Source organism: Lontra canadensis, unplaced genomic scaffold (genome assembly GCF_010015895.1).
Source record: "Lontra canadensis isolate GAN:19392208 unplaced genomic scaffold, GSC_riverotter_1.0 scaffold29, whole genome shotgun sequence".
Classification (NCBI taxonomy): Eukaryota; Metazoa; Chordata; class Mammalia; order Carnivora; family Mustelidae; genus Lontra; species Lontra canadensis.
Genome location: NW_022631023.1, coordinates 8,639,964 through 8,782,165, shown reverse-complemented (window position 1 = coordinate 8,782,165; position 142,202 = coordinate 8,639,964). Strand labels below are relative to the sequence as shown.

Genomic DNA, 142,202 nt, shown 5'->3' with positions numbered 1-142,202 from the left:
CTCTCATGGCTCACCTCCCCTTCCAATTTCCCCCAACTCCCTTCTCCTCTCTAACTCCCCTTGTCCTCCATGCTATTTGTTATGCTCCACAAATAAGTGAAACCATATGATAATTGACTCTCTCTGCTTGACTTATTTCACTCAGCATAATCTCTTCCAGTCCCGTCCATGTTGCTACAAAAGTTGGGTATTCATCCTTTCTGATGGAGGCATAACACTCCATAGTGTATATGGACCACATCTTCCTTATCCATTCATCCGTTGAAGGGCATCTTGGTTCCTTCCACAGTTTGGCGACCGTGGCCATTGCTACTATGAACATTGGGGTACAGATAGCCCTTCTTTTCACTACACCTGTATCTTTGGGGTAAATACCCAGTAGTGCAATTGCAGGGTCATAGGGAAGCTCTATTTTTAATTTCTTAAGGAATCTCCACAGTGTTCTCCAAAGTGGCTGCACCAACTTGCATTCCCACCAACAGTGTAAGAGGGTTTCCCTTTCTCCACAGCCTCTCCAACACATGTTGTTTCCTGTCTTGCTAATTTTGGCCATTCTAACTGGTCTAAGGTGGTATCTCAATGTGGTTTTAATTTGAATCTCCCTGATGGCTAGTGATGATGAACATTTTTTCATGTGTCTGATAGCCATTTGTATGTCTTCATTGGAGAAGTGTCTGTTCATATCTTCTGCCCATTTTTTGATATGATTATCTGTTTTGTGTAACACCTTAATTTTAACCCAGTCAAGACCTGTGTCACACTTCCCACCTATGAAAATGTAAGATAACAAATTTGTGTTGTATTAACCCACTGAGTTTGTGATAATCTGCTGCAGCAACAAAAAACTAATGTACACACTATATTGTACTATGCTTTTCTCATCTAGTCTATTTTTTTTTAATATTTTTATTTATTTATTTAACAGACAGAGATCACAGATAGGCAGAGAGGCAGGCAGAGAGAGAGGAGGAAGCAGGCTCCCCGCTGAGCAGAGAGCCCGATGCGGGGCTCGATCCCAGGATCCCGGGATCACGACCCGAGCCGAAGGCAGAGGCTCCAACCCACTGAGACACCCAGGCGCCCCTCTCATCTAGTCTATTTTAAAGCTATTTCCATTTTGCTACATTTAGAGCTGTCTTACTCTTTTTTTTTTTAAGATTTTTTTTTTTTTTTTTTGACAGAGAGAGAGACAGCAAAAGGGGAACACAAGCAGGACGAGTGGGAGAAGGAGAAGCAAGTTTCCCATGGAGCTGGGAGCCTGGGATTATGACCTGAGCCTAAGGCAGATGCTTAACAGCTGAACCACCCAGGTGCCCCAATGCCTTATTCTTTTTAATGGGTATTTATCAGTTCTGTTAAAGAGGGTTATGAGGCTGTTTGAGTCACATATAAGTGAGTTCTAAATAAGTTTGTGATGTCGTAATTCCTAATTTTTCTCATATAGCACACGAATATGCTGCTGTATATATAACACAGAGAAGTGAATTAGAGGCAAGGAGGCCATTTACACTGAGCCTTGATAGAAAAGATTACAGTATTTTCTTTCTTTTTTCTTTTTAAAGATTTTATTTATTTATTTATTTATTTGTCAGGGAGAGAGAGAGAGCACAAGCAGGCAGAGTGGCAGGCAGAGGCAGAGAGAGAAGCAGGCTCCCCATGAGCAAGGAGCCCAAGGCGGAACTCGATCCCAGGATCCTGGGATCACGACCTGAGCCGAAGGCAGATGTTAATGACTGAGACACCCAGGCACCCCGGACGGCTGTTTCTTAGGGTCAGATGGCTGCAAGCCTCTGGTCAGAACATTTTCAACCAAAAGGCCATTTGTGTTATATGGATTCATTTGCCAACCTTGCAAAATGAGCCAGTTTCATTAACACTGAAAACCTGCTCTTCCACACACACAACCCTTTTCTCTGGAGACACGTGAGCCAGCCAAGAAGGGGCATAACCATGCTCCTGACACCGGGTAACATGACTGTAAATTTCTTTGGTTTTCAGCCTCCCAACAATGCTCTCCACTGCAACTTTTCATTGCTTTTTAAAGAAGAGTCATCTCATAAGTCCACACATTCAGCCCCGCTTCTGTCTTCTTCGCGCATCTACAGGTGTTAGTACTTTTCCGTTTAGCCCTTTTCAGAGCAGCCTCCCGTGCAGGTCTGCACGTTTCTGATTCCTTTCTCTGCACGGACGGTACTGTTCGTTCATGAACATTAAACTCACAGCCGACAGCACCAAAACTTGAAGGGCCACAGAATATGCCACCCAACACCAATTACTTTGGGCCGAAGGTGCTGGAAAACAGCAGGTACAGGGGCGACACGGATCTCCCTCCTCTGCCTGAAGACAGCTCCTCCAAAGGACCTCGGGGTCATCATCAATCCCCTCCTGGAAGTGTCTTCAGAAGGGAAGATGGACTCTCATCACAGGAGACGAGAGATTAGAAGTCGGCACCGCACCCAGACACACTCTGTCTCCAGCTGTCGAACTCCCATCTAGTCTTCTGAGGGCCCTTTTAGCTTTCCTAAAAACTGTTTACTATCGCCCACGAGACCTACATCCCCGCCCCTTCCCCTCTGAAGCTGGCATTTAATCCTGAGCTCTGAGCCACGAGGGAATTACTTGTAGTTCCCTGGACATCTCCCACCTATACATAAGGTGGTGTGTTAATGAGCTTCTGTTTGACTCAGCTGTAAAAAAGGAGCAATCTTGCCATTTGCAGCAATGTGATGGACCTACAGGGTATTGTGTTAAGTGAAATAAGTCTGACAGAGAAAGACATTACCATGCGATTTCACTTACATGTAGAATCTAAAAAACAAAACAAAGGAAGAAACAAACACGGACCCATCAGTGGAGAGAACACGTTGCCGGTTGCCAGAGGGGAAGGGGTGGAGGGCGAGCAAAATGGGCGAATGGGAATGGGAGGTTCAGGTTTCCAGTTTCAGAGTGAGTAAGTCATGGGGATAAAAGGCACAGCGCAGGGAATATAGTCAGCGGCACTGTAATAGCGTCCTATGGTGACAGACGGCAGTGACACTAGCGGTGAGCACAACTCTAGACTTGTTGTACCTGAAACTCATGGAACATTATGTGTCAACCAGTCTTCAGTAGAAACAAAGCAAAGCAAATGACACAGCAATAAACAAACAAACAAAACAATTTGCTCCTCTCTTGTTTATTACAGGGGTCTCACCTAAGAACCCAGAAGAGTAGAGGGACAATTGTTTCCTTTCCCACAAACTCTTGCCTGAAGGAAGCTTATCTAACATGTGGATTTTCTCCATAAGGCACATCACAGCCTTCCCAGGCTTAGGACACTAGACAGCACTACGGCTCTACCGCGGGGCCATTTCCAACAGCAGAATCACCGATGAAAAGCACAGACATGTGAGAAAAAAAAGTCAATAAATAAACCACAAAAAGGACACCTGTATACAGTACGAGAGAAGAAACAAGAAGGCGGAGTCATTTTTTTTTTTTAACCTCAGCTGGAAACCTGCACTTTGGACGACTCAAATACTTTGCCACTCTGTTCATATCTGCAATGACTGTGAGAGCCCTGGGAGCAACCATTGGGGGGTTACAAATGAATCCTAGAGAGGGGGCAAATTGACAAACAGGGGTTCATGAATAACGAGGACCAAGCATGTATGCACTCCCTGACCAAGACGACTTTCTAAAGTTGATCTCTTCCCATTTTTTTAGACTTACCACTGAGGGTCAGCTTCATTTGCCCAAGTAGGCAGTAACAGGGGTGTCTGAACGGCTCAGTCCATTGAGCAACTGCCTTCTGCTCAGGTCCTGCTCAGGTCATGATCCCGGGGTCCTTGGATGGAGCCCCACTCTGGGCTCCCGACTCAGCAAGGCGTCTGCTTCTCCCTCAGCCCCTAAAACACCCCTGCCTGCTTGCTTTCTCTCTCTCTCTCAAATAAATAAAATCTTAAAAAAAAAAGTAGGCAGTAACAAAAAGGAGACTGTTTCCCCATTTTCCAAAAATTCTCTGTTCTTGACACTAACCAGGTTTCAAATAATTCAATCACTTTAATGCAGAATTCAGGGAAATGATCCATTCTCTAAATCTAGCAGCTTATTTTTTATCCACAGATTAATGTTTGCTTGTGATCCTGCCAAAGGATTTTAAGTTCAGCCAAACGTTTCCATTTCAAATCAGCACTCCCCAGAAGAAACAGAACGTGAGCCACGTACACATAACTTTAAATTTTGTAGTAGCTTCCTTAGAGTAAAAAGAAGCCGGTAAAATTAGTTTGAATGTATTTAACCCAACACCACAAAAATACCATCACTATAGCATGTAATGAGTATGAACAATATTAGTGAGGTCATTTACAATTTCTTAACTCAGTCTTTAATTTCAATATTATGGCACAGCTGCACGTGGACGAGTTACATTTCAAGTTTTTGGTAATCACTTGTCGTTGGCGGCTACCATGTTGGACTCAGCACAGCTTTATTCTAAAGTAACAGGAAGCCTCTCCCAAAACAGGTACAGATGTTACTCTACCGTCTAATTCTTTTTCAGGATTCGATTTCATTAGACTAGTGATTGCTAGTACACAGTATCGATACCTTTTCAAAAGTTGCAGTTTTGCTTTAAAAATGCAAACTTTTCCAATATACATTCATATATATGTGCACATATAAAATATATTTCCACGTGGTCTGTGCAATATTCTTTAAGGTCAAGTGTTCAGAGGCTAGCTAAAACCCACCCAGAGCTGGGCACCTGGGTGGCTTAGATGGTTAAGTGTCTGCCTTTGGCTGAGGTCATGATCCCAGAGTCCCGGGATCAAGTCCCACATCTGGTTTCCTGCTCAGCGAGGACCCTACTTCTCCCTCTCCCTCTGCCTCCTCCACTTGTCCTCTTTCTCTCTCTTTCTGTCAAATACATAAATAAAATCTTTAAAAAAAATTTTTTTTTAAAAACCACATCCAGAGTTGACCTAATATTTACTGCCTAATGAGCAACTTCAATTCATTTTTGGACCGTGTCAATCTGGGGAATCAGGTGACTTTTCCAGCACAACCAGCCAAGACTGTCACATGATCCCTGCCTATTATTAATATCCTCATGTAGCTTCTTCTCACACTGGATCAGAGTGGATCTGTGTACCCAGACAACATGTCAAAGTAATGACCTGCAACTTGTGAACCTAGACCATAAAAGACATTTTGGCTTCTTTCTCTTCCTGGATCACTCACTGTGGAGGAAGCCAGCCGCCAGTGTCGGAGATACTCAAGCTGCCTATGAAGAGTCCGCTTGGCTAAGTACCGAGGCCTCCAAACAAAGTCCCAATGAGTCAGTCATCTTGGAAGGGATCCTCCAGCCCCAGTAAGGCCTTTGCATGACTGCAGCCCCCCTGATGTCTAACCGAAACCTCATGAGAGACCTTGGACAAGAACCACCCAGTGAGCACATCCAAATTCCTTATTTCCATGGGAGTGGCTGGGAGGGGGCGGGGGTCAGTGGGCGGAGCATCCGGGTCATGATCTCAGCTCTTGGCCTCAGGGTTGTGAATTCAAACCCTGTGTTGAGCCTGTAGCCTGCTTAAAAAAAAATAAAACTTCCTTATCTCCAGAAACTGTGAGAAAATACATGTTTCTTATTTGAAACCATTGGGTTTTGGAGTAATAGTTTATGCAGCAATCACTTATGTAGTAATAACTTATGCAGCAATAAGTTGCTAAACCATAGCTTTAATTTTTTTTATTTAATAGATATTTATTAAGTCTAACCACGTTCACATTTCTAGAAAAGGGGAGAGAAGAGAACTGCAATGGATGAACACCAATTGTAAGTAATTGTACTGGAAACAAACCACATCTGAAAATCCACCTGATAGGTCTTGGTTTCAACTTATGTCCCTTTCCATGCCTTTTGGTGAAGTCAGTTCAGCAACTCTTCTCTATTTTCAAACAAGCTAAATTTTCCTATTATCCTCCTCATTTCCAGATCCAAATTCCTTTCTGGGATACTTTCCCATTTGTCTTTTGAACAAATATCTAATTCCTTAAAGACTTTATATGGCATTTAAATTACTTTCAATTGTTTTACAATACTCAGTGGCAAAGATATGAGGACAAATGTGCCCTTCTTGACTGATAGGTACTAGCGATAAAACCAAAGACAGCCACTCTACAACTCTGGTGTTATTCTGTGGTATGCAAATTTAGAGTAGTAAAGACTTTCTTCATTAAGTGCAGGAAGTTATTCAGAGGTGTTACATTCCAAGTTGTTAAATAGGCTTAGAAGTACTTCTACAAGCAGATGATTGATTAATTACATTGCAAATGTTCCGTGGAATTCCTTATCAGTCTTTTGTATTACAGCTACTCATCCTTCCTACATATGTGACCTCATTTTTTAATAATTTTTTTATTTTTAATTAACATATAATGTATTATTAGCCCCAGGGGTACAGGTCTGTGAATCGCCAGGTTTACACACTTCACAGCACTCACCATAGCACATACCCTCCCCAACGTCCATAACCCCACCACCTTCTCCCTACCCCCTGCCCTCCAGCCACCCTCAGTTTGTTTTGTGACAGTTAAGTTTGTCTCCCTCCTAATCCCATCTTGTTTCATTTATTCTTTTCCTACCCCCCAGACCCCCCACGTTGCATCTCCACTTCCTCATATCAGGGAGACTATATGATAGTTGTCTTTCTCTGATTGACTTTTTTCGCTAAGCATGATACCCTCTGGTTCCATCCAAGTCTTCGCAAATGGCAAGATTTCATTTCTTTTGATGAAATATTACATAGTATTATACATAGTATAGAAATACATAGTATAGAGGGGTGCCTGGGTGGCTCAGTGGGTTAAAGCCTCTGCCTTCGGCTCAGGTCATGATCCCGGGGTCCTGGGATCGAGCCCCGCATCCGGCTCTCTGCTCAGCAGGGAGCCTGCTTCCTCCTCTCTCTCTCTCTGCCTGCCTCTCTGCCTACTTGTGATCTCTGTCTGCCAAATAAATAACATCTTTAAAAAAAAAAGAAAAGAAATACATAGTATAGAAATACATAGTATTCCATTATATATATGTACACCACATCTTCTTTATCCATTCATCTGTTGATGGACATCTAGTTTCTTTCCATAGTCTGGCTATTGTGGACATTGCTGCTGTAAACATTCAGGCGCACGTGCCCCTTCGGATCACTATGTTTGTATCTTTAGGGTAAATACCTACTAATGCAATTGCTGGGTCGTAGGGTAGCTCTATTTTCAACTTTTTGAGGAAACTCCATGCTGTTTTCCAGAGTGGCTGCACCAGCTTGCATTCCTACCAACAGTGTAGGAGGGTTCCCCTTTCTCTGCATCCTCGCCAGCATCTGTCATTTCCTGACTTGTTAATTTTCGTAGCTTTAATTTTTAAAATTAAAATTGGTAATGGGGAACTATATCTGTCAAATTCTATTTAGATACAAAGTATTTGAGAGATTGAAGACATTGACAGTTTCACAAATTTGATATTTCCAAAACAAAAAAAAATGTTTTACATCAGCTAGTTCTTCAGAACACTTTAAAACAAATCCATTTTTTAAAAAAAAACTAAGCATAGATGAGCAAATCAGATATTGAAATGTTTTATGTAAAACTCTGAAAAACTGACAAAATATTCACATGTATACTTTTGAAAAACTTATTTTGAAAGCTGTAAAGTCTATAATGTCTTTATTGTATCACTTTTATTATACCCAATTAATACTTTTAAAGATAAATATTTCTATGAACTAAAAGTTCATTACAGAATCTTATTAAGGGGCACCCAGGTGGCTCAGTCGGTTAAGCATCTGCCTTTGGCTCAGGTCACGATCCCAGGGTCCTGGGATCGAGCTCCGCTTTGGGCTCCCTGCTTGGCAAGGAGTCTGCTTCTCCCCCTCCCTCTGGCACTCCCCTTGCTTGCGCTCTCTCTCAAATAAATAAATAAAATGTTTGTTCAAAAACAGATAAAATAAAATCTTATCAAGAATCAGACTTGCTAAGTGTGAACTTCAAAAGTCAGTACAACACAAATGAACCCTGAATCTTAAGTGAAAGAAGTCGGTCATGAAAGACCACACACCTTATGGTTCCATTCAAATGAAATGTCCAGAATCAGCAAATCTATAGACAGAAATTAGGTTAGTGGTTGCCTAGGGCTGGGGGCATGGGTGGAACTACTAATGGGTATAGGGCTTCTTTCAGAGAGGTGACAAAAATGTTCTAAAATTGTGGTGATGGCTGCGCAATTCTGTGAACATACTAAAAACCATTGAACTGTGTAGGCTTTTAAACGGGTACAGCGTTCAGTATGTGAATTATGTCTCAAAGCTGCTTTTCTAAAAAGGGAGGGTTCAAAGAACAAGAGTTGCCAAAGAGCAGGAGATAAATATATCTTTTGACAGCCGCACAAAGATTCTTTTCCAAGGAATGTGAGGTCTGGAAAATGATTGCTAAAGAATCTTTTCTTCTGTAGACCATGGATAATTGAGTGTAGCCATCCCCAGTTGAAACCAAAAGGAACAGAAAGCAGAGACAGCTATGAAAGAAAATCAGTGTGACTACCTAGATGATTTAAAGTCTTTTTTTTTAATATATTTTCTTTAACTTATTTTTATTTATTTGACAGACAGAGATCACAAGTAGGCAGAGAGGCAGGCAGAGAGAGAGGAGGGGAAGCAGGCTCCCTGACAAGCAGAGAGCCCGATGCGGGGCTCAATCCCAGGACCCTGGGATCATGACCTGAGCCGAAGGCAGAGGCTTTAATCCACTGAGCCACCCAGGCGTCCCTAAAGTCTTTTTTTAAAGATGTATTTATTTATTTGCAAGAGAGAGAGAGAGAGAGCCTGTGCAAGCGGTGGGTAGGGGCACAGGGGGAAGGAGAGGGACAGACACACTGCTAAGCATGGAGCTAGAGCAGAACCAATCTCAGAACCCTGAGACCCTGACCTGAGCCAAAATCAAGAACTGGACGCCCAACTGAATGAGCCCCTCAGACTCCCCATATAGTTTATTTTCAAAAGGGCTCCCCCCAGCTTGACTCCACGATGTAGCGAGCCTTGTGTGACAACGGGATGTGTTGCGGTGTGAAGTACTAAAAGCAGCAACTGGCTCTGGGCAAGAACTCAGCTGATCAGCTGTCATTTATTTTACAAGCCAGGGAGCAAGGGGGGGGAAGAGAAAGGTAACAGCCCAATTAAGCTCCTTAGAGGTACCAGAGATACCTAATACCCCATAACAAAAACAACAGTAAAGATAGCAGCTATAACCCCCAGGGAGGTAGAAAAAAAGTGTGGGTATCAGAACAGATTAGGGCAAAAGAAAACTAGTGTTCTGTATGCAGGCAAGAATCCTTATTAGTGATAAACAGCTCAGGACTAAGCCATTCATTAGGTTAATTGGAATGAATCAACAGAACTGTTAAGGAAAGATTCGGTAGGCGGTTGAATGGTGCCCCCCACCAAGATTCAGGTCTGCCTGCAACCACCGAACATGACCTTATTTTGGAAAGAGGGTCTTTGCAGATGTAATGAGTGCAGATGAGGTCATGCTGGATCAGGAAGGGCCCTAAATCCAACAACTGGTGTCTTGATTAGAAGGGAAGAGGACACACGCAGACAACCCAGGAGAAGAGGGAGGGACTGGGACCATGTAGCCACACACCACAGAACCCCAAGGATTGTCGGCAACCACCAGAAGCTTGAGGAGACAAGAAAGGAGTCTTCGCAGAGCCTTGAGAGGAAGCATGGCCTGTCAACACCTTGATATTGCACTGCTGGCCTCCAGAACTGTAAAAGAATACATTTCTGTGGTTTTAAGCCCCCAGGTTGTGGTACCTGATGTGCCAGCCACAGGAGACAGATCCAGATGCCTGAAGTTTGGCCACTTGACCACCAGAGGGGGCTGTCTACCAGCATGTCCTGCATACACGTAAACCAGAGCCCAGGATAATTACTTAAGTTTACTGAGAATGCCGTAGTGTTCAGACAATTTAAACACTTACATTTTTTTAAACACTCACTGATTTTTTTTTTTAGATTTTATTTATTTATTTATTTGACATAGAGAGTTCACAAGTAGGCAGAGAGGCAGGCAGAGAAGCGGGGTTGGAGCAGGCTCCCTGCTGAGCAGAGAACACCCCCCCCCCACTCCCGAAGAGGGGCTCCATCCCAAGACCCTGAGATCATGACCTGAGCCGAAGGCAGAGGCTTAACCCACTGAGCCACTGGCGCCCAAACACTTACACGTTTTTAATGATGGTAAATAAGTTATAATTTATCACTTACAAAAATTACAACCATCTTGCTGGATAATCTGTAACCTTTGCAACAACTTGGCTGGGAGCTTTTAAAGAACGTCCTTGCCCTGCTTTTTGTACCCAGGAGAGGGTACCTGTAGGTTAATTCCCCCCAACAATTTCCCTTCCCGGAACAGGTGCATATTCTTTTTTTTTTTTCCCCCAGTGGTCCAAAATTGATTGTTTATGCACCACACCCAGTGCTCCACGCAATACGTGCCCTCCTTAATACCCACCACCAGGCTCACCCAACCCCCCACCCCCTACCCCTCCCAAACCCTCAATTTGTTTCTCAGAGTCCACAGTCTCTCATGGTTTGTCTCCCCCTCTGATGCATACTCTTAATTTCAAAAGCCAGGGCCTAGGGCGCCTGGGTGGTTCAGTTGTTAAGTGTCTGCCTTCAGCTCAGGTCATGATCCCGGGGTCCTGGGTTTGAGCCCCACTGGGGCTCCCTGCTCCGCAGGAATCCTGCTTCTCCCTCTCCCACCCCCCTTGCTTGTGTTCCCTCTCTCGGTGTCTCTCTGTGTCAAATAAATCAAATCTTAAAAAAAAAAAAAAAAAAAAAGACAGGAGGTAATACTCTGTTACATATGTCCCAGAAATATACAAGAATGGCGGTTTCTCCCAACCTTGGCAATTGTGCTCTAGAACAAGCAGTGAGGTAGGTCCCAAGGACAGAGCTAAGGACCTTAGACCCACACCTCCTAGTGCAGGGGACTCACCGTTGTGATGGATACTAAAGATCTCCAGTCTTCCGAAACTTCTCCAGCCAAGCATGGGCACAGTTGATTCCCTTCTCAGGCGTGGAGCCCAGCCTTTCAGACACCACACTTACGCTGGTTCATACCACACTGTGGGGAGAAGGTCTTACTCCAAGACTATGATGTTTCTAATAAGCAGCATCCCTTTTCCCTGAGTCCCTCTGAGCACCAAGCCCTGAAACCACAGGGATAGCCACCATGGTGTCCGCAACAACAGTCCTTACACCCAGGCATATACTATTTGACGAGGGAGCCAAGAATACCCAGTGGAGAAAAGACGTTTTCTGTTCAAAAAGCAGTGCTGGAGGTGGAAGTGGAGGGGATTATGCTGAGTGAAGTAAGTCGAGCAGAACAGAGAAAGACAATTATCATATGGTCTCACTTATTTGTGGAATGTAAGGAATAGCATGGAGGACATTAGGAGAAGGAAGGGGGTAGGGAATCAGAGGGGGAGACGAACCATCAGAGACTATGGACTCAGGGAAACAAACTGAGGGTTTTAGAGGGGAGGGGAGTGGGGGGATAGGTGAGCCCGGTGATGGGTATTAAGGAGGGCACGTATTGCATGGAGCACTGAGTGTTTTACACAAACAATGAATCATGGAACATTACATCAAAAACTAATGACATACTGTATGGTGACTAACATAATAAAAAATAATAAAAATAAAATTTTAAAAATGGTGCTGGGAAAATTAGATAGTCAAATGAAAAAAAAAAAAAAAGAAAGAAACTAGACTCCCATCTTATACCACTCACAAAAATTAACTTGGAAAGGATTAAAAGTGTGTAAGACTAGGAACCATAAGAAGAAAAGTAGAAAGAAAGCTCCTTGGCATGGATCTTAGCAATATTTTTTTATATGATACCCAATGCACAAACAACAAAACAAACAAAACAAAAATGAGTGGGAATACATAAAAATAAAAATCTTCTGTCCAGCAAAGGAAACCATCAACAAGATGAAAAAACAACCTACAGAATGGGGAAAATATCTGCAAACCCTATAACCAACTAGAGGTTAATAACAAAAGTGTATTAAAAAGTTGGGGTGCCTGGGTGGCTCAGTCAGTTAAGCGGCTGCCTTCAGGTCGGGTCATGATCTCAGGTCCTGCTCGGCAGGGAGCCTGCTTCTCCCTCTTCCTCTGCCTGCTGCTCTGCCCACTTGTATTATCTACCTGTCAAATAAATAAATAAAATCTTTAAAAAATTTTTTTTAAAGTATATTAAAAAGTCATACAACTTGATAGCAAAAAAAAAACCAAAACACTAAAAAACAAATAATCCATTTTTTTTTTAATGGGCAAAGGATCTGAATAGACATTTTTCAAAGAGGATATACAAATGACTAACAGGTACATAAAACAGGTACCAACAGGTGGTCAACATCGCTCATCATCAGGAAAATGTAAATCAAAACTGTGAGAGACCACCCCACAACCTCCAGTTACAAGATGAACAAGTCTTGGCAAGGCAAGGCACACCATGCTGACTACAGTCAACAATACTGTCTTATATATTTGAAGTTGCTAGGAAATAGATGGTAAAAAGATTCATCGCTGGAAGAAATCTTTCTAAGTAGGTGATGGGCATTCATTAAACTTAGCATGGTGATCATTCCACACTATATACATGCACCAAATCATTATGTTTCACACCTTAAACTTACACAGTATTATACATCAGTCTTCCTGAGTGCCTCCTGGGGCAAAATCCCCCCAGCTCTCTCAACCCGCACTGGGAATCAAGTGATCAAGGTGTCATTCTTGACTTTTCTTTGCCCCCATAGTCCACACACCATCAAGTCCTATTGTTTTATCTCCCAAAATAGATCTCAGACCTATGCATGTGCCTCCATCTGGACCAACACCCCTTAGCTACCACCAGATCCTCCCTGGACGGCTGCAAACAGTTTCCTGACTGGTCCGCTGCTTCTACTCCCACTCTATCCAACCCATTATACAAACTGGAACCCAAGGAGCCTTTTGAATTATAAGTGGATCAAAGTAATACCTCCCCTTGCTTAAGCTCTTCAGTAGCACCCACATGATTAGAGGAGAGTCCAAGTGCCTCACCATGGTCAAGAAAGTCTTGCATGATCTGTCCTGCACAGCTATGTGACCTCTGTTGCCATCATTTGCCCTTTGCATATTATGGTGCAGCCACACTCCCCATTAGGTTTTTCCCAGAAGCAGTCCTTGAGACAAGGATTTTGATTCAAGTAGATAATTTGAGAGAAGATCCCAGGCAGCATGGTGAATGACTGGGTAAGTGAATGAGTGGATTACCTCTGTGAACAACTGGGGCTCACCTCCGCTGGGGACCCTCTGTGAGGTCATACCTCCAAGTCATCCCAGTTCAGAGTGAAGAAGATGGGGAGTTCATCCACCATGTCCCATCTCTCACTGTTGAGAATCATTCTGGGGATGTAACTTCCCAGTGCTCTGTCAGGAGCCCATCCAGGGCTGGGGAACACTCTTTGGAAGACACAGGACCATGACCACCTGGATAGACTGAAGGGACCTGGTTAGAAATCCATCAGCTCCTTCAGTGTGCGGTCCCCACACCAGCTCCCTTCTACAAAATGTAACCAGTCTGGGATGAGATGAGGCGCTTGGGCCAGAATGTTGATCAGCGACATCATTAAAACACGCTACTAGATTCTACTGACATTTTCTTCACAGCAAGACTTTCTCATTGAATTAAGCACTGCATACTGTGCACTCTGGAGTAAGCTCCTTACCATGTCATAGCTTGGCACAGAGCCACAGACTGGTGCTTTCATTAGCCCTGTAGGTTAGCCTCTGTGTGTTGCTAGAACATGTCAGGTTTATGATCTCTGTCCTCACCATTCCCGCTGGCTGAAGTCACCTTCCCCTGGCTCCTGCCCAGACTTCGAATGGTCAACATGGTCCCACAACAGGAAGGCCTCCCTAACTACCCATGTAAAATACTTACCAACCTCCTATCCTTGGTCTCAGCACCCTATTTATCTCCTTCAAGGTGCTAATCACATTCTACTTAATCTAGGAGATTGTTGGCTGGCATATTGTCCATCTCCCCACTTGAATATTTATGTTCAATGGGCCAGCCAAGTGGCCTGTCTCCTTTGCCATCATATCACCAGCACCAAGCACAGGGTCAATGCTCAAGAAACATGGAATGGATGGATGGATGGATGGATGGATGGATGGAGTCTGCAACCAAATCCATTTATGGGATGTCTTCCTCCCATCAGAAGGTGCCTAGTGCTGATGTACCCTCCCCCTGGTGTCAAGCAGGAACACAGTTCCCCCACGCTCAACACTGTGCTCCCACAGAAGACCCCAAGTTGTAGCTCACCCACGGTGATAGCCACATCTTGATGACAGTGCCCCCACATCTGAATTCACAAGCCCACTCCTCTTCTCCATGCCTGAAATGTAGCATACCAACACCTTTGGAGCAGGCTACCCTTGTGGTTAAAACCACTGGCTTAGGAATTAGACACACGCAGCTTCAACCCTCAGGTCTGCCCCTGACTAGCTGGGTGCCTGGGTGGTTGAGTTCACCCCTGTGAACCTCGACTTTCTCACCAGAGTTGTTGTAGGGATTAAAGTAGATCCCTTGTACACAGCAGGGTTCTTCAGCCTGGGCATTAGTGACAGTTCCAGCTGGGTAATCCGTTGTCAGGCGCAAGACTGGGGGTGCTGTCCTGCATATAGTAGGGTGTGTAGCAGCATCCCTGGTCTCCACCCACTTGATGCCAGCTGCAATACCCCCAACATCATGGGACAACCAAAACCTGTCTCCAGACATTGTCAAATGTTCCCTGGGTGGTGGACCCCAAATCACTGGTAGCTGATAGCCACTGGCATAGTCTGTAATACAGTACTGAACAAGTTCATTGCACGTCATACCTCAGTTTCCTTACCTGTAAAGTCGACATAAGAATGGTGCCTAATTCACAGATTGGTATGAGGGGTAAATGAGACAACATAAAGGAGGTAAATGGGTAATATAACACAAAGGAGTAAATGAGATAATACAATATACAGGCCTTAGCAGAATCCCTCACACATGCTAGGGCTTTTAAAACAAAAGGCTACTGGGGCGCCTGGGTGGCTCAGTCCGTTAAGCGTCCAACTCTTGGTTTTGGCTCAGGTCATGAGCTCAGGGTTGTGAGATCGAGCTCAGCATCAGGCTCTGTGCTCAGCACGGAATCTGCGTGAGGTTCGATTCTCTCTCCCACTCTGCCCTTCTGGTTCGCTCATTCTCTCCCTCTCTCTCTCTCTAAAATAAATAAATAAATAAAACCTTTAAAAATAAGTAAATATGGGGTAACTGGGTGATGGACATTAAGGAGGCCACATGATATAATGAGCACTGGGTGTTAGAGAGGACTGATAAATCACTAACCTCCACCTCAAACTAGTAACACACTGTGTGTTAATTAATTGAATTTAAATTTTAAAAATATTGGGGGGAAAGCGATAAAAGAAAAAATAAGCAAAAATAAAACAAAGGGCTATACGTGAGGGGACAGATGTGTTAATTAACTTGATTGTGATGATCATTTCACAATGTGTATGTATATTAAATCACACTGTATACCTTTAAAAATGTGTATGTATATTAAATCACATCATATACCTTTAAAAAAATCTCACTGTACACCTAAATATGTACAATTGCTGCTTGCCCATCATACCTCCACAACGCTGGGGGGGAAAGAAACAAAAATGTGATGTTTTCTATAAAGAAAAATAAATAAAAACTATTTTTAATCATAAAAAAATATTCTATGTTGGAGCTCAGTAAAGCTGGAAAAAGGATAGGATCCCTTGAGTCTTGGGTAGTTTAATAGAAATAAGACCTGAATGGACCTGCTAGTGGCACCAGCCCTGGTTCTGGTCCAGGTAATAATGTAGTCAAGAGAAAATTCAACCGGAAGTCTGAAGACCTGCTTTTCATCCTGGAGGCCTTCAAGAAAGCGGAATGTGTACCCCCATGATCACTGCAGCGTTATTCACAAGAGCCGAGAGGTGGCAGCAACCTAAGTGTCCACTGGCAGATAAAGAAAATGTGGTGCGGAACGCCTGGGTGGCTCAGTCGGTTAAGCGTCTACCTTCAGCTCAGGTCATGATCCAGGGGTCCTGGGATTGAGCCCCATATCATGCTCCTTGCTCAGCAGGAAGCTTGCTTCTCCCTCTACTCCCTCCCTCCTACTCCTATGCACACTTTTGTGTGCATGTGCATAAAAAATAAAATCTTAAAAAAGAAAACATGATGTATACATACAACAGAGTATTATACAATCTTAAAAAAGAAGGGAACCCTGCCAGGTACCACAATGGGGATGAACCTTAAGGATATTATGCCAAGGGAAATAAGGGAAATAAGCCAATTGTAAAAAGACAAAAACTGTCTGATCCACTTACAGGAGGGCCCTAAAGTGGTCAAATGTGTACAAACAGCGGGGCGCCTGGGTGGCTCAGTGGGTTAAAGCCTCTGTCTTTGGTTCAGGTCATGATCTCAGTGTCCTGGGATTGAGCCCCACGTCGGGCTCTCACCTCAGCGGGGAGCCTGCTTCTTCCTCCTCTCTCTCTCTGCCTGCCTCTCTGCCTACTTGTGATCTCTGTCTGTCAAATAAATAAATAAAATCTTTTTAAAAAAACGTGTACAAACAGGAAGTAGAATGCGGTTACGAGGGGCCGGGGCACAGGAGGGAACAGGGAGTTCGTTGTTCAAGGGGTACAAAGTTTCAGTTACAAAAGATGAAAACCTGTTCCCCAATATGCACATGGTCAATGCTGCTACACTGCACACTTACAAATGGTTAAGGGGCGACACTTTATGTTACGTGTTCCTTACAACAGTAAATATATATACATATATATATATATATTTTTTTTTTTTTTTTTTTTTTCTAAGAAGAAGAAGAAGAAATAGAGCCATCCCACAACAGCTTAACCTGCCTCCTGCCTGCCTGGTCACACCTTGCCGGGACCTGGGATGACCCCATGGTCCGCAGGCAGGTGCACAGCACGGAGGACAGGAAGGCGGTTTGGGGGGGGCACTGCAGAGCAGGCAGCACTGCCAGGATTTGCCTCCCCACCCCCACCGCCCACCCGGCACTCAACAGCCCCACGGTTCTGCCCCTGAACCACTTCACTGTGCACTCCTGGGAAGGGCAGGGCCGAAGACCTAGGGATAAAGAGGAGGAGGAGAGCGGTTACCAAACTGCGTTGACTTCTTCATTGGTCTCAGGAATCTGACCTTAATCTTGCTTCCAGAAAGACAATGGGCCCCATTCCTGCCCAGGCTTGCCTCAGCATCCCAAGTGTTCTGAGAAGCTGAGGGAGTCAATAGGACTTCCTTGAAGCCAAGGCTGGAGGCAGGTTCTCCTCATCTCCTACCTCTGCCTACGTTGCTACCTGCCTCCAGCAAAGCAGTGTCAGCAGTTGTGACCATGCCTAGCACCACTCCTATTTCTAGCCAGACCTCAATACGGACCTGTAAGTGCCCGGATGTGTTGGTGTTAGAGGACTGTCTGCTTCCCCTTGCTGGAGGAAATAACAGCAAACAAGTCTAAAGGGTTCCCATTTGCACCTTTATAATATTAAGTCATTCAACCCATATACCCATCCTAAGAACTGAGCACTGTAATTGCTCCTATTTTACAAATGGCCAAACTGAGGCTTGCCCAAGACCACACAGCCAGGAAGCAGCAAAGCTAATAGCCGCTCCATGGGGGCAGGACACTTTCCCCCAACTGTTACATTCCTAAATATGCCTGGAACCTAACTGATACTCAAATACTCCCCAGAGGGACGCAGATGAATGAATGCCATGGACACCCAGTCCCCCAGGTGAAAACGTGCCTTTTGGAGAGGAACCATGGACACACCATGCTGCTGGGGAATACTTTGATTCTCACCCTAATGATTTAAGAAACATGAAGGGATAGTAGCCTGAGTGCAAAGGCAGCTGGAGAAAAATCACAGCTGTAAACACACACACACCCCAGAACCCCTAACTCTTCGGAATAGGTACCCACAGCTACTGAAATGATGGCCGCTTGGATCAGGCCCAGGAGTTTGCCCTTCACTTCTGCTTTTGGTTGACACAGACCACCAACTGTCTCAAGTTTTCCACGAAACAGATGATGTCAAGCGTCTTGTTCCCTTTCATTCATTCTTCCTCAATCTTCAGGAAACGTGTCAAAGGTTTTTTTTCCCCAGACCAGTCCTTTTCTTTAAGAATGTGTTCTAGATGCCAATTCTCTGTGTGATGCTGTGCTGGGTACCAGGAAAGGGTGTTTTCCTGACATTCTGGAGGTGGTGAGGCAGGAATCCTCAAAGAAAACTCTATCCATTTCCGATGGCTGCCAGCACAAATCACCACAAATGCGGTGGCTTACAACAACACAAGTTTATCATCTTACAGTCATAGAGGCAGTACGCCCAAAAGTCAAGATGTCAACAGAGCTGCATTTTTTTCAGGAGGCTGGGGGTGGGGGCGGAGTGGAGATTTGTTGGTTTTTCCAGCTTCTGGAGGCTGCCTGGCTTCTGGCCCTCTCCTTGGTCTTCAGATTCAGCAGTACAGCATCTCCCAATTTCCCTCTCTCCCCTCTGTTTTATCTTTCATCTCTTCTGGCTCTGAGCTCCCTGCTTCCCTTTAATAAGGACCCTGGCAGGACCGGTTGGCAGGGACACCTGGCTAGCTCAGTCAGTACTGCATGTAACTGGTTGTTGTTGTTTTTTCATTTTATTTTATTTTATTTCTTTTCAGTGTTTGCACGTGACTCTTGATCTCAGGGTCGTGAGTTCAAGCCCCATGTAGAGGTTACTAAATCATAAGAATAAAATAAAATGTAATTAAGGACCCTTGGGACTACACTGGGCCCACCAAGGTAATCCAAGATAATCACCCCATCACAAGGGCCTTGACTGAATCACATCTGCACGTGATGTGATTGGTCTCGGTGAAGTAAAGTAACATTCAAGGTTCTATGGATTAGGACATGAACCCCTGGGAGCATTGCTTCGTCTATCTACCACAATAACCCGTGCCAAAGCTTTTCTCAGCTTCTCTCTTTTGAAAACACCAACTTTTTCGAAGATCATGTCGCTTTTAACCAATCAACCCACCCTGCTACTCAAACCCACTGAGCAGGGAGCCTGGCCTCTGGCTCCATCCCAGGACCCTGAGATCAAGACCTGAGCTGAAGACAGATGCTTAACCCACTGAGCCACCCAAGTGCCCCAAGCATACAACTTTTGATCTCAAGGATTGTGAGTTTGAGCCCCATGTTGGGTGTGGAGATTACTTGAAAATAAAATATTTTTTTAAATGTTTTTTAAAATAACTTTTAAATATGGGGCACCTGGGTGGCTCAGTGGGTTAAAGCCTCTGCTTTCGGCTCAGGTCATGATCTCAGGGTCCTGGGATCAAGCCCCTCATCGGGCTCTCTGCTCAGCGGGGAGCCTGCTTCCTCCTCTCTCTGTGCCTGCCTCTCTGCCTATTTGTGATCTCTGTCAAATAAATAAATAAAATCTTTTAAAAAAAAATAATAAATAACTTTTAAATACAAGCCAGAGAAGATATCAATAAGCAAATTAGGAAGTATTTTAAACTGATTAAAATTGAAAAGTCAACATATGAATATTTATGTGATGCTACCAACAGCAGTACTTAAAGGGAAATTAATAGGACCCTGGGTGGTTCAGCTGGTTAAGCATCTGATTTTTTTATTTTGGCTCAGATCATGATCTCAGAATCATGAGATCGAGGGCGCCTGGGTGGCTCAGTGGGTTAAGCCGCTGCCTTCGGCTCAGGTCATGATCTCAGGGTCCTGGGATCGAGTCCCGCATCGGGCTCTCTGCTCAGCAGGAAGCCTGCTTCCCTCTCTCTCTCTCTCTCTGCCTGCCTCTCTGTCTACTTGTGATCTCTCTCTGTCAAATCAATAAATAAAATCTTTAAAAAAAAAAAGAATCATGAGATCGAGCCCCACATAGGGCTCTCCCCTCAACATGGAGTCTGCTTGAGATTCTCTCTTTCCCCCACCCTTTCAAAAAAAGATAAATAAAAATAAAGGGAAATTAATAGCCCTTAACACCTGTAGAAAAGAAGAAAGTCTCAAATTAATGACCTTAGCATCCATGGTGAAAAACTAGAAAAAGTAAACAAAATTCAAGGTGAGCAAAAGAAAGGAAATAAAGGTTAGAATGAAATTATAATTGGAAAAAAATAGAGAAAAATATCAGTAAAACCAAAAGATGTTTCCCTGAGAGGAGAAAAAAAAAAACCCATAAAATCGATAAACCTTTCCCCAGGCAGAGCAGGAGAAAAAATATGAAAGACACAAATGACCAATATGAGGAATAAGGGAGATGGCATCACTATCAATATTAAAAGGACTAGTCAGAGCACATCATGAACAACTTCATGCCAAAACAATCCACTTAAATGAAATAAACAAATTTTTTGAAAACCACGAATTAAGCTCACTCAAAAAGAAATAGAAACCCTGAATAGCCCTACATCTTTAAAATAAAGTTCTAAATAATTTTTAGAGGGGGGAAAAACTGCAGATTGAGCCACAGTAGAGGACCACACAGGAAGACCCCACCTTTTTTTTTTTTTAAGGACATGTGCTTTTTTTTTTTTTTTAAGATTTTATTTATTTATTTGACAGAAAGAGAGATCACAAGCAGGCAGAGAGGCAGGTGGAAGCAGGCTCCCCGCTGAGCAGAGAGCCCATGCGGGGCTGATTCCAAGACCCTGAGATCTGACCTGCTGAAGGCAGAGGCTTAACCCACTGAGCCGCCCAGGTACCCTGAATCCCTGAGCCCACCTTCTTAACCGCCCTTGTTGATTTGGAGAAGGTTGGAGTCAAAAGTGACAGAGGCAAGCAACTTAGCCAGCTCCGCCTGAGAAAAGCTGAGTCATAATGAGGTCCCAGCTCTCCATAAATTTAAGCGTCACTAATCAAACACCTTCAGATTACACTAAAGAAGGGGGGGGGTCCTAATTGCCTATGCAGACCTCGACACACCTGGAGATTCATTTTCATTTGAACTTTGTGAATGCACAGGTTTCACTGGGAGGAAAAAATATATCGATATCCATCCTCCTTGGACAAACTTAAAACTCATACACTTGGCACCCACAGGAGTTATGTAAGGTTTAAGTAAAAACATTCCAATAAGAGGCTTGGCACACAGCAAGAGCTTCATTAACACTCCCTCCCACTGGGGGCGCGCTGGGAATCACACCCAGAGATGAACCCTACCCCCACCTGTGAATCCACTCATAAGACCTTTTTTCTCTCATTCTTTCCTGTGTTTAAGCAAAAAGAGGGAACTATGACCACAGAAGCAGTTAGCGTGTCTAAAAAGTTTCATCGCATTTGAGGAAACGGCAAACATTTTCATTTTGCAGTGGATGGAAGGCGCACGCCCAAGAAAATTACTCAGCCCTTGTTTTTCTCCTTTAGGGGTTTTCCTAAAATAGTTTCTTCGATCCAAATGCAATGCATCTTAGCACCCAACGACTCATCACCATCCGCTTTGGCTTTGGGAAAGCTACCACCGCTCCAGCCCGCAGACCACCGCTCGACTCAGGGGCGGGATCCAGAGCTCGCAGCTCGAGGGAAAGGGCGGGCCCGGGAGCGGGCCGTTACGAAACCTTCGGGAACAGACCGCCACTCCTCGCAGGGGAGGGACCAAGGGCTGGGGCCTCGTTCTCTAGAAGTCGCAGCACTGAATCCCAGAACTCAGGGCTCTGTGGCTGCTCTGTGTCCGCGCCTCTGCAGCGCGCTCCCCGGTGGCCCACAGCCCGGTCCGCTCTCCAAGTGCCTCCCCGGGCCATGTCGTCCTGCAGCCGCGTGGCGCTGGTGACCGGGGCCAACAAGGGCATCGGCTTCGCGATCGCGCGTGACCTGTGCCGGCAGTTCTCGGGGGACGTGGTGCTCACGGCGCGGGACGAGGCGCGGGGTCGCGCGGCGGTGCAGCAGCTCCAGGCCGAGGGCCTGAGTCCCCGCTTCCACCTGCTGGACATCGACGACCTGCAGAGCATCCGCGTCCTGCGCGACTTCCTGCGCAAGGAGTACGGGGGCCTCAACGTGTTGGTCAACAACGCGGGCATTGCTTTCAAGAGTAAGTCGGGGGTGGGTCCCTGGGAGCGCCACGGGTTCGGGACAGAGAGCCGCAGGCAACCCCCACTCGCCTACTAGAGTGACCGCGGAGCGCAGCGCCGGCTCCTCAGGACGCTCTCAGCACTGGCCTCGCGCGGCTGGTTCGCTTTCCACGGAGTCGCCGGAGCCATTCGCTTTGGCGCAGGGCGGGCGGGGCGCAGCCCAGGGCCCTCCCCGAGCGGTCTGCTGTGAAGTCTGCCAGAAAACCGGCCTCCTGGGAGGGGGGCCACGCCCTGCTAAGCTCATCAGCTTTCTGTCTTTGCGAAGGGTCTCCGAGGTCACTTGGGGCTTTCGCTCTCCTTGAAAGGGCGAATTCATAGTTGCCCGGAGGCATCTGCTCGGGACAGGAAATGAATCGCGGAGACACGACGGGCGCGCACTGTGCACGTTAGTGGACTTGAGATTTTGTTTAATGGAGAGCTTTGATAGGCTCAGGCAGAAAGGAAGCGAGCCTTGTTCCCTCCCCCGGGCATTTAGGTTTGTCATCAAACATACATTTTAAGTGGGATTTTAAGTAGCATCTTTGGAGCGGGGGGAGTCAAGGAGGTTACTTTCTCTGTTGCTCCATTGAGAAAATTAGTTGAGCTGCCCTGTGTTGGGGGTAGAAATAGGCCACCCTCATTTACCAACCTAGTGGGGAAGAGACACCCAGGAGACAACAAAACTAGTGTGAGGCCTCGATTGATTCCCGCCCCGGCCTTGACCCCTCACCGAGGCTGTGCATCCGCACCTCAGCTCAGCCTGCGGGCTGTCTGGGAGCGCCGGCGGGAAGGGGCAGACCCCTGCTGCAGCGGACCTCGGCGGCCCGTGGAGGGGTTGGTGGCTGGCTGCCTCTTCCAAGAACACACGTCGGCTGGAAGCCCCCGCCCCCTCCACAGTGTGGGCCGTGCACGAGCGGCACCTGCGCTAAGGCCTCCTGCCACACCTGCTGAATCACAATTTGCGTTTGAACAGAATCCCGAGGTGCGTCCCATACCCGGTCAGGATTGAGCAGCGGCCGGGAAAGCCGGGAATTCCCAAAGTGGGGCCAGACCAGTAGCTGCCACGTCACCTGGGAACGCGTTCGAAATGCACATTCTGGAGCCCCACCCCAGACCTTCTCCTTCCCCAACTCCGGGGGGATGGAGCCCAGAACGCTGTGTTTTAACCCGCCCTGCATGTGCTTCAGAGACACGCCTGAAGTTTTGAGAACTACCGACCTAGGGGTTTAAAAATCGTTTTAAAGTTAGCTTGTTTTTCTCGTAGTTAGAGATAAGATGCGCTTGTTGTGTACATTTCAGGGGGTAAAGCGTGACTTTGTTTCCTTCTCTTTTTGGAAGCGGACGATCCAACGCCCTTCTACATCCAAGCTGAGATAACGCTGAAGACAAACTTTTTTGCCACAAGAAATGTCTGCATCGAATTACTGCCGATAATAAAACCTCATGGTAAGTCCAGCCACGTGGGTTGTCAAGTTGTATCCCTCTACAAGAAGTGGTTGGTGGGGCTGTCCTTCTGGAGTGACCTAGGGATGCCATTTCTCTGTGTGGGGGACACAGAAAACTGCACTGTTTTCTCCTAAGCGTTCACCTGCACATTACAGCTTTAAAAGGCGTATGGTAGGGGCGCCTGGGTGGCTCAGTGGGTTAAAGCCTCTGGCTTCCGCTCTGGTGGTGATCCCAGGGTCCTGGGATCGAGCCCCACGCCGGCTCTCTGCTGGTCAGGAAGCCTGCTTCCCCCTCTCTCTCTGCCTGCCTCTCTGCCCACTTGTGATCTCTGTCTGTCAAATAAATAAATATATATATATATAATCTTTTAAAAAATAAAAAGTAAACGGCATATGGTGCATGGCAAAGCTCTTCGGTGCCAAGTCACAAACTCAACCCTAGAATAATAGGGAAGTCCCCAGGGGCCTCTTGGCCTCTGAGCAGTCTCAGGGTCCTTCTCAGCTCCCCAGGGTGGTGGGGCCACCCTAGCTTCTTTGGGGGCCTGAGGGAAGGCTCTTTTTTTTTTTTCTTAGCATTTTTATGACTTTCCCCCTGTTCCTTTCTTCACTTCCTCAAGCTGATGCAGAACCTCCCAGAGAAGTTTATTACAGAGTATCTTACCCACACTCCCAAGTATTCAATCAGTAACCTTTATGACTTTTTCATTACTTTTCCCACAAATACTGGAGGGCCTACCCTAACCCAGGGTGCTGGGGACACAGTGGAAGCACCGTGGACAGGGAGAATCCTGACCACAGAGCACGGAGTCTAGTAGAGCAGACTGTAGTTGAGGAGGGGTGGCGGGAGAAGGCTTCCCTGAGGACTCTCTTCCCCCAGAAAGGCAACTGGGACTCTTAGGAAGAAGAACTCTGTGGTTCTTACTAGAAATGTGCTTTTCTCGGACAATTATCATACGATCTCACTAACAGGTGGAATTTAAGAATCAAGGCAGAGAATCCTAGGGGAAGAGAGGAAAAAACGAAACAGAACAATACCAGAGAGGGAGACAAACCAGAAGCGACCTTTAATCATAGGAAACAAACTGAGGGTTGCTGGAGGGGAGCAGGGGTAGAGGAGTGAGGTAACTGGGTGATGGACATTGGGGAGGGTATGTGTTGTAATGAGCACTGGTATTATATAAGACTGATGAATCACAGACCTGTACGCCTGAAACAATAATACATTAAAAAGCTTCCAAATCTCAGACAACCAGTCAGACGAGGAGGAGCAGTGTCTAGAATTGCTTTCCTTTTCCTGTTAGGCATGCATTTTTAATTAAAATAACTGCATAATAAAAATGTGCTTTTCTCAGTTTAACATTTTGAAGAAAGATGATCTCTCGTGCAAATATCTCAAAAATTCTAAAAAGATGCATGGTGAGAGTTGCACCCGAACTCCTGCCCCTACTTGCCCAGTTCCTATCCCCGAGCTCTACAGGCAATTCCCTTTATCCTTTCCTAGTGGGTTGAGCTCCCACTCAACAGGCAGAGTGGCAGGTACTGGCTGAAGAAAGCCTTGGGTCCGGGTGCACGGAGCTGGTGAGTGCCCAGGGCCAAGGGGATGGAGGTTTGTTTTTGTTTGTTTGTTTTTTTTAAAGTAGACTCCGTGGAGCCCAACTTGGGGCTTGAACTCATCATCCTGAGATAAAGAACTGAGCTGAGATCAAGACTTGGACACTTAACTGACTGAGCCACCCAAGCATGCCCACAGGGTGGAATTTTTTAATGCAAGTCTAAATGCATATTTTTTTGCTCTCTTTTTTACACAAAGAGAACATTAAGTATAAAGTTTGCTGCTTTGCTTTCTTAGTATATCTGGGACTCTTTCTAGATCAGGACAGAAAGCTTTATTTTTTATAGCTGCATAGTATTCCATTGCAAGGGTGCCTTTTACCAAGTGTCTGAAGTCTTCTCTCAAGGGGCTTTAGAATCCTAGAATTTGAAACCTGCACGGTATTAAAGAAACCTTACATTCCTGGGTCTTCATTTTACAGAGAAGGAAACTGAGACGCAAAGGGGCGCCTGGGTCTCTCAGTGGGTTAAGGCTCTGCCTTCAGCTCAGGGTCCTGGGATCCAGCCCCGCATCTGGCTCTCTGCACAGCGGGGAACCTGCTTCCCTTCTCTCTCTGCCTGCCTCTCTGCCTACTTGTGGTCGGTCTTTCGCTCTCTGTCAAATAAATAAATAAATCTTAAAAAAAAAAAAGGGGGGGGGGCACCTGGGTGGCTCAGTGGGTTAAGCCGCTGCCTTCGGCTCAGGTCATGATCTCGGAGTCCTGGGATCGAGCCCCGCATCGCATCGGGCTCTCTGCTCAGCAGGGAGCCTGCTTCCTCCTCTCTCTCTGCCTGCCTCTCTGCCTGCTTGTGATCTATCAAATAAATAAATAAAATCTTTAAAAAAAAAAAAAAAGATGTGAACACAGACAGGTAGTCATAGAGCTGGAAACAGTATTCAGGTTTCCTGACTTCGCCCCTCAACTAAAGCAGGATAATTAGTTCCAGGGAAGGGAAGGATCAAAATGCCAAATGATTGCAAACCAGGCCTTTTTGAAAGATAAAAGGTGGCTGTGGGGAGGGTGAGGCTCAGGCAACAACCCAGAGCAAGTGATGACTGGCTTTAACCAGTCCTCCCAAAGTAGGAATCTGGTTTACAAGACCCTAAGAATATTCGTGACTTTTCGGTAAAACTCAGTGTTCACCTGGAGGGCAAAAAGCTGAGGATTATTGCCTCCTGGTTGGTAGGGAATCACTTTCTCCCCCAAACAAAACTGACTTAAAAGCCACATTTTATTTAGTGTTACATTATCTTTAAAGAAAGTCATCCCTCTTCCTCATTTAAGTTTCTGAGGGACTAGGTTAATCAAGTGTTTTCCCACTAGGGGGAGCTACTTGCACACTCTTTCTAAGAATGGGGGTGGGGTGGTTTCTGGACCAGTGGGCCCCCTCGGCCCTCAGCAAAGGGGGGTGTGGGTGCATCCTTTCTTAGGGCTGATTGGAACCATCTGGCTGTAGAGACAGTCACCCCTTGGCCGCTCCCAGAGGTGTCCCTGAGATCAGAGAGGACATCTCTTACAAGCTTTTAATTTCCACCAAAGGCACAGAGTGGCTTCTGTAATTGGTGTTTCTTTTCTCCTTTTCCTTTTGAATTCAATTCCTTGTGGCAGCCAGGTGATTAAGAACAAAGTCGTTTAGAAAGTAATGGAGAGGGGCACCTGGGTGGCTCAGAGGGTTAAAGCCTCTGCCTTCGGCTCAGGTCAAGATCCCGGGGTCTTGGGATCGAGCCCCGCGTCGGGCTCTTCCCTTGGTGGGGAGCCTGCTTCCTCATCTCTCTGCCTGCCTCTCTGCCTACTTGTGATCTCTCTCTGTCCAATAAATAAATAAAATCTTAAAAAAAAATATAATGGAGAACACGTCATCAAAGTAGTAGTATTCCGGGCCAACCTATTGAAGTGAATCTGATTATAAGACAATCACACCTGGGATGTCTAGGTGGCTCGGTTGGTTAAGTCTCTGCCTTTGGCTCAGGTCATGATCCCAGGGTCCTGGGATCAAGCCCCACATCCAGCTCTCTGCTCAGCAGGAAGTCTGCTGCTCCCTCTGCCAGCCGCTCCTCCTCCTGCTTGTGCTGTCTCTCTGAGAAATAAATAAAATCTTTCTAAAGATTTTATTAAAATCATTCTCCATGGTGAATGAATGCCACTCAGAAAATCCAGTAAAATCCAATTAACCTGGTGCACCTGGGTAGCTCAGTCGGTTAAGTGTCCAACTCTTGATCTCAGCTCAGGTCTTGACCTCAGGGTTGTGAGTTCAGTCAAGACCCATGTTGGGCTCCTTGCTCCATAAGTAGGCATGGAGCCTACTTTTAAAAAAATCTGATTATCCTGTTGGATGCACGGGAAATGATTTCAAGATAATATGTAAGAAAAGAACTCCCTAAGTGTGGTGGTGTTTGATGTTGAATGAACTGTATAAATTAACCCATTTACTGGTTTTGGGAATTTCCACCAATACTTCAAATTATCTTACAGTTTGGGGCCTGCATATTTTTTTTTATAGACCTGACGGTGTTTTTAGTAGTTGTGAATTGTTGTTACTATGAATATTAACTCATTAATTACATTATATTTACTTTTTGGCTATGGGCTAAAAAAAAGTGATGAAAATCAAAACTGGGATGGAGAATCAACCCACTCCACGTGTGAAAGTAGCCATCGTTAAGGATAGACAAGGCATTACCTCACCCTGATTTCTGGTACTTGGAAATAAAGAGGTGGCTACCCTTGGCCCTACGAAACTGTGCAAATCAAGAAATAGATTTAGGGGCGCCTGGGTGGCTCGGTGGGTTGAGCCGCTGCCTTCGGCTCGGGTCGTGATCTCAGGGTCCTGGGATGGAGTCCCGCATCGGGCTCTCTGCTCGGCAGGGAGCCTGCTTCTCTCTCTCTCTCTCTGCCTGCCACTCTGTCTGCTTGTGATCTCTTTCTGTCAAATAAATAAATAAAATCTTTAAAAAAAAAAAAGAAAGAAATAGCTTTAATTCTCAGGGTGAGGTGCTGTCTCGAGGAAAGCAAGCTCACCGGCACCTGGGGTGTTAGTGGGTGCAGAAGGATGTCTTTATAAAAGCACCTGGTGATTTCACTACAGACTTACTCCTCCTCACCTGATGAATAATCACTGCTCTCTGTTGCTGATGGGAATGCATCCTTCCCTTTGGGGGAAGAGAGCACGAAATAAGGTCAAAACCCACTGGTGCCTTCTAGAGTCTTTTTTTTTTTTTTTTTTAATCGGCAGTTAAACCTGCCGTATGAATCAGTTACATGTTGGGTATTGTTCATGTGTGACATGCTTCCGTGTTTCTACTGCTCTGTTTCAGGCAGGGTGGTGAATGTTAGTAGTTTAGAGGGCTCAAAAGCTCTCGAAAATTGCAGCACAGATCTACAGAAGAAGTTCCGGTGTGAGACGCTCACGGAGGAGGACCTGGTGGACCTCATGAAGAAGTTTGTGGAGGACACAAACAATGAAGTGCATGAGAGGGAAGGCTGGCCCAACTCGGCTTATGGGGTGTCCAAGCTGGGGGTCACGGTCTTATCGAGAATCTTGGCCCGGCGTCTGGATGAGAAGAGAAAAGGTGACAGGATTCTGCTGAATGCATGCTGCCCGGGGTGGGTGAAGACGGACATGGGAGGGGCTCATGGCCCCAGGACGGTGGAGGAGGGAGCCGACACCCCTGTCTACTTGGCCCTGTTGCCCCCAGATGCTACCGAGCCTCATGGCCAGCTAGTCCATGACAGAGTCGTCCAAAACTGGTGAAGGTCTGCTTTGGTGCTTAATAAATGTGGAATGAATGAATGAATTCTGTTGTAGTCTGCTTCTGTTTCTGTCCTTGGGGAATGTCGATTAAAATCTCCCTGGGGGGGCGCCTGGGGGGCTCAGTGGGTTAAAGCCTCTGCCTTCGCTCCTAGGGTCATGGTCCCAGGCTTTCTGCTCAGCAGGGAGCCTGCTTCCTCCTCTCTCTCTCTGCCTGCCTCTCTGCCTACTTGCCATCTCTCTCTGTCAAATAAATATATAAAATCTTTAAAAAAAGGAAATAAATAAATAAATAAATAAATAAATAAATAAATCTCCCTGGGAGAAAGTGTCTTGTTCTAGAATCAGGCTGAGCAATTTTGCTATGTCCGAACTCTGGCCTGAAAGGGCGAAGAACCCGGTCTAGGTTCTGCAGTGGTTCTGCAGTGTCAGAGGGCATCATCGGGATTGCCCAGGGTTGGGGCCCAGCATGTGCATTTCTGACAAGCTCCCAGGTGGTGCTGGTGCTGGGACAGCAGTTTGAGAACCACTGGTCTAGCAAGAGCTCTCGAGCTGTGGAGCAGGTTACAGCCATGTTCCAGCCATCCCTCGATGATTCTGTGTTAACTCCCTAAGGATGTGATTTATCCCGTGTCCATAGTTCTGCAATCCTACTTTGTATCACATTCTGTTTCATTATATTTGGGCATATTTTCATTGGTTCTTATGCAGTGGTATGGCTTGAAAGACTCAGGGAGAATGTCCCTTTTTTCCATTGGGGTATGATTTCTCCCGGACTGGGGTTTTCACTTGAGTTTTGCATTCTGTGTTGCCAGAAGGTTTGCAAAGTTGCTCTGCACCTTCTTTCAAATTGTTCCTGCCTGGGCAACTTTGTCCAGACCATCTCTTTGCTCTGACACATACAGATACCTTCTCCCTGACCTATTCCTGCTTCTCTCTGGGCTACAGCCCAGGGTGACTCTTCAGATGCCTCCCTGAGCCCCTTTTGTAGTCTCTGACGATAAGCGACTCCACATCCACTGCTTTCAAATGGGATTGGTTTTGTAATCTGCCTCCTGGCTTCTGGTTATACACTGTAGGAAAAGGACTTGGAAATTAAAGAATCTTATGAAAGAAAAGTATAGTTGTGAAGAACGTTAGCTAGGGAGTGAAGACCTCAAAAGGAATGGCTAGCCAAACAACAGAAACACAACAGGTGCACGACGGACAAACTACAAAGGAAAGAAACCACAAATTTACCAAGTTTATGATGGAGAGTTCACTGTGAGATAAAGCAATGTTGTCACTTGATTAGAACCACAAAGATCATGTCATATCACCTGACGACAGCATTGCAGAAATAAAGGATAAGACTATCTTCCTTCTGAGAAGCTGCACAGTATGGAAATGCTCAAGGTTTATTTGGGGGAACCAGGACTTTGCAGTTAACCCTGTTATTTCTGGTCTATCACAGCATGCAAAGTGCTTCTGGACTCTCCAACCTACCAATGGCAGTAGGGCAAAGTGTCATTTAGCTCTGACAACCCACACCTCACTGCTTCATCCACTTTGGGTGGAGGGACATCTGAATCCCACCCAAAATGCATCTCACTGCCTTTAGCCTTCTCTATCTTGCCTGGTTAAATCCAGCTTGCTCTTATATTTGTCTAGGACCATAGCTCCCAAGATATTTTAATGACTTCTTGTCTGGCTCTTAAAAACATTTTAATGGTTTTTGATATGTTTCCTCGATGTCTGTCATACTCTGGTCTCCCTCTATAGGCAGCTTCCAGAACCCTGCCAATGATGAGCAGTAGCACCAGGACCACGGAGTACTTTCAGGTTCTGCCTAACGGAGTCACAGGAGAACAGGCCAGTTCCTTTTATTTCTTCTCCCTTTTTGGTCTCTAGCCAAGCATCACCTTGACATTTTTGGATCAGTGTGTACCCACTTAGAAGACCCTTAATTGTAAGCTGCTGATCAGAACAGCAGGTCTCATGTTTATGGAAAGATCGACCCTTACGGGCCGACTGCCCAGCACCCTCCTCCCACTGCTTCCTCCCATGTTTGGAGCTACAACAGCCACAAGGTGACTTTGCCCTGCTAGACTCTGTTGACGGTTCCAGCTGTAGGCCTGTCTTCTAAAGAGAAGGACCAGCTGGACTGGATCAGGGAACACTCAGAGCTGTTACTCTGAGTGGCCCTGCCCCACCCCACATTGTCTAAGGTGCAGAGGGAACCAAGTATGTGGCTGGAGAAAGAGGAAACCAATTTTCAAGAGACGCACTTACAGAGCGGCCCCAAGAGGAACTGTCCCACCTCCACGCAGTGGCACCCCTAACCTCAGACTGTTTCTGAGAGAAATGCTCCCTGAATCCTTAAAAGAAATATTCCTATTCCTTAAGCTACTTTGAATTATGTTGCTTGCAACTGAAAAGAATCTAATACACGTGCATGAAAATGGTTCATGGTGTGCTGTAGTGAGAAAAGAACTACGTTTAGAATGAAAAGGAAAAAAAAAGAAAAAGAATTAAAAGAGTTGAGAACCATGGCATACTAGGCCACATGTTATGCTTAATACTTTCTCTGTGTTGTTTTAGGTATTTCTTACAGTGTCCTTTGAGATAGGCATTCATATCATTTTTCAAATAAGGAAAAAAGGCTTGGAGAGTTGATTAACTTGTCCAAGATCACACAGTTAAGAGACTAGAGCCAGGATCATATCCAGGATTATCTAACAGCAGTTCCTTGGTTTTTCTTGGTGCCTAGTGCTTGGCATATTACTTCTAGTAATATTACTAGTGCTTCAATATTACGAGTCTAGAGATCAGGGCAACTCCCTGGGTGTAAAAATTAGGGGAGATGATACATCAAATCCAAGTTTTTTTGTTTTTTGTTTTTTTATTTGACACAGAGAGAGAGATCACAAGTAGGCAGAGAGGCAGGCAGGGGGGGGGGGGTAGCAAGCTCCCTGCTGAGCAGAGAGCCCAATTCGAGGCTCGATCCCAGGACCCTGAGATCATGACCTGAGCCGAAGGCAGAGGCTTAACCCACTGAGCCACCCAGGTGCCCCAAATCCAAGTGTTTTGTAAGCCAAATAGTTATTAGATTCCCCGCTTAGCCTCTGTGTGAACTTTTCTATAAAATAGATAAATGAAATATGGTTTTTCAATGTGGCGTATTTTTTTTCCATTTTTTTAAAAAGATTTTATTTATTTGACAGGCAGAGATCAAAAGAAAGCAGAGAGAGAGTGGCAGGCAGAGAGAGAGAGAGAGAAAAAAGGAAGCAGGCTCCCTGCTGAGCAGAGAGCCCGATGCGGGGCTAGATACCAGGATCCTGGGATCATGACCTGAGCCAAAGACAGAGGCTTTAACTCACTGAGCCACCCAGGTGCCCCTCAATGCGGCGTATTTTAAGTGGATTATCCCATTCTGTGTGTTCTTGAGACACCAAATGGAGCCAGTGATTCTGTCCAAACCAACTTCTCTGTGATACATTTTTCTAGGTTGATACAGGCGTGTTAAACCCACACATAGTATCAGCTTTAGCCCTGGCCTTTGGGCTTCTCCCTCACCTACTGAACTTCAGCAGAGTGTGACAGACCAAGATCCTGAACAGCGATGTAGTGTGGAGATGAAACCGGTGATAATGACGATCCTGACAAAGGTTTCCTTGTTACTGCAAGTCAACCACAAAGTGGGCACAGCATCAAATACAGAACCACACAGGACTCTGTCCAGATGGGGTGGTAGAGAGTCTAGTTTATAGAAAAGACAGAGTTAGAGGATCACCAGGATTTGCATATGGAAACTCAAAATGTGTTTACCCAATCTCTCTAACAGGTGGGCCAGCCTGAGCCAGAGAATGTCACGTCTGATTTATAACCCCTTCTTTATTATCAGAAGGAGTAAGGATTAAAGTTCTGGTTCAAATTAAATCTGAGATGCTCTGATTAGTGTGTTATTATGTGAGGAACAGGCTCTGTTTATATGTCTTGAACAGATAAGCACAGCCTAGGAGACTTTTAAGAGTGACAACTTGACCCACGGAAACAGATTTCATGTGGGAATGAACTTTCGAATCTTAATGCTGTACATTTACTGTCAATCCTGATTACACATGTAGTAGCTTTTTTTTTTAAGGGTTTATGATACTTGAATCTGTCAAAATTAATTTAAATGAGCTTTCCACACACCTGGAGGTCTTTAGCGATAGGTGACAAATACAAGGCATGCATTTTATTTTATTTAATGTATCAGGACAAAGTTATACATAGTGGTTTTGACATGAATAGACTGCTCCTCTCTTTCAGTGGGGAGTATAAGCAGTTCTTTCATTATTAGATGCAGTGTGGAGTGTGGCTAGGGTTTGAGGAACTTAAAACAAAAAAACCCACCTCACCTCTTTGGCAGCTGTTTTTTTTTAAATAGATTTTCTCATATCTTCATCAGGAAATCAGCTTCATGAAATTAATTTTTTCCTAGTAAATGCTCCATCCTTTAGCTTTCCTGTACTTCTACTTTAAGACCACTGCTATAATTGACCATCAGAAGATTCACATCTGGTGCACTTGGCATATGTCAAATGCAGATGGAATCAGAATCAGAATCAGAAGCCTGGGCAGGCCAGGGACTGGCCCAGCATCCCAAACCATGAAAATATTCTTGGTGATTTGTGGGCAGTGATAGATCCCCTTGGGAATCTGATACAAACTTTAAACCCTTTTCCAGAAACATATACACAAAATGTTGTGTACAGCTTCGAAGTGTCTGTGGACCTCCCATTCCCACCTCCTAAGTTTTTCACGGTGGCCTAGCTTTTAGGAGATCCAGACTAGATCTGAAAATTCCTTAAGGGGCTGTCAAGGGTTAAATGGTCAGAGGCCTGTGCAGAAATTACTACCTCCACCAACAGGTGCCGCTGCTTTGATTGGCTGGGAGCCCCAGCTGGTGCAATCAGGATGCACAGGTGAACTCTGCCTGACTCCAGTCCTTCAAGATGCCTCTGGCCCTGCAGCTGTCAGGCCAGGTTGGGTGGGTCTGAACTGGCTAGGTCCGGAGGCTCCTGACGACGGCAGGATGGGGTTAGGGTTTATCTGGAAATATCAATGCTCTTTAGAGTTGACTGAAGTCTCCTTTCTGAGCCAGAACCCACATAATGAAACTCATTCCACGAATTAATTCCCTTGCCTCTGATGCCAAGGGCCAGAAGGTGCAGCCTCTGGGGGCGGGGGCGACTTAATCAGGTCCCCGGGACCTCCTAGGGCGCCAGCGTGTATAGAAGGATTCATTTCACCTCCTCCCCGAGGGTTTGGGTGTGGTCCCAGTGAAAAGAATGGGGTAAGTCGGATGCCATCGGCCCCACTTTTCTTGGGCCCCACGGTTCTCGTCTGTAACTCCAAAGCCCCTCTTGGAACACGGTGATAAACGGACCGCTGTCCCCTTCCGTTTGGGTGTGTCGGGGGAGCCCCAGGTGAGAGACGGAGCCAGCCCGCCCACCTATGCAGGCCTTCCCGGGAGCAGCCCCGCTTCGAGGGCGGTAGTTTGCTCCAGCAGCTGAGAGCGACGCCCACCGCCCGGAAGCTGTGGGGGACTCGGGATTAGAGCCGCGAGCCCCAAAGCCGTCGTCCAGGGCCCGCCCCCCGCTCTCTGAAGTACCGCCTCCTGGTCCCTCCCCCTGGGTCCAAGGCCCGCCTCCTGGTCCTGCCCCCGCGCCGAGGGTTCTCCCTTGATCCCGCCTCCGCGCGCTGATGGACCGCCCCCTTCCCCGCCCCGCGCGCCGTGGGCCCGCCCTGACCCCGCCCCGTCCGGCCCCGCCCCGCCCCCCACGCCGAGGGCCCTCCTCACGATCCCGCCCCTCAGCCTGGGGCCGCGGCCGCTCGGGCTCCGGCGCGGCGCTTCCTACCCAGTGCGGGTTCCCGGCTGAGCCGCTGCGGCCGCTCGCTCTACCTGCCACGGCCCGGCCGGTTCCTCCGCGCCGCACGTGGGCGCGCCCGCCGACAAGGGACGCTGCTGTCGCGGGTAAGCCGGACCCGCGCCCTCGGCCGCTGGGCGAAGCCAGGGCAGCCGGGGCGTCTCCTCCCGCGGGCCCGGGAGCGACGAGGCGGCGCGGGCGTCCTCCCCAGGGTGCGCAGGGTTCGAGCGGAGCTGTGGGGGCGGTCCCGGGGCGAGGGGGGCTCCCCGACCGCGGTCCGGGCCCGCGGCGTGCACTGCTGCAGTGCGGGGACGGCCCCGGCGAGGCCGCGCGTGGGCGTGGGCTCCGGCCCGGGACCCCCGAGGAGCAGCTCGGGGGCAGGGCGGGGTCCCCTCGGACCCGAGCGGCAAAGGAAGTGCGGCCAAGTCCTCGCCAGCCCCGCGCGGCCTCCAGTCAGGCAGGTGGAGGTCAGGTGGGTCACCGCCCGCCCTCCCCTCACCTCCGCGGGCAGACGACGGCAAGCCGCGCCTTTGTTTGCTTGCGCTGTCCTGGTCCCGGCGGGGGGCTCGGGACCGAAACCTTTGTAAACCGAGGGCTTTCCTGTTAAGGGAAGACCCTAGAGTCTCCCAGCCTGTCCCCGGGAGAAGGGACAGGAGCCGCAGTGCGCGCGCTCTCCCCGCCCGGACCGGGAGTCTGCAGGATCGCCGGCTGCCGGGTGGATGGACCTTTAGCAACTCGTAGGGCGGCTGCGGATGGAGACTGTTACCCGCAGGTGTTTCCCTAACCTGGGACAGTCGCTCGGTATTTGGAGAGATCTCTGCAGGGTTTTTTGGTAAGGCGATGGAGGCCTTCCCCTCCCCCCCAGAGCCTGCTCTCGTTAGTGTCTTAAACTGTTTCCACTGCAATGTAATTACCACTCTGAAAGACCAAATTCAAAATAATGTGCCCCAGAGTTGATTAAACCAATGGCAGAAGAGTTTCCGTGCTTTTGGCTATGTCATTATCTAATGTTCTTGCTCGTGAGAGGGCGGCTGTCTGTGATTTTTCACTCTGTTTTCATCTAATTCACGTGTTCCTTCATATAAACATCTTTACAATCGACTTCCTTCTGATCTGGCAGTTGATTTTTCTCCCAAACTTGTTTTTCTAAGAAACTGAGAACGGATGAGATGGAAGATTTCTTGCTGGCATTTTCCATTTTAAGGCGGGTATATCTGCTCAAATATACTGGAGCAGATATGATTACTCCTTTGAGTATGGAATTGTTAGTAGGCAGTGGAACTCTATCGGTGCTGCTGAGCTGAGTCTCTCACAGGAAGGGTATTCAGGATAGGTTGCAAGAGCGTTTTCGGAAGAGCTGTTTAGTGGCTGAACTGTTCATTTTACCTGTAGCATAATATAGTAAATAAAGGCTTTGTGCCATTGTGCTAACCTGAGCTAGATTCCTAACTCTGCTAGTTGGTTTTGGAGGGCCCTGGGCAATTTTGGGAAGGGGGGGCTGATTCCCAATATACCCCTCTTGAGCAGCCTCAAGGTAATACCCATGTCCTAAGATTCTTGTGTGTTACATAAGATAAATGCATGCATAATGTTGGATTTACCAAGCCCACCGGGAAGACTTGCCTAGTAGTATAGTATTGAATGCCCCATATTTTGAAATAAAGGAGCTTGCTTGAGTTATGACTTATAAACTTCTCATCTGTGCTTTTAGTTAAACAAATAGTACTTTCTTCGTGTAGCCAACCATAACATTGAACTGCTCCAGTTACCTGCTCTGACCTGGCCAACTCCTTCCTTGCCATGCAGTGGTGCCTTTTTGCCACCCCAGCTCCTAATTACAAACTATCGCAGATGAAGGCTCTCTCTCTCTTGTTTTCTGTTTTTTAAGATTTATTTATTTATTTGAGAGAGAGAGAAAGAGAGCACATGCAAGCAAGAGAGCTGCAGAGGTAGAGGGAGATCCGCTGAGCTGGGAGTCCCTTATGGGGCTCAAGCCCAGACCCTGGGATCATGACCTGGGGCAAAGGCAGACGCCCCACCAGCTGAGCCACCCAGGTGCCCCAAGGCTCTCTTCCTACTAACTAGCCGCCCAGACTTTGAGTCTGAGCACTCCTCTGCTGGTAGTTGGGCTTCCTCTGTCTTTTTTCCTTTTGCCAGTGTGAACTCAGGACACTTTCTGTCAATGTGTGTGTCACCTGAAATTGAAATTATGTGTTTAGGTATTTCCTCTCGTATTATGTTATGAACAATGAAAGTGAAACCCTGTGTGTGTTTGTTTGTTTTTCCCCATGTTTCTTTGCCCAGTGCTTAGATATGACGAAGACTGTGCATGGAGTTTTGCAGTGGTTCAGAGATGTTGTAAATTATGGACTATTTGGATGTAGTAACATCTTACAGGGAAAATAAATTGACATCTTTCGTTGCCATTCTTTAATATTTTTAAAAGGTGGGAAGGCTAAGAGTGCCTGGGTGGCTCAGTTGGTTAAGCGACCATCTCTTGATTTTGGCTCAGGTCATGATCTCAGGGTCGTGGGATGGAACCCTGAGTCGGGCTCCGCGCTCAGTGCAGAGTCTGCTGGAGAATTCTCTCCTTCTCCCTCTGCCCCTCCTCCTGCTTGCACACACGCTTTCTCTGTCTCTCTCTAAAAATAAATAAAGCTTTTCTAAAAAAGTATAAAGGCTATTATTTCAGAAAAAGAGGCCTTCCCAGGAACCAGTGGGTAATCTTATTGTGTACAATCAAATACATAGTACAGTATATTTTTCCAGAGAGCCGCAGCATGTGCAGAGGCTCTGTGATAGGCTGAATCAGTTTTAGGACCAGGGGAGTGCCTCGAAGGGAAAAGTAGCTGGAGCCTTGTAGGCCATGGGGTGGGGAAGTTTGGATTATTGTAAACATAATGGGAAGAGTTCAAACATGGTGGGGATGTACTGTGATTTATGTTTTAAGAGTCTTCTTGGACTGCTCTGTGAAAATGCACTGGAGAGGGGCGAGAGTGAAGGAGAATCAACAGAAGTGTCCGCAATCTTGTAGGGGAAGCTTGCACAGTAGTGTGGCGGAGATGGAGAGCAATTGAGTCCACAGGTGTTTTAGAAGAAGAAAAGCAGGACTTGGGTTGAGTGAGGCAGGGGAAGAGAAGAAAGAGTCCGGGGTGATGTCAAATGTCCCAAGAATGGTGGGGCTACTTTCTGAGGAAAGGAAGACTGGAGAAGGAGCACTGAGCAGGTAGAATCAAGACTATAGGGTTTTTTAAAAAACAACTTTACTGAGGTGTAATTTTTTTTTTTTAAAGATTTTATTTATTTATTTGACAGAGAGAGAGATTACAAGTAGGCAGAGGAGGCAGTCAGAGAGAGAGAGAGAGGGAAGCAGGCCCCCTGCTGAGCAGGGAGCCCGACGCGGGACTCGATCCCAGGACCCTGAGATCATGACCTGAGCTGAAGGCAGCGGCTTAACCCACTGAGCCACCCAGGCTCCCTGAGGTGTAATTTTTTAAAAAGATTTTTATTCATTAGGGAGAGAGAGGGAGCATGAGTCAGAGTGGGGGAGGGGCAGAGGGAGAGGGAGAACCCGACTCTCTGCTGAGCAGGGAGTCTAACATTGGGCTCCATCCCAGGACCCTGAGATCATGACTCTAGCTGAAGGTAGACGCTTAACTGACTGAGCCCCCCAGGTGCCCCCTGAGGTGTAATTTATAGACCATAAGTCTATATATTGATTTCAATGTACAATTCAGTGATTTTTAGTATATTTACAGAGTTGTGCAACCATTGCCATAATTCAGCTTTAGCACATTTCCATTACCCCTGGAAGGTTCCTGTGCCCATTTGCAGTTCTTCCTTGTTACTCCTCCCTTCCCTAGGCGACTGCTAATCTACTTGCCGTCTCTACAGATTCACCTGTTCTGGACATGTCATGTGGATGGAATCATACAGTGTGTGGCCTCGTGTGTGGCTTCTTCCACTATGTTATGTATTACCCAGGTTCACCCTTACTGTAGCATACATCAGTACTTTGGTCTTTGTATGGCTAGACCTTATTTTGTTGACGAAAGTTTGGGATGTACTAAGTTTGAGACACCTATGCCACATCTGGGCAAATGAGTCAAGTAGGTATTTGCTTGAATCTGGACCTCAGAGGGGGAGATTTGGGCAGGCATTATAAATCCGTGGGTCATTAGCAGAAAGATGTTATCTGTGAGTTGTAGGAATGGGGAGATGACCAAGGATAGAAAGTGGACAAAACTTGGTGCCAGGTAATAGCAATATTTGGAAACAGGATAGAGGAGGATTAGCCTGCAGAGGAGAAGGAATAGAGGAGAGGTGGAAACCAGCACAGGGCTGGCAGGGGCTGGGGAGGGTATGGGCTGAAAGGAGGCAATTTTGGAAGGAGGAAATGGTCTATTACACAGTCCTAGGTAAAAGGTCCATTGACACTGGAAACTTGAAATTTGTGGTGGCCTCGGGCAGATCGGAATGGGCCCAGAATGACCAGAAAGTGAAGTAGCAGATACCATGGGATTCTTAGAAATTCACCATGGCCAATAAATGAAAGATTCAATAAATGAAAGATTCATTGTACCTACAGTTCAGTTTCTTTCATCTGTGATGTTTGCCATTTTGCCTGATGACATGCAACTTGGTTAGCCAACTACAGCATTCTCAGTGTGTTTAATGATACCATGTTGCTCTGTATTTTATTGTCTTTTCAGACTGTGTACTAGTGAAATATTAGCCTCGTATGTCAATCAGGATTGTGTTTGGTTGTGAGTAGCAGAAAACTTGATTGCACGGTGACTTAGATCAGCTCTTCTGTGCAGAAAACATCAAGTTCAGGGTTGACATGGTGCCTTCTTAAAGTCATCTGTGGCCTCAGCTGCTCTGTCTTTCCACTTATCCACAAAAGTCACACACCACGGTTGGCTGTTTCCTCTTGCTTGCCACACGTGGCTTCACCTCCAACATCAAACCTTTGTTCCAGGCAGAAAGATGGGCAGGAGTAATGGGCAAGAGGCCCAGGTCAGAGGAGTCTACCTCCTTTCAAACCGCTTTCCTGGAGGCCCCATCACCAGCTTCTACTGACCTCTTGTTGCCTAGAGCTGTGTGTCACCACCCAGCTGTAAGGGAGGTGGGGAGCTGTTAGCACTACCTTGAACAAAATTCGGGTTCCCTTAGTATGGAAAAGGGACAAGGAATTTCAGGGTAGATGCCTGCCACGCTTTGAGTAGATCTTAATCAGATGACGACTAAAGAAGGAGGGCAAGTCAGAGCCCAAGTGCGTCCCTTTTGAGAAAATGCCAAAGTATGGAACTTGGTGCCAGACCAAGGGAACCGTTGAACATTTCCATATCTTGTGGACTATTTCACAGTGGTTATTGTTTGAATAAACTAGTAGGTTGACCTGCAGATTTTTTTGTTGTTGTTAATGAAGGAATAAAAACAAAACTTGACATAAGCATGCACTCGTATTGCGTCCATTGTCACATGTAAATGACAGATATTTTCATGAAGTCAAATGAGTGCAGCATTCCTTGCTGTTCTTTGTTTCCTTTTGTCACATTGGAGATAAAAAGAGGAAATGGTTGCTGTTGGCGCCGGGATGAGACCATATCGGTCTTAGGCTTTATAATAGCTGCGGTGGTTCATACATAATGAATGCATCTAGCCAGAGGAAGAAAACAAAAGAATCCGTCAAAGAATATACAAGGGCAAGAAGAATGAAGTGGTGATTGCTTTGGCCTTGACGTCACCACCCCATGTCCAGGCTCTACACATGGAGGAGGCATGAAACTGTCAGCCCAGTGGCTGGTTGGGGGGATTTGCGGGGGATTGGAGCTTAGTTACTGAACAGGCACCTGGTGGATTTCTGGCAACACTGATGTCAGACACTGCATTCTTACATCCTTATTTTTTAAACTTCTTTCTTCCCTATCAGATTTTCTTCTAGAATATTCCCAATCCTCTAACATAGCCTAGTTGCAAAGGATTGGATCACTAAAGAGGTTGCTCTGATTACTATCACTGACCTGCTTTGCCTTAGCTTTTATAAATGCCCCACCGTAGGAAGGGCCACCTGCATTCGGGATTACCAGCAGGCAACAATATTTAGTGAGCGGCTTTGTACTTTTCACTCCTAGAATTAATTTGGTCAGTTAAGAGGAATCCTGGCATTTTTGCTGCTTTTCTGCTCTGTCCATTTGTCTCCATAAGAATCCAAGACGACCGGAACTGTTTATCTTTTATCTACCACAGTGCCGGGCCCAGGAGCCTTGCTAAATATTTGAGTTGCATCGCTGAGTGTGTTTGTGCACGGGAGTGTTTGTGGACACGTGTCCTCTGTAGCTCTGGGCTGGGAAGGCTCTGTGTCCTTGAGTAGCTCCCTCATTTCTTTCTTGATTCGCTTTTAGATACTTTCTCCGCTGTGAGAATGTAAGATGGATCCAGAAGAGCAGGAACTCCTGAATGATTACAGATACAGAAATTACGCTTCGGTGATTGAAAAGGCTTTAAGAAATTTCGAGTCCTCAAGTGAATGGGCGGATCTCATATCTTCGCTGGGCAAGCTCAACAAGGTATGTGGGATATAGAATATGTAGATCGCCTGGAGGCGGGGACACAGCTGTCTTTATCATCTCAAGGAATTCTTTTTATTATTACATGACATGCTGATTATAACAATTAGAAAATGCTGATAAGAATATCTACCTGTAATTCTGTAATTCCAGTTGCCTGCTGTTAACCTGGTCAGTATATTTACCTCTTTCCAGCTTTTTATTTTTTTCTGGGCATAGAATTATACTGTAGATGGAATAGCTGAACGGTGTTTTTTCCACTATATTTATGTCTAAATAAGATAAACTTTAAAATCGACCAATTAGTTATTCAAAGATGAATTATATTTTTATTTATTTATTTTTTTAAGATTTTATTTGAGAGAGAGAAAGTGGAGGGAGGTGCAGAGACAGAGGGAGAGAGAGAATCCCAAGCAGACTCCCCCATGGAGCTTGGAGCCCAACGCAGGGCTCGATCCCAGGACCCTGAGATCATGACCTGAGCCGAAACCAAGAGATGCTGAACCACCCAGGTGCCCCAAAGATGAATTATCTTTCATGTACTTCTTCGTACTTAGGACCTTCATGACTTTTTCTTCTTTGGTCTACTTTTTTGGCCATTTGACTGCTGATTGGTAACTCATGGAGGACCAAGGGGTGACCTAAATATTGAAATCTGTCCAGAAATTGTGAGCATGTTTGGATAAGGAGAAAAGAGTCTGGTCTAGGAAGACCAAAACTGGTCCCGTGCATGCTTGACCTGGTGTTCTGTAGATGGGACCACTGAATGTTCCCATCCTGCCCAGGAGGACGACCTAGTAATGCCCAGTGCTTCTACTGTAGGTAGAAGAGGTTTGGGCTTGAAGACACTGTTCCCAGGCTCCGTTGCTGCCTGGCCGGGGCTCCTGCCTAGAATATCTGACTTTGGAACCCCAGTGCCATGTGGAACTTGGGAGATGCACATACCTCCTCTTCAGATCTCCACTCATGAGGTCACACACACTGGGGTCTTCTAATGAAGAGAAAAAATTTCTCCATTTATTTCCTCGGGGAATGCGGGGAGGGCATGAGGAAGGCTGGCAGTTATGATGGGTAGTGGCCGGGAAGCTGCGTGGTCTCTCACAAGTGTATTTACCACATGCGAGTGTCACGGCTGGGCTGCCTGGGATAGACGGAGGTGGGGAAACAGCACCTAAGAGCTTGAGAGTCCTTTGGCTGTAGAGCTCAGGAATTTGCAAGCTGAAGAGAGCCGTCGCATCTTGCATGAAGGTGGATCTCTTTTTTAGGGGAAAGGGAGAAGTGCTGAAATGGGATTCAGGCATATTCAAGTTCTTCTGGGTGTTTCAGTATTTCATTTAGTACTTGACTCTCCTGGCATCTAAAAATAGCATGTTTACTTTGGGAGGGGGTGTGTTCGTTATTTTTATTGTTGAGGTAAAATCCCACAAAACCTAGAACTTGTCATTTAACCATTTCCGAGTGTACGGTCACGTGGCTTTTACTGCATTCACAGTGTGGTGCGACCGTCACCACCACCTAGTTCCAGAACGTTTTCACCAACCCAAAAGGAAACCCTCCCATCTCCCTCTGCCCAGGCCCTGGCAACCACGGATCGACTTTCTGTGTCTGGACATTTCATATACATGCACGTGTACAGTATCCTTCTGTGTCTGGCTTCTTTCACTTAGAGTGTTTCCTGGTTCCTCCATGTTGTAGCGTGTATCAGTGCTCCATCAGTGTTTACAGCTGAATAATACTCCATTATGTGGATATGCCACATTTTATTTATCCAGTCATCTGTTGACGGACCTCTGGGTTTCTGCCTTCTGGCTGGTTGTGACTAGTGCTGCTGTGAACATTTGTGTACAAGTTTGTGTACACCTGTCTACACTGCTTTGGGGGTATAGACCTAGAAGTGGAATTACAGAGTCACATGGTAATTCTATGTTTAGCTTCTTGAGGAACCGCCAGCCTGCTTTCTCAGAGGCTCCGCTGCTTCTCATGCCACCAGCAATGAACGAGAATTTCCATTTCTTCATAGCCTCACTAACGCTTCACAATTTTTTTTTTTTTATCTTGATGATAGCTGTCGTGATGCTGTCTCATTGTGGTTCTGATTTACATTTCCCTAGTGACTTATAATTTGGCTATCTTTTCATGGGCTTGTGGGCCTTCTGTGTATCTTCTTTGGAGAATTTCTATTCAAATACTTTGCCCATTTTTTAAACTGGGCTGTTTGTCTTTTTGTTGTTGATTTGTAAGAGTTCTCTACATATTCTGGTTACTAGGCCCTTATTGGATATATGGTTTGCAGATTTTTGTTTCCCTTTCTTAGGTTGTCTTTTTACCTTTTTGATGGCGCCCTTTATGCAAAAGTTTTAAATTTCTGTTTCTTTTTCTTTTTTTTTCTTAAAGTAGGTTCCACACCCAGCATGGAGCCCAATACGGGGCTTGAACTCATGATCCTGAGATCAAGACCTGAGCTGAGATAAAAGATGCTTAACTGGCTGAGCCACCCAGGCTCCAAAGAAGTTTTTAATTTTAATGGAGTCCCAAGCTACCTACTTTTTCTTCTGTTGCTTGTGCTTTTGGTGTCCTATCTAGGAAACCATTGCCAAATGCAAGATCATGAAGATTTGCCCCTATATTTTCTTCAGAGAGTTTTATAGTCTTAGCTCCTACATTCAGGCATTTGAACTATTCTGAGCTAATATGTATGCATGGTGTGAAGTGAGGCTCTGAGTGTAACCTTTTGCAGGAAATCCAGTTGTCCCAGCACAACCTGTTGGAGAGCCTGCTCTTCCCAACGGCCTTGGAACCCTTGTTGAAAATCAGTTGGCCATAAGCAGATGGCTTTATTTCTGGACTTCTGTTTCTTTTCCATTGACCTATCTATCTATCCTTAGGCCAGCCCCACACATTTTGATTATTGTAGCTTCGTAATAAGTTTTGAAATGGGGAAATCACTTTGTTGTTCCAACTTTATTGTGCTGGATTGTTGTGGCTCTTCTGGGTGCCTTGAAATTCCGTATGCATTTTAGGATCCGCTTGTCAGTTTCTCCCAACAAGCCAGGTGGGATTTTCATAGGGATTGCAGTGACGCTGTGGATCACTTGGGAGGGTATTGCCATGTGAACAATATTGTCTTCGAAGTCCATGAACACTGGACATCTTCGATTTATTTAGGAACATACACATTTTGAGCTAGCTAAAATAATAAACTTGGTCAGTGCAATTCTCAAGCCATGAGGTATTCTGTTAAGCCCACTTTCGATATGCCTGAAAAACTTCCTAAAATGTTTAATCATTTTAACCCACCTTTTAAAATGCAGGTTATCGGGCGCCTGGGTGGCTCAGTCATTAAGCTTCTGCCTTCAGCTCAGGTCATGATCCCAGGGTCCTGGGATCGAGCCCTGCATTGGACTCCCTGCTCAGAGGGAAGCCTGCTTCTCCCTCTCCCACTCGCCCTGCTTGTGTTCCCCCTCTCTCTCTGTCTCTGTCAAATAATAAATAAAATCTTTTTAAAAAATGCTGGTTATCAAGTACAGATGAACTCTTCTTGGAGGAGCTTTAAAAGCATTAGCTATTCGTGCATTCAGTAGCTGTGTGAGTCCCTACAATGTGCTAGTACTGTCCTAGGCATCAGGGCACAGAAGAGAGCAGAACCAACAACCCCCTGCCCACATGGGGACCAGGGGAAAGCTGGAAGATAAAATATATAGGATGGTAGATAGCAGTGAAGGAAGGGGATGGTGAGTGTTGAGGATGCATACAAAGTGGGTCTTTATGGGAGACTTGCTGAGAAGGTAGCCTTTGACCGAGTGGAAGGGATCTGGTGTGTCTGAGGCCAGTGAGGTCACAAAGCAAGCAAGGGATGGGGAGAGTATAGGACACAAAGCCATAGAGATAACGGGTGGAGAGGGCATCCAATCTCATAGGTCCTATAAAACTGGAGTCTGACAGTGGCCCCTGAGTCAGGGGCTGGGGGTACCCTGGAGAGCAGCTGAGCCGGCAGCATGGCCTGTCTTAGTACACTAGAGCAGGTTCCAGCTTCTCTGTAGGAGGTAGAGAATGGGTGGGGTCAGGCAAGGCAGAAACAGGGAGACCATTTAGGAGCTGTTGCGGTAACATAGGTGGGCCAGTGGAGAAGGGCTTGGATTTTGAATATACTTTGAAGATATAACAATTTGTTCATGTATTGGACTTGGGATACAAGAGAAAAAGAGGAGGCAAGTGGGGCTCACAGGTCTTCTCCCAGAAGCCATAGATGCAGTGGGGAGGAAGCCCAGGGAGAACCCTGCTCCATGGGGGGGTGGGCAGGGAGACCAGAGGTTCACTTTGGGACAGGCTAGTTTGAGGTGTCTGGTCGATGTCCCCATCTGATGTCTGTAGGCAGCTGGTTATGAGTGATATTGTATAAAAGTTTAAAAAGACAACTTTTTATTACAGTTAATACCCAGTTCTGTGTAATGGTACTACTATGTTTTCTGTGCTGGAGCTTTCTGTTTTCTGTTTCTATGTATGATTAAGTGATGAATAAAAAAATTTGCAAGACATCAGTGGGATGAGGTGACACTGTCCATCTTTGCCTCAGCCCTGCCTATGACAGCTGACATTGCTAGAGAGCATACCATGTACTAAGGACTTGATGTGCATTATTTTATAATATAACGTATCTGGAGATTGGTCTCAGACTGAGCAACTTCTGCAAGATGAGAGCCAGCAAGGGCAGAGAGAGCTCAAAGCCTGGCTGCAAGCCCATGCTCTGGAGCTTTATTCATGTCACTGTCTGCGTGGCTCACATATGGGGGCAGGGATACACCTTTCTGTTGTCAGGGGCACTGTCTTCATTGTCCAAATGAAGCAGGTGCAGTGAATTACTAAAACTCATTTTACCGATGAAGGTTTACTAATGACTTGCCCGATGTCTCATGGCTACTAAGTGGTTGTTATGGGTTGAATTGTGTCTTTCAAAAAAAAAAGTTTGGTTTTTTTTTTTAAAAGATTTTATTTATTTATTTGACAGAGAGATCATGAGTAGGCACAGCCGCAGGCAGAGAGAGGGGGGGAAGCAGACTCCTGCTGAGCAGAGAGCCAGATCCAGGGCTCGATCCCAGGACCCTGAGGTCATGACCCAAGCCGAAGGCAGACAGACGCTTAACCCACTAAGCCACCCAGGTGCCCCCCACCAATATGTTGATGTCCTAACCCCCGGTGTCTCAGAGTGTCACCTTATTTAGAGATTGGGTCTTTACAGAGCTCGTCGAGTTAAAGTGAAGTCGTCCGGGTGGGCTGTGCTGCACTCTGACTGGAGTCCTTCCGAAAGGGGGCAATCTGGACACAGACACAGACATGCATAGAGGGACAACACCATGTGGAGATGAAGGGAGAGACCTGGCCGATGTGTTTATAAGGCTAGGAACACGAGAGATTGCCAGCACACTGCCGGAAGTAAGAAGAGCAGTCTGGAGTGAATTCCCCCTTGAGTCCTCAGGAGGAACCAACCAGCTGACTCCTTGACCTCGGACTTCTGGCCTCCAGAACTGAGAGACAACCCGTTTCTGTTGTTTACACCGTCCAGCATGTGGTGCCATGTTACCACAGCCTGGCAGACTGATCCACTGGTGAGACCAAGACCTATTGAACACCTAGGGGCTGGGGATGTGACACTGAACACAACGTTCATGAGGCTTTGTTGGCAGAAGACAGACAGTAAATATGTGACATCAGGTGCAGAATGCTGAGGAAGAATAAAGTGGGCCGGGGAAACAGGGTAGGGAGGAAGAAGGTGGGGTTTAGTTCAGACAGAGATGGCTCTGATGACGTGACATTTGAGATGTGAGCAGAGGCCTGGATGTCGTGAGCGAGCTGGCGGGGAGCCCATCTGGGGCCCGGGCCTGAGTCCAAGGCACAGTAGGGGCGGGTGTGGCTGGGCTGGAGCGGTGATAGGAGAGGAGGGAGGAGAAGGAGCCAGGGCAGGTCACAGGCTCCCGTTCCGCACGGGAGGAGGAGCCATTGCGCAAGGCGCCGGTGGCCTCCCTGCCGCAAGCATCCCTCTGGCTGATGCGTGGGCGGCGGGCCTGCTGCGGCAGCCGCTGACAGCTTGTGCAGCCAGATCAGAGGTAGTGGAGCAGAGGACTTGGGAAGGTGCTGGGTGGAGCAAGCCCCGTGTCAGTGTCAGCAGTTACTTCACTCCTGGGAGACTCACAACTTCTGTGTTCAGGGAACCCGATGAGAGTTGATGTGAATAAGGAGGTTAAGGCCTCGGCAATGGTCAGATTTCTTAGACTCCTACATGTACACAGAAATTCCAGTGAGTAAGTTAGTGATGAATCAGTAAAAGATCTTTACACTGCAAATAGAAACAATACTGTAGGTTAATAATAAGGTCAGGTCAAGATGCTTTTTAATTAAGGTAGGTGGTTGTTGGCTATAAAACATTAACCGTAGACAGAACGGAGGGCTCATCTAGCTCAACTCTTGGCAAATGAGAAAACTGAGCTCCAAGAGGTCTTGGTTTGTCAGACTATCTATGAGTTCTAATTATATCAGTTTTTAAACTTTTGGTATCTTCTTCAGAATTTTATGTATTGGAGAAAAGTTTACTTTTTATGGGTTTCAGGTATAGCAACATGAATAGAGTAATTTGTTTTTTAAGATTTTTTTAAATTTTATTTTTTATTTTGACAGAGATCACAAGTAGGCAGAGAGGCAGGCAGGGCGGGGGGGTGGTGGTGGAATGTAGGCTCCCTGCCTAGCAGAGAGCCCAATGCGGGGCTCAATCCCAGGACCCTGAGATCATGACCCAAGCCGAAGGCAGAAGCTTAACCCACTGAGCCACCCAGGCGCCCCTGAATGGGGTAATTTTTGCTTAATTGCTTATCCGGGACTTCAAGCCATCATCTTCTGCTCATTATTTTTAGATAAATTTTAATTAACAAATACATGTTGAGTCCTGATGAACCCAACCACTTGCCAAGCCTGGGTTAAAACTTTGATTATGGAAACAGAGGATGGTAGAAATGAATAAGCGCTGTGCATTTAAAAACCTTATCTTTGGGGCGCCTGGGTGGCTCAGTCAGTTAAGCATCTGCCTTCAGCTCAGGTCATCAAAGCGTCCTGAGATTGACCCCCGCAGGGGCTCTCTGCTCAGCGGGGAGCCTGCTTCTCCCTCTTCTCCTCCCGTCTGCCCATGCTCCCGTGCTCTTTCTCAAATAAATAAATAAAATCTTTAAAAACAAAAAACAAGGGGCGCCTGGGTGGCTCAGTGGGTTAAGCCGCTGCCTTCGGCTCAGGTCATGATCCCAGTGTCCTGGGATCAAGCCCCACATCCAGCTCTCTGCTCAGCAGGGAGCCTGCTTCCTCCTCTCTCTCTGCCTGCCTCTCTGCCTACTTGTGATCTCTGTCTGTCAAATAAATAAATAAAATCTTTAAAAAAAAAATCTTAAAAAAAAAAATAAAAGGGCGCCTGGGTGGCTCAGTGGGTTAAGCCTTTGCCTTCGGCTCAGGTCATGATCGCAGGGTCCTGGGATCGAGTCCTGCATCAGGCTCTCTGCTCAGCAGGGAGCCTGCTTCCTCCTCTCTCTGCCTGCCTCTCTGCCTACCTGTGATCTTGTCTGTCAAATAAATAAATAAAATCTTTAAAAAAATAAAAAAATAAAAACAAAAAACCAAAACCTTATCTTTAAAACTGCTTTTTATTTTTTTTTTAAGATTTTATTTATTATTATTTGACAGAGATCACAAGCAGCCAGAGAGGCAGGCGGGGGGGGCGCGGGGGCGGCGAGAAGCAGGCTCCCTGCTGAGCAGAGAGCCCTATGCGGGGCTCCAACCCAGGACCCCGAGATCATGACCTGAGCAGAAGGCAGAAGCTTAACCCACTGAGCCCCCCCAGGTGCCCCTGAAACTCCTTTTTAAAAAAATTCATAATGGTCTTAAAGGAATCACCTTTTTTGGCTGCTGCTTTTTAGCACCCTGCTGTTTCATGAAGTGACGAAAGCAGGTGACATGAATAGCAAGAGAAATAGGAGGTGCTGGGTATTGTTAGTTTCAGCTTCTCAAGTCTTAGCACTTAAGGACACCACCTCCTTGTTAACACAGAGCCTTCTTGTGGCATTTCAGAGTTAGCGCTGTGTTATTTCCAGAAGAACAGGCTGGAGATAGGAGACCAGGTGAACTGGTCTACAGCTTCCGCTTCAGGAGCCTTCTACCTGAAAAGTTGACGAGTCTGAGCTGGATCCTCATGTTTACCCTAGCCCTAATCAGCTACTTTCCTCTATTAGATAGTATTCAGATAAAGCCTCTTTAATCTGAGGTCTGTATTACTTGGCTAAGCTGTCAGCAAAATCCCACACACTGGGCGACTTAACAGAAATTAACTTCCACACAGTTGCGGAGGTTGGAAGTCCCAGATTAAGGTCCCGGCAGATTCTTCTGAGGCCTCTCACCTTGCCTTGTAGGTGGCCACCTTCTCCCTTAGTCCTCACGTGGTCTCCACTGTGCATGGTTGTGTCTTAATCTCCTCTGGAAAGGACTTTGGTCATACTGGACATCACCTATCACCTAGACAGTGACATTTTACCTTCATTGCCTTTCCAAAGGCCCGGTCTCCAAATACGGTCACATTGTGAGGTACTAGGGGTCAGGGTTTCAACACAGGAATTTGGGGGACACGATTTAGCCTGTAACAGGGTCTGACAATGAAGTGCAGATTGTCTCTCCATGTACCAGTTTTTTCAAAAAGCTCATTTCTGATGGAATCCCAGATGGTTTTCCATCACACCCCTTATGGAACGGTAGAGCATTACTTCTTTGATCTTGTTCTTACTGCCCTGCAGCATCATGAAGAACTTCAATTCTGGCTTGTGTGGTGATTCGATGTGTGCCAAGAACTTTCTGACTATCTGGGTCTGTGCGAACTGCTGTAACAGAGTACCCCAGACCAGACGCAGAACAGCAGGCCTTCCTCGCTCACAGTTCTGGAGCCTGGGGGTCAAGATCAGGGCACCGGCAGATTCAGGGTCTTTGTGGGCTGCTTCCTGGATCACAGACGGCCATCCTTCCATTATGTCCTCACGTGGCAGAAGGGGCCAGGGAGCACTGCGAGGTCTCTTTTATAAGGGCACTAATCCCAATCCTGAGGGCTTCACCCTCATGACCAGTTACCTCCCGACCCCACTTCCCAGTTCCAACGTACGGCAGGACATAGACATTCAGCCCGTAACACCGATGATTCGTGTCCCATCTGACTTCACCTCACAAGGTCTGCACCAGCTTTCTTGTAGGGGCTTTGTTGTGGGGCATCTTTTTGTGGGGGAGGGTGTTGTCCTTCCAGTTGGCCTTTCCCATGTGCCTCTCTATGTCCTCCTCCCCAACCTCTTCCTCTTTCTATTGAGATGCGGTTTTTACTTATTCATTGAGATGTAGTTTTGTTTTTTTTTTTAAGATTTTATTTATTTTATTTAATAGACAGAGATCCCAAGTAGGCAGAGAGAGAGAGAGAGGAGGAAGCAGGGTCCCTGCCGAGCAGAGAGCCGGATGTGGGGCTCGATCCCAGGACCCTGAGATCATGACCTGAGCCGATGGCAGAGGCTTTAACCCACTGAGCCACCCAGGTGCCCCGAGATGTAGTTTAAATCACTGCTCCTGATCCCCTGGATCAGACTCCCTCTAGCCGGTGACGTGGGGCAGGACCTGAGCCCCTCTCAGCCTTCATTGTTTTCAAATTGTGGCTCTGAGCCTATGTGACGCCTGGTTCCTTCTTTCACCTCACTGTGAGGGGCCGCCTGTGAGAGTGTGGTACCTCAGTTTGGGGCAGTTGTTTTAGTCGTTTTCCAGCCATTTGCTGCTACCTGTGGCAGTGACCCTGAGGGTAGAAGCGGTCAGGTTAGTGTGATGTTAGGGTCATTCTGGAAAGATGTGGCCTGAGTGCCTTCTGGGAAGAGACCAGATTGGAAGGTTGTCTGTGGCAATTACTGATTCTTCACATGTCAGCAAAGTAGAACTGGTTCTTTGCAGGACAGTGGTAAGCACCAGGCCCATTTGCTTCTGGCAGTGTGCTGATATTCTTGGCACTGGGAGTTAGCAGACGTAGCTAATAGAATGTCAGGTGCAACTCCCCATCCTACTATGGCAGGGACTGTCAAGTCCTTTGCTGCTGTTCTCTACTCCTCCTTTTGGTAGGTGATGTGTTAGGGCTCAGGTGGCATTATTGCTTCTTGCCCTGTCCCACGTTCTCCGGAGGAAGCTCAGAATCGGCAAGGGCGTTGCTGATTCGGGCTTGTGGGAGCTGCCTCACTCTGAGCCACTCAAACATGTCCGCGTGAGGCTGACATGGTCCTTTGAAAGAACATTTCTCTGCTGAAATCCGGAGACTGGTATGCTTTCAGTAATTTATAGTGAGGATAATGTATATATTTTACATGTGAACAGAGGACATTTTTGCTGAACTTTGAGATCTGCTGGCGGGGTGGAAATAGTCCAGATTTGGGCAGGTGAGTTGTTCTACTTGGAATCTAATGGCAAAAGCTCATCTTGGGGAAGAAAAAGCTCGTCTAGCAGAATCGAGTTTATGGATAACGAAAGAGCTTGTTGTCTGCTTACGTTTTATATATTCTGTCCAGAAGTTATGAAATTAGAAATTTCACATCAGGCCATGCTAAGGAAGGTGCTATGGACTGAATTATGTCTCCCCCAGCCCCACCAAACTTGTATGTTAGAGGTCAAAGCCTCAGTGTGCCTATATCTGGAGATACATCTTCAGGAAGTAACTAAGATTGAAGGAGGTCATTCATTAGGGTGGGGCCCTAACCCAATAGATTGATGGCTTTATAAAAAAGAGGGAGGGGCACCTGGGTGGCTCAGTGGGTCAAAGCCTCTGCCTTCCGCTTAGGTCATGATCCCAGGGTCCTGGGATCAAGCCCCACGTCGGGCTCTCTGCTTAGCGGGGAGCCTGCTTCCTCCTCTCTCTCTCTCTGCCTGCTTCTCTGCCTACTTGTGATCTCTGTCTGTCAAATAAATGAATAAAATCTTAAAAAAAAAAAAAAAAAGAGGGAAAGAGGGAGAGATGTCTCTCCTCCATGTTTTTACACAGCAAGAAGGTGGCCATCCACAAACCAGGCAGAGAACCGAGTTAGTTAGCATCTTGATCTTGGATTTCTAGCCTCCCGAGCTGTAAGAAATAAATTCTGATGTCTGAGCCACCTAGTCTGGGACATTTTGTTACAACAGCTCCAGCAAACTAATACAGAAGGAATTAAGTTAAACTTCGCTATTTTTCAAAAAAGGACAGCTGATTGAATGTGAACGCCTGTATTCAAGCTTGTATGCGAGCCAAATACAGGCATTCCGATTTATTTATCTTTTTAAAATTCTGTTTATTTATTTATTTAAACGTATAATATGTTATTTGCTTCAGGGGTGCAGGTCTGAATCATCAGTCTTAACACAATTCATAGCACTCGCCACAGCACACACCCTCCCCAATATCCATCACCCAGCTACCCCATTTGTCCTTTTTAAATGGTCTTTTCATTTTTTTTAAACAGCTTTGCTGACATGCAGTAAACTACATATACTTATAGTGTATAATTTGATGAGTTTTGACGTTTGTATATGCCTGTGAAACCAACACCCGTCGAAGATAATGGGCATGTATCTGTCCCCCCCAGAAGTTCCCTCCCCTCCCTCTCTGCCCCCATCTCCAGGCGGCCGCCGATCTGCTAGTTTGCATTTTCTAAAATTTTATATAAGCAGAATCGTACGGTATCTACCCTTTACCTCCTGGTCTGGCATCTGTCCCTCAGCGACACCAGTCAGAGAGTCAGCCATGCTGTTGTGTAGATGGATGGTTCATTCCTTTTTACTGCTGAGTAGGAAGCCATGAATGTTTACCATTTATTTGTCCATTTTCCTATTAATGGACATTTTGGGTTGCTTCCAGTAGATAGATAAATACTTCTTAAAAAACTGGCAAATCGCTTTCCAAAGTGGTTGTGTCATTTTATACCCCTCCAGCAGGGTACGGGAACTCTAGTTACCCCATATTCATGCCTACACTCGGCATGGGCAGTCTCTATTTTAACCATTTCAGTGCAAGCATGGTAGTAGCTCCTTGTGGCTTTTGCATTTCCCATTTAAATGACTGCAGATTAGAGGGGTGCTTGGGTGGCTCAGTGGGTTAAGCATCAGCCTTTGGCTCAGGTCACGATCCCAGAGTCCTGGGATCGAGCCCCACATTGGGCTCCCTGCTCAGGGGGGATCCTGCTTCTCCCTCTCCCTCTTCAACTCTCTGTACATTCTGTGTATGTATTTTGCTGCTGTCAATGGGTTTATTTCCCACTCTGTTTGAACTTACTGATGTGGACAAAACGGTTAATTTACAGAGTCTGGAAACTGGCCATCTTTGTGAATTTATTTCTAAGTTTTTTTTCAGCTGATGGTTTTGAGTTCTGTGGCTACACAAGCATAGGTATCATCAATCAATATTGAATTTGTGTGGGGTTTTTTTCCTGGTATTTTGCTAGCATTTTCTGGAATGGCGTTAAACAGTGATGATACTTGCAGTGTATTAATTACAGCAAAGTCAGCTGCCGTAACAGAGCCGTCCACAAACGCAGGGCCTCCAGTCAGGTAGAAGTTGCGCGCTCTTCTGTGAGTTCAGCCTGGTGTTCCAGATTGGGCAGCTCTCTTCCCCATGGTTATTCTGGAGACTCAAGCCTGGGACTCTGCCATTTCTAACACATGGCTTCCAGAGTTGCTCTGCTCGCTGCCGTTCTCCTCCACGAGAAGCGGGGAGAGCATAAAGGAGCGTGCATAGATCTTCATGGCACACATTTCCTCCAGGTATGTCTTCAAGGGAGAAGAATATTCTGTGGCGGAGGAGCCAGGGCCCAGCCCCCACCTCTGCCGCAGGGGCGGGGATCGTGATTCGGGTGGACGTTGCAGTCCCTACCCCCACGTGGTGTGCGCTGATCTTGATGGGGGACCCTCCTGCCTCGTCATTATCTCAGCCCCGCAGGCCCGTCGGATTGCTGTCCCCTGAGACATCGGTTTAGTCTTTATTTACTAACTTAAACGACTTCTTACCTATATATGGCCGGAAAGTATGCCATTTCAATACCTGATCGGTCTGTAGATTGTTGAAGTGTTTTTCTCAAAGCCACACGTTTATGCCTTAACATTTTATTCACGTGCTTTTGGTGATGATGTTACTCAAACTGATTCTCCCAGCGCCTGAGATGGGCGTTGGAAGTAAATCTGCTGGAAGGTACGATAATGGCAGATGTTGTGGGATGAGAGAAGCGAGAGCTCTCAGGGTCACGTTCAGGCTCACCACTTACTTCTGAGGTTGAGATGCACGTGCTGGTTGTCTACCCCACAGTTCACCCTCTGCCTTCTCAGTTATGTCTTAGGGATCAGGTGGTAAAGCACCTCACGGGGGAGCGTCCATCTCCCAGCCTCAGCAGTAAGTTATTGTTCTCAGACTTCCCAGGAATTCTGTTTTCCTTGGCAAGGATTGACTCAGACATGGGCATGTGACCTTCCCTGACCTATGAGACGTGGCCAGCTAACTTCTGGAAAGGGTTTCCTCTAATACAGAAAGACAGGAAACGAATAAACACTTGACTTTTTTGTTCCTCTCTTTAATCATGGGAGCATGTAATGCCTGATGTGCAGCAGATGTCTGAGGCCACAGCAGGAAAAGGCCGAGGAGAAGTCAGCTCAGCACGAGGAGCATGTAAGCACACAAAGGCTTGTCCTTTTAGGATGTCACGGAGCCCTTGAATCAGCAAAATACGGGACTATGCCCCCCCACACCAGTTGCTTGGCCTCGGCACTGTTGACCTTCAGTGACGGGGCAGGGAGTGCTGTCCTGTGCCTTCTAGGATGTTCATCAGCCTCTTGGCCTTTGTCTGCTCTATGCCAATAGCATGTCCCACCCCCAGCCCCCACTGTAGTGCCTCCAGACATTGTCTAGTGTCCCCCAGAGGCAGAACTGCCACAGTCTGAGAAGCACTGCTCTAGACTTTGGGTTGTGAGGTGATACATTTCCTCATTTCGATTTGTGTAGCTGGATGTGCTGTGCTTTACCGCCCGATGCTTGGTAACTGAGTCCACAGTGTTGGACCATCCTTAACCCACGGAAACCCGTTTCCTCTGTGGGCAGAAGCAGGCACACTTGTCTCTCAACAGTAAAGGTGTTTGTCCTTAAAAGATGCGGCATGTGCCATGCTGGTCGGCAACCTCGCCATCTGCCTTGGCGTGGTTCTGGCTGGAGTTAAGGCGTGGACAGAGAAACGGCAAGGATTTTGTCTCCATGCCCTGGTTTCGTCCTCACTGCACAAGCCCCGTTGTGTTTCTGAGGAGGTAGTGTTCCTTCAATGCCTGCTCTATGCCAGCCGTGTGTTCAGACTCTTGGTTTTGGGTGCTCCGGGCCGTTTTAGAGCTGTTGGGTTCTGGAGAGCGGAACCCGCTTGGGCCTGAACAGATCTGAGCGAGCCAGGCTTTCCTGCCTCAGTTCCCGGGTACCTTGTCCGCAGCCTTCTTCCTCCCATCATTGTTCTTTAACTGCTGCCTGCTTCTGTCCAGGTAGCTTATTATCTCAGGGCCAAGGAAGCAAAGGGAACCATGGAGGAGGAAAACCACAGGTCGGATTCAGGTGAGAGCAAACAGGCAGAGCGGGTTGGAGAGCTGTGTTCCTCCCCTGCCAACCCTGACTCTGAATTACCCTTGCTGCCTGCATAGGTCCCGTGATCCCAGCTTCCAGTGCGTGCCTGAGGCTCTGTGGGCTGGCAGAACCAGAGCGCTCGGGGAGGGTGTCCCCAAGCTGCACACAGCCCTTCTGGACCCACTTTGCTTCAACACCAAGGATTGGGAAGTGCTGTTCCGGAGATCTCGAGAAACCTGCTCTGGCAGGAGGAGATAACATTTCGTCTCATTTGAGTGTGCCAGTTCTGTTCTTCTGGGTGTGAATTCTAAAGAATATTGAGTTCTACCCATAGAACTTTTGGGACTGAAGTTTGTTTGGGATTTGTAATGAGACTCTTTCCCCAAGATGTTCTTGCGGCTTTTCTGGCTCTGACTTTAACAAGGTGGTTTCCATATAATAGGCTTTTGGTTTGTATGTTAAATATATCATTTGTATGTGGGTTAAAATACACTTAAGAAGCAGAAAAGAAGGGGCGCCTGGGTGGCTCAGTGGGTTAAGCCTCTGCCTTCTGCTCAGGTCATGATCTCAGGCTCTGGGATTGAGCCCTGCGTCGGGCTCTCTGCTCTGCCTGGAACCTGCTTCCTCTTCTCTCTCTGCCTGCCTCTCTGCCTACTTGTGATCTCTCTCTCTGTCAAATAAATAAATAAAAATCTTAAAAAAAAAAAAAAAAGGCAGAAAAGAAGGTGTGTCCAGACAGCAAGTCATTTAGTATCTTAATGCTATGCTCACTTTTATGACATCTTCCGGTTTGCGGCTATAAATTCTTAAGTATTTTAGTATTCTCTGCATCACGTATGTGTCAGTGTTTAGTCCTGAAGGGCATGTTTGCCCCACATGTTCATTTCCTTTTATGTGGTTCACTGTCGCACTCCGCTGCCTTGACCTGCTCCCACCCTTGTCCATCATCCCTCCCTCTTGGCTCATAGTCCCCAAAATGGAACAATGCCCTTTAGTGAGCCCCTGTTACGAGCTTGTTACTCATTGTCTCTCAAACCTATAATCCTCCGAAGTTGGTGCTGCTCAACCGTTTTACTGGGGAGGACGCTGAGGGAAGCTTTATTGAGGCTTTCTGGTTCAGCGTAAGGTGTTCAGCTCAGACGGCAGCGCTGCAGGCCCACGTGCAGGTGCGTGGCTGGGAGGGAGGGCTCAGGACCTGCACTGCGGTGGGAAAAGAATGCGATCTAAGTCTGGAAGCCTGGAAGGTCCTACAGCTAGCCGTCTAAAGTTTCTGTGTGGGAAGATAGGGAAAATTGCTGTTAGTGGTGAGAGGGAGTGGTTTCTACAATAGATGTAATAAACTCACAAGGGAAAAATAAAGAGCAATCTTTGGACATGTGTGTCGCCGCTTGCCTTCTACGAGGTAGCAATGCTGGGTGGTGGTTTGTTTTGGGTTTTTTGTTGGTGGTGGCTTTTTGTTTTTGGAGGGAGGGAGAAAGAATCTCAGGCAGGCTCCGCACCCAGAGCAGGGCTCGATCCCACAACCTTGAGTTCTTGAGCCGAAATTGAGAGTTGGGTGCTTAACCAGTTGAGTCACCGAGGCACCCCTGTCGTGTTTTAAGAAGTTTTCTGACCCGGCGTGGAGATTCCCAAGTCCTCTTGACCGAGAGCCTGGACCCAGTGTTCATGCCCTGGGCAGGTGGGAGTGGCGTGAACAGCCCGGTGTTTCAGCTCCTTTCCAGTCTCGCCTGTACGACCAGGTCCCTGTGCTCAGGAAACCTGTGCGGAGCTGGGCAGCTGAGGAAGGGTGGTGCCCCGACCGGGCCACAGGTCAGCTCATTCCCAGACTGTGCTGTCCCATGTCCCCTGCCCCTGCTTTGCTTTGTCATAAGTTTGACCAGCAACCCTCCATAGCAAATTCAGCTCTGGTTCAGCTGAGAAAAAGGAGCTTCCCAGACTGTCCCGCCGAGGTGTCAGCCCCGGGCTTGTGGATGCGTGGTCAGTGGCAGCCCGGGGTCGGCCTGCTGTCGCCGCCCTGGCCTGGCCTGGCCTGGCCTGGGGCCGCCATCCTCCCGCAGTGTGTGCGCTCAGCCTTCGGTGGGGCTCCTAGCAGGCAGTGTGGTGTTTGCTCAGAAAGTGTGAGTTAGTATTGGCTCCGGCAGCGAGATAGAACCGATCCAAAAGGAATAAAACTAATTGTGAGCCATCTTTAAAACCAAAACATGTGTTCTGATGCATCTCTAGCTTGCGTGGAAGGTCGGGTGAAGCCGAGAACACGGTGCCCTGCCAGCAGCTCTGCTGCAAGCCGAGGTCGTGGGATGTGCGTGTTGTAAGGCGCGGTGACGACTCCCCGGGGTCACTGCTCGGCAGGTGTGCCCTCGGCAGTCTGCTTTTATGTCAGCGCCACACAGCATGTTTCCGTCGGGGACCTTGTTAGGAAGGAAGCTCTCTTTTCCAGAGGGGTTGTACAGGTGTCACTCCCCCAGTTAAAAAGAAGCGGACTTCGTGGGTTCTCTGTGAAATCCCAACTCCCTGTCGTGCCTGTTCGCCTGTTGCTTCTCCTGTCTGTCGCCGTCCCCGTCCTCCTCCCAGGCTGACATGGTGGCTGAGTCACTGCCGTCTCAGGTAGGACATGACGCTCTTCACCATCTCCGCCTTCAGGACTCGGCCTACTTTTGTGTGGGAAGTCCTGGCCAGTTTGTTATTCCTCAGCGCCTGTCCTGTGTTCCTTCTGTCTGAAGGGCACCGTTGGTGTCCCTTGGCAAGTATTTAATGAGCGTTCAAGCTTGTGTCACCTGGCCAGCCTTACTCACGGTACGGCTTCGGTTTTGTGGCATGAAACGAACAGCCTTTTAAAGATGAGCACCTTCCAGAAGGAAGGCCTGCTGGTATTTTACCGTTCGCTTGATGCAAGGCCAGCTTTTGGATTGGCTCGCTTGTGTCTCCTTATAGACGAGCATCTGGCATCTGGAAGTCCGTGTTATCACCGAGAAGAGCAGGTCTGGGCAATCTCTTCTGGGAACTTTTTAAGATCAAATGTAACTTACCCCCTTCCCGTATTGTTAAATTTCTCTTTAAACATTTTTTAAGTGTATTAAAGTACTTTTTTTTTTTTTTAAGATTTTATTTATTTATTTGACAGACAGAGATCACAAGTAGGCAGAGAGGCAGGCAGAGAGATAGAGGGAAGCAGGCTCCCCGCTGAGCAGAGAGCCCGATGCGGGGCTCGATCCCAGGACCCTGGGATCATGACCCGAGCCGAAGGCAGAGGTTTTAACCCACTGAGCCACCCAGGCGCCCCTTAAAGTACTTTTTGAGTCTGTGGCCTACCCTTTTGGAATTTTTAACGCTGTTTCTTACACAGAACCAGTCTGTGTCATGCTCAGAGTCCTGCCAGATAGCGTGATGTCAAAGGAAAACAAAGTGCAGAGCAGACATTATCGTGGATGGGGCAAAGTGAGACACTTCCTGGTCTCTATTAACCAAGCTTGGATGTGGTTCAGACCTTTCTTTTTCAAATTTGGGTTTTATAAATTTTTTTATTATTTTCAGGTCAGCCTGCTGAACCAATGAGCATACAACGAGGTCCCAACTATTATATCTTGTATTAGCTGAAGGAATGCTTTTAAGTGTCATTCTTGAGGAAAAGAAGGAAGGTTTATTTCTGCTTTAATCCTAGCTTTTCCTTCCTGTTTAGCATTTTTCAAAGTGATTTTGAAAACATGGCCATTTTTTCCTTCCAGATTTATGAGTTTCCTTGAGGTATCTATTCTATAGCTGAAGAACATTTCTCATCTTTTTTTTTAGTATACATCATTTTTATGCAATATTTATCACATGTGTATGTAATATAAATATATACGATATTTGTGTATCTGTATCTCTCAATGTGTCAAGCCTACTCGGGTTTCTGGTTTCAAAAAAAAACACAACCCAAACAATGAAACTTCCCTGGAAATACTGGGCTTTTCCTGCTAGAGGAGCACACTGCCTGGATAGAGGCTGGCAAGAGCAAGGCAGCGTCAGGGTGGCCCTCCCTGACCCACACCGGGGTCCCAGTCTCAGCAGCTTTCAAACTGCCGGAAGTGGGTCAAGAGGAAATCAGGAGTTTTTAAGTGCTAGAAGGTGGACTCAGTTAATGTGGCTATTTTGCTAATTAGGGGTTAAAGACACACTCAGGGGTGCCCAGGTGGCTGAGTCAGTTAAGCATTGGACTCTTGGTTTCAGCTCAGGTTGTGATTTTAGGGTGGTGAAATGGAGCCCTGTGTGTTGAGCGTGGAGTCTGCTTGGGATTCTCTCTCTCTCTCTCCTTCCCTCTACCCCTTCCCCTTCCCCTTTCCCCTCCCCCTCCCACCCTTGCTCACTTAAAAGTATTCTCTTGCTCTTTTAAAAAAAAATATTTAATTAATTTATTTATTTGACAGAGAGTGAGGGATCACAAGCAGGCAGAGAGGCAGGCAGAGAGAGAGAGGGAATCAGGCTCCCCGCTGAGTGGAGAGCCTGACGTAGAGCTCGATCCCAGGACCCTGAGATCATGACCTAGCTGAAGGCAGAGACTTGACCCACTGAGCCACCCAGGCTCCCCACAAGTATTCTCTCTCTTAAAAACAAAAACAAAACAAAAACACCAAAACCTCACACTCAGGAGAGGCTGGACCCAGTCCCTGGGTCCTTTCAGGATTTATTAAAAGGAGTCCCTTTGTTCTCTGGTGAGGAAAGAGTTTTCAGTTTGTTTTCAACAAGCAAGTGTCACTCAAGGAAAGATTCATGGTTCTTGCAGCTCAGCTGCAGGACCAGTTGGGCCAAACACAGCATTCATCTCTTTTTTCTTTCTGGGTGATAAAATACACATAAAATTTACCATTGTAACTGGTTATGAGTGTACCGTTCCATGGCGTTCAGTGGGTTTTCCTTGTTCAGCCAGCACCACCATCCAAAACTGAGACCGTTCCCATTAAACACAGGCTCCCCTCCCCCTCCCCAGCCCCTGGCCCCCTCCCCCTGTTCCGCTTTCTGGGTCTGTCCCTTTGATGACTCCAGGGACCTCGTGTAAGTGGAATCATACAGTGTGTGCCCTTTTGCGTCTGGCTTACTGCACTGACTGCGGTGTCTTCAGGATTCGTCCATATGGTAGCGAGCCTCAGGATTTCCTTCCTCCTTCCGGCTGAGTAACAGTCCGCTGTATGTGAGACCACGTTTTATTGCTCCAGTCATTGACGTTTGGGTTGTTTTCACCTTTTGGCTATTGTGAATAGCGCTTCCGTGAACACAGGTGTGCAAATACCTGTTTGAGTCTCAGTGCTTTTGTACATGGGCTTAGAAGTTGAATTGTTGGATCATACAGTCATTTGGTAAACAAGTCAAGTAGTTCATCTTTTTAAAACAATTTTATTTATTTATTTATATTTTAAGATTTTATTTATTCATTTGGCAGACAGAGAGCCCAAGTAGGCAAAGCGGCAGGCAGAAGGAAAGGGAGAAGCTCCCTGCTGAGCAGAGAGCCCGATGTGGGGCTTGATCCCAGGACCCTGAGATCATGACCCAAGCTGAAGGCAGTGGCCTGACTGACTGAGCCACCCAGGTGCCCCTATTTTTTTTTTTTTTTTTTTTTAAGTAAACTCTCCACCCAATGTGGGGCTCTAACTTACGGCCCCCTGATCAGCAATCACGTGCTCTGCCGACTAAGCCAGCCAGGCACCCCTAATCTTTTGAGGAGCCACCATCCTGTTTGCACAGCGATTGCACCATTTTACATTCCCACCGGCAGTGCACAGCACTCCGTTTTGAAACCTCCTAGGCCAGGCCTCTTCTAAATAGAACATTTTCTTTTTCAAAAGCAGTGATAGCCCTGGGCGTCTGGCTTGATCTCACTCTCAGAAAGGATGCAGCAGAAAGCCTCCAGTTTCCTACTGAGAAGTGTTTTTCATATCCTAAAAGTGGGCTGGCCACATGGGCCAAGCACTTCTCGTGTCCAGGGATTCCTGCATCAATAGGTCCTAAGTGGAGGAGATCTGAGTCAGTGGTGGCCAGCGGAAAAAAGCCACCATGGCCGAACCAGCACCCTGAGCTCTGCATCTTCAGCAGCCAAAGTGGGGGAATGAATCATCGGATGACTCCTTCCCCTTTAAGTTTGCCCTGAAAACACAGAGATGGTCCCCTCATGGCCATGCATTAGCCCTCAGTGAACCTAAAGGGAAAGTCTTACAGAGAGAGAATTTGGGGGAGCCAGAGGGGGAACCTTCACGGTGGCCACTGTTTCCTTAAAGCCACCAGGAGTTGCCTTAGGTTCCCCTTCAGGCACGTCGGCGAGATGCTACTTAATACTGCTCACCCAGAAGGTGTTTGTTTCGCTGTGTGTGTGTGTGTGTGTGTGTGTGTGTGTAATTCACTTAGCCAACATACAGTACATCATTAAGTTTCAGATGTAGTGTTCAGTAATTCATTAGTTGTGTATCACACCCAGTGCTCATCACATCATGTGCCATCCTTGAGCCCATCCCCCAATGACCCCATTCCCCTCACCTACCTCCAGCAACCCTCAGTTTGTTTCCTGCAGTTAAGAGTCTCTCGTGGTTTTTCTTTCTCTGATGACTTCCCATTCAGTTTTCCCTCCCCTCCCCCATGATATTCTGCATAGTTTCTTATATTCTGTGTATAAGTGAAACCAGATAATTGTCTTTCTCTGATTGACTTATTTCACTTAGCATAACCCCCTCCAGTTCCATCCATGTTGATGCAAATGGCGGGTGTTCATCCTTTCTGATGACTGAGTAATATTCCGTGGTGTATATGGACCACATCTTTATCCATTCGTCTGCTGAAGGGCATCTCAGCTCCTTCCACAGTTTGGCTATTGTGGACATTGCTGCTATGAGCATTGGGGTGCATGTGCCCTCTCTTTTCACTACCTCTGTATTTTGGGGGTAAATACCTAGTAGACCAATTGCTGGGTCGTAGGGTAGCCCTATTTTTAACTTCTTGAGGAACCTTGGTGCTGTTTTCCTGAGTGCACCAGCTTACATTCCCACCAGCAGTGTAAGAAGGTTCGCCTTTCTCCACAACCTCGGCAACACCTGTTGTCTCCTCACTTGTTAATTTTAGCCATTCTGACTGGTGTGAGGTGGTATCTCATTGTGGTTTCGATTTGTATTTCTCTGATGCCAGGTGATGTGGAGCATTTTTCATGTGTCTGTTGGCCAGTTGATGTCTTCTTTGGAGAAAGGTCTGTTCATGTCCATGCCCATTTCTTTCTTTCTTTCTTTTTTTTTTTTTTTTTTTTAAGATTTTATTTATTTATTTGACAGAGAGAGATCACAAGCAGGCAGAGAGGCAGGAAGAGAGAGAGGAGGAAGCAGGCTCCCTGCTGAGCAGAGAGCCCGATGTGGGGCTCAATCCCAGGACCCTGAGATCATGACCCGAGCCGAAGGCAGTGGCTTAACCCACTGAGCCACCCAGGCGCCCCTCCATGCCCATTTCTTGACTGGATTATTTGTTTTTTTGGGGGGTGTTGAGTTTGATAAGTTCTTTATAGATCTTGGAGAGGAGCCCTTTATCTGATAATGTCATTTACAAATATCTTCTTCCATCTCGTAGGTTGCCTTTTAGTTTTGTTGACTATTTCCTTTGCTGTGCAGAAGCTTTTTATCTTAAGTCACAGTAGTTCATTTTTTTGCTTTGGTTTCTCTTGCCTTTATCTAGCAAGAAGTTGCTACGGCTGAGGTTGAATAAGTTGATGCCTGGATTCTCCTCTAGGATTTTGATGGATTCCTGGCTCACATTTAGGTCTTTCATCCATCTTTAAGTTTGTCTTTGTGTATGGCGTAAGAGAATGGTCAGGTTTCACTCTTCTGCATGTGGCTGTCCAATTTTTCCGACACCATTTATTGGAGAGTCTGTCTTTTTTACTGGATATTCATTCTGGCTTTGTCGAGGATTATTTGACCATAGAGTTGAGGGTCCATTTCTGGGCTCTCTATTCTGTTCCATTGATCTGTGTGTCTGTTTTTGTGCCAGTACCATACTGTCTTGATGATTACAGCTTTGTAATTTTGAAGTATGGCATTGTGATGCCCCCAGCTTTGGTTTTATTTTTCAACATTCCTCTGGCTATTTGGGGTCTTAACTGGTTCCATACAAATTTTAGGATTTGGGATTATCCCAGCTCTTTGAAAAATGTCTATGGTATTTTAGTAGATTTTGCAGTGAATGTGTAGATTGCTCTGGGTACCATAGATATTTTAACATATCTCAATATCATAAAAGCCATCTATGAAAAACCCACATCAGTTATTATTCTCAGTGGGGAAAAATTGAGAGCTTTTCCCCTAAGATGAGGAACACAGCAGGGATGTCCATTCTCACCACAGTTGTTCAGTATAATACTAAAACTCCTAATCTCCCCAATCAGATAACAAAAAGAAATAAAAAGTATTCAAATTGGCAGAGAAGTCACGCTCTCATTCTTCGCACACAACATGATACTTTATGTAGAAAACCCAAAATATTGCACCCCCAAGTTGCTAGAACTCATACAGGAATTTAGCAACGTGGCAGGGTATAAAATCAATGCATAGAAATCAGTTGCATTTCTATACACGAATAATAAGAAATAGGAATTGAGGAGTTAGTCGCATTTACAATTACACAAAAAATCATGGGATACCTAGGAATAAACCTAACCAAAAAGGGAAAGGATCTGTACTCTAAAAACTACAGAACACTTGTGAAAGAAATTGAGGAAGACACAAAGAGATGGAAAAACATTCCCTGCTCACAGAAGGTGTTTTTAAATAGGACTCACAGCCTCATTTCCTGCATGAAGTCTGTCGCTCTGAGGGAGGAGGAGTTCTGTTCGGGGGAATCCTTTGTTTCCAGACTGCTCCAGATCCACTGCATGCAAAGCAGGGTTTTTTTTAAGATTTTATTTGAGAGAGTGAGACAGACAGAGATTGCGACAGAGATCATGAGCAAGTGGGGAAGAGAGGGAGAAGCAGGCTCCCCGTGGAGCAAGGAGCCCAACTTGGGGGCTCAGTCCCGGGACTCCACGATCATGACCTGAGCCCAAGGCAGACACTTAAGTGACTGAGCCACCCAGCGCCCCAGGCAAAGCATTTTCAACTAGTGATTCTAATCTTCAGTTTTAAGTCTTACAAAATGTTGGGGTACCTGGGTGGCTCAGTCGGTTAAGTGTCTGTCTGCCTTCAGCTCTGGTCATGATCCCAGGGTCCTGGGACAGAGCCTTGGGCTCCTTGGTCAGCAGGGAGCCTGCTTCTCCCTCTCCCTCCGCCTACCACTCCCCCTGCTTATACTCTCTCTCTCCCTATCTTCTCTGTCAAATAAATAAATAAAATCTTTAAGGAAAAAAAGACTTGGAAGATATTGTTTAGAAGTTTTCCTTAAATATCATTTAGGATGTATCTTATTTTCCCTTTTAATGCTAAATATTAATTACTATTTATTTTTTCCTTCTTCTTAAAAGGAAATTTCATGTTCCCCAACTCCATCTCGTGGGTGCCGATTTCCTCCTCGGCTACAGTGTCTCTTGGGATTTTCATCATATTTTGGGTCTGCAGGCATCTTAACTCCAGACATAGAGCAGTCTGAGCTTTGCTTTTCTGATTCAATGTTATTTCTCACCCTTCTTCCTCAACACACCCAACTAGTGTCCTTGTTTGCTTTTGGGGCAATAAAGACATTATCTGTAAATGACTGGGTTTCAGTGGATTGTTTTAAAATGCATCTTCTCTCCATCTCTGGGAGTCTTGTCCTTTATTTTCAGTTTGTCATGATGAGAAGTTGTGTTTGCTGGCTGCTTCCTGGGTGCCAGTTGCTGTACTGTTTGTATGGGGTGTCTCATTTGATGCTTGCAACTTCGTGAGGTGCCATGATCTCCATTTTTATAGATGAAACGATAGCTGGAAAGTTTAAAGAACTTGCCGAACAAGCAAATGGTAGAACTGGAATGCCCGGCTCTGACCCCCAAGCTCACATATTAAACCAGTGTTATAATATCTCAGTCTCATTTGTTTGCCTAGCCTCAGTGTGGAAGCACCTGTTAAGTCTGGCTCTGTGGGAAGTGGGTTAGCACAACCACCATGACCTAGGCATGATTTTAGCCCCATGATTAGTGGTGAAAATGATGCAGAAGGGTTGACTCTCCCACTGCCCCAAGGACCAGGCTCCCAAAGTCTGTCTGGCCACATCCTGACTCAGCGTGAGGAATGTAACTCGGCTCATGATCTCTCGGTGGCTCTGCTCTGCTCCTGAACTTGTGTGCTTTGATCTAGCTTGACAGTCTGATGGGTGAAGAGAATGGTATTTTCTTGTAGTTTTAATTGCATTTTTCTTACCAGGAACGACAAGCAGCTTCTCGTTCTTCTAAGTATAGTCTGTTTATATCCTTTGTTTTTGCTGAATTTTCAGATCCAACAGCTTCCTTCTTTCTTTCTACCTTTCCCTCAACAGCACTGAGACCCTTTCTCAGAAGTGCTGTGTTTTCGTGGATTAACACAGACCACAAACAGTGAAGAACCAGTTCCACATTCACTGGTCACAGCCTCAGTACTTGTTATGTTTCTTTTCCTATGTCTTTTCTCAAATTAAGTGACACATTGAAATGAGAAAGAAATAGCAAGCAGCCTCATTCATTTGGAATGGATGGTTTTGGTTCATTGTAATTGCATTTATGTGGGAAGAGGTTTATTAGTTAGGATAGAGAGGGTTATGCCATGGTAACAAACAAGGCCTAATCTCAGTGAGTTTTACGTGGTTGAGTTCTGCCTCACTGGGTCAGCACGTGGTTTCTGCTCTGTAGGTTCTCAGGGAGCCAGGCTGGCGGTGGGGGGCGGGGGGGGGGGCTTCGGCTCAACCCACATGTCCGTGATCTTAGAGTCAAGAAAAGGGAACCCGACAAGCTTTGAGTTGGCTTTTAACCAACTTTTGTCGCTCTACTCATTCCGCTGGCCAGACTCGGTCATGTTGCCATACCCAGGGTCAAAAGTGCAGAGAAATGGGATATGGACATGCACCGCCCAAGCAAGGCAAACGCTGGTGAGTCCCAGATGACCACCACGGTGAGTGTGCCCTGACTTTTCCACCTCAAGCAGCAGGAGTCCTTGGAATACGCTGAGCAGGACGAGAGTGGGTGTGACTTAATAAGCAAGTGCATGGGGGCGCCTGGGTGGCTCAGTCGGTTAGGCATCTAACTTCAGCTCAGATCATCATCTCAGGGTCCTAGGATCGAGCCCAGGGTCTGGCTCCATAAACAGCTGGAGTCTGCTTCTCCCTCTCCCCTCCCCTGGCTCATTCTCTCTCTCTCTCTCTCTCAAATAAATAAAATCTTAGGGGAAAAAAAATGCACGTGCTTGGTTTTGACAAAAACAGTTACCGCAGGTTAAGACAGAGGCCGTCTCTCCTGCTCTTGAATCCCCGGAGAAAGCCCACAGCCGCATAGATAAGCCAGCTGAGGCACAGACATGGTTTCTTCAGGACTGGCTGGCAGTTGACACTCGTCGAAGCCCAGTGATGCTGATGCTGCTGTTCCACCTGCTTTTCTATGTGTTCAAAAATGTGCATAACAAAATGCAGTTTCCTGAACATTTGGCACATTCATGTCCCCTCCGCCAAAGCTGTCTCACTTTGTTCTTATCCCCTGTTACAGCGTGTGTTTCGGCTTACCTCAGGATTTGTTTTGACAGGAGCACATTTAAAAAAAAATTATTTTGGGGGCACCTGGGTGGCTCAGTTGGTTAAGTGCCCGACTCTGGATTTCAGCTCAGGTCACGATCTCAGGGTTTGTGAGATCGAGCCCCATGTTGGTCTCTATGCTCAGCATGGAGTCTGCTTGAGATTCTCTCTCTCCCCCTCTCTCACTCTCAAATAAATAAATAAATAAAATCTTAAAAGAAATTATTTTGCTGGCTTTCCCTTTGTTTTAAAATATGAGACTTTTATATATAATATTTTAAGGTATTTCTTGATGACCTTTACTTACATGGGTTTTTTTTCTGAGATACGAGTTTATTGAATTTGAGAATTCAGTTAGACTATAGGCTTCTGATGAAAAATATATTATTTTCCTTCCTTTCCCTTTACTTCCTGCATAACCTCAGTGCATGTTTTAGGGACAGGATCATTTTCTTTGATTATGAAAAAAAAAGCTATCATGGCCCTAAGACCATATGGCCCAGGGCCAGCGGTTGGTAGACACACATAGCATGCAGTTGGCACATCTTCTGTTCTTCAAGAAGTCCTGCTTTGTTTTAGGCTCTGTGCAGAATGCTGAAAACCACGGAGGGGAAGGCAACAGACCCCGCCCTCAAGTTGCTCCCGGCCTAAGTCAGCCCCGGAGCTGATACTTATTAGGACAGTGTTGTAAATCGGTGACAGATGTGCACATGGAGCCCAGGGCAGGAGGAACTAAACATGCAGGATGGCGCACCCTGCCAGGGCGGGGACCATTGTGCTTCTAGGGAAGGGGACGCTCAGTCTCCTGTGGGGAGGATTAGCCAGGTCGACGGGAAGGAGGTTGGGCAGAGGGGCAGAGAGCACAGGCAGGACTCACACATGGATCTATGTCGCTGCAGAGTTCGAAGCCGAAGTAGTAAGAGATGGGGGCGGTGGAGGCAAAGCGGGCAGGAGTCCTGCCGTGGAGGCCTCTGAGTGGCTTTTTAAGAAGCGTGGACTTCACCCTGTAGGCTTTGAGCAAATATTTGCTGGTTGTTCCATAATGACAGACCCTTTGTATTATAAGATTGAGTCACGAGGAGCCACCCCGCCACAGCACTCTGCCCGCAGTCGCTTGAGGCTGTGCAGAACGGTTGTGACCGCTCACCCTCCCGACCGGGGTCCTCAGGTACCACAGGTACCCAGGCCGCTTCGGCGCAGACGAGGCCTGTGCCCGGCCGCAGAGGCCTGGCTCGGGAACCCTGTTGCTGCATCCCGGCAGAGTGCGGCATTTCTCCTGCGGGCGGGGTCCTTCCCACCCCGCAGGATCACCAGCGGCTGGAGATGCCTGGAGTCGTGACCGAGAGGGGTGCCCGCCTGTTTCTTCTGGGGGTGACCCCTCACTCAGAGCCCCCTGGCTGTGAAGCGGAGCTGGGGGAGCGATGGGCATACTTCAGACCTCTTCTTCTCCCCAGGCAGATTCCAAGGGCTTCCCCGGCACGCAGACAAGGGTCGTCTTAGGGATGGGGTGGGTGTCACGTCCCCTGATACAGTCTGTGTTCTGCTTGGCCTCATGTGTGGACAGGAGCCCTCTCCGGTACCCAGGTTTCCATGTGTGACCGAGGAGTGGGTCCGATGGTGACAGGGTCTCCCTTGCTCTTGATCCTGGTGCCTGCCTCATCTCCAGCGTTGCTAGGGGCTTTGCTGATACCCGTGTCCCCGGAGCCTGGCTCACGGCCCTCCTGGTGTTCCCTGCGCAGGCCCTCTGTCTTCCTTTTGCATCTGCTCGTGTCTTTCCAGCCTCTGCAGGTTTACTTTACGTGGTAAATGTTGCTGCCTTCTTCCTCATGTTCTCCCTCCTGTTTTCCAGGCCCTTCAGAGTAACCTGAGGTATTCCTTATTGCCAAGACGGCTCATTATCAGCAAGAGGTTAGCTCAGTGCTTGCATCCTGCCTTGCCCAGCGGTGTGCACCTAAAAGCCCTAGAAACCTATGAGATTATCTTCAAAATTGTGGGGACCAAATGGCTGGCCAAGGACTTGTTCCTCTACAGGTATAGTAGCTTCCCTACCATATTATGTTATTACCTGAATAACCATATTTCAGTTCATAAGATAACGACAAAAAAAAATAGGGAGTGGTAGCAACAACTCATGGTCAGGACGCCAGCAGGAGATAAGCCGCGATCACCTCTGGAGCGCATCCTCCCAGGCCTTTCTTTAAGTGTGTTCTGAACCTGCTGCCTCCTTACTGGACAGTCTGCTGTGACATCCTGTGACAAGCAAGCATCTGCAGCCCCAGTGGCTGGCTGGCTGCTGTTGAAAGCTCCCTCTGGCTGGGTGATTGTTCCAAACTTCCGATTCCGTGTCTCATTTACCCCTCCTCTCTCTTCTTTCCCAAAGCTGTGGGTTGTTTCCTCTTCTGGCGAACGCGGCCATGTCGGTGAGGCCCGTGCTGCTCGGCCTGTATGAGAAATACTTTCTCCCGCTGCAGAAGCTGCTCCTGCCCAGTCTCCAGGCCTTCATTGTGGGCCTGCTGCCCGGCCTGGAGGAGGGCTCTGAGATCTACGACAGGTGGGTCTCATCCGGCTCTGCGGCTTGCGTGTGATGCTGCCGCTTTGGGAGAAGCAGGGAAGGAGGCACAGAGGGAAAGGCGCAGAAGTCGGCTTGATGCTTGACATTGCTGGGCGGTCCCCGATTGACCGAATACTGTGTCCTCCTGGGAATTGCCTCTGGTCACAGGTGAGAGAAAGGTTTCCCAGAGTCGCGTGGTCAGTGGGTGGCAGAGCCGGGATCCTAAGCCACCTGGGTCAGGTTCCGAAGCCTTCCTTGTTCCCATCACACTAGGCTGCTTCTCAGTCAAGGCAGAGCCGTGCTTCACTGATGGCTGGGGTTGGCAACGGCGATGCTGAGCAGAATTTCAGCAGTCCTTAGCGGAATTTGTAAAGCTCATACACATAAAAGTTCATGCAGGGGTAATTTTTGGTCATGCTTAGGAGCAGAAGAAAGCATAATTCCATTCAGACTACTGGGTATACACAGTATCCTGTTTCTCTGGGGAATTATCACGTAAGAGCTCCCTCCCATCATGTTAACCATTCTGAGTGCTGTGATGCACCTCTGTTACTAGGACCTGCTTTAAGAACCCATGTGCAGCCTGACTGGGGGTTTCAGAAACCTCTGTGCTTGCAGAAGTTTCCGTCTGATGACACCACTCCAGAGGCCCCAGCCACACCGCCTTTGTCTGCCATGTCGGCTGGGACTGGGGGGTGTGGGGGGCTGGGGAGGAATCAATCTGAGGTCTGTTTGCAGTTCTCCCCTAATTCAGAGAAGTCAGAGAGTTAGAGTGGTTTGAGGGATCATGGCTAGTGACCACAGGTACGTTTAAGTCATGAGCACTTGTGGTAGAATTTGACAAACCTAACCAAAAATTTGTACTTCGAACGTTTCAGGTTTTCACATAAAGCGTGTTGTGGCTTCCTGCTTCCCAGTGAAGAGTCCACCTTTGGAGTGGGTGGGGCTGGTAGGAGGCACTTGCTCAGGAGGCAGAGTCTGTCTCCCTGCTGCTGTAAGCCTATGGCTGCACGCAGGATTGGTAGGTGTGCGGAGGGAATGAAGGGAAGGTCACGTAGGAGTCAGCGAGAGGACCCTTTCCAGGTCTGTCTCTTGACTTCTAGTCCCAGGCTCTTCCAAGAAGTTCTGGCCCATTCCTGGTTCCCAGACAGATCCGTGTATGTGTGTATATGAATGTTTTTTCCACCATCTGACAGATGAACACATCAGTTCCCAAAATGTATTGCAATTTCTTTTTAATTTGTAAGAATGAATCACGCCAGAAGAGTGTAAATAGTTGGGGTGTTTTTGTGCGTTCTCTTAGTTGATCCATGAGGGTTCGATGGAACAGTTGCTAAAGTTGCTTCACTTGGATTTTTTTTTTGGTGAGATTTCTTGACATTGAACCAAGAGCTGAGTAGAGCTGCTTGCATCACCGAGAGGATGGAGCCATGAGAGAAAAGCAGGCCCCGTGTCTGCAGCGCCCCAAAGCCGTTCGTTATCAGCTCTCCGAGGTGGATGCTGGTCGAGGGTTCTAGAATCTCTGAGTGGGTGTGTATGGGCAGAGTAACTGGGATGTCTGCTCCAGAGTCTTTGGTCTCTGTATCCATGTTAGTTTGAGAGAAGTCAAAACTCTTTCTTCCCCTAAGTGCTCAGAGCAAAGGCAGACACCCCCAGCAAACCGTGTGCAGGATAGGAAAGAGAGGGCAAAGCGAGGGACCTGATGTCCCCACTGGCAGCAAACGCAGAGGACTGAGTTAGGCCCAGTGACTCACAGGTTCCTGGAGTTGTTCTTGGCTTGTGTGTGTCCGTGAACCCTAAGAACGGAAACTCTGGCCGGTGTTAGGACTAATGCTTCACCCTGGCTTTCTAACCCTTGTGTGCCTGCAGACTACTCCTGGCCAGACCGTCGTCTTTAAAGTGCCCATGAAGTAGCTTCACAGCTGTGTTTTGCTGCACTGATGAAGCAGGAGTAGTGGGGAGAAAGTACCATAAAGTACCAAATCCTCTCCTGAGGATTTGGGGGAGAAGTGACTATTCTCAGAGGTCTGTACGTAAGCAAAAATGTGAGTCAGCGATTCTCAGCTGGCATAATTTGTGTCCTCCAGGGACATTTGGCATCTTTCTTTTGGCTGTTACCAGGGGGTAGAAAGGGTGCCGCTGGCATTTAGCACTAAGATTCCCTGCAGTGATGTGATTGTCCCTACGATGAAGGCTTATCTGGCTTCCAGGTCCATCGTGTCCGGGTTTAGAAAACCTGAATTAAATAGTAGTTGAAACATACATATGAATCTTTAAGATGATTTATTTTAGAGAGAGAGAGAGCACACTCACGTTCAAGGGAGCAGGGGGAGGGGCAGAGGGAGAGAGAGAATCTCAAGCAGACACCCGCTGAGCACGGAGCCCAGCGTAGGCCTGGATCCCAGGACCCTGAGATCATGACCTGAGGCGAAATCAAAAGTCAGATGTTTAACTGACTGAGCCACGCAGGCACCTAGAAACATATTTATTGACCTTTCTTTTGGTTGATTCCAGACAGCATGATGAGCTCTGCTGGTTCTAGAGTTTTTTTGCCCCTCTGGGCATGGACCTGACCTATGGTGGGACAGGATGCTGTTGTCAATGTTGAGCTCATTTGGATGCTTATGCCCAAAGCTCTGTTTTAGCTCTTTGTCCAGTGACAGTTTGGCTTTCCAGGACTGTCCATTAGGCAAGTGGCTACAGGGCCAAAATTGGGTTCATGGCAAGCAGTCTGTGTCACTTGCTGTCTGTTGACGAGAGGAGAGCGTGTTGGTGTCTGAGGAAGCTGGTGTTCGCAGGAGGCATGAGCACGCTAGCCAGAGTGGGACAGGAGGGATGGAAACAGGAGGGGTTTGGAGGTTCCTGGTTGATTCTGAATAGGAAAGATTTCGAGTCCTGGGCTCTGCTAATTTTGGAATCTTGGAGCTTCACATCTGAGATGGTAAGAGTAATTTTTATTTAATAGTTACTTGACCCATCCCAGTTATCTTGCTCTCCACTGTGCTCTCCATAGCCAAGTCTCATCATAATTGCCCTTTTGTGAACCACAGCATCATTCAGGCTTTTAATATCTATTAATTTTTTTTAGGATAAAATGAGGCTTAAGCTGCATTTTTTTAATAAAGAAAACTAGCCGGTGCACTCTGAATATTGAAGAAGGGATAGCTGAGGTGGCATTTCCCAGATTTCTTGTCTGTGGAATAGCTCGTGGCCAGTGTTCCATGGAACTGACTTTGGGAATACACTGTCTGAGCAAAGGGAGACGTGATATTAGTGCGTACATTGTAGTGTTTGCCCTGGGTTTTATCTAAGCATCAGTCTTCCCTTGAGAGGGATCCTGGAGAGAGGGAAGCACTCCTGGGGGCCTTCTCAGTTAATCTCCTTCTGTAGGAATCTTCCTAGCCTGGGGACATCCTGTCTGCCCAGGGAACAGTGACCCACAGGCCCCACCGTATACACTTCTGCTGTTTCCAGAGCTGGGTGCGATAAGCTGTATTTGTTTGCTCAGCCTCAGTAGGAGATCAGTCGGTATCTTTAGCCACTAAACCCTTCTGTTTGTGTTTCCTAAACATTTGGCTGTTAACTCATGCCTCTTCAGTTTTGTTTTTTTTTTTTCTGTAAAGATGATACTGTGCATCATTTGCACGGTAAAATTCAAGTATTTTATGAGACAAAAAGTTTAGACTAGTTTTAAAGAGAACAAAATTCACTGTTAATGTAAAAAGGTAGGGGCGCCTGGGTGGTTTAGTCGGTTAAGTGCCTGACTCTTGATTTCAACTCAGGTCATGATCTCAGGGTCATGAGATCGAGCCCTGCATTGGGCTCCATGCTCAGTGGAGAGTCTTCTTGAGGTTCTCTCTCTCTCCCTCTGGCCCACCGCCTTCACATGTGTGTGCACACGCTCTCTCTCTGATAAATAAATCTTGGGATGCCTGGGTGGCTCCGTTGGTTAAGTGGCTGCCTTCAGCTCAGGTCATGATCCTAGGGTCCTAGGGTCAAGTCCCCCATCGGGCTCCTTGCTCAGCAGGGAGCCTGCTTCTCCCTCAGCCTGCTGCTCCCCCTGATTGTGCTCTCTCTGGCAAAAATTTTAAATAAATAAAAATAAATCAATCTTTTAAAAAAAGGGTAGTAGATAATTTTTTTAAGTATGAAAAATCTTTGTATACCCTGGACTGATAATTGAAAAGTAAGCCAGAGACGATTTGAGTCATAATAAAAGGGAAAGGGTGGCATTCACTTCACAGTGTTTTTGCACGCCAGCTGCGTGTCCACCAATCTTCTGGAGTAAGGACGCATCAGCAGACAGCGCAGACCCGGTCATGGCAGGCGGTGGGGCCGAGCACTGACTGTTTGCCTGTGCAGAGGTTTACACGAGACCCTCTGGTCCTGCTCAGAATGCCTTCCCCTCACTTCTGTATCTCACAGCCGACAACTAACATGCACACAGTAAACTCGTCCTAGGGACCACTGCCAGGAAGCAGACATAGGATTTGGACGACAGAGGCCTTACTCCAGGAACCTGGGTAGCCCACTGCATCCCACTGGCCTGTTCCTTCTGTGATGTTTGTGTGTCTTCTTTGCAGATAGGAGATGTGAGGGATGGAATTCTTTTGGAATTGAGTTCGTCCACTCATTCAATGAAAGCCTGTTGTGGGAGTTTGCCTCTTCTGTTTTACTGACAGGTGCTATCATTGGCCTGGCGAAGCCATTTTCCTTGTTGACAGGGAAGATGCCCTCGTCAGCTGCACACAGGCCACGGAGCTGGGGTGGGGTTGCAGGGAGGGGTGGCCTGGCCTTGGTTAGTATCTGTGGAAAAAACAAGCCTGGACCTGCTGATGACGCTGCTTCTCTTAAGGGATGGACATGAAGTTGCTGATGGCATGTCAAGGGAGAGAGACCCAGATAGAGATAAGGGACAAAGAAACGTCAGGCATCAGCAGAACTTCCCAGAGCGGAAGTCAACATAGGGGCATGCTGTGGGCAGAGTGACAGGCTTTATGGAATTTGTCTCGGATAGGGGGCCCAGGCGAATTTTGTGCCCCATGTTTGTGAAGTCACATGTCCCCGGCTGTGCTCAGGTGGGGGGAACTTTATTATCACCTACGTCTCCAGTCAGTCGCACCAACCTCTTGGGGCATCCCCTCCTCCGAGCCCTGCAGATCCACAGCAAGGCCATGGAGAGGGATGGATCTCTCTGTGCCGCAGTGACACGACCGGCCAGATGCTTCCCATGGGCTGCGAAGCCGAACCTCTCGGGGCCACGTTTGTTTTAGCAAACTCCCATTTCAGTGACTGCCGGCAGGTGGACAGAACAGAAAGGCGAGAGATGGCAGCCACTCAGAATGATGAGAAAATGGGGTTTCACAGCGGGGGGGAAACCCGAGCAAGTAGTGGCTGCTCGGACCAAGCCCTTACAGTCTGTATCTCTTGTCCACAGAACAGACGCTCTGCTCCTGAGGCTCTCCCTGGTGGTCGGCAAAGAGGTGTTTTATGCTGCCCTTTGGGGAAGCGTCCTGGTGAGCCCGGCCATCCGCCTTCCTGCCTCTCTCTTTGTGGTGGGCCATATCAGCAGGGACTTGCCGGGCAAGGAGCAGAAGTACATGCTGGGGACGGATTACCAGCTCACGGTGGGTGCTTTGCTCCTCACGGGGCCGGCTTCCTCGTGCACAGGCTGTCAGCTGGGGCTGCAAAGGGGCATCAGTGGAGAGCAGCAGGGAAATAGAGGTGTTCCAGGCATCAGAGTACGTGTGTGCGCTCTGCTGCTGAGCAAGACGAGGAGGTGTCCTTATGCAGGATAATCCCCGGAATAATCCCCGGACTGGGGTGTTTGTTTTTCACATATGCATTAACAATTTACGTATACAGATACATGTTTGCCCCTAAGGAGGGCCCTTCTGGAGGCCCCGCCAGTACGGTTAGCTGTAAGCGGTGCTCCAGGGGCCTCGCAGAGTCTGCTGCTTTAGCTAGAACCTTGCTTCCTCCGTGGCCTTTGTCACAAAGCCCACTGTCTGCTCATCTCATTCGCTGCTCCTCCGGTCACTGTCTCTCAGTCCTGCTCCAGCTGTCGTCCTCTCCTCTCCTCTCTCAAATCCAGATTGTCAGGGCCCTTCCGGTGTCCATCCTCAGGCCCTTTGGAGGGCTGTTTGCTTCCCTGGCAAGGCCATCCCTTCTCATGACCCTGCTGGATCTTTCTCTTCTCCCCAGACTTCGGTCCTGTGTGTCTAATGGCCTGCAGTCTTTCGCCACCTAGTGGTAAACCCTAACAGCTTGTGTCTCTCCATTTTTACTGCCTTTCTTCCTTCAGTTTCAGATGCTGGCTTGGACTTTGCCATAATTTTCCGACGGGCTCCTCTCCAACGCGTCCTCTGCCCATCCAGGCTTTTTTTTTTTTTTTTCCTTTTTTTTTAATCACTCTTCGCTCTTTGCTTTGCTAAAGCAAAGCTTCGCTCATATCTACACTGTGCTTGAAAAATATCTGGATTCCTCTTGCCTACAGATAAAGTCCAAACTTGAGAGTATTTTTTTTCAAAGTATTTCTATTAACATATAATGTATTGTTTGCCCCAGGGGTACAGGTCTTTGCATCATCAGGCTTATGCATTTGCATAGCACTCACCATAGCACATACCCTCCCCAATGTCTATAACCCAACCACCCTCTATTTTAAGTCCACTCCCAACCTACCCATGCCTTGCCCTCCCTTCAGGCCTTCTGCCCTCCTGAATGGATGCCGAGCCTGGCCTGTAGGTCTGTGACACCACCTTGCTCCTTGCAATGACTCCCCATCCATTCTCCACCATCTCCACACACATCTTCCCTGTCCTTCTAGCTCAGCCTTCTCACAGAGTTTTGTTGTTTTCCCCAGTTGAAAGAGCTTTCCCTCCCCTCTTCAGAATTCTCATAGCTTTTTATTAGCATTTTTCTTACGGCTCTTCTGTATCCTGTCTCTTTATACTTGGAAAAGACACAAAATGTGTATTGAATTGGTTTGGAATCCATTTAACAGAATGTCTTTGGAGTTTCAGGTTAGCCAGAAGTTCCTTTTGGAACTGAAAGACATTCCTTTCTAGGATCATGGAAGTTGAGGTCTTAGAACCTCACCCTCTGGTCCAAGCCCCTCCAGGTCTCAGCTGGAACATGCGAGGCCCGCAGCTAACCGACTCTCCAGTGTTGCACTGTCCGTTTCCAGGCTCCTTGGGGGCTTCTGGGTATCACCTAAAACTGGCCCGCGTATGCGGCAGGCGGGGAGAGGCCAAAGAGAGAGGCCAGCCGCTCCAGATCCATAGGCGGCCAGTTGAATAAGAGAACTAGAGAGGCTTGTCTTGGGTGGCCACAGGTCCAGTAGAGCTCCACGTCTGTTCTGAAGAAAAGATTCACAGCAGCCGTACTCTCAGTTTTGAAGGGGAAAAAAAACATTTTACTGGTACTATAAAAATCTAATTGAAAGAGAAGAAAAGGGAAATCTGTGCACAGGTGAGGGCAGTAGTTACCAGTAAAGGAGAATAAAAGACAGAGTTCCATCAAATTGGGTCCTCACCGCAGCCGGCCTCGCTAGCTGGGGAAGGCCTGTGGAGACAGCCAGGCCGGAGTCCCGGTGGAGAGGCCTGGGTGGAGCGTCCTCCCCTCAGCTGGGACTTCCAGCTGACCATCCCCATAGGGCAGGATTTATAGGTCAGATGACGGGGTCTGAATTTAAACAATTATTCACCTCCATACAGTTTGGATCTAGCTGCATTCCTATGTTATCATGTCTTTACATCTTCAAGGAGCCTGGGCTGGGTGTGTTTGCCTCCCCTCCTGGATTCCATTCCGGGGGACCACCCCAGCCTGGAGCAGGAGGGGATGCAAAGCAAATTTCATAGCTCTTGGCGTCCAGACCAGAAGGGCCAGTTCTGACTGAGAGGCCAGCGGATGTCCACTAACCAGGATCCCCAGGTCACCTTTGCGGCATGAGTCTCAAACACATTTTTTAACCTCCCTGTGTATGTGTAGGTCAGGGTGGCTGGTTATGCAGGACAAATCCCAGAAACCTTCATCCATACAATTCCGCACCCACCTGCCAAGTCTTAAAAGTCTACATAGCAGACTTAACCGGGCTCAGTAACGTATACCGCGCGGGTGTTCTCAACACCACATTTCTGTCACAAGGCTATGTCCCTTGGGAGCTTGAGCAGGCAAGGCAAGCAGAGTGCGCATTCCAGGACCCGGGAGGAGGTGAGGCGCCGCCAGCTCCACAGGTCAGCCAGGTCACGTCTTGTCCATGACCTCCTCCAGCGCAAGTTGCCCCCCAGGGTCTAGGGCTAGAACCTGCATTTCCCACATTTGCACCTGACTGTTCAGTTCCTGGCTTCACACAGTGGTTTCAAGGTTCCCAGTAGAAGTTACTCTCATTTCTGTGACTGTAAACAGTAGCCTGCCAAGTACTACTAAATGTCTGGGGAGTGAAATGTTCATGCTGTCTTATCGTTTACAGGTAAAGTCTCTGTGTGCCTCACTGTTGGACTCAAATGTCCTGGTGCAAAGAAATAACCTGGAAATTGTTCTGTTCTTCTTTCCATTTTATACCTGTCTGGTAAGTCATCTGTGTTCTTCCACGGAAGTCACTGGTGTTTCCTGAGGACATGGGGCAGGTGGGTTGGACCTCAGAGCCACTTTGTGATCACCGTTTGCTTTCAGCCAAAACAATTTTTCAGTCCTTGTTCCTTTTTGTGAGGAGGATGTTTCCGTAGCAAAAACTGCATGGCTTCTGGCCGTGGGCATTGCAAAGAACCAACTCCTTTTGAGAACTTTCTTTTTAAGATAAAGCTTTGTAGACTGGTAAGGGGGACCACGTGTCCAAAAGCTCCATCATCCCTTTGCGGTAAAGTGTTCTCTGTCCTCCAACAGGACTCCAGTGAGAGAGCCATTCCCTTGCTCAGATCAGACCTCGTGCAGATCCTGTCAGCGGCCACCCAGACCCTACTGAGGAGAGACATGTCTCTGAACAGAAGACTTTATGCGTGGTTACTAGGTACTGAGCAGTATCCAATAAGTGAAAGTCAAAGTTAACGTGAAACCTTTCAGTGCTGATTTTTGGAACAAGTTTCAATCGTGGTGATAACGTTTCTGAATCATAAGATATGGAAAGATAACATGCTGATTAAATAGGGCCTGGTCCCCTGAGTTCTGCCTGCACTGTAGCTTGGGTTATGTTATAGGTATTATACTTAAAAACAGGGACATAAGTAAGTGGGATATCTATTGAATATTGAACATTGAATCCCATTTTAAGAAGCTTGAAATACCACCAAAAAAAAAAAAAAAATGGTAGCTAAACCTTATTCAAGTAGAAGCCTGTCGCTATAAAGAAGTCTCATGGGTTTGGGGGTATGAGAGAAGACCCACAAATGTTACAGATTTTGGGTAAAAGAAGGTTTGGCCTGGATGGGAATGTCTGTGGCATTGACATCAAGTTTTGGAAGACATTTGGATGACTTAAGGGGAGAGCTTGAGAACCCAGGCTTCTGTTTCTGCAGACAGCCTGTAAACTTGTAGGAGAAGAGCCCCTGACTGTTGGTTGGAAGTCTTCATAGGGACAAGAGTCCAGGAAACCACAGGGCTAGGAGGCGAGCACTTTCTGAATTTTATAAATTCCCATGTTCATGTTCCTGAGCAGCAGTGGTATACAAAGCGACCATGAAGGGACTCCATAGGTTTTTTCTTTTTTAAGAGGAGTTTTGGGTTCACATCGAACCTAAGAGGAAGGTACAGAGAGTTCCCAGCTTCCCCCAGGTTCCCCCTCCCCCCACCAGGGTGGCACATTTGTCATAGTTGGTGAACCAGCGCTGGCACGTCATCACCCAGACTCTCTGGTTTCCATCAGGGCTCGCTCTTGCTGATGTGCGTTCTGTGGGTGTAGACAGATGTGTGAGGGTGTGTGTCCACCAGGACAGCATCCACGCAAAGTAGTCTTACTGCCCTAAAAAATCTTCTGCTTCACCGATTTTATAACCCTCAACATGGAGGTCTTTTCACACCAGAGGCAGAAAGTTCTCTGCACCCTTTCTTTCCTCTTTTCTCCCTAGTTACAGAACTTTCAGAACCCATTGCATAGAAGTTCATGAAGGATTTCAAGAAGAATATTTACAGGCTCTTTAAGCATTTTTATCAAAAGGATGATTTTGCTAAATGATCAGCTCTGTCCTGGTTGACCTTGACTTGCTGTGTATAGAGAGGACCCAGGATCCAAGTCCAGTGCTGAGCCCAGCCTGTTAGCCTCAGCCTCAGAGCCCATGCTCTCTCCTTGTACCACAAGTTGCCCTCCCTTGCCCCAAAGACCTGCAGACTTACCCAAAGCTCAAAATAAGGGCATATATATGAGAACAGCTTGGTTTCACATATGGTCATACAGACACTGGTTTTAAAAACTGATCCTCATTGGGGCGCTTGGGTGGCTCAGTGGGTTAAAGCCTCTGCCTTCAGCTCAGGTCATGATCTCAGGGTCCTGGGATGGAGCCCTGCATCGGGCTCCCTGCTCAGCGGGGAGCCTGCTTCCTCCTCTATCTCTGCCTGCCTGCTTGTGATCTCTCTCTCTGTCAAATAAACACATTAAAAAAAAATCTTAAAAGGAAATTTTAAAAAAGAAACTTTAAAAAAAAAATAAAAAAAAATAAAAATAAAAACTCATCCTCCTTCCTTTAGATCTTTGTAATCAGACAATCAGAGACCCTGAGGATGAATTCTCGGAACAAACTAAATTGATGTCCGTTGAAGCGGAGTCCTTGGTACCCCCACGTTTTTCTCAAAAGAAGAAAATGTGACTTAGTCTTGCCAGATTGGAATTTGGTTTTCTGTTGGAGGAATTCTATTTTTAAAAATGCTGGAGCATGAGACCTTTGCACAGGATTATGTACTTTAAAATTGTAGAGCTTGTTAACAGCTCATGATCCTTGTTCTTTTATAGGTTCAGATATTAAAGGAAATACCATCGTGCCAGAATCTGAGCTCTCAAATTCTTACGAAGACCAGTCCTCGTATTTTTTTGAAAGATATTCCAAGGATCTTTTAGTTGAGGTAAAGGAGCCTTTCTGGAAAGTAGATCCCAGTCAGAACATTCCTGATCATGATTCCTCTGTGAATTGATGGGCAGGACCTCAAAGCAGACATGGGGCATGTCCTGGATCCACGGTGGGGAAACCTTCTCTGTGCTCATTCCATGCCACGTGACTGGTTTTCTCTCTATCCCAGAGTTTTTACAAGTAGAACAACCAGTAATGTCAAACTGTGCTGTGTACAATATCCTGATCTGTGGCTTTAAAAACAAAACAAAACAGGGTCTAGCTGAAATACTGCACCAGAAGTTCTCAGACGCCGACGTAGAGGAACGTCACCACGCGTACCTGAAGCCATTCCGAGTCCTCGTCAGTCTGCTCGACAAGCCGGAAATAGGTAACGTGCGAAGCGTCGTCACCATCATGAGCCCGATGTGGATTGCCTGTGCGAGACACATCAGCATGTTATTTTGAGTGTAATTCCATCAGAGCTTCCAAATCTTGAAGCACTTCAGCCCGGTTATGTGTTCAGTGGCCATATCTAGGCACCACTTAGGAGTTTTGCACAATAACGTGAGCACTTTTGTTAGAGAAATCCTTTGAGCTCCTACTGTGCACATCTTGGTGTGTGCCAACAAAGCGCATACTGTACTGACTTGGCGAGAATGTTCTTTCTGTCAAATATTAGGCTTCAAGTGAGCTTTGATTTTATTTTCAAGGGAGTGGGAGACCCTCCTCCCTCTTTTTTCCTTGTGACTTGGGGCAGGCACTTCTGCCATGTGGGCCTCAGGCTGTTCCTCTGCCAAAGGAACAGAGCTGAACTAGACTCCGGTTTCTAAAGGGTCCCCTGATACACACTGTGGTCCTGTGAGCCTCAGCTGAAAAAATGACCTTCTCTCCCTTGCTTAAAGAATAGAAATTGCTCCTATATCCATTCACAGTAAGATCTTAATATCCAAGGTGCCTGGGTGGCTCAGTCAGGTAGGTGTCTGCCTTCCACTCAAGTCATGATCCCAGGGCCTAGGATCGAGCCCCACAGTGGACTCCCTGCTCAGCGGGGAGCCTGCTTCTCCCTCTCCCCTTGCTCCCCTCCCCTGCTCATGCTCGTGTGCTCTCTCTCTGCCAAATAAATAAAATCTTAAAAAAAAAAAAAAAAGATCTTAATATCTAGTCACTTGAACACCATAATGGGGTCTCCATCTTCTCCATAGGATTTCAAGGGTTTTTTTGTTATTGTTTGTTTTTAAAGATTTTATTTGCGAGAGCAAGAGAGCACAGGTGTGGGGAGGGGCAGAGGGAGAAGGAGAAGCAGACGTGGGGCTCGATCCTAGGACCCTGGGATGAGCCGAAGGCAGATGCTTGACTGACTGAGCCACCCAGGAGCCCTGAGATTTCAAGTTTGATGGTGTCGTCTGAGTGCTCAGGATTTATACACTGCCTGGTAGCTGTTTGCAGAGAACAAGAATCAAGGGCTTTATCAAGGTCCCTTCTCCCTCTGCTCTTGGGGTGGAGGTTGGAGACCGTTTATTCATTTAGGGACAGGCGTGGAGCATTTGCTATGTGGCAGGGATGATGCTAGGCTCTAGGGATGCAAGGGGGGGGAAAGGCATCCAGTCAAGTTGTATGGAAGGGAGACTCTGAGGACCTCATGTGTTTTTACTGTTGTTAATCATAACAGCTGACATTTTTTGAGCATTTTTTTGTTTGTGAAGTGATTTGTATACATCATTTACATCTCCCTATGTACCTCCTTGCCTCCAACAACCCTGAAGTGGGTTTTCTCACTATTCCCATCTTACAGATGGAAAGAATAAGGTTGAGCAAGAGTAAGTGATTTGCCAGAGGCTGCCTGGGAACTGAGATTAAAATGCGGTCTGTTTGACTCTAGAGCCTAAGCTCTCTGACAGGACACAGCTGCTTACCTGACTGCACGCAGACCCACCACACCTGAGATGCTCGGTCATAGAACTCGGATGACCTTGTATCCCATGACGTGTACAGCTCTAGCTGCTCTTGGCCAGACTCAAAGCATGAAACGTTTGTCCCTCCAAACTCTGGCCTTAAGCGCCCCTGAGCGTGCCCTGTGCCCTTCCCCCGTCCCTCCCCTCCTCTGCTACCTCAGTCCACCGGCGATGGCTCTCCCTCTTTGTGTGGAGTGACTGCAACTCAGAAAAATCATGATTTCCACTAAAAAATCAAGTGAGCTTTGTAAGTGTATTGGGAGCTTCCTGCATAACTTGGGGAAATAACCAAAGAAGAAAGGTAACCGCATTTTGGAGGCTGGGGGTTTTATGTCTCGACCTTGACCCTCGGTGAGCCAAGTGAAGTGTTGCTGTCATCTCGGGCTCCAGGTCGGCGTTTCCAGAAGGAGATGAATGGCAGCTTTCTGCCCGATTCAGCCTTCTGATTTTCTTGTCTGTCACTTTCGTTGTCCCAGGGAAGACATACTTGGGAGGCAGAGGAGTGGATTATACAGAAGTAGAGCTGAAGGGGCAGGGCGGTCATTGTTTTGCTACCAGGCGTCTCCCACTGCCTCATTTTCTCCTTCAGTCACGGCAACAAACTTGCCATCATTTGTAAAAAGCATTCAGCATCTTTACACTGTAGATAAAATATATATGCGGGGCTTTTGGTGAAAAAAGTTTTCTCAGAGGCACATCCTCTGTTTTTGTGAAAAAGAAGTATAAAAGAATGGATCGATCTGCTGGCTGCTTTTTAACACAGATACGTTGACAGAGCTTTCATTTCCTCTGAATCGATCCAGTTTTCCTCCCTTGAACACATGGGTGAGAGGTCACTCCCTTCCCTGCCTGGTGGTTGCTGTGTACGCAGCAGAAATGTCTAGCCGCCTTCCACCTGCCTGATCGGCAGGAATGGTTCCCTAACCTGCAGCTGGTTCCATTCTTTTGTGCCATTTAGTAAGCTTTTCAGGAGTGGTGGCATTGCTTTTGTGGGATACTAGCTCATGATAAAAAGATTTTGGGGGAGTGCTCCTAGGTGGCTCAGTGGGTTAAAGCCTCTGCCTTCGGCTCAGGTCATGATCTCATGGTCCTGGGATCGAGCCCCACATCGGGCTCTCCGCTCAGCAGGGAGCCTGCGTCCCCCTCTCTCTCTGCCTGCCTCTCTGTCTGCTTGTGATCTCTGTCAAATAAATTAAAAAAAAAAAAAAAAAGGTTTTGGAGGGGTACCTGACTGGCTTAGTCGGTGGAGCATGTGACTCCTGATCTCAGGGTCATGAGTTCGAGCCCCATGCTAGGTATAGAGATTACTTAAAAAAATAAAATAGGGGTACCAGGCTGGGGCAGTTGTGTCTGACTCGGTTTTGGCTCAGGTTGCAATCCCAGGGTCATGAGATTGAGCCCTGCATTGGGCTCGAGCTCGGCCTGGAGTCTGCTTGGGTTTCTCTCTCTCTCTCTGCCCTTCCCACCCCTGTGCTCGCTCACACTCTCTCCAAAATAAATAAATCTTAAAAAAATAAATACATAAAAATGTAAAAAAATTTTAAAAGAATGTAAGATAGAAAAGTGGTCCTACTCATTGGTATTTATGCTGCGTAGCATCTCTGACCAAGCAGTTCGTGCACACTTACACACCCTGAGCGTACATCCTGGCTCCCCCAGACAGAGTCTGGCTTGGATGAGTTCCTTCACCTCTCGGTGCCTGTCCCTTATCTGTCATCAGTGCAGTAGTGCAGTACCTGGTCTTATGGCTATTGTAAGGATTAAATAAGGTTTAACCGATAGAAAATGCTTAGAACAGTGTCCAGCACGTGGTGAGCACTACAAAAATATTGGCCATTTTCACAGATGGTATTCCCTAGCTAAAGTTGTCGTTGCCAAACTGAAGTTTCTGAGCATTTTAGACAATAAAATTGTGTGTGCAGTTATGCTCTCTCTTTTCACGCATGTGTCATTTACTGATGTAAACATGGATTGTTCATCTTTCTCTGACCGTTTTCGTTTTAACTGCAGGGCCTCGAGTGGTTGGGGATTTGTTTCTCGAAGTCATCCGGGCCTTTTATTCTTACTGTGGAGATGCGCTCGGCTCCGATCTTAAACTTAGTTATACCCAGAGTGGAAACTCGCTAATAAGGTATGGGTTTGGCCCCCAGCTTCACGCTTCTTCCCCCCTCCCTTATGGCATGAATCTCTTTTCCCTGCTGTTTATTAGAAATTGTTGGGGCTAGAGAACATGGGCACACAAGGCATCATACCAGCCATGAAGATAACTGATGTTCTTGAGTCCATCACCACGAATGGCCTGTTTCCTATTGGCTGGCGTCAGAGGCGTGTGAGCTAGTCTCTGCCCAGCCTGGGCTGTACAGACCCTATTTACTGGCAGGTGCACAAGCCGTTTAAGGGCAGCTGGATCTGGTGTCCCCGTGGGGGGACTTACAAGGGAGGGCGGTGAGGGCTGAGAGAAGATTGGGAGGTGGAGCCAGGGTCCAGCGGCAGAGGGGACACCCAGCCAGGGGCTCCCCAAGGACATGTGCTGCACGACCCCGAAGGCAGAGCATGTGGGGTTCAGGACCTGGCAGGGGTGTTGTCTTGGAGCGTGTGGTTTTCTCTCAACCGTGGGTTTTGTTCTTGTTCTTTTTTTTTTTTTTTAAGGATTTGTTACTATACTGGTGGTGGGGTGGGGAGAAAGGGTTGAGGGAAAAGCAAGCTCCCTGTGGAGGAGGAAGCCCCACATAGGACTCAATCCCAGGACCCTGGGATCATGACCTGAGCCGAAGGCAGACACTCAACTGACTGAGCCACCTGGGTGCCCCTTGCTTTTGTTCCTTTTAAGACAATACAGTCTCTTACTTTTTACTTTATCCTTGATGTAATTTCCTTCTGCCTGAATTGGCATTGGGTATATTGAAAATATAAATCTATTTGAAGATTTCTCTGGCTTCTCAATTGTAAATGTACCAAGAGTTCTGAGTGTTTGCTTTTTTTCTCCTAGAATGTTTGTTCTTTTCTCCTAGAATTATTATCTTCTGAATGTGAAAGTAATACATGCCATTTGTGGAACATACCGATATTTGAAGGTATCAAGAAAAAAGATATCACCCACAATCCCACTGCCCTTGAGAGAAACACATGAAACATTTTCATTTCTCTCTAGACTTTGAATGCATACATTAATATATAGCTGCATATCTTTTATTTTAAAGATGGAATTACAGGGCTGCCTGGATGGCTGTGTCGGTTAAGCGTCCAACTCTTGATTTTGGCTCAGGTCATGGTCTCAAGGTCATGGGGTCAACCCCGTGTCAGGCTCCACGGTCAGCAGGGAGTCTGCTTGAGATCCTCTCCCTCTGCCCCTCCCCCAGCTCCTGCATGCACGCTCACTCGCTCTCTCCTTTTAAATAATATACAAAGATGGAATTACGTTAGCTATTTCGTTGCCTGTTTTTTTTAAATGCAAGTTGTGGGTAGCTCCCCTGTCTTCTGCAGTGGAGCGTAACTTTGCCTTAGGCTCCTCAGTAAGGATTTATATTTGTTTAAATAAATCCTGACTAGGGGCACCTGGGTGGCTCAGTGGGTTGAGGCCTCTGCTTTTCGGCTCGGGTCATGATCTCGGGGTCCTGGGATCGAGCCCCGAATCCGGCTCTCTGCTCGGCGGGGAGCCTGCTTCCTCCTCTCTCTCTCTCTCTGCCTGCTTCTCTGCCTACTTGTTGTGATCTGTCAAAAAAAAAAAAAAAATCTTTAAAATAAATCCTGACTGACCAAACGGGTGTACCATGTTATTTCACCAGCAGGGTGTCTAAGGCCTCACAGATGGGCTAAAACTGCTTTCCTTTACCAGATTCTTTTTACAGTAGCTCTTTATACTTACTCCCAAGAGAATGCCTCAGTGTAAATATTGTTTATACAATATAAATATTGTTTAGGATGGCGTTACGCAAACTCTTTCCTATATCAGGCCAGTAACATTTTTACCTTTATTGGGATTTGTCTGTCTCTCTAGAAGTAAGTAAACGAATTACAGTTTTTCAGACATGGTGTTCTCATGATAGACGGCTTCTCATAGATGCATTCATGAGCATCTGCCTTCCTTTACAGTGCAATAAAAGAAAACAGAAATGCCTCTGAGATTGTTAAAACAGTGAATTTGCTGATCACATCCCTCAGCACAGACTTTCTCTGGGACTATATGACCAGGTGTTTTGAGGACTGCTTTAGGTAAGTATCCAGTTTGGGATTATGGAATGTTCAGGAGGCTTTTGTGGTCTCATAGCTGTTAATATGGCTCAGGTTGGGTGGTCTCTGCTGAGCACATGATGGGAAAGAATTCTCTTAAAATTGTAGTAGAATAAAAAAACATTGCCGGTAAGAAGCCTCAGGTACTCTGTGCCCCAGAATTCTCGAGCTTCCTTATTTATTAATTCTAAGTCGAGAAAACCTTCTGCATTTTCTCGTTACATTGACCAGATACAACTGTACGCAGCGTTCCCGGAAGCTCATTTGTTTAAAGGGGTGGAGATCTGTGGTTCTGTGACTAGAGTGCATGGTTTTAAAATCATTAGTCTTCTTAAATTCTTACTGAAATTTTTGTATCACTGGTCAGATAAAAGCATTAAGGTCTTAAGCTGCCATGAGCAGCTTTATGTCACCGTTCACCTGGTCAGTGACTTGTACCACCTCGCCGTTGTGGACCGTGGCGCGCTCTGGGGAACCGCATGCTTCCCTGTCAGCCTATCCCAGGCCCCTCTCTCCACAGGGGAGCAATAGTGTCATCTCTCAGACCCTGTCCTGTCCTGAGTCACACGGTTAGACTTCCTTGGTGTCACTGTTCTTTCCCTACCTGGCAACTCAATAGAAGTTTTCCTTGTTGTTTGCTGTGGGCTCTTCTCTGGCCTGAAAGCCTTCCAGGTATACTCGTTATCTCCTCAGGACACCCCAAAGAGAAGCAGACATTTGGATCACATAAGAAAGTCAGAGCCCAGGGACAAGAGGCCCATCGTGTGGCATTGCACAGGAATTAGCGGCCAGCCGAGGCGGGAACCCAGGAATGCCTGACCTCTCAGCTGCTCCCCACTGTGCCCCTCTGTGTCCTCTAGAGCCAGGGCCCAGTGGGCACTCAAGTCTGTGATGAATCAGTTACCTGTAGCCAGAGCCAGGGGTAGCAGCAAGGCCGTGTTGAACCGAAGCCTGTTTCCATTTCAGAATTCCCAAGGTGTGTTTTCTTTAAGAAATAAAAAAGAAGAAAAGAAAAATCAACTACAAAGAGTTTCAAATGTAAGAAAGAATAAGAAATAATGCCAGACACACACACACCCATTACTGAAATTATACACTTGGCCATTGTTTTTCAGATTTTTTTTTTTTTTTTTTCCAAGGAATAAAATGTTGCTACCCAGACGGCCCTTGGAACATGGTTTGCGGGGGCGCGTAGCATCACTCCTTGCTGGAGCTCCAGGTCCGCTGGGTGTGGCATCCCACCTGGGCCTGGGCCTGCCCTCATCGGAGCTGGTGGCACGCAGGTCTGAGTGAACCTGTTTTGGAGACAAGCAAGTTCAAGGCACAGACTGACACTCTGTGTCTGATAGTTTTAGTCACTGGAGCTTCCTTACCGGAATGACAGAGCTGCCTTTCATTATGTTTGAAATAGGGTAACTTGCTTGCGCATCATAAGAAATGCTTGAAGTTATTAAAGGAGAAAAAATTGATCTGTTTTTTTTTTTTTTTCCTGTGACTTGTGTAGACCAGCGAAGCGGGCTTTTCCTGTGGGGAAGAGCATCGGCCCTCCCCCGACGGTGTCAGAACTCTGCACCCTCTTGGTGTTCCTCCTGGACGTCATCCCCTTGGTAAGGCCCCTGGCCGAGAGGAGGCGGCTCTGTGCTTGCTGTTGTTCACGTTCTCGTTAGTGTCCTTGGCCTGATAAACCTCACCTTCCTGAAAAGTGGCTGCACGTAAATGCACACCTGCAGTGTTTGTTTTGGCATGGAAGATGTAGCTGAATGTAATCTCCTATGCCTTTTATGTCTTATTTAAAAGAGGTTATAGGGGCGCCTGGGTGGCTCAGTGGGTTAAAGCCTCTGCCTTCGGCTCAGGTCACGATCTCAGGGCCCTGGGATGGAGCCCCGCATCGGGCCCCTGCTCAGTGGGAACCTGCTTGTTCCTCTGCTCACCCCCCCACCCCCACTCACTCTCATTCTCTCTCTCATAAATAAATAAAATCTTTTTAAAAAATGGACTTTCGGGCGCCTGGGTGGCTCAGTGGGTTAGGCCGCTGCCTTCGGCTCAGGTCATGATCTCAGGGTCCTGGGATCGAGTCCCGCATCGGGCTCTCTGCTCGGCAGGGAGCCTGCTTCCCTCTCTCTCTCTGCCTGCCTCTCTGTCTGCTTGTGATCTCTGTCTGTCAAATAAATAAATAAAATCTTTAAAAAAAAAAAAAAAATGGACTTTCTAAGGCACCATTTTTTTTTTTTCCTGACCAGAAATTGGAAACCTGTAGTTAAACGCATGTCTGTTTTCCACAGGAACTTTACTCTGAAGTGCAAACCCAGTACCTCCCTCAGGTGCTGGGCTGCCTGGTGCAGCCTCTGGCCGAGGAGATGGAGGCGTTGAGCTTACCAGAGCTCACCCAAGCCTTGAAGACGTGTTTCAAAGTGCTCAGCAAGGTCCAGATGCCACCTTCCTACCTGGACATGGAGCCCACGAGTGGAAGCACGGTACAGCCCTGGGGAGCGGATGTGGTTCTCTGGGCTTGGCCTACTTCCTGGGAGCGGGAAGTAATTAGGGTGGGCTAGGGTAGAAGTAAAGACCAGAGGATGTAAAGGTGTTACCTAAAATCTGCTTCTAGAATCCTCAAACGCTTCCCAGAAGCTTTTAGCGTGGAAGCTGACCACCCCCCTTCCTTTGCCCACCCCCGCCACTCCCCCCTACAGGTACTGGTTTGATTTGGCTCACTGTCCAGACCTTGCTATGTGTGTGTGTGTGTTTGTGTGGTGTTGGTGTCCTTTTAGACACATAAGTGAGATGCTCATTTACTTGGGCTGCAGTAACAAAGTACCACTGACCGAGGGACTTAAACGAGAGGGAGTTACTGCCTCCTGGTTCTGGAGGTCAGAAGTCTGAGGCCACGTGTGGGTGGGGATGGTTTTCTCTGGGGAGGGATGGGGGGAGTTGGCTCCATCCTCTGTCCCTGCTTCTGGTGGTGCTGGCAGGTTCTGGGGTCCCCCTGCTGTAGACTCACCATCCTGCTCTGTCTTCATCCCCACCCTGTGTGCAGATTTCCTTTTTGTAAGGACATGGGTCATGTTGGATTGGGGCCCATGCTAATGAGCTCATTTTAACTTGACCATCTGCAAAGAACCTGTTTCCAATAAGGTCACATTTCCAAGTGCCGGGGTAGGACTGATTCATCTTTTGAGGGGGACACAGTTCAACCCATAACATACACTAGTCTCTGACTTGCTCTGGTTCTCAAACAGTGTTCTGGGGACCTCATTCCATACCGGTTTATGTAGACGCTTCTTACTCTTGGGTGACTTCTGTGTGATAGTCTAGGTGTGGCTTTCCCATGTCTTCCGGGCTTCTCCTCTCAAGGGCATTTAGGTGATTTCTGGTTTTTCACTGTTACAGGCAGTGCTGTGCTAAGCTTCCTTGCGCAGCTGGCTCGTGGTCGCAGGTTTCTCTGAAGGGTCAGTCCCTCTCTGTGGGTTTCAGTCAAACCCATTTCCTTTTAAACTGGAGAGATACGTGCTCCTTCTAAATTGGCACGGATCCTGCCAAACGGTCCTCCCAGAAGACGGTAACCAGTCAGGAGCTGAGGGCCTGCAGTCTTTTTTGTTTTGTTTTGTTTATTTGACAGACAGAGATCACAAGTAGGCAGAGAGGCAGGCAGAGCGAGAGGAGGAAGCAGGCTCCCTGCGGAGCAGAGAGCCTGATGCGGGGCTCGATCCCAGGGCCCTGGGATCATGACCTGAGCTGAAGGCAGAGGCTTAACCCGTGAGCCACCCAGGTGCCCCTGAGGGCCTGCAGTCTTTGGGTTATTTTTATTTTCTATTTGCTTAAAGATTTGAAACCTCGGCCCTTGACACCCGTCCAGTGCAGCTGCGGGCTGGAGCGCAGGCCGACTGGGCGGCGGACACCCAGAAAGAGAGCTGCTCCCAGCGCTCAGGGCTAGGCCTACACTGGGGTGCAGACCCACTCACAGACTGTTAACTCCCTTTCCAGAGTTAGTCCTTTTTTTTTTTTCCTAGCTGTATTAGCTAATAAAAAAGTCCCTTAAATGATTTCAGATACAAAATTTAAGCATGTGTCTTCAAACATAATTATCGATGTTTCACAAAGCGTGGAATATTTTATTCTTCCCTGTAGAGCACAGTGGTTTAAATGCTGGAATGTTTTAAATTTAATGGGATATTAATGACGTTAGCAGTGTAAGAGGAGAGGTTGACTGATTAAAGATCATAGTGTCGTCCCTTTGAAAAAGCGATGGAGCGCGCGCACACACACTCACACACACACACTCACCAGTAGGTCAGTGGAGGGGTGCTTATATGTACATGGGTAAACACTTTATTCTGGCTTTCTGCTTTCATTTTATTTCTTTATGCCTTTATTTTGCCCTCCGCCTGACATCCTCATTCAGTTTTTTAATTTAAATATGCCAGAAACTCTTCTTAAATAACATTTTTGAACCTTGAACCTAAATAAATAATACAAAGTAGGCTCAAAGCCCGCCTTCCTGGAAAGTATGGGGCCCAGGAGCCTCTTCTTTGGGCTTGCCCCCCCTTCTTTCCCCTTTTGTGCCTTCTTCATTGTATTATACACTTTTACACAGGGGTTCTCTTGGTGTAGAAAATTGGGATTTCAAAAAAACTGGAAGTAACCTATTCATGATTTGCCTGATTCAGCTGGTATTTGAATTCCTTGGCCTTAGGAGATGTGTACAACACAAATTTCCTTTTTTTTTTTTTTCCGCAGAGTCCAGTAAAAGGTGAAAACAGTGAAGTGATTATAGACACAAAAGCAGTGATTCCGGCTGACGAAGATGCTTCGTTTCCTCCCCTTAAATCTGAAGACAGCGGGATTGGGCTGAGTGCCTCGTCGCCAGAACTCTCGGAGCACTTGAGGGTCCCCAGGGTTTCTCCGGAGAAAGACGATGTTTGGAAGAAGGGTGGGAGCATGCAGAGGACGTTTCTTTGCATCCAGGAGCTGATCGCCAACTTTGCCCACAAGAACATATTTGGAGCACAGCTGACAGGGTCCGGAGAAGAGAACAAGTGTGACGAGCCCGCGGGCCGGAGGGACGAGGACGGGCCACCGTGCTCAGCGGGCAGCGACTCCGACAGGAAGAACCCGTGGGACACGAAGCCCATCAGCGTGCCCCAGTTTAAGCAGATGCTCTCAGACTTGTTCACAGCTCGAGGGTCTCCGTTTAAGACAAAAAGTGCAGAGTTGCCATCGCCTCCGCCCAGGAGCCCCGGCCAAAAAAGGGAGGAGGACTGGGCTATGGAGCAGGTGGTTGTTGACTTGGGGAGCTCACGGGAGGGCTGCAGGGAAGCCTTCGCGGCCGCCTGCCACCTGCTGCTGGACTGCGCCACCTTCCCCGTCTACCTGTCCGAGGAGGAGACAGAGCGGCTCTGCGAAGTGCTCTTCCAGCTTCCCGGTGAGAGGGCTGCCCCCCTGGAGTCTGCCCTGAGGAGTCCCGTCACGTGGCCCACACCCTCTCTGCCACGTGTGTTTTTGTCGTTTGTGGTGTGGGCTTTTGACTTGCCTCTTAAAGATGGCAGATTGGTGAGGCTGGGACCGTATTTTTAAACTTGAGGAGTCCCACAAAGCCTGTTAAGAGGCCTGGAACGTAAAAGGTGCTTCATGATAAATAGTAAATAGACTAGTTGATGAGACCGGTCGTTAAAGATTTGTGTTAGTCTGCTAAGGTTACTGTAACGAAGTACCACTAAATGTCTTAAACAAAAATGCATTGCCCCACAGTTCTGGAGGCAGAAGTCTGAGATTACCATATTGGCTGGGCTGTTCTGGAAGGTTCAGAAGGATGTGTTCTAGCCTCTCCCTAGCTTCTGGTAGTTCCTTTGCTCATGGCATCATAACTCCAGTCTTTTCATGGCTTCCCCCTGTGTACGACTATACGTCCTGTGTTCAGTTTCCTTTTTATAAGGACACCAGTTACATTGGATTGGGACCCACTCTAATAGGACCTTGTTTGAACTCATTATATCCGCATCAACCCTATTTCCAAATAAGGTCACATTCTGAGGTCCTAAAGGGACTTATACCTGCAACATAAGAATTTTGGGGAGTCAGGGGGACACAATTCACCCCATAATAGGCGGTGTCTTAGAAGCTCAGGCTGCCGCAACAGAAAACCATAGACTGAATGGCTTAAGGAACAGAAATTTCTTTCTCACAGTTCTGAAGGCTGGAAGTTTAAGATCAGGGTGCCAGCATTGTTTCTGATAAGAACTCTCCCCTTGGTTGTAGACGGCCACCTTCTCACAGGGTGCTCACATCCTGGGGGCATGGGGGCATCTCACTGGCGTCTGTTCTTACAGGGGTGCTAATGCCGTCATGAGGGCCCTACCTCTGAATATCATCACATTAGGCATTGGGGCTTCAACATACGGATTTGGGGCAGACACAATCAGTCTTTAGCAGGCAGTGAACTCTTAAAAGAAAAAAGAAAGGAAGGTGGAAAACAAGAAAGAAGTGATTAAGGAACACAGGACCAAGGTGGTAGGAACACAGGACCAAGCCGTCCCCTCTTGTAGTCATCACAGTTAATTTCCTCTGCAGTTTCCTCGTGGCTCATTAGCCACACATGACACTGTACTTGGAGGATCGGCACTTAGAATTCAAGTCCACAGTTTATTTGGGGCCTCTTTTTTTTTTTTTTTTAAACATCTTATTTATTTATTTATTTAAGACAGGGTCAGAGCATGAGCTGGGGGAGTGGCAGAGGGAGAAGGAGGCTCCCTGCTGAGTGGGGAGTCCGATGTGGGGCTCAATCCCAGGACCCTGAGATCATGACCTGAGCTGAAGGCAGACACTTATCCATCTGAGACACCCAGACACCCCTGTTCTGGGCCTCTTTGATGCCATGTGTCCTGCCATTAAGAGAGCCTTAAAAAATGTTTTGAACTCTATACCCACAAATGTGGATTTACTATATGTAAATTTAAAAGAAACTTTTAACATGAGTTCCACTATATGTTTCTAAATAAATAAATAAAAGGCAGGCACTCTGAGTCATCTCAAAGCCCTGAGATTGACATTTTCAGAAGTCGAATAACCTGACAAGCTTTTGAAAGCAGACTCAGGGTCTTTTGTCCTCTGGCCCTGAATGATTACTGATAATCATGGCACCACCAGAAGGTTACTATCACACTGCTGGCCGCCTGACTTGTGGATCTCAGAGTGTCTCCGAATCTGCAAATGGCGAGCCATCATCATGTGGTTCTGTCTTTCTGACTGGCTTCCTTGCAGGGGCTGGCGATTGCAGCTTCCCGTCCTGGCTGAGGTCCCTCATGACCGTCAGCTGCTGTGTGACCGACTGCTTCCTCCAGAACGTGGCCATCTCCACCCTGCTGGAGGTGATCAACCATTCCCAGTCCCTAGCACTTGTCATCGAAGACAAGATGAAACGTTATAAAAGCTCTGGACACAACCCGTTCTTCGGCAAGCTGCAGATGGTGACAGTCCCTCCCATTGCTCCAGGGATACTGAAAGTCATCGCAGAGAAGACCGACTTCTATCAGGTATCCCCCACTGGGCAGAGGTGGGCGAGACCCTCTTCCCAACCATCTGTTCAAAGCTGTCCACGACGTGGTGGTCACTCTCCTAGGGATATGGCGGCTCTGATGACAGCCCCAGAGGGCTGCTTGAGACCTGTGCCCGCCTTGTCTGTCCCTCTCTCCCAGGCTGCAGCACAGTTTCTGGCTCTGCTGTTTTAGGCTGACTGGACTTCATGTGTAAGGATTGTTAAGTTATCTACATATATGGAAGAAGAGACTGTGCCCTGATTTATAAGGGTAAAGGCTTTGAAGCTAGTTCACTTCAAGGAAAGCTTAGTACTTGTCAAATTTAGGGAATATTATCACTGAAGATGGTGAGCAGGTCTTGCGTTCATCTTTGAGGGGACAAAGTAAAATCACTTAAAGCTACATATGATAGGGCTCGTTTAATTGCAAAAAAAAGCTAAAAGCAGTTCTGGTGAGCTCATGAGAAAAAGTGAAGTTTCTTCTAGAGATAGTGCCCACAGATGTCAATGGTCAAGAGCGGAATCCAGCTGGGTCTTATGGGGTCTCATCTGGGGGCTGTTAGACCCTGAGGCTGCTCCCTCTGCACCTCGCTTGGCCAAGGGGGTGTCCAGGGGTCACCTAACAAACTTGGTTGCCACGTGACCTTTAGTCTGCCTCATGACCCTCAAGTTTGGTTCCTATAGCTAATGATGCTCATATATCTTTCCCGCAAGCCTGAGCTAACGGGTTGGGGCTGTTAAACAGTCTGTCAGTGAGGCACCCTTGGGTCAGCGCCTTCTGCTTCTCCAGCCTACGCAGCAGTGACAGGGGCCAAGGGGTAGGAGGTCATGTGGGGCAGATGGGGATGTGCCCACTCACTGGGACCTGCGGGGATGGGGCCGCAGACACCCTGGAAAGTTTTGACACTTAGGAAGAGATATTTTATATAATTTATGGGTGAATGAGATGTGGAAACTCTACTGTCCCTTCAGGTCCTAACGACCTGTGCGTTGAAAGCCTTTGAAATAGGCTGCCTTGGGGCACCTGGGTGGCTCAGTGGGTTAAGCCTCTGCCTTCAGCTCAGGTCATGATCTCAGGGTCTTGGGATCAAGCCCCGCATCGGGCTCTCTGTTCAGCAGGGAGCCTGCTTCCCCCTCTCTTTCTGCCTGCCTCTCTGCCTACTTGTGATCTCTGTCTGTCAAATAAATAAATAAAATCTTAAAAAAAAAAAAAAAGAAAAGAAACGGGCTGCCTTTTTCCTGTTTGGGATGAGCTCTTCCCAAGCAGGTCACATAACTGAGTCTACCTCTCGGCTTTGTTTCTTGTTGTTGTTATTGTTGTTAATAATAGCTGTAGTTAGATAAAATTTACTTACCATACAAGTCTCCCACTTGAAGTATACAATTCAGTGGTTTTTACCGTAGTCACAGAAGTGTGTCATTTTACTTAGTGTTTTCCCTATTTTTTTTTATCTTTGCTTTACAGTTTTCTTTTCCAGCAAATGGATATTTTTCTGTGTAATGTTTTAATTGCTCTAATAGTTTTTCTCAGTATATTTTTGGAGTTGCGTGTTTCTGCATGTTCTAGTAATAGTGCAGCGATGCCTGTGTGCCTTGCATTTTACACAATTTTTTTTTTTAAGATTTTACTTATTTATTTGAGAGAGAGAGTGAGTGAGAGACCACAGCAGGGGAGTGGCAGGCAGAGGGAAAGGGAGAAGCAGGCTCCCCACTGAGCAGGGAACCTGACACGGGGCTCAATTCCAGGACGCCAAGATTGTGACCTGAGGTGAAGGCAGACACTTAACTGATTGAGCCACCCAGGTGCCCTACTCAGTCTTTCAAAAAAATCATCTGACAGAAAGGAGATAGGCATTTAAGCTGTCTTTTTAGAGCTACACAATTACCTTGACTGGTGCTTTTTGTATGGATTTGATTAACTATCTGGGGTCAGTTGCTTACACATCAAAGAACTTCCTTAAGTTTTGATTTTTTTAATTTAAATTTAGTTAATTAACATATAATGTGTTAAGAATTTCAGAGGTAGTAGAATTTAGTGATACACATACCCAGCATACAGTACCCAGTGCTCATTTCATCAAGTGCTGTCCTTCGTGCCCATCCCCCAGTTACTCCATCCCTCTCACTGCCCCCCCCCCAACTTCGTTCAGTGTTTCTTGTAAGACAGGTCTACTAGCAACAAATTCACTCAGTGTTTGTTATCTGGAAATATCTTTATTTCTCCTTTTATGGAAGATAGTTTTACTAGATATAATGTTCTTGGTTAGGTTTTTTCTGTTCTTTCGAAACTTAGAATATAAGAATAAATATACTTTAATCAGTCCCAGATATGCTTGAATATACAATATTTAAGTAAAGCAGCAGTTTTTTTGAGAGAGAGCATGTGTGCCTGGTGCACAGGGGAGGGGGTGGCTGTGAAGCAGAGGGAGAGAGAGAATCCTAAGCAGGCTCCAGCACGGAGCCCATCTCGGGGCTCAATCTCATAACCCTGAGATCATGACCTGAGCCAAAATCAGAGTCAGATGCTTAACCGAGTAAGCCACCCAGATGCCCCAACAGCACTTTTTCAATAATCCCGTAACAAATGCTCATGTGAATGTTTGAACTCACATTGGGATTCACCATTTGGATACGTGACTCGCTGTCTTCTTGCCTCGGCATTTCTATGAAAAGACCGCTCTGGATCTCAGGTTTCCCTTATACTGATGAGTGGTTTTCTTCTTGCTGCCCTCAAGATTTTCTCTTCATCTTTGTCTGTTAGCATCTCATTGTGATATGTCCATTCTGGATCGTGTGGAGTGTATCCTACTACGAATGCTTCAAGTGTTATGCCTGAGTTTTCGCCTCCAAGAGACTACCAAGGAGCCAAGCACCGATGCAATCACACGAGGGTTTATTTCACAAGCTTAAGCTTGGGCCCAAGTATACCCGGCAGAGCGGAGTAGGGACTTGGACCCCGAGCCAGATTACAGCCAGAGTTTTTAAAGGCAGAGTAGGGGTGGACTCTGCGGTGCGTGAGGACAAAGGGGGTTATGGATGATGTAAGTCTCTAAGGAATTTTGGAAGCGAGGTCTCCAGGACCTTGAGGGGCTAGCTGTTGTCTGAGGAAAAGGTTATTCATTACCAATAATAAAAATCGTCTTGTGAGACCCTTTAGATGTATATCAGTGGGTCATATGCTTGGGAATAATTGCTGACACTATTGGAGGTTTAGAGATAAAGTTTCACACTTTTATCAAGTGTCCTTGTTAGTGAGATTTGGGTTTAGAAGAAATTTAACTTTATTTACATTTTCTTCTACCTCAGTCTCCTTCAGTTTTATGGAGGGGAGGATGATGTTAGGGCTTGAGGAACTGAGTTATTTGTCTCTGGAAATTGTGCTATTGATAAGATAGCTTCTTTGTTGTAAATCTCTAGAACATTTGTAAACCAAGGGAGACTCCTGTCTTGCAGGATTGTGATCTCTGCAAGTTAACTATTTGTTTTTCTTTTAGGGCAGCCAGGGTTGGCTGAGGAATGTCACACATACCACCGAGGGGAGGGGAGCGGGTGGAGAGGGGATGCAAGGTACCAGCCTCCGCTTTGCCAAGATGGCTGTACTTATGTCAGGGCTAGACTCGAGGTGGGTACAGCCTTGTTTTTCTTAGCCTCCACACAAGCTTCTTGGATATGTAGGTTAATGTTTTTTTGTTGTTGTTTTATCAAATTTGGGGAGTTTTTGTCCGTTATTTCTGCATGTATTTTCCCTGCTCCTTTCTGTTTCTCCTCCCAGGCACTCCCATCCGTGGGTGTGCTGTTGCACTTCACGGTGGCCCACATTCCTCTCAGGCCCTGTGCATTTCTCTTCATTCTTTTTTCTCTCTTTCAGATTGCATCATTTCTGTCAATCCATTTTCTTCACCGAGTCTTCTTTCCATCCTTTCAGATGAGCCACTGAGCCCCTGAGGGGTGAAAGGTTCATTTCAGTTATTACACTTTTAGTTCCAGAATTTCCATATGGTTTTGTTGTTGTTGTTGTTGTTGTTGTTGTTGTTGTTGTTGTTGTTTTGGTTTTGGGGGGCTTTTTTGTTTTTTGTTTTTACCATTTTCCATCTCCATTCCTAGCCCTTGACTTGTGGATTCAGTCTGTACCTGGGCCATAGCCTTCCCCCGGTGGACCTGTGCTCCTGCCTCCCTCCTCTGTGCTGCTCCACGCAAGTGTGTTTCTGCATGTTCCGGTGATATCTGTGTGCCTCGCATTTTACTCAGCCTTTTCTTTTTCCTTTTTTTTTTTTTTTTCCCAAGATTTTGACTAGAGCAAACGAGAGAGAACAAGTAGGGAGAGCAGCAGAGGCAGAGGGAGAATCAGGCTCCCCACTGAGCAGGGAGCCCAAAGCAGGACTCTGTCCCAGGACCCTGAGATCATGACCTGAGCCAAAGGCAGACGCTTAACTAACTGAGCCATTGTTGATACTGTCTGCTTGATGAGAAATTGTCATCATGCCTTCCTTTACTTTTTATAATATGGTTTCCTTTAGTGTTTGACATACTTACAGTAGCTACTTTGAGGTCTTTGTTGAATAAATCTGACACCTGTTTGCTCTCACAGATACCTTCTACTGCTCACTTTTTTCCTTGTGCGAGTGTTGGATTTTCCGGTTTCTTTGGATGTCTTACTGTTTCTTTTGAAGACTGGACATCTTATTTTATTTTTTTAAAGATTTTATTTATTTATTTGTCAGAGAGAGTGAGCACAGGCAGACAGAGTGGCAGGCAGAGGCAGAGGGAGAAGCAGGCTCCCTGCTGAACAAGGAGCCCAATGTGGGACTCAGTCCCAGGATGCTGGGATCATGACCTGAGCCGAAGGCAGCCACTTAACCAACTGAGCCACCCAGGCATCCCGAAGACTGGACATTTTAGATAGTGTATCACAGCAGCTTTACTGTATTCTGACCCCCCCCCCCCCATCTTACTTTGTCCTCGTCTGTTGTTCACGGTTTGGTGACTTGCCTAGTCTGGTGAGTCTGTCTACCCTGCCGTGTGAGTCTTTTGGCGCTGCTCCCTGGAGGGACGTGCAGTCACCTGCATTGACAGCAGTCTTAGCAAGGTTCTCACTGACCATCTCTTTCCCTGTTCTCTCTGTGGGGCTGTCTCTGTCACAGCCCCACAAACTGCTGGCTGGCTACTTGCTCTCGTATTTTCAGCAGTGCCCAAAGGCCTATGTTACTCCACAGTCTGATCATTTTTTGAGGCCAGACCATGAGTTGTTTTGTTTACCCATGAGGGTTTTTCCTAGCTATCTCTCGTCCCAGTTACTTCTGGTAAACAAGCTGGCCTCTGGTTTAACATGTTGCTGTTGTGGGGCTACTGGGCTTGTGGTAATTACTTACTACAGAATTCCGCTGTTCTTGAGAGCACTCCTAGGTTTGAATTTCCTCACACTTTCCTTGAGGGGGCTCTCTGGGTCATGGCCATTGCTCAGGAAGAGCTGGGAACTGAGACAGTTACGGGTTTTCTCTTGGAGGGAGGTCTTCCACAGGAGCGGTGGCCCCTAGTCGTCTGAGATTGCCTCTTGGAGCACATCACATCCCCACACAAGCACGCTAGGGTAAGAATGATGGGAACTCCAGCACTCCTGGCCTGCAGTGTCTGGATACAGCCTCCTCCCAGGAGCGAGGAAGAGGCGTGAAATGCTGTGGCCTGCCCCTTCCACGGAGATGCAGAGCCTTGGACTGGGAGCTGGGGGGAGGGAACTCCACCTGGAGTAAATAGTCATGTTCCTTGTCACACCAAGCTGGGCTGAGTTGGGGTGGATAGGGTCACAGTTCCACTGCCACAGACTTGTTGCTTTTATTGGAATTTAGAAGATTTTCTTGAATAAATGTTTCTTTATTGCCTGAGTGCTCTTAGGATAATTTCCAGAAACTCTAAATGTTTGATTTGTGGGTTTTGGTGATTTTTTTTTAATAATTTTCATCAGCTATGGTAGTTTTTTTCTGGAAGAGTTCACAGAGCTCCTCGCACAGCCAGACTAACTTGTGCACTCAGACCCCGTCTGCGGGGTTAGGTCCTGGTGGAGCCCCATCTGATTGCTGTTTGGCTTGGGCACCTCGTCCCACACCCACTCCCTTTCTTACCTGAGTTGAGTCCCTGTGGATCTCGGAGCAAGAACAGCGTCACTATGATACAGTAGCAGTGACTGCACCAGTCCTTTCTTGCTCTTGCTTGTATCTGAGAAGTGTGGGGTCATTGTGTCATAAGGCACAGGGAATGGAACAGAAGGCAGAATTTAGTCCGTGAGTCTTCGGAAAGCTATTAATAGAATAACAGTGATTGCATTAAACACTCTTGTTTTAACGATGTACCCTTGATGATGTTTTTGGAAGGCAGGCTTCTCTGAGTTCTTTCTGAAGCCTTGATTTTTATTTTGAGTCATATTTGGTACGTATCTGAGTGCTTACCACTCGCCAGGCACTGGATTGCACTTTGTAGAGTGTAAAGCCATCCAGAATGGCAGCATTAGCTGGCTGCTCCTCACATCGAGATGCTGGGTGGGAAGCAGTGAAGCCACCCACACCAGCAGCCGGGCCCTGCCCCGGTTCTCGGGCTCCAGGTGTGGGGCTGGCTCCGATCTTTTGCTCATTCCCACAGAATAGCCCACATGCCAGTGTTTGCGTTGCCCACGATGCAGAGAATAAGGTCCACTATCCCATGAGTGGCCCGACCTTCCCAATCAGGTGGTAATGGCAGACTTCAGTCACTAAGAAAGTGTTCAGAATGTAGGGATTGAGAAGCCTAACACCGATGAAGGAGCAGGGGTGTGTGTTGTGATCAACATCAGCTCCCTAACCCTTCAAAAAGCATGGTTCTAAACCTCCCAAAAGGAGTTTCTTCCACATAAATTTGCCCACAGGGATGACAAGTAAGGGGATTATTCTGCTTAATTAAAAGTTTTGTATCAGGTTTCATTGCAATTTGGTAATTGGTCACATTCCCTTAGATTAAAAAAGTAATGAAAGTAATGGTTAGGGGCTCCAGCCAGTCAACGGTTAATTTGATCTAACAGAGAGGATAGTTTTGTCAAATAGAAATAAGTGGGTCAAAAAACATCATTTGACCTGAGATATATTTATAAAATATCACAGTTTATGATGTGTGGTCTTTTCCCATGACCTGGAAGAATGCCTTCAGAAATTCCCTTCCGGAAGTGGGTCCTTCACTTTGAGTCTCATCTGGTTGGGTTAGGCGCCCCCCCCCACCCCCGGGTGCTTCCTGGGACTTTGGGAGGGGCTGTAGCCACTCTAGGCCCCGTAGGTTTAAAGAGCTAAGATCAGGGCTGAGGAGGTATAAGACTTGATTTGGGTGTGATTTGTGACCTGAAAGTGAACTGGGCATCTGCCGTGGCACTGCACAGAGTAATGGGAACAGACAGGTTTGTAGAATTAAAGCAGAAAGCCATGATTCTTCGTCAGTACCATGTGGCAACCAGTGTAAGCCAACTGTAGGTGGTAAGGTGCTGTGAGTGTGTCTGCCTCGAGACTGGAGACCAGTGCAAATCCACCACACTTCCTGGGGGCCACAGCTCTGGAACCCCCGGTAACAGCATATGGTAAGGCTTGGTCAAGTCTGCTTGTCTTGTCGAAAGGATATGTCAGCCGGTAGGTTCTTGCTTCCTGTTGATTTCTTCCCTGAAATAATGTTAATATCTCTGCGAGAGATGCCATGTGCTTAGCTACAAGGTCAAACTTCCATGTTTCAAGGAGCACCTGGCTGGCTCATTTGAGAGAGCACATGACTCCTGATCCCCGGGGTCATGAGTTCAAGCCCCACATTGGGCATAGAGCTTATTTAAAAATTAAAAAGAGTAGTTTTGGGATGCCTGGCTCACTCAGTTGAACATGTGACTCCCAATCCCAGAGTCGTGAGTTTGAGCCCACACTGGGTATAGAGACACCTTCAAGTTTAACCTGTAACGTCACCTGGTGAGGGTTTGGTTTGGTTTGGTTTGGGGTTTGGTTTGCTTCCTTTTGTTTGTTAGTGGTACTCCTTTGTATATTAAAGACCCAGTTCCTTGGGGCTAGGATTGGACTGGCACAAGGAGGAAGCATGGCTGTTGCCCGTGTTCACACATTCTGCCTTCTGCCCCAGAGGGTGGCTCGTGTGCTTTGGAATCAGCTGAACAAGGAGACCCGGGAGCATCACATCACCTGTGTGGAGTTGTTCTACCGGCTACACTGCCTGGCCCCGACGGCCAACATCTGTGAAGACATCATCTGCCATGCCCTCCTGGACCCTGACAAGGTAGGTCTTTGCAGCCTGTCATCTGCGTCCTGCAAAGATCCCAACTGCTAGGTCACCCATCCCTGTACGTACCCAGGCAGACTTACATGTATTCAGCCCTTCTGGAGCTCAGTGGTCATCCTAATCACGAAGCAGAGGTGTTACAGGATCTCAGGATTGGGAGGCCTTCAGAAGGACTGGCCATCCCCTTTAGAGTCCTAAAAATATGGGTTGTGTCCATATTAAGACCACCAGGGAAATCTCCCCCAACTCCCATGACGTTTGCAGGACCCTGAGTGCTTGCAGGGATCCTAGAGCTACTGATGATGTAAGCAGTCATAGAGAATATATCACCCTTGCCATCCTTGGTGGTCAGGTTGTGTCCTTGTGCTCTGAACCACTTGGGCCTGGCACGTCTGAGGTATGTGAGAACACCATGCTCTTTGTGGTCTTGTGATCTTCGACCACAGGCCCAGGTGTGACCCTGGACATGAGCTAATGTGGAGTCTTGAGAATGTGCTCTTCCATGTCCAGGAGGAGAGGATGCCGGTTCCTTTCCCCTGGGCCATGTGAGACCACCAAGAGCCTAGCACCGCTGCTGATGTTGCTGTCGTTCTGCTGAGCTCGTGTGTGTTACTCATGCCGGGTTTGCTGTGACTGTAGTGTGCTGTGAGAGGAGTAGGTGCCTCACTCTGTTTATTTTCCTCATCAAGGGAACAAGACTGGAAGCTCTGTTTAGGTTTTCCGTCATCTGGCACCTGACGAGAGAGACCCAGGGCAGTCGTGTGACATCTCACAATCGCTCCTTTGACAGGTAAGGTGGTCCTTATGGGTACATTACTCTTAATGCAAAGGAGACTTTGCCGAGGTTCCTGGGTGGGGTCTTGGGCCGGGAGGGGAAAGCGTGTGAAATGGATAGCATGACCCCATTTTCTGGATGCCCAGCAGACAATTCCCATGATCCCCTGAGTGACTTCAGGCCAGACTCGTGTGGATGTGTAGTAGGGATTTTCTTAATTTGGTTCTGGGGCAGGAGGCCCATGCAGCAGAATCACCTGAGCAGCTTTGAGATCATGCATTGTGAGGGGACCTTTGTAGGGAAGTGGAGTGGTCTGGGTCTTTATCGGGGCCGTAGCTGCACTGAGTGTGGACGCTTGAGTGTCATCAACCGTGTGCTTGAGATGTGAATTTTATTGCAGTACAGTCTGTTGCACTTAAAAAAAAATCCCCTTCCTTGTTTCCAAAACTAGGTGTGGGGCCAGACACACACCCTTAGAGAAATGCCAGCTGATTCTGATGGTAGGGGACACCCCCATAGCCAATTTAATCAATTTGGGGTGAAGCCTGGGCATCAGGATTTTAAAAAGCTCCTCCAGTGACTCTAGGGTGGAAATCCTCTTGTCTTTGTCTGCTTGGGTCTCCTGGGCCCAGCATGGATGAAGCTCCCCAGGGGCATCCTGGTGCATGGGATTGCCAGATGCTGGCTCCATGATACCCCTCCCACCCACAGATCCCTGTTTGTCGTGCTGGACAGCCTGGCTTGCACGGACGGCGCCATCAGCGCAGCAGCCCAGGGCTGGCTGGTGCGCGCGCTCTCCCTGGGTGATGTGGCCCGCATCCTGGAACCCATGCTTCTGCTCCTGCTCCAGCCCAAAACCCAGAGGACCTCCATTCACTGCCTCAAGCAGGAGAACACAGCAGGTGAGCACACCTCTCAGGGCAGCCGGGGGAGCACTGTGTCCCCAGTGTCCCTGGGCCTGGGAGGGAGCAAGGGGCTCCAGGACCCTTGGACCCAGCTGCAGACCCCAGCTGCCAAGGGGGACAGTTGAGGCACTTAGCCCCCGCTCAGTGGTTTGGCCGGATACCGGCAGTGTGAGGGCACTTCGTAAAGTTGTGAGGACTCTTAAAATGTAAGGAGCAGACGAACCAGCACTTAGAAATGCTAGGGAGTGGGTTTGTTGTTTTCACTGAAAAATCAGATTTTTTTTTTTTAATAAAAAAAGAGATTGTTTGTAACCCATGTTCCAATAAAAATAGCTGATTTTTTATTCTTCTGCTACTGAAAACAATTCAAGTGCACCTAAGGCAGAAGGAAAGAATAACAGACCCTCTCCCCCAGTGTCTCCCAGTGTACCTCCGCTTAGAAGAGTTGTAGTTCAGTGTCTGGCTAGGCTGACGCTTCTCTCCAGATCCCTGCTTAGACCGAGGGGTAGTTTAGGTTGCCTCCAGCTATGAACGGCCGAGAAGTTGAAATTTCCATGTGATGTGGTCAGTTGTACGTATCTAAAACATAACTTTTATTTGTGGACGTTCGACACCAAGGAGAGTGGTTTCTTTTCTGCCTGTTCATTTTTTTGTCATGACCTGAGCTGAAACCAAGACTCAGAGGCTTACCTGACTGAGCCATCCAGGCACTCCCAGAGGCATCTTGAGCACAAATTAGTAGAATATAGGCAGGAAGAAGAGAAACGAGCCTAAAATAAACCCGATGAGCACATTATATGTGGGTGATTAGTGCCTAGCACTGTTCATGAACTAACATGTCTTCCTGCATTAGTGGTGTTTTATGACTTCCTGCCATTTTCTCAGTGATGACTTCACAAGCTTTGACTTAGCTTGTTTAGCCCACTGGGCTGTGAATTTTCTGTTCGCACCAGTCTTATCTTACAGGGAGAAGCAGCCTAACACCCCCACAAGCAGTCATTTCTGAGACACTTCCTCTCTCTGCAAGGTTCCCTGACCCAAACTGGAACCCCTAGCTTTCCTTTAGGAAGGAAAGCTGTCTGCCTTCTCAAAGAAAAGGCATTCTGTTATTCCATGTTGTAAGAAAGTAAAGCACCTTCTTCAAAGTTTGGCTCTCATTTATGGCAGCTAAATTATTTTAGAGTTCCTTTGCATTAAGAAGAAAGTCCTAACACCGCGTGTCCCGGTTTTCAAAGTCTCAGGGCACTTCCTGCTGCTTCCTCTAACCCATGTTTCCTGCTACGGCCCTAATAGGAGCAAATGTCTTTTCCCTGCCTTGTCCTTCCCCTGGAAGCAACCAGAAGAGTTCTGCTTTACCCCCCACCCTATCTCTGTAGATACCTATTTTGAAAACATCACCGTGAGCCTTAGGCAGCTCATGTATTTCTTTTTTTTTTTTTTTTAAGATTTTATTTATTAATTTGACAGAGATCACAAGTAGGCAGAGAGGCAGGCAGAGGGAGAGAGGAAGGGAAGCAGGCTCCCCGCTGAGCAGAGGGCCCGCTCAATCCCGGGACCCTGAGATCATGACCCAAGCCGAAGGCAGAGGCCTTAACCCACTGAGCCACCCAGGCCCCCCAGCTCATGTATTTCTAACGTCTGTTCTTCTTCCTTCCCTAATCTTGCTTGATGCTCACAGAATAGTTTTGCGGAGAGCTGCCTGTAAAGATCGGTTTGGTGGTACCTACCAAAGACTTCTTTCTGGGTGGTGTTCTGTTTTGAGGAGACCCGAATATTTTAAAGCGTTGCATATGTTCTGATTACAGAAGTACTTACATGCTTATTTTAACAATTGGAGTAATAAGGAGGTCAGACCACGCACGGAAGTCCCCTGCAGTGCTCGCTGATAGGACTAGGTCCTGTTGGTGGCTGGTGGACAGTCTTCCAGATTTTTTCAGAGCTGCGTGTTATAGTGCTGTCCCCTAAGTGAGCTCGTTCAGCACAGCTTGGTTCTGTGGCTTGGTCTTTCTTCTTTTACTTAATACATCCTGCACATTGCTCCATACCAGTACCCACAGATGTGTCTTTGAAAAACCCAGATAGTCCTCCATGGCGAGCTTGTGCTGTAACTTGTCTCAGTCTTGTCATGTTTTTTCACCTTCCAGCTTGTCTTCACACGTGAGAGTTCACCGAATACCTTCCTGCTTTGAAAACCTGACATTTCTGTGGGATACGTTTCTTAAAAGGAAACTCATTTCTTTCTTTCTTTTTTTTTTTTTTAAGATTTTATTTATTTATTTATTTGTCAGAGAGAGAGAGAGAGAGAGAGAGTGTGCACAAGCCGGCAGAGTCGGAGAGAGAAGCAGGCTCCCTGCTGAGCAAGGAGCCTGATGCGGGACTCGATGCCGGGACCCAGGGATCATGACGTGAGCTGAAGGCAGTGGCTTAACCAACTGAGCCACCTAGGCATCCCGGAAACTCATTTCTTTTTTCTTTTTCTTTTTTTTTTTTTTAAATTAAAAAAAAATTTTTTTTTTAAGATTTTATTTATTTATTTGACAGAGATCACAAGTAGGCAGAGAGGGAGGCAGAGAGAGAGAGAGGGAAGCAGGCTCCCCGCTGAGCAGACAGCCGGACGCGGGGCTTGATCCCAGGACCCTGGGACCATGACCTGAGCCGAAGGCAGAGGCTTTAACCCACTGAGCCACCCAGGCACCCCAGGAAACTCATTTCTTGAAAGGAACAACATAATAATGCTTTTTTTTTTTTTTTTTCTAAATCACCCTCCCCGTAAAAGTTGGAATACTTGTATTTTCTGTGATAGTGTAGCCAATATTCTCTGATGCCCTGAACATTTTAAAAGACCCGTTCACCTTTACTTGGTCTGCCTCTTGTCCATAATACAATGTAGACTCTGGCGTTGTAGCTTTATGGGGGGATTTTATTAACCTAGATCTTTCTGTCTGGGTTTCAGATAAAGATCATTCTCGAATTAACTTACCAGAGCTCCCTCTTCTGTCCTGAAGTCATTTGTCATTTTGTAATTTTCAGAAGACTTGCACCGTTGGTTTAACAGGAAGAAAAGCCCCTTCAAAGAGCCCTGTGGGGCGCCCGAGGTTCAGGAAGGCAGCTCCGAAGAAGGCGTGCCGCTGAGCCAGTTCACCACCGTTGACCGTGAGGCCATTTGGGCCGAGGTGGAGAAGGAACCGGAGAAGTGTCCACTGGGGAGTGAGCTGAGCGAGGATGACCTTCCCTACTACATGGACCTTCCCGACAGGACGGCCTGCAGCGCCCCAGACAGCAGCGAGCACACAGAGTCTGCAGACACGAGCTCTGCCCACACGGACAGCGAGAACACGTCCTCCTTTTCCTCCCCTTCCCACGACCCGCAGGAGCTGAGCAACGAAGAGAGCTGCTGTGCGCCCATCCCCGTGGGCGGCAGGGTTCACCCCAAGCGCTCAGCCTTGCTGGCGGCCTTCCAGGCGGAAGGCTTCAAGTCTGGTGCCAAATTAAGCCTGACACGCGTGGACTCAGACAAGACCCAGGCTTCGGAGTCGTTCTCCAGTGACGAGGAGGCGGACCTGGAGCTCCAGGCCCTCAGCACGTCCCGGCTGCTGAAGCGGCAGCGGGAAAGGCAGGAGACCATCGAGGCCTTGTTCAAGCACATTCTGCTCTACCTGCAGCCGTACGACTCCCGGCGAGTTCTGTACGCCTTCTCCGTGTTAGAGGCCGCGCTCAAAACCAATCCCAAGGAGTTCATCGAGGCGGTGTCCGGGACCAGCATGGACACCAGCTCCACCGCGCACCTCAACCTCATCTCCAACCTCCTCGCTCGCCACCAGGAGGCCCTCGTTGGCCAGAGTTTCTATGGAAAGCTCCAGACCCAGTCCCCCAGCGTGTGTCCCCACTCTCTGCTGATCGAGCTCCTCACCTACCTGTGCCTCAGTTTCCTGCGCAGCTATTACCCTTGTTACCTGAAGGTCTCCCACCGAGACGTCCTCGGCAACCGGGACGTGCAGGTCAAGAGCGTGGAGGTGTTGATTAGAATAATGACGCAGCTGGTGTCCGTGGCCAAGGCTGCCGAGGGGAAGAATGTGGAGTTCATTCACAGCTTGCTGCAGAGGTGCAAAGTTCAGGAGTTTGTCCTGCTCTCGCTGTCCGCCTCCATGTACACGAGCCAGAAGCGCTACGGGCTGGCCACCGCCGAGCGAGGCCGGGTCCCGCAGGAGGAGAGCGTCTTTGAGGAGAGTCTCATCAACCTGGGCCGGGATCAGATCTGGAGCGAGCACCCGCTGCAGATCGAGCTGCTGAAGCTGCTGCAGGTGCTCTTTGTCTTGGAGCATCACCTGGGCCAGGTCCAAGAGGAGGCCGACAGTCAGCCGGAGCTGTCCCGGGAGTGGCGGAGGGCCCTGAACTTCCAGCAGGCCATCAGCGCCGTGCAGTACGTGCAGCCCCACCCGCTCACCTCCCAGGGGCTGCTGGTGGCCGCCGTGGTGCGGGGGCTGCAGCCGGCCTACGGCTACGGCATGCACCCGGCCTGGGTGAGCCTGGTCACGCATTCCTTACCGTACTTCGGAAAGTCCCTGGGCTGGACAGTGACTCCTTTCATTGTCCAGATCTGCAAAAATTTGGACGAGCTGGTCAAGCAGTATGAGAGCGAATCCGTGAAGCTGTCTATCAGGTATGGCAAACCGCGTGATAGGCGCCGACTACGTTGAGGCCAGTGTTTGTGATGAGTGACTAGTGTGCGAGGGAAGCCTGGCGGAGGGTAATTTTCAGCCTAATCAGAAGCCGATTTAGCGTCGTCAGGAGGGGGAAACCCGGAACTAAATGCTTCCGTCCTTCATTTTTGATTCCACACAGATACCCAGGTGAGCTGAGCGTTGCAGCCACTCTCCGTGACTTTTGCAAAACAGAAATAAAAACATGCATCACCTTCACAGAAAGTCAAAAGCATCTGAAAACATTTTTTCCAGAGGGACTGTATGAATGTGAAATAGCACACAAGATGCCCCTCATTATTATCACACGATTTCATTACGAGGGCCCCAGTTTATTGAAGATAGTGCTTGCTTTCTGTTTTCTGCATGTAGAGGTGGGGTTAAAAACTTGACAGCCTCATTCTTCAAAATTCTCAGAACGAGTTTCTCATTTCTTCACCAAAGCTTAACCTCCAAGAGGGAGAACATTTCTCCGGATTACCCGCTCACTCTTTTGGAAGGTCTGACGACCATTAGTCATTTTTGTCTTTTGGAACAGCCCAACCAAAACAAAAAGGTAAGATTTTTTTCCCCCCAGCTGAGTTCCAGGCAAATTTCATCTATTGTTTTGTCTTCATTAGATTATGACCTGTTCAAATAAGAAAAATAAGAAATGTGCACGTGTAAGGAACATAAATATATGTGGAAATATATGCTTGCAAATGATGCAAGCATGTATGCAAATATGTGTGCACAAATATTCAAAAGTAACGCAGATGTAGTTTAGTTCTTCGGGCACTCCCCGAGGCGCCTTCCCATTGCCTGTTGTTTTATTAGTAACCAAATGGGATAAAATGTCATATTTTTCCCGTGTATTTTTTACTTGACCTCCTGGTGTTTGTGAAATCTGCAATCTGAAGCCATTTTAGCTGTCAGTTGCTCTGTCCTTTGGGGGATTAAATTTTTGAATGCAACTAATGCTTTGGCCAAATGACTTGAGTCTAACGTGGAGCCTTAGACTCCCAGGTGCCCAGAAAGGAAGGCTACAGGTTGACGTGCACAGGAAGCATGTTGCTTCCAGACCACGGCTGGTGGGACTTCCTCAGGGGAGTGCTAGGGCCCAGACTACCCACCCCCGACCCGACACATGCCCTGGCCTCTCGGGAAGGGACCCAGTGCCACACACACAGCTGAGTCTCATACTCATTTTCAATTTCAGACCACCGCTGTAAGCGATCCTACCAGTTTGAAAAATGCCAAGAATGCCATTCTGGAAGAGTTGCCTCGAATTGTCAACACCATGGCCCTTCTCTGGAATGTTCTCAGAAAGGAGGAGACTCACAAGAGACCCGTGGATCTCCTTGGAGCCACGAAGGGATCCTCTTCCGTTTACTTTAAAACCACCAAAGTGCGAGAACTTCCTCTGTGGTTTTATTTCTTTTGTTGTGTGTTATCCCACAAAAATAAACATGTTCGGGATTATAACATGATAGCCCTGGTACTACTCTGCCCTAACTCTTCTCTTTCCCGCGTTCTAGACCATACGACAAAAAATTTTAGACTTCCTGAACCCGTTGACGGCCCATCTTGGGGTTCAGTTGACAGCCGCGGTGGCGACAGTGTGGAGCAGAAAGAAGCTGAAGCGTCTCAGTAAGATGAAGGTAGAGTTTTAAGAATTGAAGTTGTACTTGAACTCACTCCGCCAGAAATACCACAGTTGTTTGTCATCAAAGGTGACATCAGAGGCAGCAGGGGAAACCGCTGGAGTGGTTTCACTGTTTTATTTTTTAGGGTTTTTTTTTTTATTATTATTATTTTTTATTTTTAAAGATTTGATTTATTTATTTGACAGACAGATCACAAGCAGGCAGAGAGGCAGGCAGAGAGAGAGGGGGAAGCAGGCTCCCTGCTGAGCAGAGAGCCCGATGTGGGGCTCGATCCCAGGGCACTGGGATCATGACCTGAGCCAAAGGCAGAGGCTTTAACCCACTGAGCCACCCAGGCGCCCCTTTTTTTTTTTTATTATTATTGTGTTACGTTAGTCACCAAACAGTACATCGTGAGTTTTTGATGCAGTGTCCATGCTTCACTGTTGAGTGTAACATGCAGCGCTCCATGCAGATGCACAGGTAACACAGCTGTGCCTCCGGGGAGGCTTGTGGGCGGGCCAAGTCGGGGAGTGGGGCTCGCCCTGGCTGGCTTTCAGATCTCTGTGTAATGAATACCTAGTACTTCTGGTTAACCTTTTAAATGTGGTAATTATTAGCATACATACAAGTGTGTGTGTGCCACAGACCAGAGAAACCACCGTGAACCCACCACCCAGCTCGAGGAATGGTACATTATCCTTCCTGTGAGAACATGTGGATCCTTCCCCGCTTGTAGTCCGTCTTACAGCTGTTCTTTAAACTATTATTTTAAAGACTATTTTTAAATTTTTTTTAATTTTTAATTTTTTTAAAGATTTTATTTATTTATTTGACAGAGAGGGAGATCACAAGTAGGCAGAGAGGCAGGCAGAGAGAGAGGAGGAAGCAGGCTCCCTGCTGAGCAGAGAGCCCGATGTGGGGCTCCATCCCAGGACCCTGAGATCGTGACCTGAGCCGAAGGCAGAGGCTTAACCCACTGAGCCACCCAGGCGCCCCAAGACTACTTTTTTTAAAGAGCAACCTTAAGTTCACAGCAAAATTGAGGGGAAAGCACAGAGATTTCCCAAATGTCCCCCACCCCACGTGTGCATGGTCTCCCCCACGATCAGCACCCCCCCAAGTGGTATGTTTGTTCCAGTCATGAACCCACATTGACACATCAGGTTCCATAGGCTTTTTACTGATTTACATCCTCCCATTCCTATTCCCAAAGATAACTTCAGTTCACAACTCACCCGTTCTTTAACCACCAAATGGTCCATCACTGAGTCCTTCAGGAACATGGTTTATTTCTGCAAAATAAAAAAAAAAAAAAAAAACAGGTCTCTTCCTTTGTTCTCTCTTGACCCTCTAGTTTCCTATCTCAGACCTCCCTCAGAGGGTCAGTCCCACCCCCTTGAAACTTTCTCAGTGCCCAGCGTAGGCTCCTGTTCCCTGAGGATGCACAAGAGGTCAGTGGTCCAGGCCTCCCTGCCTAGCACCTGTGGGGTCTTCCCTGGTGGTAAACTTGATCCTTCCAAGTGTGTGCGACCACATTATGCAGACTTCTGTCATCCAGAATGGGCCTCCCATACCAGGGCTTTCCTGCCAAGACCAACTATTGAGAAACTGGTTTATCTGGTTTTTCTTTTACTGCCCTCATACTTTCAGGGCTCTTTTAGGGCCACACTGCTTCCTTCCAATTAAGTGGGTCTGTTTCTAAAATGCTTTCTGAGGGGCACCTGGCTGGCTCAGTCAGTAGTCCATCCACCTCTCAAAATCAGGGATGTGAATTTGAGTCCCACGATGGGTACAGAGATTCCTTTTTTAAAAAATGAAATGACATGCTTTCTGTGCTTGAACATACCACTGTCACTGCCCCATCATCTCTTGACCATTATTCCTAATGTATTCCTGACTACATTCCTGTGATTAAATGCTCAACTTCCTCTTTATCCCTACCAGGAGAGTCCTTTACCCAATTTTTGTTTAAATATTTACTTAAAAGATTAAAGCTCTTTCTCCGTGGGGCCGCTATTGTAGAATACTTTCTGTGCACCATTCCTATTTTTGTTTTCTCTCTGTGACCTTTAAGGGGCTGTTTTTTTGCCTTGGCAGATTGTCCCAGCGGCAAGTGCATCCCAGCTGACCCTTGTCGACCTGGTCTGTGCGCTCAGCACCCTGCAGACAGACACGGTGTTGCACCTGGTGAAGGAGGTGGTGAAGAGGCCGCCGCAAATCCGAGGGGATGAGGTGGGAAGCCTGGGGATCTTCCGGATGGATGCGCAGCACCCGCCTGTCTCCGCGTCTTATAACTGTGTTTGGAAGGGAAGCAGAGGTCGAAGGAGCAACTTGGATTTCCTGGGGCAGGGGAACGGAGGTGTTCTGCTGGGCTTGGGGGAGACCCCATGAGGTGTGCCTAATGGGCTTCGGTGCACCTGTTTGAAGGTGGTTGCCGCAGGAGGCCGGGCCCATCTTTCATCTGTGCACCCCGGCTGTGACACACCCTGCCCAGGAATGGGTTCTTACCAAGTACCTGCAGCCTAAAAGGCATCCTGGGGAAGCAGAGCCAGATACTACGTAGAGGTGGCAAAGACTGACTTTGTTCAGTAGCTACTGTATTGGGGGAGAGAGCTGACCTCAGTTCTGGTTTGTGCAGGGGCAGCAGGGTACTTGAGCTGGAAAATGGGGGAGCACGAAGGGTGAACAAGCAAGGCCTCCAACAAAGTCAGGGAGTGGAAAATTCCAAAAAGGTGGGGGAGAGGACTTGGTCATTGTGAGTGGGTCATCTGGGTTTGCTGACTGGTGCTCGTGGCAGGCAGGCTCCTACAGTCCAGGAGCCTGGGACACAGGGGCCCTGTCTCTTTCAGTGGCAGTATTTCCGAGGATGTCTCCAAGGTCCTTGAGAAAGACATTTTCTATTGTAGGAGATGCATGTACCTCTTAAAGGAAGGATTTATAATTATGCTTTTCTTAATAAATGTTCTGAGAAAAGAACATTTCTTAATAAATGTTCTTAATAAATGCAAAACAAATGGCAAATTGTTTTGGCAGCCTTGAGCTCTCTTGGGCAGGCATTTTAATGGGCAGTGGTTATCATGAGGGGCCCCACCTTGAGCTGCTAGAAACCACAGCACTGTTTGTTCAGGTTAGGGCATAGAGTCAGTCCTGCTGAAAGCCCTATTCCCCACAGGCCTAGTCGAGAAGAGAGCCCTGACCAGAGTTCAGAGAGAAGAGGAACATTTTTGTCAAAGGGCAGGTTAAAAGTTTGCATAATTTTTATGTAAAAGTGAAAAGTACAGGTCCGGGGACAGGACTCCTTCGAGGCATTCTGAGAAGGAAGAGCTTCGTGTGGCCGCGGTGGCAGCAGTGCTGGGTAAAGGGCACCAGAATGGAACCGTGAAGCTCCCAGAGTTGTGCCGCTCCGCTTCTACACAGCAGCCAAGAGAGTCCTTGCTGCCTCGAGGCCTTTGCCAGTCATGTGTGGTGGTTTTGAAACAGAGAGGACTTTGTGGTTTAGCGTGTTTTTATGCCCTTAGAGCTTTTTTTTTTTTTTTTAATAGATTTTATTCTTAAATAATCTCTACACCCAATGTGGGGCTCGAACTCATGACTCCAAAATCAGGAGTCACACGCTCCACTGACTGAGACAGCCTGGCACCCCAGAGCTTTTTGTGTTTACCAAAGCAGGGTGCCTCATTGAAAGTGTAGAAGCTATTCTTAATTTGATAGAAACCAGGGATTTATTTTGACTTTGAAATAATTGCCTTCTATCACATGATTTAAAATTATCAGGAAAGGGGCGCCTGGGTTAAGCAGTTGCCTTTGGCTCAGGTCATGATCTCAGGGTTCTGGGATTAAGCCCCATGTCCAGCTCCCCATGCAGCAGGGACCCTGCTTCTCCCTCTCCATCTGCCCCTCCTCCCTACTCATGTACACCACTACGTGCACACACTCTTAAATAAATAAAATCTTTTAAAAAATAAATAAATAGGGGTGCCTGGATGGCTCAGCTGTTAAGTGTCTGCCTTTGACTCAGGTCATAATCCCAGGGTCCTGGGATCAAGCCCCACATTGGGCTCCTTGCTCTGTGGGGCGCTTGCATCTCCCTCTCCCTCTGCTGCTCCCCCTGCTTGTGTTCTCTCTCTCACCGTCTCTCTCTCTCTCTCTGTCACATAAATAAATAAAATCTTTAAAAATAAATAAAATAGAATAAAAAATGAAAAAAAAATTTAAAAATCAAATTGTTAGGAAAAAAATAAGAATAATTCCCTAAATGAAAACTGGCGGAATGGACAAGATGATTATTTAAAAACAGAGTTTTACTCAAACAGGTATTTGTACACCAGTGTTTGTAGTAGAATTACTCAAAATAGTAAAAAGGTAGAAGCAACCCAAGTATCCATTGATGAATGATTGGATAAATAAATGAGGTCTATCTGTGCAGTGGAATATCATTCAGCCCTAAAAAGGAAGTTAATTCTGACACCTGCTGTAACAGTGCGTGAACCTTGAGGACATGCCAAGTGAGGCCAGTCACAAAAACATGATTTTGGGGAGTAGTCTGTTGCATACATACTTTCTACAGAAGGGAGCGAGGTGGTTGCCAGAAGCAGGAGGAGAGGGAACAGGAGTTCCTGTCTAACGGGGACAGTTTCCTTTGGAGAACATGAAGTTCTGGAGGTGCATGGTGTGGCGATGGTTGCACAATGATGTGAAAGTTAATGCCACCGACATGGACACTGAAAAATGGTTAAAATCGCAAATTTTAGGTATATTTTAAGGATTTATTTATTTTGGAGAGAGTGCGAGTGGGGTCGGGGCAGAGGGCGAGGGAGAATCGTCAAGCAGACTCCCTCCTGTCGCAGGGCCCGATCCCAGGACCCTGAGATCATGACCTGAGCCGAAATCAAGGGTTGCATGCTCAACCATCTGAGCCCCATGTTTATATATTTTACCACGATAAAAAGTTTTTATAATGAGTAAAAGGAATACAGCTCTGGATGTTAAGGTCATCACACTGGGGATGGCAAAGAAAAGCTGAACCTGGGAATCAGCCATCTTTTCATCCTCATCTCACCTGTAAGTGAGAAAACTGTCCGAGAATTTCTTTCTTTTTTTTTTTTAAAGATTTTATTTATTTATTTGACAGAGAGAGATCACAAGCAGGCAGAGAGGCAGGCAGAGAGAGAGGAGGAAGCAGGCTCCCTGCTGAGCAGAGAGCCCGATGCGGGGCTCGATCCCAGGACTCTGAGATCATGACCTGAGCCGAAGGCAGCGGCTTAACCCACTGAGCCACCCAGGCGCCCCTGTCCGAGAATTTCTTGAGCCGTTTTTATAGCTTCACCTGTCTTAGGGTAGAGCTCTTCCCTTGGACGCCACCTCCGAAAGGGCCCCGGCACATGGCACCGGGGAGCCTCTGCAGAAACGTCCATGCGTGGCAGGCCTGTCATGGTTTCCAAAGAGTCAGTTGCGCTCAGGGCCCTGGTCCCCTTCCTTTGTTCCAAAATTGAAAATCAGCTGTGTGCTTTGGTGGTAAGGAATCCTAAGTAGTGAAACTATTTCTGTCCCCAGTTAGCTGTGTCCTTGTTGAGGAAAGAGGATAGGCTAGCCATGCAGCCAGGTAATGGAACAAGGAATCAGATGTGCAGTGCATGTGAGAGACATCCGTGGCCTTTGTTGGGCCTCCCACGATTGCCGGGTAGTCTTGTTGCCTTTCACTCTTGTACATAAATATTAATCAACCCCGAAGAGAGGAGCGGGGACAAGGGGCCGTCGGATCCGCCGTGACTTTGTGTTTATAACCCTGAGCAAGCTACAAGTGTCAGGACAGTGACCCTGTGCGCTAGTGGTGCCTTCCTACGGGCGTTGTGCTGGCTGCAGCCCCAGAGCAGTCTGGCCTCCAGGAGGAGCCTCTGCAAACAAAAAACTAGGTCTCATCTGGCTGGTGAGGTTTTTTATTTGTTTATTTGTTTTATTTAAATTCAGTTAGTGTGACTGGCTGGTTTTTGGCTGTTCAAGTAACAGAATTAGATTTTGTAGTTAGTTTAATTAGTTCAACTTCTGTAACCTCTACAGATAAGTTCTTATAAGCCAGGAGGGGGGAAATGTGTTTTCAAAACCAGTTTCTAAGAAGTTGCAGCCACTTGGGATTCAGGGAAGCTGTCTGGCCTGAGTGTGAGGAAATTCCCTGAGCTAAGAATTAGAATTTTGTTACCGTCTCTTGTCTGTAGCTGGTTGCATGCCCTAGTGAGGGTCAGCATCGGCCACCACTTTTTGTTCAGGGACATTCAGTTATTACACCAGACTTTCCCTGAATACTTGTTAAAAGCCTGCTGTGGGCTCGCCCTGGAAGTCTGCTAGGAAGGTCAGTAATCTTCGGGGCCTCATAGCTTTGTTCTGTTAAACCTGGGGGATGCATTCCCACGTGTTACTGTATTTGAAAGGCTCTGGCTTAAAAACCTTTGCTTGGTGAGGATATAGACTCAATTTCGTTTTGTATTGTAATTCTTTTTTTTTTTTAACCTCATTTCCTACCAACTTGGAGTCATTGGTTTCACTTTTTATTTTCAGAAAGCACCCCTTGTGGATATCCCCGTGTTGCAGTTTTGCTACGCTTTCGTCCAAAGGTAACGCAGCCCTTCCCAGACACGTCTCAATGATATATGCCATCGCAGTGATTCTAAATGGAACGTTGATGGTACTTGCTGACAGCTGGAGAGCCTTAGTTCAGAAAATGTCTTGACAGGGTCTTAGTTTCCTCCTGAGGTGTGAGAACACCCTGATGATCTTCCTTTTCTTTCTTCAGAGACCTAATCTGACTTTATAAAATCCGGGTGCTGTAGGTCAAACATTTTATGTTCAGTGTTAAACGTGTTAAAGACTTCCTTTAGCAAAAGGAGAAATGGTTTTCCTGGGTGCTATCCTCAGTGTTTTCCCGTGGCTTCTGCCTGGGTGTCCCGAGCTCACTAGCGCTTTTGGATTTCCCACGGGTGGAAAACAAAGCTTCCCAGGCTGCTCGGGTCTTACATGGGCACATCTGGGTACAGCTCGCAGCCCCTCCACCGTGTGGGGCCATCTCTGTTGCAGTAACAAGGGGGAAGTGGGGGTAGAGCCCCTCCTCTCAAGGACGCCACCCAGTCTTCACATGTGTGGCAGGAGTTACGCAGTCGGGCAGCCCGACGACCAGGTACGAGCTCCTTGGTTAACACAGTTCCCGTTCCGTGGCTTGAGCTCATCACATCCTGAGGTTGCAGGAGGCTCGATCAAGGGGGGGTCAGAATCGCAGGAGTCCCCGGGCCTGGGGTGCAGTTCAGACCAGCTGTTGATGATTCACCCAAGCATCATTCGCATTCCTTCCTCTGGGATTTAGAGAGGAGCCAGTCACGTCTTTCCTGGTGGTAGCTGCCGCGTGTCGTCCGCCACGGCGGTCTGAGTGATACGTGAGCTGCCAGACAGCAGCAGGTTAGGATTTTACCCTCCCCTTGCAGAGGAGGCACTGCCGAGGCCACTCCCGAGGCGGTACGTCAGGCACCAGGCCTTGAACCCAGGGCCCTCGGGCTGCGGCTGAGCGGCAGCATGTTCAGTGTGGGCTCCCTGTGACAGCTGCTGAAGATGAGCTTCCTGATGGGTGACCTTGGCACCTGGGGGCCGACTAGTACCAGAAGTACTGGGGAGGCCGGATACTCAAGCTGGACAGGCCCAAGGGATCACACAGCCCTCTGGTTCAAGGCCTTTATTTGATAGACAGGAAACCAGGAGCATCTGACCTGTCAGCAGCAGGATTTCTGGTCTCCACACTCCAGGTTCTTGCCCAAGTACACAAATTTTGTTTGTGCATATTTTAGTCTAAAAAAGAACAAACAGGTCAGTCAGATACACCATCTACCTCTGCTTTACAACTGCCCAGACCTAAAATGTGCTTGTAATACGTGTTTTGACTTGTTCACAGTTGAGTTTTTTTCCTGTTTCATTTTTTTTTTTGTTTTTCCTTTTTTAAAAAAAAAAAAAAAAACCAAAAAAAAACAGGCTCCCAGTAACAGCCTTGCAAGAGAACTTCCCTTCATTGCTGGGTGTGTTGAAGGAATCCGTACAGTTGAACCTAGCTCCCCCCGGATACTTTCTGCTTCTCAGGTATTGGGACCCAGCATTCATGTTACCGTGTGTTTCTGCCAGGACACCCCTCGTTTCTGCAGCATTCTTAGTCTGAAGCTGGTTATCTCTCAACAGCATGCTGAACGATTTTGTGACGAGAACTCCCAACCTGGAAAGCAAGAAGGACCAGAAGGACCTGCAGGTCTGTGTGTGAGAAGTTCAGGAGACGTGCCCGTCCCGGGAGCGGTGTCCACCTTTAGAGGATGTGCCTGTGGATCGGCAACACTGGGCAGAATCGTTCTTAGATGCGCATTTGTCCTCACAGCTGGCTTCCGCTGTTACTGTCTTCAGAGGGCTCCACAGACTCGGGGCAGAGTCGCCTGCCTGAGTTCTCCTGTCAGACCTGAGCAGTCCCCTGTGGGATGACAGGGTGCCCCCACTCCTCAGGGTACTGGATGCGGCCAGAGCCGCCCTGGCAGCGTTACATTAATAACTCCGCCCAGACTGATGCCTTCCCTGCAAACGTTGCTTTCCCCCCTTATTAAAGTACTATATACTCGTAGGAAATCTCAAAAATCCTGAAGAATCAGAGTGAAACTCACCCTAGGAGAAGGGAAATCTTAGAGTAGAAAGGCAACAAATAAATAGAGTGATGGAGTGAGGAAGTCACTATTGTGCAACCGTGAGAAACAGTGATTCAGGGATTTTTGGAGCCAAGGCTTCAATTTCAGCTGGGACGTGTATCAGTTTTTTGCTCTGGCGATAATTCTGCGAATCCTTACGATCCCGGGCATTGGTGAGTGGTTTGTCCAGTTCCCACTGCTGAACCACTGGAGCTCTGTCCAAAGCACAGTCAGGCGTCATTAGGAAACTCAGGGTCTCCTTTGGCCTCCAGTTGTCACGACGGAAGCAACATTAAAGCCCGGATGCTGTGTGACCAGTGCCTGGACGGCACTTCCCAAATTTCCCACTCAAGGCCCCGCTTTGTGGCCCGTTGCCCACAGCACACCCCTCCCTTCAGTCCATTCTGGACATAGCTTTGGCCGCGGTGTTAGCACAGCTGGTAAGGCCGGTACACCTCGCCCCTGCTCGTTTGTGGCCGCTTCTGTCCCGCAGTGCTCAACCTCCTCACCCCTGCTTCGAGGCGGGGCCTGCCCTTCTTCCCCATCACTCACTGCATGGGAAGTGGGACCTCCTCTGAGCTCTCAGTCCCAGTTCCTGCTCTTTTCACCACCGTCAGCCACACCCCACCTCTGCCCAAGCTCAGGACAAGGTAGTTCCCTCAAGGGCGCCCCTGCCGGCCACAGGCTGGCGGGCATGCTCTTGCCTCCTGCCTAAACACAGCACAGCGGAAGTCAGGGTGGTTCGATTCTCAGATGTTCAGGACCTGCGGCCAGTCTCCGCTGGTGACACTTGGTGATGCTGGCTTGAGAAAGGGGCTCAGCATTTCTCTCCCTGTCACAGCCACGTGACCCGCTTCTCTGCTGATTGTGCTCCTGACACGCATCACTCATCACGTCGCCCTCATCGAGTCCATTTCATTTTCTTCTTTGTGTTTCTTGTGCGTTATTGAAAGATGCAATTCTAGCAAGAACCCGTGGTCCTCGAGAAACCAGAAAACGAATGTCCTAGGTGCATGGCGCAGCATGACTTCCCGTCTCTCTGCGGTGCGCCCGCAGTGGCCAGTATGGAAGCCGGTAGTCACATGTGGCTGTTAAGCACTGGGAATGTGGCCTGTCTGGACTGCATGTGCTGTGGTATAAGACAGGCATCAGATCTCAAAGGCCTCGTGCAAAAAACAAGTGTGAATCTCGTTAATTTTTACTTTGATTACAAGTCGATCGTATTTTGGATATATGAAGTTAAACAATAGGAGCTTGTTTCTTCTGATGTTTTAATGTGGTTCTTGGGAAACTGCATATTATCTGTGCGGTTCTAGTTGTGACCTGCATTGTGTTTCTACTGGTTGGTGCCGTTGTAGGCACTTTTAGATTCTGAGCTAACCTCCTTTCCTCTTTCTCTCCTTTACTCTCAGGAAGTCACTCAAAAAATCCTAGAAGCCGTAGGGAGCATTGCTGGCTCTTCCTTGGAACAAACCAGCTGGTTAAGCAGAAACCTGGAAGTGAAGGCCCAGCCTCAGATCTCTCTAGAAGAATCTGATGCTGAGGAAGATTTGTGTGGTAGGTACAGAGACGGTCAGAAGACAATGCCTGCTGCCAGCTACTGCAGGGGGGTCTGGTTTGTCCTTAAAAGTAAAACAGTCTGGGGGCACCTGGGTGGCTTGCACGGTTAAGCATCTGGCTCTTGATCTCAGTTCAGGTCTTGATCTCGGGGTTACGTGTTCAAGCCCCGCACTGGGATCCATGCTGGGCACTGAATCTACTTTAAAAAAAAAAAAAAAGCCGACAGTTTGTTTTTACTGTTTACAACATAATTTGTGTGTAATAAACAATAGGATTCCACTGATAGAGCCCCGAGTGACATATGCTGCCATGGCAGCTCTCACTGAGCCTAGATCAGAATCCAAGAAAGTAGCTTCCCAGGATAATCTACACAGATTAGGTGAAAGAAATCTGTGGGGTATAGAAAATACGGAAATGTAGGTCTTTCTTTTTGTGGAACTGTGGAAGGAAAATTCAGTAAACCAACGAACTGTCGTCAGGTGGTTAGAGTCATTAGATTGTGTCTTCTCTTTATGATTAACACACCCATGCTTCTCAGTGATCCTTGTGCCTTGTCGCTGCCAGGGATGTGAAGGTTTTTCTAGTGAAGGTCACATGGGCTCGGCACACCTCAGCCTTGCTCTCAGTTACAGCTTCCGAGGAGAGCAGCCAGGAGACACTGAGAGGAGACTCCTCTGTCTACTCGGGCCGTGATCAGCCAGGTGCTCTCGAGGAGTCTGCCTTAAATATGGCCAGGGAGGTGGTTCATCGCCAGTGCCCTGAAGACCACCGGACAGATCTGCCGATGAAGCAGACCGTAGGCGATCAGATCTACTGCAGGGAGAGACAGACTTGGCAGGGTCATAGCAGCGTCTCATTGGGGAAGTTCAGGGAGGACCTTTGTAGGGTGGCAGGGCCTTGGCCAAGTCCTTTGTGGCAGATCTTTTAGGGTGGGGAACTGGTCGGGATTGGGCAGAGTTTTGGATGGGTGGGCACAGCGCAGGGCGAGAGTCCTGAAGTGCGTCTTGACGAGCACCCTGCCTGTTTCAATATGTAAACTGTTTTAGTCGGTTTTCAGTGGTTCCTTCAGGATTAAGTGTATTTTGGAGAAAGTAACTGTTTTTGCTAGTTCTCGGTATTATTTAACCAGGGGACAGAAGCGTGTGCCCAGTCCCAGTATAGGTTACACCAAACGAGTAAACCAGTTTGCTCTTAGTTTTATGAACACAAGGACAAAAAATTACATTTAAGTTCTCAATAGGAACTACATAGTACAGTACCCACCACGAAGGCAATGTTCAAAAGCTGTCCTGTGATATTTTACTGGGTCTTTCATTGTCATTAGCAACAGTTACAGCAACAGCTCAAAGCTACGTCTATGATCTTTACCAAAAAAGAGTCAAGAAGTCAGGGCTCTTTTCTCTCACAGGTAGCAGAAATAATGGAAACAAAAGAACAAAAACACTTCGGCTCCTGTAAGTGAAAAGCCCTGCGTCGGTGTCTGGTTCTAGGCATAGCAGGAATCAGGCAATTGGCTCAGGTGAGCCAGGTCTGGTGCGGAGATCCCGGGTGGTTCATCTCGGGCCCCATGGCTGACCTGGAGGAGGACAGGGAAGGGCTGGTGCATGGGAGCCTCGAGAAACGAGTGCCTACCGGAAGGGGCTTCTCTCCCCAAGAGGAGGAAGGACGGCGTACTCGGCAGACTGTGGTCCACCGGCCGCTACTTCTGCCATACTGGCTTGGTAATGAGTTTTGTGGTTTGCGTTAAGAAAAATAATTACCCTTGATTGTGTAATGAAGCTGCTACAAGCAGTGCCCTGTCGTTTGCTGACATAAAGCAGCAGTGAGGCTTTCTCAGGCTGTGGCTGTGTTTATAGCTGTGGTTCAGGAAGGGGGCTCTTGCCTCTGCTGGGGTCACTCCCCCGGGGTCATTCCTGCCCCACGTGCTGGTGTACAGCTGGAACTGCTCCACCAGAGCGGCTGGACCGACTGCTCGGACCACGGGCACTGGGCCTGGCTTTTGCACAATGATTGCATTTGACCTCGAGATAATGCTAGAGTAAAATTACCTTATTTTTGTTTAAAGAAATCAGAGAATTCCAAAGCTGGAGGTGATTTTGGAGCTTCTCTATAAAACCTAATTAGCTAATGATAGAGGACCAAAAACCCTGAGTGTTTAGGTCATGACCTTGTTTTACTTAAACAAATTACGTGTATACATATGGGCCATAGAAAGCATGAGACAAAGTGAGGCTTCAAATATTGTGTTTGTCCCCATTTAAAGTTTGTGTGCGTGCCCCCGATGTGTGGCTTCTCACTCTGAGTCCGCGGGTGGTGTGTCCCGCGTGCGGGCCCTTCAGCACAGGCACACGGGCAGCACGGAAGAGGATAAGCAAAAAGCACATTAACAAAGGGACCTTTCAACTCTTTTGAAAATCTGAAGTTCTTTCAAAATGAAAGCTTTTTAAAGATCAAAAGAAGAAGTAAATGACCCTGAGAATTTCAGGTGGTTCTTAGTGTGAGGACAGTGAGGGTCCGATTACAAGGAGCAGCGGGGAGCAGGGAGATGTTACAGAGTGTGTCCTCAAGGAGGTGACAGTTGCTCCGAGAAGCGAGAATTTAGGGGACAGCTGCACAAAGACCTGGAGGGCACTGCTCAGAGGGTGGCAAGTCCTGGCGGTGGGTGTGGGCCAGAAAGCAGGAGACCAGCCTGGCTGGAGCTTACTGAGCAGAGGGCAGGGGCCTGAGTGGGAGCTGAGGGTTGCTGGGCTTAAGGGGAGCCTGGTCAGGAGCTTAGATTTCGTCCCACTCGCTGTGGAAGCCATTAAAAGTGTTTCAAGCAGTGACAGGCTCTTCCTCCGTCTTTAGAAAACAACAGTTTGGCCGCTATGAGCAGTAAGGGCTGTATCAAGTGAGAACGGAAAAGGGAAGGCCAGTTAGACTTCACAGTGGGGTGGGTGAGAGACAGTGCTGGCTCGGAGGCAGGGGTGATGGAAAGGTGGACTGATTTAGATGCAGAGTCAGCAGAATTTGCTGATGGGCTGCATGTGGTGGTTAACGAAAAAGGCAATCAAGGATGACTTTGGTTTTTAGCTTACGCAATTTATCAAGGGGGAGAAGACCAAAATAAGAACATTCTGGAACAGGAAACTGAACTTGGTTTTGCAAGCATTACATTGAGATGTCAGAAAAAAAGAGAAGGAGCCAGAAACGATGCTTAAGTGGTCACTGGGGTAGGAGAGAAACCAAGAGAGCAGAGTCATGAAACATGAGAGGAGGGTGCTTTCAGAAGGAGGGAGGAGTAACACAGTGGAAGGCTGCTGAGAAATAGGGGAAGGTCCGACAGAGACCCACTGGGCTTGACAACATGGAGGTTGGGAACAACGAGGGTGGGAACACTGGAGCGGGTGGAGAGGAGGCTAGGAGAGGAGGAGGAAGAGGTCGTGAATGCAGAAAACTCCTTGAAGCTTACTTGTCAATAGGACAATAACCGAGTAGAACTGATGGTCAAAGAATAGCCCTTATTTTCTTGTTTTTAAATTGGAGTATACCAGAGCATATTTGTATGTGACGGATTGTGCAGCAGAGAGGGAAAAATAAATACCAAAGAGAGAAAGGACAGTTCGAAAGCAAAGGCCTCGATGGCCATGGGGCCAGGCTTGATGTCAGAAATGGAATTACTGTTCTTCCATAGGAGCCAGGAGCATGTGTATCAAAACAGGAGACAGCGCAGAGAACATAGAGATGTGGCCAAACTGAGGGAGCTCCCATTTGTCTCCGTTAATTGTCTCAGTGAAATAGGTGCGGTTATCAGCTGAGAAGGGAAGAGTGTTGATGGTTATTGAGGAAAGGCCTGCAAGAATGACGGGCCAGAGTAGGAAAGCCAGCACACTGCCGGGGCACGGCTGGTAGGACTCTGTGGTAGCATCAGGTCCTTTTTGAGATTCACGGTCATGAAGGAAAGTGAGCTCTATTCCATTGTTGTTTGGTTTTCTCTGGAGCGTTCAACTACACAGAAACTCCACAGGCTGATCTGTGGGTTTAGCCAGCTTTGCATTTTTCCAGGTGAGTTCCTCAGAGGGAGAGAGCAGCAAAAGAGCCCAGGATGTTTGCCAGGTCGATGCGAGACCACGGGTATAGGTGGGGAGGCGAGAAGGGCAGACCCGGAGGTGTTGGTGGGTGGTCAGAGTGCCAGACCAAAGGGTTGGAGGTCTGCGCAAGGGTTCGGGAAAGGCAAGATGTGGTCAGAGAGGGAGGCTGGAAGTGGAGATTTGGGAAATTGGTGAGGCCACGGGTGTGATGATGACAGTGGGTGACCACGCTGGCCCAGAGTAACAGATTATTGTAAGAGAGGAGGTCGGGGGTCAGAGGCCCAGAGGGTAAGATGGATCATCCAAGGGGATGTGGACATTCTGAGAACAATGCTGTGAAGAGGGATGGGGAGGAGGACAAGTGACAAGTGAGTCAGCGCTGATTTATGTGATCTCAATACCCAGGTTCTTCCTGAAGTTGAACATGTCAACAGAAAGGAACCCCTAAGGGATACTTATGTGCATCCTCAGTGTGCAAGGCTGGGGTGCATCGCTCACATCTGTGAGATGTCTCAGGGGCAGAAATGGTGGCCCATCCGCCATGATTGAAGCACAAATGCATCTTTCTGTCAGCAGATGCCACCGCAGCTGCTTCAGCAATGGTGTCGGCGTCTGCCCCGTCGGTGTACAGCGTTCAGGCCCTGTCTCTCCTGGCAGAGGTCAGTGCACACCTGACTTGCCCTCCCTCAATGGTGTGACGGCCAGCCCGGAGCTTGGCGCAGGCCCTCCAGTCTTGGGCCAGCGAGTACTGGCTGCCCCTCCTGGCTGACCTCCAGAGCTCTCCCAGCCTCAAGCTGCCCCAGGGAGTTGTCTTACTAGGTTATGTGTCCCTCAAGGACTAATTCTTACTGTCGCTGGCCTCAGAAGGTTTCTGTTTCCTTGTGATCCTGCTCCGGTAGGTCCTGGCATCTCTCCTGGACATGGTTTATCGAAGTGACGAGAAGGAGAAAGCAGTGCCCTTGATCTCCCGCTTGCTTTATTACGTGTTTCCTTACTTACGCAATCACAGGTAATGTCATCTTTTCCCTGGTGTCCTGCTCGTAGGGAGCAAAATCGCGTATGGGAAAGGCACCAGGCGGCTTTCTTTGCACAATCTTTGACCTTGAGCCTTTTCCCTCCCCACCCGTGTTCAGTGCCTACAACGCTCCCAGCTTCCGGGCCGGCGCTCAGCTGCTGAGCTCTCTGAGCGGCTACGCCTATACGAAGCGAGCCTGGAAGAAAGAAGTCCTGGAGTTATTCTTGGACCCTGCTTTCTTCCAGATGGACACTTGCTGTGCACAGTAAGAGACGCTGTTCTGACAAAGGGCTGCTGCAAATCCTCCAGTGGAGAAAATGTTTCGGTTGACATAATTCTACTTGAAATGGGAGCAGTTAGCATCAGCCCAGATCCTAGGACGGCCCTGTCACAAGCTCGCGTGTTAACTGCGTTCATGGCAGGGGGGCTGGGTGCTTTAAAAATACAGAGGTGCATTTTTTATCAAAAGGATTTTGGTTACGAGAGCACGTTATCCCCAGAGCGCACAATCCAGGGTTCCGGTGTCCCCTGGCCTAGTACTGGGGGTCACAGAGTACTCCAGCGCTAAGATGACAGAGCCTGCTGCGACCCCGTGCTGTCCTTATCCCGCGTCTCAGCATACGCTTCCCAAGTTGTCACTGAGACTGTGCAGCCAGCCAGGCGTAGCTGCTGACATAGAGATGGGAGGAAAACTCCCTGCGCCCTTTCCTGGAAGGTCAACAGAACCACACAGTGGCTCTGCCCCGTCCCGTTCACGTCTTTATCAATAGCCTTGATGGCGGGTAGCGACTGGTCAGAGTTTGCTCTGCTGCCTCCCACCCCCAACTCCTCGCAGTCCTGCTTTCAGTCACCTTGAAAGCCTGTTGCTCTTCTGGGGAGCCCACTTGGAAAATTAGTTGTATTTGATACACTATTCCTACTTTCCATCAGCACAAGGGCAACTCTTGAAAAAACTGTTTCTCTTTTACCGTAAGCTGGGAATTACTCTTTCTTTCCTTTGTTATTCCTCGCCTGTGTCATTAAGTTTATAAATGAAGAGCTTTTGCTCAGCTTTCCCTTGCATTAAAACCTATTCCTTTCACTAACTTCTTTTCAGGAAACAGGTTTTAATAGATCTCAAAGGGGCATGTTCTTTTCTTGATGCCTCTAATCAGACTGTCATCCCTTACATACTTAATTAACTTTGCTTTTTTTAATATCCAGTTGGAAGTCCATTATTGACCATCTTCTGACTCACGAGAAAACAATGTTTAAAGATCTAATGAGTAAGTTGCATGCTACTTGCACATAAATCACACTTTTAAAGGCCCGATCCCCTCATAATCCGCTTTTACCACATAGCTCAGGACTCCCGTCGGATCTTCAGTGATGCCGCCTAAGCTGCAAACTGTAATGTAACGTGCCTAATGTGTCAGGACTCACGAGTGAGCCTCCCGGTTCCAGAGCATTGACCAGAAGGCCCGACAACCTTTCCCTACAGCTTTACCACGGGGGTATACTTTTGAAAGTAGTGATAGGGTTACCATAATTGATTAGGAGTAATTGTCTGTCCCTCATATCCTCTTCTAATGCTCTATTGTTAAATGTCCTTCAAGATGTATTTATGTTTCCTAATAAATATGTCAGTAATAACCACGAGACGATGATTACTTAGGACCATGATTTTTCACCAGGAAGGATAGAAATGACACGATTATGAATGTCCTGTCACTTACCTCTGATTGCGGTTTTCTCACTAAATGGAACGTATCGGCTGTATTTATTCTAGACATGCAGAGCAGTTCTTTAAAACTGTTCTCGAGTTTTGAGCAGAAAGCCATGCTGCTAAAGCGCCAGGCTTTTGCCGTCTTGAGTGGAGAACTTGATCAATACCACCTTTACCTTCCTCTGATACAAGGTAAGAAGGCCACCCCACCCTCACCCCCAGCACACACCCCCCTGGTGGATGGACCCCCAGCTCGGGCAACTACCAGAGTGGCCCACAGCATGTTGGGCCGGATGGCAGAGTGTTAAAATGAGTGCTTGTGGAAGACCTCGGGAAATTTATCAGCGAATCTGAAACTTTATTTTAAAAATCGACGATTATAATGCCGTTAGTTTTTCTTAGGTAGTTTCTGAAAGTCTGAGTACTTTCTTAGCATTGCCTCCTGCTAGATCCACCTGCGGACAGGGTATTTGAGGTCCCACCACTAACCGAGGCTAGTGAAGGAGAAGTCCCTTTCCTTAAGTTTTTCTCTTTTTTGTACTCACTATATTCTTTGCTTCAAAAATGAACTACTGCCGCTATTGTACATGATCTTAAAGGGGTTTTTTTCCCTGCATAAAATGTGCAGGTGGCGAAGTGGGCATTCTGCCTAAGTTCACCCTTCTCCAAGATACAAAAGAATTCTCAAATAGAAATGTGTTTTCTTTAAGACTCATAGCCTGAATGGAATCAAATAAAATTAATACAATTCTTGAAGGATTTCTTTGCTTAATATTATGAAAACTAGTATATCAAATAATTTTTCAAATATTAGAATTATGGTGTAAATTCTTTATTGGGGGCCAGGTTTACTAAGGTACAATTTACATACAATAAAAGTCACCTTTTTGGGTATACAGTTCTGTGAATTTTGATAAGCACATACAGTCATGGAACCATCACCATAGTCAACATGCAGAACATTTCCATCACCCCAGAAAGTTCCCCTGAGCCCCTTGGAAGTCATCCCCTTCCCTTCCCCCCGTCCCTACCAAGTGCTAATCTGCCTTCCTCTCATAGTTTCCTCTTGTCCCGAATATCCTAAATGTCATTAGGTGGGGTGACGCCTTTGCGTCTGGCTTCTTTGACTTCCCTAATGTGTTTTGAGAGTCGTCCGTACCGTATTTATCAACAGCATATTGGTTTTTATTGCTGAACGGTATCCATTCTGTGACTGGCTCACCAGTTCACCAATGGTAGGGCATTCGGGTTGTTTCCAGGTAGAATTATGATATCAATCTCTTGCTCTGCCCTTTAAAAGAAAAAGTGTTTATAAATATCTGTCAGCTGGGGCACCTGGGTGGCTCAGTTGGTTAAGTGCCTGACTCTTGATCTCAGCTCAGGTCTTGATATCAGGGTCGGGGGGTTCAGGGCCTGCACTGGGCTCCACACTAGGCATGGAGCCTATAATTAATCAATGTATACATAAGTAAATATATAAATATAAAGAAATTTATAAATGTATCTGTCAGCTCACAAATTCTCTTCTCCAAGTCATCCTGATGACTCTTGATATTAGTAGTAATTGTCAGCTTACATGCCCACTTGATTAACTATTTGAAAGTTCTTAATTGTTATAGTTCAAAACATTAACAGCTCTCACAATTATTAATTATGACTATATTTTATATTTGTAATAGTTAAATATCTTTATACTTAAAACTGACATAATTTCAACCAGTGAAACACAGAAGGAGATTTTCACATCATCAAGTCCTCAGTATGGGGCGCCTGGGTGGCTCAGTGGTTAAAGCCTCTGCCTTCTGCTCAGGTCATGATCTCAGGGTCCTGGGATCGGGCCCCACATCGGGCTCTCTGCTCGGTGGGGAGCCTGCTTCCTCCTCTCTCTCTGCCTGCCTCTCTGCCTACTTGTGATCTCTGCTTGTCAGATAAATAAATAAAATCTTCAAAAAAAATTTAAAAAAAATGAAGTCCTGAGTACTTGAAATATGTGAGAGCAAATGTTCCGATATCAGCAGATCCTTTCTTGTATTTCTGATTCAGGAAGATGGTGGCCAGGATTGCCAGTAAGGGTGATGGCAGCCCTCCAAAGAATTTGGCTGAATGCAGAGACCCATAAGAGACTCTTAACTTAAGGAAACAAACTGAGGGTTGCTGGAGGGGAGGCGGGGAGGGGCTGGGATAAGTGGGTGATGGACATTAAGGAAGGCATTTGATGGAATGAGCACAGAGTGTTCTATGCAACTGATGAATCACTGAGTTCTGCCCCTGAAACTAATAATACACTATATGTTAACAAAATTGGATTCAAATTTAAAAAGAAAAAAGATAATGAATGTAGAGTCAAAGCCGAGCCTTGTTGCATCCCTACAAAACACGGAGAGGAGAAGACCAGGAATCACTTGTCCTCAAGTGTCTGTGCAGCGTCTGTGGTCTGTATGCTCCTGGCCGCTCGACGCTGTCTGGAAGGGCAGCCTTAAGTCCACTCTCAGTGGAGGCAAGAGGAGGAAACTAGAAAGGAGAACCTGTAGGCCAGTGTATCACATGGTCCTTTTGGTGCCTTCCCACCTGAGACCAAAGACCTGTTCATTCTCTCCCCCGTCTCCCATCACACACCTTTAAAACAAGTGGGCTGAGGCCCGGAGAGCTAAAGAGATGGTATTGGGTGTATAGAGCGAGAAAAGAACAGACCAGAGCCTTTCTCAAACAGTGCGGTATGGTTTGACCACAGCAGGATCTAAGCATCCAACAGTTCTAAGGAAATCATGCCTCTGAGAGGGAGAGAGAGTAGGAGCTCAGGGCTCTCCCCCGTTTCTGCTCAAAGAAACTCCTTGGGTTCGTAAGGTTTATCACTCAGCTAAGAAAGGAGGGTTAGAGATTGAAGAACATTCGTGATTCTAAAATAGATCATCTTGGCTGAAGAAGAATCTTATGAATTTAGCTTTTCTTTGGAGCACCAATATGAAATATGTGTACAAACCACTTTTTCCATAATACTTTCTGTTTTGGGGGCTCCTGGGTGGCTCAGTGGGTTAAAGCCTCTGCATTCCGCTCAGGTCATGATCCCAGAGTCCTGGAATCAGCTCTCTGCTCAGCAGGGAGCCTGCTCCGCCCCCTCCCCCACCCTCCCTTCTGCTTCTCTGCCTACTTGTGATCTCTGTCTGTCAAATAAATAAATAAAGTCTTTAAAAAAATACTTTCTATTTCGAAGTGGCTTAAGACTGACAAGCAGCTGCACAGCCAGTACCGAGTGTTCCTGTGACTGTGCGTCCTGCTTCCCCTCTGGTAACACCTCACACAGCATGGTCCATTAGCAGAACTGCTTCAACCTTCCGGCATGGTTTAGAAAGATAGAGAATGTCTTTTTTACTCATGGAATGCTCTTTCAGTTGCTCCACGTTTCCAACCATTTCTGATTCATCGAAGAATATCTTCTGGATGTTCTTGGAGTACAGGTCTGCTGGCCACAAGTTCTCTCTCTTTCCCTTCATGGAGACTGTTTATCTCATCTTCCTTCTTTTTGGTCTGGGTGACCAAACACCCGGAAGGATGTTTTCATGAGAAATGGAATTCTGGGGTGAAGTTCTTTTCTTTCAGCACTTGAAAAATGTGCTACTTTTTTCTGACTCCATGGTTTCTGAGGGAAGTCTCTCATTCACATTATTGTTCCTTTTTAGTTACAGTAGCCCCCCTTTTCTACAGGTACATTCCAAGACCACTAGTGGATGCTTGAAACCATGGACAGTACCAAATACTACATATACTGTGCTTTTTGCTGTACATAGATGCCTGTGGTTAATTTAATTCATAAATCAGGCACATATAATGCAACAATTATTACAGTATACTATAGTGAAAGTTGCATGAATGTCCTCTCTCTCTCCCTCAAAATATCAGAAGGGTGGCCATGTGGTGAGATGAAGTGAGGTGAATGACATAGGCATGTGAGGTTTCATGTGAGGCCAGTACTGACCCCCTGACGATAGGTCAGAGGGAGGGTCATCTGCTTCGGCAGTCAATCAAGGTCAACCTCAGAAAGCAGGACCGTGGATAAGATGGGGACGGAGGGGACTACTGTAATGTATCATTTCCCTCTGACCACTATCAAGACTTTATCTTTACTTTTTCACGTTTTATTATGTAACTGAATGTTACATAATTTCTTTGGTTTTATCCTTCCTAGAGTTCACTCAGTTTCTTGTATCTGTAGATGTACATCTTTTACCAAATTTGGAATGTTTTCAGACATTATTTCTTCAAATATTTTCCCAGCCTGTACCCTTTTTCCTCTTTCTGGGACTCCAGTGACTGAAACATTAGATCTTTCATTGTCCCACTGGTCCCTGAGCCTGCTCGTTTAACCCCCCTCACTTTTTTTTCTTTCTTTTCTTCAGTTTCAGTAATTTCCACAGATTCTGTCTTCGACTTCCCTCTTTCCTCTGTCATCTCCAGTGTGCTGTTGAGCCCACCACTGAGGGTTTTTCTATTAAAGTGATTTTATTTGGGGCGCCTGGGTGGCTCAGTGGGTTGAAGCCTCTCCCTTCAGCTCAGGTCATGATCTCAGGGTCCTGGGATCAAGCCCCACATCCGGCTCTGTGGGAAGCCTGCTTCCCTGTCTCTCTCTGCCTGCCTCTCTGCCTACTGGTGATCTCTGTCAAATAAATAAATAAAATCTTAAAAAAAAAAAGATTTTATTTTACTTTTTAGTTCTAAAATTGCCATCTGGTTCTTCTTTGTTTCTCCTATTTCTTTGCTAACATTTTCTGTTTGTTTCAAATGTCCGTAATTGATTATTGGAATATTGTTAGACCACATCTTTTTAAAATCCTTTCCTGGTAAACTTCTGTTACCATCTCTGCATTTGTGTCTCTTAATGCCTTTTCTCATTCAGGTCGAAACTTTGGTGTTCCAGCTTACCATTTCCTCAGGTGCCCAGGCCAGAATAAAATAAAAAATTAAAAACCCTCAGGAACTCACCTTCAGGTCATTGCTTAAGTCCCACGGATCCTAGCCGGTCCTGTCACCTTTCCTTCGCTTCTCAGTTTTCTGATGCAGTTTATGTATTTTTGTTCCAGGTTATTTTTTTTTAATTGCTATTAGAGAAATAGGATGTAATCTGTTTCTTCCATCTCATCCAGAACCAGAAACCCAAAGCACTCTTTAAAAATGCCACTCTTTAAAAAATTCTACTGACTGAGCCAGTAGAATGTGCAACTCTTGATCTTGGGATCTTGAGTTCAAGACCCATGTTGGGCGTAGAGATTATTTAAAAAGAATTTTAAAAGCAAAAAATGCCAACATATCTGTCAAGTGTCTGAGTTCTGCTTCATCCTTCATTTGGTCAAGAGAATTTTTTTCTTTCTATTTAAGTAATCCCCACCCCCAGTATGCGGCTTGAACTTACAACCCTGAGGTCGAGAGTCACATACTGGACTGACTGAGCCAGCCAGGCACCCCGGCCAAGAGTATTTTTTTTTTTTTTTAAGATTTTATTTATTGATTTGACAGGCAGAGATCACAAGTAGGCAGAGAGGCAGGCAGAGAGAGGTGGAAGCAGGCTCCCCGCTGAGCAGAGAGCCCGATGCAGGGCTCAATCCCAGGACCCTGGGATCATGACCTGAGCCAAAGGCAGAGGCTTTAACCCACTGAGCCACCCAGGCGCCCCCCAAGAGTATTTTTAAAAGCAAGACATAAAAACCTATTTAAGCTAGCTTAGATAAATAGAAGTTTAATCTTAACTAGCATGTCAGAAGTTCAGCTGTTTGCTGTAGCAATTTTTTCATGTTCCTAAGAAACCTTAAATTATTATGGCGGCGGTGGGGGGGGATCACATTCTGCAAACAATTACTTCCGTGGAGAAGTGAGGAAGACTGTTAGGGGCTAGAGGAACTCACACCTTCTTTCCCTACAGGAATTAAAGTTTTTTAAAAAGTCTTGGCCATGAAATAACCAACTTCACTGAATACCTCTCCCTTTCATTCACTCATTCCACTTCCCACTCCTCACTCCCAGATAGGGTGTCAGTGGCCGGCCAGCGTCTGTGATTCTAGAACACCATCACTCACCAAGTTCCGTCTGTGGTTCTTGTGTCTTATATTTCATATTCTCAGAAGAGCATTTAGTGGTCATTGGTCATCCAGTGGATTTCCAGGCTAAGTCAGAGGTTGATGTCTTTCTGGTCAGCTGTGGCAGAGGCAGAAGTGCCAGTTGTTTCACTCCCCTTACCATGAACCGCTTCACTTCATAAAGCAGAGGGCTGGTGGTAAACGAGCAGGGCAGAAACATTCTCCCAGCAACCATTTCTTAGGCTGCATTGTTGTTAAATGCCAAAACAAATACAGTTTTGGTTTTTTTTCTTTGTCTAGTGAGAAACCTCAAACTGCATATTTGTGTGACATCTTGAAAATCTTCTTTCCTTAGAACGCCTGACAGACAATCTCAGAGTTGGACAGACATCCATAGTTGCTGCTCAGATGTTTCTTTTTTTCAGAGTTTTGCTGCTAAGAATATCTCCCCAACATCTGACTTCACTGTGGCCCATAATGGTCTCTGAATTAGTAAGTACAAATATTTTTACTCTTGGAAGCGGGGCTGAAGCGTTTTTTGTTTTGTTTTGTTTTTTTGCTTTTTTTCAGGATTAATATACTATTTCATTTATATCTTAATTTTATCTGCAAAATTTTCAACCAAGCTGGTAGCACATCATCAGCTCTTGGTTAAATAGGGAATTTGTTTTGAGACAAAGCCATTTAATGCATCCCTGGGAAATTTTGTAGTTTGTATAAAAAGAGTATAAAACTTTAAGGCACAATGAGTAACTATGTACACATTACTAACTGACCACCATTGGACAGGTCAAGAAGGTAAAATTCAAGAAACATAAAAAGCTCTGTAAGTTACTATCTTCCTGCTTCCATGGTAAGGAAAGTTCCTAGGCAAAGTCTTTCAGATCTAGTGCCTCTAGGACGAAAAGAGGGTCAGATCATCTTCTGGTAATGCTTGCCCTCCCAGTATCTGGTTGGAGGGGCCATCTCAAGTGAAGTCAAAAGCAAATTAGAGGGAAGACGTCAGGTCATCATGTCTCTGAGCTACTGGTGTGAACTGTAATTTATGGTGACATTATTTACATAATCTGCAGGTTAATCCTTTAAGTTCTAAATTACCGAGTTCACACCCATGACTGGAAATATTACCATCACATACCTTGACCTACCATACCATACCATACCACGAATTCACATAACTAGAGATTCCTAATGAAAAATTATCCTTCCTAGATCCTTCATATTTCCGTCGAAGAACTTCCTGGCCAGATGTTCACATTCACTGATAATAGATTTCCATAACAGGCTCACTGTGTGTATGTTGTGAGTTTCTTTGAAGCCAAATCTTATAGGGAAATATTTAAGGTTGAGGGTGGCTCAGTCCATTGAGCATCTGCCTTTGGCTCAGGTCATGATCCTGGGGTCCTGGGATGGAGCCCCGCAGCTCAGCGGGGAGTCTGCTTCTCCCTCTCCCTTTGTCTGCCTCTCCCCCTGCTTGAGCTCTCTCTCTCTCTCTCCATCAAATAAATAAAATCTTCAAAAAAAATATTTAAGATTAAAAGCTTAATGCTGTTTGGAAGGCTGTTAACAACCATTAATCTCAGAAAGCATTTTAAGTTTGTGGGTAGGCTTTTAAGAGCAGCATTTCTGAATTACACCACACATTTTAGTTCTTCCTTACTCACATTTAATTATAAATTAGTCATAAAGATATGTTCTAAGATTCTGAACACATATTCGGGAATATTTTCAAAATTCTCTTTCAGGAACAATGCACTATTTCATATATATCCAACTTCATATTGAAAATGTTCAAGTTGGTAGCACATAGGTTTTAGTTAAATAGAGAATATTTTATCTTCTGTAATCATATTTGATCATTTAACCATCAGCCTATTTCCACTGATTTAAATTGTTTGATATTATTTGCTGTTTTTTAAACTTTTTTTTTCCAGTTTTACCAAGATATAATTGACGTACAGTAATATATAACCTTAAGGTGTACAGAGTGATTTGACTAACATACATGGTGAAATGATGACCGCTGTTAAGTTTAGCTAACATCGATCATCTCATAGATATAAAAAGAGGAAAAGAAAAACATGTTTCTTCCTTATGATAAGAACTCTTAAGATTTACGTTTAATGATTTTATATATACCCTACGGCAGTTTAACTATTGTTGTCATGTTGGATATGATGCCCTGGTACTTAACTCATTTTTTTTTTTTTAGACTTTATTTATTTATTTGACAGAGAGACATCACAAGTAGACAGAGCGGCAGGCAGAGAGAGAGAGAGAGAGAGAGAGAGATAAGCAGGCTCCCCGCTGAGCAGAGAGCCCGATGCAGGACTCGATCCCAGGACCCTGAGATCATGACCTGAGCCGAAGGCAGCGGCTTAACCCACTGAGCCACCCAGGCGCCCTTACTTAACTCATCTTAAAATGAAAGTTTGTACTTTTCGACCACCTTCATCCCATTTCCCCTCCCCCACACCTGCCTTGGATAACCACAAATCTGATCTCTTCTTCTATGAATTTGGTGTGTTTGTTTTTAAGATTCCACATATAAATTAGATTATGCAGTATTTGTCTTTGTCTGATATATTTCACTTATTATAATGTTGTCAAGGCTCATCCATGCGGTTCCAAACAGCAGGATTTCCTCCTTTTTTATAGCTGAATAATATTCTACTCTATAATCTACAACATTTTCTTTATCCATTCATCCATCAGTAGACACTTGGATTTTTCCCATGTCTTATAACTAACACTGCAGTGAACATGAGGATGCAGATATCTTGTCAACACGGTGTTTGCCTTTCCTTCTGATACATTCCCAGAAGTGTAATTGCAGGATCATAGCATAGTTCCATTTTTAATTTTTTGAGGAACCTCCTTCCTACGGTGGTTACACCAGTTCGCATTCCCGCCCACAGTGCACAAATGTCCTTTTTCTCCACATCCTCACCAACACTTGTCGTTTCTTGTCTTTCTGATGCTAGCCGTTCTGACAGGTGTGAGGTGGTATCTCACTGGGGTTTTGTTTGTTTGTTTGTCTTGCATTTCCCTGATGGTTAATAATGCGGAGCATCTTTTCATGGACCTGTGCGCCATGATACCTTCTTTGGAAAAATGTCTATTCAAGTCCTTTGCCCATTTTTACATTAAATTATTTGCTTTTTTGTTACTGAGTTGTATGACTTTTTAAATATATTTTGGATGTTGACCTCTTATCAGATATTTGGTTTGTAAATATTTTCCCCCTCTCTGTAGGTTGTCTTCTCATGTTGCTGATTTTTTTGCTTTGTTATTTTTTTCTTTTTAATTTTACTTATTTGTCAGAAAGAGAGATGGAGAGAGAGAGCATAAGCAGGGAGAACAGTGGGCAGAGGCAGAACCAGGTATCCTGCTGAGCAGGGAGCCCAACGCAGGGCTCTATCCCAGAACCCTGGGATCATGACCTGAGCCGAAGGCAGATGCTTAACTGACCGAGCCACCCAGGCGCCCCAGCCATATACATTCTAAACATCAAGCTCGGTTTCATCGCTCTCAAGTAGTAAATTGTATTTATGTTTTCTTTTGAAGATTCAGATATTCATACAGCTTGAAGAAGATCTGAGAGACGATGATGAATCATTGAGGTGAGTTGTGCGAGGGTCTGTGTGCATCCGTGAGTGGTGCACATCACTTTGTGATGCACGGTTATCTAACACTCCGTGTTATTTTCTCAAAGTACTTGGGAAGGGACCAGCTATTTGACCATTTCTTAAACGAAAAAGGCTCCTTATGGACCTTGCACAGCCAGATGGACTACAGCGTATGCGAACAAATTTGTAACAAGAGTTTCTTTGCAAATTTATAGAAACAGCAATAAAATCAACAGAATGAAAATTGCCGATGGAAATGGGCCCTCCGTGGGGGAGATACCCCCGAGTGAACTGGTCTTATATTTATCAGCTTGCAAATTCCTGGACACAGCACTTTCTTTTCCACCTGACAAGATGCCGTTATTTCAAATGTAAGTCAGATAAGACCATGTGTCCTCTTTGAAATGGTGACTTTCCTTGTCAGCACTTTTACTTCGTTGTGACCCATGTATGGGAAGCCCCGGTAGTGGTTTCTAGTGGCCGAAGAGAAGACCAGGTTTCAGAGTGCTCGCAACACCTGCGGTTTCCTGAATTTGACTCCTAATAGTGTTTATGGATGGGTTTCGGGCAGTGTGTGTGGGGGGTGGTTGTTCACGGGTTTTTGCTACTGAGAGTTTATAAAACAAGAGTCGGGGACTGGTGGTCCTCCCTGCATTTGTGTAGATTTCATTATCCGTTTGTTTCTAATTAAATAAATGGAACACTGTCTCCAGCTCACTTTGCCGCTGTTGGCTTACATTTCCTGTAGGCTTAACACAGCTGCTCATATGGTTAATTTCATGCCTGGCCCCAGATGCCACTTCTCTCTGTCCTGTCCCCCTAGAGAGAGTAATCATGTAGAAATGTTTGTGGTTACAATGTGGATTCTTCTTTACAGCAGACTACAGAGTGAAAGAAGCCAATCTGAAATGGCTGTAGACTGTAGGATTCCAACTGTGACATTCTGGAAAAGGCAAAGCTATGGAGACAGTGAAAAGGTGGTCAGGGGTTACGAGAGAGGGAATCAGAACACAGATGATTTTTAGGACTGGGAAACTACTTTATTTGATACTCTAACAGTGGCTGCGTGTCATGATACATTTATCTACACCCATAGAATGCACACCACCAAGAGTGAGGCCTAAGTTGAACTGGGGACTTGGGGTGATAATGATGAGCCAATGTCAGTTCCCCGATGGTTACAGACGTACCATTCTGGTGGAGGCTGTTGGGAGTTATTGCTAGTTCGGAAGTCTTTGGACTTTCCAGGCAATTGTGTTGTGAACCTAAACCTGCTGTAAGGAAGAAAGATTTTTTTTTTTAAGTGGGTTCTGATATATATGAGTATGCATGGCAGCATTATTCATAATAAGCAAAAAGTGGAGAAAATCTAAAGTCCATCGATGTATAAGTATTCATACAATGAAATACTCAGCAATAAAAAGAGATGAAGTACGGACGTGTCCTTGCAGCATGGACGGACCTTGGCAGCATCATGGGAAGTGAAAGACAGCAGTCACAAAGAACCATGTGTTCTGTGATTCTGTTTATATGACTGTCCCCAATAAGAAAATATGCAGAGACAGAAAATAGATGGGTGGTGGCCTAGATGAAGGGGGTATAAGGGATGGAGGGCTGATAGGTAAAGGGAGCAGGGCTTCTTCATGAGGTGATGAAAACATCCTGAAGTTGATTATGGTGATGGATAGACAATTCTGCAAATAAATGAAAGGCTACTAAATTATACACTTCAGAGGGGTGAATCGTATGGTGTGTGAGTTGTATCTCAAGAAAACTGTTTAAAACTCCTTTTGAAGTTGGCTCTGAGCATGATGTCGGGTTTTGTTTTGTTTTTTTGTCCAGTTACAGGTGGGCATTTGTTCCAGAAGTGGACACAGAGGGCCCTGCCTTCCTGTCGGATCTCGAGGAGAGTCACCAAGAATGCAAACCCCACACCGTTAGGATTCTGGAACTTCTAAAACTAAAATATGGGGTAAATGTCTTCCTTTTTGCAATTTATATTTGTGGCAGAAGGGACATATCTAGGCAGCGAGAGAAGTCCTTCACGCGCTGCTTGACTTGAATGACTTTGAATAATTTTCTAAAGTTCTTTGATCCGAGTGTTAAAACTTGGAGGTGGTAGAAATCCCATCTTTACTTTCTCATTTTTATGTCACTTTCTCATCCCAGTTGCCGAGGTAAGCATCCTGGATGACAGGATCAGGTTCCGTGGAAGTTTTATACACAGAGTCCCTTTATTATGCTAAGGACAGGCCTGCAGGAAAAATGTTTGGAGCCTGGCTGGGGAGGGCACAGGCAGGGGCTGGGGTGGAAAATGTCAGTTGAAGACCAGCATTTGAGTTCATTTGGAAACGGCCATGAGTACTGGTAGTGAATGTTCCTAAAAAACCCACAGCTTAGGTCTGCAGCCCGCGTGTACCTCACTTGCATCTCTAACCCTTAGCAAAGCCGTATCATCTTTACGGAGTTGGGTGGTGTTTTTTGTTTTTTTTTTTGCAGGAAATTGGCAGCTCTGATGAGATCACCATGAAGAATGAATTCCCCCTTCTGCGCCAGCATTCTGTTTCCAGCATCAGGCAACTGGTGCCATTCTTCCAGACTCTAAGTTGTGCTTTTAAAACCCAGAGTAAAATGCCTGCTGATACCCAAGGACCTCCGGTCTTGGAGTTTCCTGTCACAGATAGCCCAAGGGTCTTGAAACAACTAGAAGAATGTGTTGAGTATGATTTTTTGGAACATCTGGAATGTTAACCACGTAAGACAGAATTTCAAATCCGTTTACTGATACTGCTGTGAAAACCAGGATTTATCCTAAACAAGAAAAGAGCCGGGATAGTGCTTTTAAATAAATTTATTTCAGTTTTGAAGGTCGATTTCAGATAATTTTCTGTGGGGCAACAAAACACACCTCCCTAAATGCTTTGTAATATATTTGGATCTGATTGTATGTTTCTTCCTCAATTTATGTAAAGAAAATAAAATAATATATCATCTGATGCTAGCACAAAATTTGTAATATGAAGTGTGAAGGTAATCAGTTGTTTTCTTTGTCGATGTAGATATATGGGCTGTCAGTATATTTCCCTAAAAGTTTACACTTGTTGAATATTACTTTTAACCTTTCACTCATATCCTTTAAAGCATTTATTTTGTACCATATTTTAAAACCAAAGTATGTTATTTTCTGAAAATAATAATTGCCATTACCATTGGCTTCAGCAGTGCTGAGGGCTTGAAGATACCAGAGTATATTTAACTCTTGCCCATTAAAAGCACATGGTAGGTGGCTCAGTTGATTAAGCATCTATTTCAGCTCAGATCATGATCTCAGGGTTACGAGTTCAAGCCCCAGGTCGGGCTTCATACTCAGAGCAGAGTCTGCTTGGGATTCTTTCCGTCTCCCTCCCTGTCTGCCTCCCCTCCCGCCCCGCGTACTCTTGCATACATTCTCTCTCTCTCTCAAATAAATAAATAAAATCTTAAAAAAAAAAATCACATGTTAAGGGGCACCTGGCTGGCTCAGTCGGTGGAGCATGTGACTCTTGATCTCGGGGTTATAGGAGTTCAAGCCCCACATTGGGTACAGAGATGATAAATGAACTTTTTTTCTAAAATCACATGAGAAAATCACAGTGCATCCAGCTTCAAAAGAAATACATGGTTTTCAAAACTCTAACGGCTGGAACCTTAGTTATGTACAATTAATTGCTTTGCCAGCACTTTCCATTGTGGAGCCTTTAATGCCTGAAGCTACTGTCAGGGAAACTGACCCTTTGGACTCTTCCCTCATACGCTGTCCTTTCTGGGATCTTTTTCCCACTTTGTAGACATCCCTTTTCATTAAAATAATCCCTTTCTCAGCACAGACTCCTCTCGCCTGGCAGCAGGTCACCCCGCTCTTTCCCAGCCTCTCTGTCTTTCTGCCAGTTACCCTATTCAGAGTCCTGGCTTGGCGCCCCTGCTCTGTGGGAGCCTCCACTCTGCCAGCAAGCGTGCTTTGCCTTCCAGACTTGCCTATCTCATGTCCCCCTTTCAGCCTCCAGAGCACTGCGTGGAGTCTCATTCCCGCCCAGAGGGTGCATACGAGG

At 47.0% G+C, this 142,202-nt stretch overlaps 2 protein-coding genes across 6 annotated transcripts; both read left to right on the top strand.

Moving 5' to 3' along the window:
- The first annotated feature begins 21,687 nt into the window (after positions 1–21,687).
- LOC116872249 (carbonyl reductase [NADPH] 3) lies at positions 21,688–29,052 on the top strand. The gene is made up of 3 exons (XM_032865363.1): positions 21,688–22,202; positions 23,560–23,667; positions 28,573–29,052. The coding sequence occupies exons 1-3, from the start codon at positions 21,914–21,916 to the stop codon at positions 29,007–29,009; spliced, it is 834 nt and encodes a 277-aa protein (XP_032721254.1). The 5' UTR covers positions 21,688–21,913; the 3' UTR covers positions 29,010–29,052.
- A 5,792-nt stretch (positions 29,053–34,844) lies between these two features.
- DOP1B (DOP1 leucine zipper like protein B) lies at positions 34,845–141,143 on the top strand. Of its 5 annotated transcripts, none has more exons than XM_032865360.1 (37): positions 34,845–35,007; positions 41,308–41,472; positions 69,633–69,814; positions 70,164–70,334; positions 75,772–75,961; positions 78,808–78,906; positions 79,221–79,344; positions 81,277–81,386; positions 81,647–81,761; positions 85,336–85,456; positions 87,418–87,537; positions 89,060–89,162; positions 89,838–90,029; positions 92,290–92,974; positions 94,810–95,081; positions 103,211–103,363; positions 104,056–104,156; positions 104,853–105,043; positions 108,077–109,706; positions 110,191–110,302; positions 110,945–111,133; positions 111,264–111,386; positions 113,472–113,606; positions 117,927–117,982; positions 119,382–119,486; positions 119,583–119,649; positions 121,483–121,627; positions 126,277–126,359; positions 126,600–126,709; positions 126,834–126,980; positions 127,919–127,980; positions 128,484–128,612; positions 134,841–134,977; positions 138,053–138,108; positions 138,330–138,485; positions 139,957–140,086; positions 140,614–141,143. In XM_032865360.1, the coding sequence occupies exons 2-37, from the start codon at positions 41,335–41,337 to the stop codon at positions 140,863–140,865; spliced, it is 6,891 nt and encodes a 2,296-aa protein (XP_032721251.1). In that variant the 5' UTR covers positions 34,845–35,007; positions 41,308–41,334; the 3' UTR covers positions 140,866–141,143. The 5 variants fall into 5 exon arrangements, 4 of the variants coding, with proteins under 4 accessions (XP_032721251.1, XP_032721249.1, XP_032721252.1 ...); XM_032865358.1 differs by having other exon boundaries at positions 126,274–126,359; XM_032865361.1 differs by lacking the exon at positions 140,614–141,143 and adding an exon at positions 140,284–140,574 and having other exon boundaries at positions 126,274–126,359.
- The last annotated feature ends 1,059 nt before the right edge of the window (positions 141,144–142,202 follow it).

Excerpts from the sequence above, each read along its gene's own strand:
- LOC116872249 (XM_032865363.1), top strand. The coding sequence starts at position 21,914 with ATGTCGTCCTGCAGCCGCGTGGCGCTGGTGACCGGGGCCAACAAGGGC. Across the intron at positions 22,203-23,559 it reads CGCGGGCATTGCTTTCAAGA|CGGACGATCCAACGCCCTTC; the intron begins GTAAGTCGGGGG and ends TCTTTTTGGAAG. Across the intron at positions 23,668-28,572 it reads GCCGATAATAAAACCTCATG|GCAGGGTGGTGAATGTTAGT; the intron begins GTAAGTCCAGCC and ends GCTCTGTTTCAG.
- DOP1B (XM_032865358.1), top strand. The coding sequence starts at position 41,335 with ATGGATCCAGAAGAGCAGGAACTCCTGAATGATTACAGATACAGAAAT. Across the intron at positions 87,538-89,059 it reads TGTTTTGAGGACTGCTTTAG|ACCAGCGAAGCGGGCTTTTC; the intron begins GTAAGTATCCAG and ends TGACTTGTGTAG. Across the intron at positions 113,607-117,926 it reads CGCAAATCCGAGGGGATGAG|AAAGCACCCCTTGTGGATAT; the intron begins GTGGGAAGCCTG and ends TTTTATTTTCAG.